The sequence below is a fragment of the Lethenteron reissneri genome, chromosome 17, assembly GCF_015708825.2.
Source record: "Lethenteron reissneri isolate LAM-NWPU_2019-01 chromosome 17, ASM1570882v1, whole genome shotgun sequence".
Classification (NCBI taxonomy): domain Eukaryota; kingdom Metazoa; phylum Chordata; class Hyperoartia; order Petromyzontiformes; family Petromyzontidae; genus Lethenteron; species Lethenteron reissneri.
Genome location: NC_083795.1, coordinates 12910624 through 13031751, shown reverse-complemented (window position 1 = coordinate 13031751; position 121128 = coordinate 12910624). Strand labels below are relative to the sequence as shown.

At 48.0% G+C, this 121128-nt stretch overlaps 5 protein-coding genes across 6 annotated transcripts; 3 read left to right on the top strand and 2 right to left on the bottom strand.

The window, feature by feature from the left end:
* Positions 1–9568: 9568 nt before the first annotated feature.
* LOC133343510 (phosphoglycerate mutase 2-like) lies at positions 9569–18061 on the top strand. Its single transcript, XM_061553174.1, has 3 exons — positions 9569–10105; positions 14632–14812; positions 16958–18061. Exons 1-3 carry the CDS (start codon positions 9692–9694, stop codon positions 17122–17124), a joined length of 762 nt encoding a protein of 253 aa, XP_061409158.1. The 5' UTR covers positions 9569–9691; the 3' UTR covers positions 17125–18061.
* A 3714-nt stretch (positions 18062–21775) lies between these two features.
* LOC133343509 (palmitoyltransferase ZDHHC16-like) lies at positions 21776–36558 on the top strand. Its single transcript, XM_061553173.1, is given in 11 exon segments — positions 21776–22398; positions 25706–25981; positions 26694–26888; positions 28228–28316; positions 28835–28863; positions 29611–29744; positions 30580–30657; positions 30659–30696; positions 31734–31857; positions 32873–32943; positions 34146–36558. Coding segments are annotated over 10 exon segments (1098 nt in total). The 5' UTR covers positions 21776–22398; positions 25706–25762; the 3' UTR covers positions 34267–36558.
* Positions 36559–36562: 4 nt separating this feature from the next.
* On the bottom strand, positions 36563–51078 carry SMYD5 (SMYD family member 5). 2 transcript variants are annotated; one of them, XM_061553171.1, is made up of 13 exons: positions 50963–51078; positions 49918–50026; positions 49008–49147; positions 48351–48472; positions 47462–47531; positions 45343–45447; positions 44761–44823; positions 43756–43826; positions 41388–41494; positions 40310–40366; positions 39264–39358; positions 37459–37529; positions 36563–37065 (listed from the first exon to the last, which is right to left on the bottom strand). In XM_061553171.1, exons 1-13 carry the CDS (start codon positions 51047–51049, stop codon positions 36939–36941), a joined length of 1224 nt encoding a protein of 407 aa, XP_061409155.1. In that variant the 5' UTR covers positions 51050–51078; the 3' UTR covers positions 36563–36938. The 2 variants fall into 2 exon arrangements, with proteins under 2 accessions (XP_061409155.1, XP_061409156.1); XM_061553172.1 differs by lacking the exon at positions 37459–37529.
* Positions 51079–51531: 453 nt separating this feature from the next.
* LOC133343507 (ubiquitin domain-containing protein 2-like) lies at positions 51532–65438 on the top strand. The gene is made up of 3 exons (XM_061553170.1): positions 51532–51812; positions 61599–61835; positions 62297–65438. Exons 1-3 carry the CDS (start codon positions 51743–51745, stop codon positions 62731–62733), a joined length of 744 nt encoding a protein of 247 aa, XP_061409154.1. The 5' UTR covers positions 51532–51742; the 3' UTR covers positions 62734–65438.
* A 7046-nt stretch (positions 65439–72484) lies between these two features.
* On the bottom strand, positions 72485–111711 carry LOC133343506 (poly [ADP-ribose] polymerase tankyrase-2-like). The gene is given in 29 exon segments (XM_061553168.1): positions 72485–74599; positions 76523–76679; positions 78548–78734; positions 79339–79444; positions 80256–80330; positions 81002–81117; positions 82044–82164; positions 83386–83468; positions 85939–85951; positions 85953–86360; positions 87477–87665; positions 87967–88076; positions 89294–89324; positions 89326–89514; positions 91536–91701; positions 92494–92639; positions 93914–93996; positions 95273–95444; positions 96058–96136; positions 96338–96429; positions 96863–96984; positions 97748–97934; positions 99713–99779; positions 100625–100719; positions 101540–101615; positions 102166–102202; positions 105164–105259; positions 108299–108523; positions 111211–111711. Coding segments are annotated over 29 exon segments (3921 nt in total). The 5' UTR covers positions 111617–111711; the 3' UTR covers positions 72485–74512.
* Positions 111712–121128: the final 9417 nt, after the last annotated feature.

Below are 121128 nucleotides of genomic sequence, written 5' to 3'. Positions count from 1 at the left end.
AGCGCTGTGTGGAGCGAGGCTGTGGGTGGTTAATTAGCTCCATGGGTAGTGGCTCTTGCGATCAGGAGTTTCCGAGCAAAATTCCACCCGCCTCCACCACCCCATCCGCCCGTCGCTCTCCTTCATCCGTTCCTCTTTACCAACCCCGTTTGCTCGGAGTGCTGCTTCAGTGACGATGTTGTCTGTTTAACCACCATCGTTATTACTACTACCACCATTAATAGCAATCATAATTGGCATCAGCCATAATCATCGTCGTCGTCATAATAATCATCACCAGTATCGTCATCATCATTATAATCATATTAATCGTTATAATCATCATTATGGTCACCATCATCAATCATACACCTAATCACCATCAACATCATCGTTAGATTGTGGCCTTTTACGAAGTGAACGTTGTAGATCGTGTGACATCAACTACAAGCATTTGGCTACATATAATGCACGATGCTCGAAGTGTGCCGTAAATATTGCCGGCAAACTCATGTGAGATCAACAAATTAGACAATAACTGTCCCTGTACCATTACCAGTGTGAATCGTCCCTTTTAAAGAAGACCCTCCAGGAGTTGAAACGACTCCAGTGGTCACATGTACACATCCATTAATTCTTCTGATTATTATTATTTCAAATGCCTGATGATGTAGATGCAAATCAACGACGACAATTTCACATTCAGGTGGTGAGGCCCAGACAACCGCGTCAGGAGCAGTGGAGTGTATCGCTCTGATGTATCCGTGTTTATGGATCGGGCATTGCATCGTTATATATTGTGTGGTCTGTTCTGGATCACCACAGTCGCACACTACTGGAGAGTTTTTAATTTTCCATTTGTGCATCAAGTATCCCTATCTGCCATGGTTTGTGCGGATGTGGTTTAGAATGGACCCCATGAACTTTGCAAAAAAATCAAAACCGGGGATCTTCTTCGTTGGATCCTTAATAAATTAATCGCTATTGATTGACGTCGCGCAGTGTATAATGGTCATCCCCCCTTTGTTCATCCAAAGATGGATGAAGTCTAGATTTGAAGCTTTCGTGACTGCAAGTATTATTTTTATTTTACTTTTATTAAATTTTATTTTTTACCTACGTGACTTTACCGAAAAAACCTAAGAATATGGATGCAGTCCTCTCAACTCCGTGTGGGTCATGGGCAATGGTTGACTCTACCCCACCACGCTATTCAGTGCGTCCAGGCGAAGGGTGGATGTCACCTTTCAGCCGATGCCAGCCACCGTGGCCCCGTAGTGCAGTGCGCTAACCACTCCACCACCGCCCAGCGTACAGATATAAAATGTTTATGACCATACGCACGTGTGAGATATGTAACTGTCTAAGGGTGTCCTGGGAACGACCGGCACACAATTACACCGTGGCACAATAAAACACTCGGCCAGGCGGACGTCCGTAAAATATATGACCTGAATATGAGCAGACAGAGAGAGACATCTCCCCACATTTTATTATTAACATATAACTCACTCAGTTGACGTGTCACTGGTGTCAGAGGACCAAAGCGTGCAAACTGAAAATCATCATCAAAACCACCACAACCGCCACTTTCATCATCAGCATCACAACCGCTTCCAATCACCGTCGACACTTTCATCATCACAGCCACCACTTATATCACCATCAGCATCGTTACAAGCACTGCCACCCGTTTCTTCATCATCATCATCATCACAACCATCACCAATATTATCACCATCATCGTCCGAACAACCACCACCACTTATACTCTTAGTTCTTTCGGTAAAGTCACGTAGGTAAAAAATGAAATTAAAATTATAAAAATAAAACAATAAAAATCACGACTTACATCATTATCATCACAATCATCATATTTTTCCCGTGTGGTTTAAAACAAGTGCTAGTTTGTGGGGCGTCAATAGTAGTTGGCTTATGCACTGACTGATTGATTTCTGCCACGAAAAAGTGAAGTCCAAACATCGCATTTTTCCGTAACTCAATTCTTTGGGTACATTTTTTGTTGTTGCTGCTGCAGAGTGTGAGAGTGTGACGCTAATGCGAAAAGATAGCAGGCGACGCCCCATTCCTGGCAACTACGACGAACACGACCACACACACGTGTACAACACGTGTTGTACACACACACGTGTAAAACACGACACGACCACGTGTTGTACACGGGTGTGTAGGGCAGGGGGGAGTCTGCGTGGATTTCGAGTGTTGCAGACGTACCCGTGACCGATCTCATCCTATCTGAGCAGCTAAGCCGAATTATTTGAGCCTGGACAGTGCTTGGATTAAACAAGCAGCAGCACATTCCCCAATTTAACAAAAAAAAACCCAAAACAAGATATAGCTGAAAGGATAACATTGCAGAGTACGCTTTACACGACACCATGTTAGGCACAGTAACACAACAGGTTGCTATACCCTACGGAACTAACTTTACCAGCAATCTATTGTATTGTGCTCTGCATTTATCGCTGCAACGTCTCTACGCCCTCCGACTTCAACCCGGCGTGCACGCTGGAAAAATAAAGGCGCCTACAATTGACCGCACCGCACGCACTCCGTGGCGCTGCCTGACAGCGTTGACTCCCCCCCCCCACTCGCAGATACAAACAGAGACAACGCTCCCTCCGTTATAGCCTCGACAGACTGCTGGGGCAAGTGCTGTGAACCACGCCCTGCCGCCTTTGTCACCCGAGTGGCGATGTTTGCTACACACCGCACCAGGCACTCATTTGAGGCTGAGTCGAGTTAGGGGAGGCCCAGGACCGGTTCAGATTAACGTCACTGGTGTTGGCCGTGAGCGGGAATCGAACTCGGGTGGTCGGGTTTGTAGCGCAGTGCGCGAACCGCTACACTACCGCTACCCAGATACGCATACACACGGACACACGCACACACATGTCCATTACTATACTCACACGATACATGCGTGACCCTCATTCCTCACACGCAGTGGGTGTACGCGATTTGTGATAAGCCCAATAGCCCAGATATGGGCACACGTGCAGTGAATTATTGCATTGGGCTCGGTTACTCTGAAATATGTTCCAGTCACTTCTAACTTGTTTTCGTTAAACGGGGCATGCATGTGCTGCGTGTTTTGACAGCGTATGTCGTACCGCAATGGCTTTGCTCAACAAAATAAAACAATTGTTGGAAGGACACATCTGGCAGTCAACCAAAATGTGTATAATGAGGACAATTATTGAAGGCGGATCGGGATCAAAATCAGTAAATACAGAGGCGAACCAGCTAGCTTTTTGAAGAAAAAAAACACGGAATGTTTTAATGAAAAACACCATACAAATATGTCTGAAGATAAAAAAAGTGCAATCAGTGCATATCACACACTATGGCATTGATCAGAAATAATGACACTGACCGAGCCATTGGAAGCATTGCAGAACATTCCGCATGGATAGAAGCACCGAGCGACAGCGAAACACATGACGCAGGAGACAAACGCAAACCAGGCATTGCATCGTCATGCGCGCTTGCGCAAGACACATCGTGTTTAGAAGGGACCGACAGCTGACGGATGAAACTGGTGGTGGAATAGCAGCTAAAGGAGGGAACTCGACCGATGAGGGACTTCCACCCCCGACTTCGGAGATGGAGCGATGGGACCAGCGCACGTGCCGGAGTGAGATGGGTTGTGGCACTGTATGATCCTGGGGAGATGGCGACGGCGTGGGAGATACAGTCATCCAGCAGTGGAACATGTAATGGCTGATTATCTATCGGCACCGTGTATATGTTAGATAAAAACAGCCAAACAGTCACGGAAGTGTTCGACTTTGTTTTGAAGTCGCAGCCCAAACAAAGTTGCTGGCAAAGGAGGCGGCGGCTTAAAAACATAATTTCCATGATAAATGCTTTCATCTTATAGTTCGCTTCACTTTATTGCGATGAAACGCAACGAGAACGAATGTTTGAGCGACTACACGGGCAGGTCGACTGTGATAGCGACTGTGCGCCTTTGCAGCGACCTGGACTCGGACGACACTCAGTGTTGAGTGGACTCGTGGCACGGGTAGACAGCGCCACCAGCTGTAACGCTTGGGAATCTGCTGAAAACGAAAGTAAGACAATTCGGGGTGGCAGCAGTGGCGCTGTGGTGAGCCCTATTGCGGGAACTGCGTTCAATTCCCTGTATACTCTTAGTTTTTTTCGATAAAGTCACGTAGGTAAAAAATAATGAAAGAAAAAATAAGAAAAATAATAATAGAAATAAGAGAAGAAATCATTACAATATTATTTATTTATATTCTTATTTTGTATAAGAATACTAATTATTCAAAGAAAAATAACTATAGAAAAATGCTAGAAATTAGAATAGAAATAAAATAATATATGAATGATTTATTATTTGTATTATTTTCCTATTATTATTTCTATTATGTATTATTATTTTTAACCTACGTGACTTTACCGAAAAAACCTAAGAGTATGAATCCTTGCAGTCACGAAAGCTTCAAATCTAGGATTCAGTTCCCTGTCCCAGCTAAAATATGGATAAACAAACACCCGCAAATGATACGCCATGATGAGGCCTGCATCCATCCAACAGTGGTTTGACCCAGCGCTCTAAATGACGACATAGTATCTATGGGACATTTGTTTGCCAGTATGCAAAATGAAAAAAAATCAAGAGTAGGTTTTAACATTTCTGGCAACCAGAGGGCCAACGAGCGCTTGTGGGCCCGTCAGGTGTCTGGCAAGCAGTGGGTTATTGGGGACAGGGCCTGGCTGCACTGCCCGCAGGTACCAGTCTGGACGTCCCCAAAGTTGTACAAACTTTGGCGTGGGCCGGTCGATGTTGTGCAGGCCGGCCACCCTCAATGTGTTAAGATTCGGTTCGGTCGTGGTTTGTGCAACCGTTCGTTTCCTCACCGGCCCGGTCATTCATCTCCAATCTCCGAGGGGCGCGTGTGTGGTGCGCCGGGCAAGCTGGGGGACGCGCCTGTTGACGTGCTTCCTCAGGGGGGCTCTGTGGCAAGGGGGCACCTTCGGGTTTTTTACAATCGGGTTTAATTGTCTTTTTATATTAAACCCGATCATCTGAGATTGGGAGAAATCCGGTTTAATTGGTTCTAATTGCAGAACCGCACTTCTCGACGATGGGCTTCATCCATTCCAAGCTAAGGAACTCACTGGCGGTGCCCACGATTGTGGAGAAGCTCGTGTTCATCAAGACCAACCTGCCCGCCACATTCTACGACTACCCCGAGTACGATAGCAGCACCGACGAGGAAGCAGCCTAAGCCTTGGATCAGAGTTTCGTATTCATGAAACCAGGCTTTAATTCCCCGAAATCGGGTTTAATTGTGTTAAAGAAAAAACCCGATGCCTGCCGCTGGAAAGATCGGTTGTTTCCCCACCCATGCTCTGTGGTGTCGCCCGCAGGACCAAAGCCCGTGATTCCCTCCACGCCGTCGGGAGCTGCCCGTCCGGACGTCCCTCTCCAGGGGGTGCGTGGATCTCCCCAGGGACACCCGCCAGCATCGTTGACCCCGCCAGAGGAGACGATGCCCCATCATCCTCCGGCGTGCATCGGCCGGCAGCGCCTGGGGGGTCCGGCCACGCGGACTCGCTCCCGCCCGCACACTTTAAATAACATTCCACGCAGGTGTCATGTTCAGTCCTTGCTATTGGTCCCCCCCCCCCCCCCACAGGTTTAGCGTGAGGGTTGTTGGTTCGTGGGTTGTTCGCGTGTTCTGTTATAGTGTATATATGTTCTTCCGTTAATTATTACTTACGTTTATTTATTGACGTTGTTGTTGGGGGCACACGGGTATGGGGGGTGGGTTTTTATTTAGTATTGTCACAGCCGGGTCGGCTGAAATGTTACGTGGGGGGGGGGGGGGGTAGTGAATGATGGCGTCACTGCTGCGCACACACACACGCACACGTGTGACGTCACTATGCGGAGGAGCGTCCCTACCCCGCGGGTCCAAAAAGGCACACATGACGTCATCCCGGCGGGAGGCAGGCATGACGTCAGGGCCAGTTGAGGGATCTGGAGGTTGGGTGAAGCCGTGGCACTCGGAGTGAACCCGGTTGGTCACGTGACCTATCAAAGGTGGGGGCCGGAGGCCCCGGGGGGGGGACCTTGGGTGGGCAGGTGGACAGCCGAGGAGCTTCGAGGAGGTTCTCGAAGGGAGGCGTGGCCTGGGTGTGGCCCGGACACGCCGATGCCCATATAAGCAGCCTCCTCAAAGGGGCTCGAGGCTGCCTGTGTCAAGAATGAAGAGGGATCTTGAAGACGTCTCCTAAGAATAAGAGTGAAGCCTCCAGTCAGCGGACCCGCCAGTAGCCCACCTGGCTGGATCACGCTAGTGTGTCCGAGAGTCTGAGATGGAGAGTGACGGTGTGTGTGTGTTAGTCAGAGCAGGTCGGTGGTTACCACCCTATGTTAGTGTAACGTGGTTGTTAAAAAAACACATTCCTGCGGAGGGAGCTGGTAGGAACGTTGGGTTGCTCGGTCAATGGTCAGGGTTAACGGCGGCGTGGTGTATTCCGAAAATAAGCCCGGCTGTGAGGGCGGGCACAAGCCGGCGTGAGTAGGTTAAACGTTGCGTTTTATAAGGGTCACCACGGGGTGACCAGCCCCTCCTCACCCAGCCCCTCCCCACCCAGCCTCTCCCCACCCTCCCTACCCAGCCCTTTCCCACCCTCCCCACCCAGCCCCACCCTCCCCACCCAGCCCCTCTCTCCCCACCCAGCCCCCTCTGCACGACGGACGGACACAATAATCCCCTGTGGGCTGGTGGAACCAGTGGGTTCCTACCAGTAACACTGTTGCCTCCCAAGAAGTGTGTGCGCCTATCTGAGCCCATGACAAATCTCATGCACATGGCAATACGGCTACTATTAATTTCTTATCCGCACTTGGGCCAGCAACATTTGCTGTACTGCCTTGAACAGGCCACCTACTGAGGCTGGGGGGCTGGTGTGTTGCGTGTACTGATCTCTGCGTGGTGATACGCCAACCCTGTGGTGTCATCATGGTCAGCACTATTGATGGCAATGTCTTGCGTTATTTAACCACTCGAGGGCGCGCTGAGATTAAATCTATTTTGCAATTGAGATCCCGCAAAACAACAATATATGACACTAATTCAGCATACCAGATGACCACTTTGATTAGCACAATTGGCTACGTGCGGTAGGAAATGAGTTCAACGTACATACAATAGAGTATAATGTGTGCTGCAGTTCATTTTCTTTGGTTCTTTAATAACCATTGCTACAGTCTACATTATAGAATGCCAATACGCTCACCAAGCTTAAAACCAGGCTACAGTCTACATTATAGACTGCCAGTACACTCACACAGCTTAATAACCAGGCTAAAGTCTACGCTATAGACTGCCAGTACACTCACCAAACTTAATAGCCAGGCTACAGTCTACATTATAGACTGCCAGTACACTCACCAAACTTATTAACCAGGCAATAGTCTACATTATAGACTGCCAGTACACTCACTCCGATTAAGAACGAGGCTACAGTCTACATTAATGAGTTTTTTTTATTCACTTTTTAAAATTACTTTTCTATCTACGTGACTTTACCGAAAGAATCAAAGAATGTGAATTACTGCAGTCACGAAAGTTTAAAGTCTAAAATTGTACTGCAATTATATAACTTGTAATAACGCATACACAGTTCCATAGAGTGTAGTAGACATGCGATCAAGCGATGTGAAGGGGCGTTCATGGCACGCCACCACGTGGACACACCACGTTCGCTTGGGCCATTTAAACCAGACCACATGGGCCAAGCAGTCTGGAAATATACCAGCTACGGTAAGGCTTGAGATTACACATTTAAACCGGCTGCTCAGCACCGTGGCCTCGTCTCAGATTTCCGAGGACTGACATTAGAGACTTTAAAACGGGCGCTTACAATTAAATTTTTTTGGGGAAAGAGAATTGATTGGAGTGCGGTGACGCAGCAAACCACTCCACCCACACACCCCTGTCATCTACTCTCTTGCAAAGCCGCATTCTTACGTCTCCAAAGTGTACCCAGTAGCACTGTAACAGGACGGTCAATCCACTGTTGGATGAGGCACCTCCCCACGACGCCGCCGTGTGAATTCGTGTGTGTGTCCGGGGGGGGGTGGCGCTATTGTCACCATACTTCACCACGGTGTGTGTGGGGGGGGGGGGCGTAGACGTGGGAGCATATAAGAGCAATGCAATTCGTATAATCTTTTAATGTAGAAACGTGGAATTGCTTATCAGTATTTCCGTGTCAACAACACTACCTTTACTGTGCTGTGTGAGTATCGGGGAAGGAAATGGGGGAGGTAGTGGGGGGCACATACCAAAGACAAAGATCCCCCGTATAGCCTGAACGTACTTTTGGGGCAAGTGCTGTTCGTGAGCACCTACGAAGGGGGGTGGGTGGCCAGCGCCACGCCCGACCGCTCTTTGTCTTCCCGGTGGCGATGTTTATTCCGCAACTGGTAACTCAATTGAGGCTGAGTCGACCGGTGTTGGCCGTGAGCAGGAATCGAAATCGAGTCGCCAACGCTCCCCAGACACCGGGCAAGGTGTCTCCCCCCCCCAAAAAACGAAATCTAAAGGTGAACCAACAAACAAAACACATTCCTTCCTCCCCACCCAGCCCCTCCCTCCCCACCCAGCCCCTCCCAGCCCCTCCCTCCCCATCCAGACCCTCCCTGCCCACCCAGCCCCTCATAGCCCCTCCCTCCCCACCCAGCCCCTCCCTCTCCACCCAGCCCCTCTCAGTCCCTCCCTCCCCACCCAGCCCCTCCCTGCCCACCCAGCCCCTCCCAGCCTCTCCCCACCCAGCCTCTCCCTGCCCACCCAGCCCCTCCCAGCCCCTCCATCCCCACCCAGCCCCTCCCTCCCCACCCAGCCCCTCCCAGTCCCTCCCCACCCAGCCCCCTCCCTGCCCCACCCAGCCCCTCCCAGCCCCTCCCCACCCAGCCTCTCCCTGCCCACCCAGCCCCTCCCAGCCCCTCCCTCCCCACCCCAGCCCCTCCCTGCCCACCCAGCCCCTCCAGCCCCTCCCTCCCACCCAGCCCATTCCTGCCCACCCAGCCCCTCCCAGCCCCTCCCTCCCCACCCAGCCCCTCCCAGTCCCTCCCCACCCAGCCCCTCCCTGCCCACCCAGCCCCTCCCAGCCCCTCCCCACCCAGCCTCTCCCTGCCCACCCAGCCCCTCCCAGCCCCTCCCTCCCCACCCAGCCCCTCCCTGCCCACCCAGCCCCTCCAGCCCCTCCCTCCCCACCCAGCCCCTTCCTGCCCACCCAGCCCCTCCCAGCCCTTCCCTCCCCACCCAGCCCCTTCCTGCCCACCCAGCCCCTCCCTCCCCACCCAGCCCCTCCCTCCACACCCAGCCCCTCCCTCCACGACGGACGGACACTTCTCTCTCTATCCCACCAGCCGAGTGGGGTCGTATGCCCCCCCCGCCTTTGCTGCAGCTTGAGAGCCCAGTATCGATCACCGCGGAATCCTTGCCCAGGGGGGTGGGGGGGGCGTGACGCGCCTCGTCCCCTCCCCCTCCTCCTCCGCCTCGCCTATAAAAGCCAGCGACCTTGCCACCGTCTCCTCCCAGTCGCCCTCTCTGCTGCTGCCACCTCTCGTTCGTCTTGTTTGTTGCACGGCCACTGTCCGACTCGCTCACCCAAACCACCACCGCCACCGCCGTCGTTATTCATCATGGCCACGTACAAGCTCGTGATCGTCCGCCACGGCGAGAGCACCTGGAACAACGAGAACCGCTTCTGCGGCTGGTTCGACGCCGACCTCAACGACAAGGGCCTCATGGAGGCGAAGCGCGGCGCGGTGGCACTCAAGGACGCCGGCTTCAAGTTCGACGTCTGCTACACGTCCGTGCTGAAACGCGCCATCCGCACGCTGTGGATCGTCCTCGACGAGATCGACCAGATGTGGCTGCCCGTGGTGCGTACGTGGCGACTCAACGAGCGCCACTACGGCGGCCTCATCGGCCTCAACAAGTCGGAGACGGCCGCCAAACACGGCGAGGCGCAGGTGAAGATTTGGCGTCGTTCCTTCGACGTGCCTCCGCCCCCCATGGAGTCTGACCACGCGTACTTCAAGGCCATCGCGCAGGTGAGAGCCCCGTGGACGGGATTTGGAGAGGTTCGAGAGGGGGCCCATTGACACGCCCGTCAAGCCATTGTCAGTGCCCTGTTATTGTTCCACCCCGTGCCTTTTACAAATCTCACACTGCAAAGTCCCATCACAAGGGAGAAACGCAAACGAATGCGGAAAAAAACATGTTTTTTGCACGTATTGAAACGGTTGTACGCCGAATGGCCCTGCAAACTCGATTTGTCTGTACGCGAATAGGGGGTTGAACCGTGTGGGTTGGCTTGCATTGATTGGGGTTTCAGGTGAGGGTAGTGAGAATGGAGACGCCTTGAGCTGGCGTTGCTACGGTGACTCGAGCAGAATGGATTGGGCACAGTGCGTAATTGTTGGCATCGTCGTCCAATCTGTAACCTGATTTTTTAATTGCCTTTGCGAATTGCACAGATTTTATCTGAGAATATGAAACATCACGACTTGCACATACAGTATAGGTTTTTTTTTTATCGGAATCGATGAGAATTCGTTTCGACCTCAACTGATAAGATTACAAACCTTGCGGGGTATAACCTACAGGATAGTGATTGTCTGAATAAATCTGACAGAAGATTGATTATTTTATATTTGACCTGACTTGAGCAGAGCTGACGGCACTGTACATGACTTAAACGCATTTCTCATGACCCCTCGACGTTCCTAACGCCGACCCCGTTTCAACACCTGAACCCAGCCACACCAACCTATCTACGCCTGAACCCAGCCCACGCCTGAACCCAGCCCACACCTGAACCCTGCCCACGCCTGAACCCAACTAAACCTGAACCTAACCAGGCCAAGCAGTGGCCAACACGAGCTGAATGTGACATGAAGGGGCGAGTGATTTGATGGGCAGGGATAAATGTGCATTCGACAGAACTACACCATCGGCCATATAATCTAGCCACTGCTGTATGAAGAAGACCTTGCCATCTCGCACGGTGTACCGTATTCAACACTCCATCTCACTCCTGCTCCACACAGGCTTATTTCATTGCTCCATCTCCCCGTTGTTGGTGCTGTACTGTCTTATCACATAATTGTTTATGAATTCCAGTGACTTGGGTTGTACAGCACTGTGTACACAATAAATTGTGTTCACACTACACACACGCGTGTTTGTAATGACGACTGATTGGTCAGTGGGCTGCAGGCAAGGGCATCTCAAGGTTGCAGTGTGCTGCAGTGGCCTTGTTTGAATCGCCACACCAGACGACAACACACTTTGCATCACACACCACAGACAACACGCCACATTCACCTATCACACACACCTCGTATCACACACACACCATGTATCCTCACACCCACACACACCTTACATCACACACCACATACAACCACATACAACCACATACTCCACAGACACACATACACACGCCTTGCATCGCAGACCATGCATTCATCACACGTGTACCGCATGCTTAACCCGCAGTACAGTATATGCACACACCGCACAGACACAGCATAATTTACTCTGTCCTACAGACACACCATTGCCTTCACACGCCACACACACTACACGTCAACCATACTACAACTCCTGATTCACACCACAGCACACACACACCTCTCAGAAACCACACCACACACACTATCCACCGTTACGGCTCAATTTCTATTTTACCACGCGTGTGTGCAATGTGTCTCGTCGTGATGTTGCCCTGGTGTGAAGGGAGTGAGAGGGGACTCCACAGAGCTTGATGGGGGTTTGGGGGGTCCCAGGTTGGGCCCCCCCGGGTAGGGCCGAGGGGAGCGGGGAGGTCGAATCGGGCACCCAAACCGCGGCGCCGCACTGCGGAAATGAGTCGCGGTGCGCGCAGCAGACATGGGCACAGTGCCCGTGTGCACGTAGCCTCCTCCTGCTGCCTCTCTCTGCAGCAGCAGCAGGGACGGCTATGACAGCAGCTTGAGTCATGGGTGGGAAAAAACCCGAGTTTTCCAGCGGCAGACATCGGGTTTTTTCTTTCATATAATTAAACCCGATTTCGGGGAATTAAAACCTGGTTTAATGAATACGAAACTCTGATCCAAGGCTCAGGCTGCTTCCTCGTCGGTGCTGCTATCGTACTCGGGGGGCCGTCGGGCACGGGGTAGTCGCAGAATGCGGGCAGGTTGGTCTTGATGAACACGAGCTTTTCCACAATCGTGGGCGCCAGTGAGTTCCTTAGCTTGGAATGGATGAAGCCCATCGTTGAGAAGTTGGCGAAGTGCGGTTCTGCAATTTGAACCAATTAAACCGGATTTCTCCCAATCTCAGATGATCGGGTTTAATATAAAAAGACAATTAAACCCGATTGTAAAAAAAACCCGACTGTGCCACCCTTGGCTTGAGTAGCAATTGCAGCATTAGCAGCTACAGCAGCACCTTTCGCAGCTACAGCAGGTATAGGAGCAGTGGTGTCGTCGTAGGGACAGCAGCTGTAGCAGAAGCTAAAGTAGCACCAACAGGTACTGGTATAGGTGCGGTGCTGCAGCTATTCCGGCAGGAGCTTGCTATGTCGTCAGTTTATTGGGGCAGCTATTGTAGCAACAGCTAGAGTAGCTGTAGGAATAGCTACAGTAGTAGTAGCATCATCGTCTATATGAGCAGTGGTTATAGAATCCGCTGTAGGAGCAGCAGCGGTAGAACAGCTGCAACAATAGGAATCGCATTTACAGCGGCAGCTGTAGGAGAAGCCACACCTCCGATTAGCACAGTTGGCTACGTACGGTGCGAAAGAAGTTCTAGATACAGAATAAGAACCCATTAACCAACAAGCAGCAGCGACTAAGTAGCATAATTTATACACGCAGCAGAAACAGCAGTAAACGCAAGTAGCAGCAGTGCCTTGCAGTAGCATGGACAGCAGCAGAGTCCACAACAGCTGCTGCAATAAAAGCATGAGCAATGAGAGCGAGAAGCAGTTATAAATAGCGACATTAGCTGCTGTACATAAGCACTTGCAATAGCTGCAGTAACAATGTTTGGTTTTGCATAACAGCACGAATGGGCAATTGATTCACAACGGCCAGTGGTGTCGGGAGGAATTAATTTGTCTAGTTACCACGTGCTACCGTTGGCCAAGGGATGACGTGGAGATGGAGCCATGAAATTGGCGATAGATGGAGATTGAGCGATGGAATTTGCTCATTTGTAGGTGTTGTTGGATGGGTTGTCCCCTCGCAAGACCGTGAAATATGGGGACGGCTTGGAGGTCTTCATCCAGCAGCGGATATATGAATGCATTGTGAGAATTAATTACGAATAGAGGGCTACATGTGACTTATGTGGTGCATAATCTGATCTGTGGCGTAGGGCTTATGTAAAAACAGATATATATCAACCCAGCAATACAGTAGATTAGAAATACTTGCGCAACCACTTTTTAACGTTTGAAAACTAAGTAACGGATAAGCGGTGGATATAAAATGGCTGACTTTGATTGGTTTGGTTTTTTTATTGACAAATACTGCATTTCCAAATGACATGCAATGGTTTGGTTTGTTTGTACATGTGTACTCCAAACAATGTGCCACATTCATTACTTAGCCAGGGGACAAAAATTCTTGAATGAGGTCCCCCTCTGCCTTTACATGCAGGGCCCTGGGCAAGCTGCCACACCTGACTCTCCCCTCCCTCCCTCCCTGTGGCCCTGAATTCACCTTATCCTTTGTGTGTCCACCGATAATTAAGGGGGCAGTAGGAGGCAGTAAAACCAGCGAGAGTGACCTTGGAATGTTCTTCTCCTTGTGGATTTTCTCCAGGCACTCCGATGTCCTCCAACGCACAAACATACTCAAGTAATTTGCCAAACATCCCAAGCAGGACCCTCCTAAAAACGAATCTCCAGACTGATTCAGTGAGGCTTTCCTGGGTACATTAAGGTTGACTATTACGTGTAATGGAGCGGTGGTGCAGCAGTTAGCACGCTGCACTGTGAACCCATCGAATTGAGTTTGATTCCTGGCCATAGCTAACATCAGTGGCGAGTGATATCTGAACTAATCCTGAGGTGCCCCTACACCAGGGGTCACCAACCAAACTAACAAGAAGAGCTATTTTTTCCAAAGTCTGTAAAAAAAACTATTTCAAGTGCCGCAATGCATGTGGTGAATACGAGATGGGGTGCTCCTTAATAAATAATGTCACAATGCAGTCCTAAAGAGACTCGTGCGGCTCTGGAGCCGCAGGTTGCTGATGCCTGCCCAACACCAACCCGCATGGATCGGAGTTAATTGTAGTCGTACAACCCACATGGCTGACTGGGGAGGCCTTCATCCAGCAGTGGATTGTATAAAATAGATATGTAATTACATGGCCAAACCCTGGCCCACCATTTTCCCTGGGATTGATCAAATGCGTTTCCACTTTTATTCGACGCGTCGTTAACGCCTACTGGCTGCTTTGTAAAGCCGAGGATCATGACAGTTCAGCAGCATCATGGGCAACAACTCTTCCAATGCTGAACCATGCTATGAACAAATCACTGACGCCGCCGCCGCCGCGGTTTCCGTTCTCCCGCACGCAGGACCGGCGCTACAAGGACCTCAAGGCCGAGGAGCTGCCCAAGTCCGAGAGCCTGAAGGACACCATTGCTCGTGCGCTGCCCTTCTGGAACGACCACATCGCGCCGCAGATCCTCGCCGGCAAGCGCGTGCTCATCGCTGCGCACGGCAACAGCCTGCGCGGCATCGTCAAGCACCTGGAGGGTAAGGGGTGGGCGGCCGCTGTGTGCGCGTGTTAAAAGTCGGTGGTGCAGTGTGGTTGGTTATGGGTTTCTGGTGCAAGGAATGAGATTGGGGACCACACTATCTCAATTTCTCCCCTCTTAGTAGCCTGGAGTTTGAGCCGCTGAGGAAGGCGAGTGTAGTTGCGCCGCCCGCACCCTCAATAGCTACGCTGCTGGTGTGAATTTCAGGATCGTGTCGCTGGGAAAATCCAAACATGCTCTGTGAAACGTACGCAACACTGCTCCCCTGGTAGTTCCTGCAGCCAATTCACAGCTCTGACCCTATCCCTATCTACCCCCTTGTTCCACTATATGGTTTTGGGGTCACCCATGACCACTATTCTGAATGATTTGTAATCTTCCGATCCGTAGCACTAACGCTATCCATTATCGCAACGCTGGGTTTTTTTCCCTTTTGTGGGTGGGCCTCGCCCATTAACAAAACAATTACAAGTGCACACTGAGCACCAAGGCCAATTCGAATTGGCCACAACGTTATTTTCAGAGAATTTTTTTCCCTCCCTCACTACAGTGCCACCGATGGCAAGGTGAAATATGAATTGACGCCTAATGTAATGCTCTATTATTCATGTTGAGTGACAATGGAAAGCGGAAAGTTGACTTAAGTGCAGATGCATAATGGGTGCCTTCGCAGTTCACTTGGATGCAAAGTTATTCCGTTACGTAACATTATTGCTTTCGTAGACATTTGCACATCGGTGCAGTTCGGCAATTGCAGCATGCGCTATCTTGCAACTTCCTAAACCACTGAACGTACACTGGTCTGTCTGTCGGCATAATGCAAAGAAGGACACGGTCAGACATTTGCTCGCTCCATTTTTAACGGCAGGAAAAAACCGCACGGCTGCCTGCACGGAACATCTGAAGTCTATTTGTGTGCCACTGCTGACAAGGGTAATGCTATATTGGCACGTTAGAGCCAAGCCTGCGTCTGGCTGGCTGGGAGGGCCCACTTTGGAAAGGGCAACTGTCACTACTGTACCAGCTGTAAGATGGTCAGCTTGCAGTGTGGAGGTCACGTTACATGGCGCATGCACATTATAATATTCTCCCTGAAATGACACTGCCTGGTTATTGCACAAGCAGCTTCATTGCATGTTTGAGAGAAGCTGCAGTTGTAAAGAATTGCAGACTGCTTTTTAGGGAAGGACCTAATAATGCATTCTCACCTCTTCACCTGATTTAGGAGTTATCGTTTTTCAGGATTGAGATTTCGATTCGGCAATAACGTTTTCTTATTTCGAGCTTCTACTCATTTGTATAGTCTGTAATTGCAATATTTGCAATCTTTTGCAGATATTGCAAATAACCGAATTTGAAGTCCATGCTTTAATGCGTGCAATGTTAGAGTATTGTTATTGATTAATGAATGCACTGTTATGCCTTGAAGCAACCCTTCCATCATAAAAAAAATAGCAATAAGCAACAGCAAAAAATTACCATTAGTGTGCATTAGTGCACAGAGCTTGAGGTTTCAGAAAACATAACTGCACAGCAGTGCATGGCTGCAATGGTGCAATATTAATCATCAGGTTAGGAGAGTTCTGAGTTTTGGCTTTCATGAAGGTCAAGCCCTTCCCCTGCCCTTTATCGGCATCCAGCATCGCAAAACCCGATCCTCCGTGCCTTCCATGTCTGGCGCACCCCACCCTCGTCTATGCGCAGCCGACCCTGCACCACCGTCGCTTCCCGAGAGGGGAGAAGCGCTGCTTTAAATGGGGAGGATGTCGCCCTGCATTCTGCGCAGCAGAGACTGCACGTAGACGAGGACAAGAGTGGCCACATTGCCATTACGAAAAGGTCACGCTTGTAATTATAGCCCTGATCTGCTGAGTGGGCAAGAGATAGGCTTTCAGGACCTCCCATCTGTGCACCGGTTGAGTCTATTTGAGCGAGAGTAGGGTCGGCCAGTGGCAACATCACAAAGTGCACCTATAATTAGTTACAAGTTTAGGTACTTCGCCAACATACCCTGACCAGCGTGGTGAAGTTGTGGTCAAACAAAACTCATGACCCGCACAGTGGTAGAGAGAGCCTCGCCCCAACAGTGAATTTTCCGTTGGTCCCACTTGCTCCCCTCTTCCTACCCCTTGTACCCCCCCAGGAATGTCGGATGCCGACATAATGGAGCTGAACCTGCCAACTGGCATTCCCATCGTTTACGAGCTGGACGCCAACCTCAAGCCCACCGGTCCTCGCCAGTTCCTGGGGGACGAGGAGACCGTCAAGGCAGCCATGGCGGCCGTGGCGGCCCAGGGCAAGGCCAAGTGAGCGGCGCCCACCCACGCCGAGGGCCCTGCCGCTGGATCGCCGCACGCGGGCGCACGCAGGCACACGTGGGAGAGAAAGGCGGCGGGCACGTTGCTCACCCTGGTGGGATGTGAAGCATGAAGTCAAAGCTAGGGGCTTGGGGAGGGAGAGGGCCAGGCATTAGCGGAGATACTTTTTCACGTCAGTGGTGCACCCAAGGAGCAAAATATAGGAGCAGGATGCAAATGGATTCAGAATTAGTTTGCATGCATATGATCTAAGATTGAATAATGCAATTTAAAATGTCTAATATAAAATATACATTAAGAGTTATTTAGAATTTTACATTTATGAAAAATCTAAGAAAATTTCACTGACCTCGAAGGGCAGATTGAACATTTTGGGGCAGTGGGGGGAAATCTGCTCCTTTTGCCCCCCCAACCCTGGGTGTGCCTCTGGTTGGCGTGACCCGCCATCTCATAACGCGTGTGTTTTTGTGTCGTAGTCCTCTTGCACCTGGACCCGTTCCTTTCAGGCATTGCACCCTCGTGGTACAATTACACGTGTAAAAAAAGTAAAACAAAAAATACAAGCGCAAGTGACACGCTAGTTCAAGCGCACTGTATCGGTAACGTTCAAAGTGTCGGTGCGTAAACGTGACCTGGTTTTCGGACGCAATTCACACCTGTCGAAGATTTGGTTCGAAGTCGATGTGAAGTGCAAATGATACTCGTTTACGAGTCTGTCGTAGTTCAGTCAGATTAATGTTGGTATATAAAGGGAAAGCACGGGGAACCATTTCCTTTACTCATTTCACTAAACCATTGTCTGCAATGGTTGCTAGCTTAAGTTTTACACTGTCGGTCTGGTCGTTTTACTTTCGTATTTATGTGTCCTGAAGTCGCTAAATGCTTGTAGTGCTTCAAATGCAATCCTAAATTAAAAAGAGTATGTTGAATGTTGCTGTCCAAGTGAGTGGTCTGTGTCAATGTTCCGTTTTTATTGTAAAACACTTTTTTTTACACCAATATAGCAAAATTGGAATATGGCAATCCATGTCATTTTTTAGAAAGTTCAATGCATTTTTTTTCTACAGTACAGAATATAATACTTTTGGAATGAGTAGTGGTGAAGTGGTTTGTGCACTGTACTCTGAACCTAGGAACCTGAATTCAATCCCCAGCTTGGTGATGAGTGATATTAGAATCGGTCTTGGACATCTGCCCCTCTTCCTCCGCCACTTCACCAAACCAATGTCCTTTGCCAGCATTTTGGTGAATAATTTGCCTTGCAACAAATTGCAAGTGGAATTAGTTTATTTTGTATTCATTACCGTGAGTTAATAGTAAGTTACTGTAAAACAAAAAATAACTCCCTTGACCAGTGGTGAAAAACTGATTCCATGTCAAGAAGTTAATCTATTGCAATGAAATGAATGTCCACCGAGGTTAATCACTGCAGCCCTAGTTAGTCATATACTATCGTGTTTATTTTTTTATCAACTTATCTCAATAATAATAGTTCACATTCTAATACTCGAGTACTCTCCATGCAAACATTACATTTCTTATACAATTCTGGAAACAATATGGACCACCGACTCATGGTTCAATCACAAGGCCAGGCCAAGTCCATTGGCAGATGAAAGATCGATTAATAAAATGGACGTGACCTTTTAAAATGGCGTAGGGATGTACTTTAAAAGTTTACATGAAATTAATAAAAAGCTACGTTTTAATCTCAGTGACGCCATTGTTAATGGTGAGCAATCGCTGCTGTAATCCGGTCCTGTCTATGACAAGGGTTGGAGAATCGTGCAGTTGTGTGAAACGTTATTGGGCGTTAAGGGGGGCATTTGATGGTAGCGCAGCAAGTGGGATCCCGAACCTGTTTGTGCATACCTTCGAATGTTATTCTCTTGTGCGTGCTACTCTGAATTAATCCCACAATGATAGATCCCAACACAGGAGCCGCCTGAAAAAAATACTGTATTGAAACTCAGGCTTGCTTACAAAAATCCGAGTGGGTTTCATGTGGTGTCATTGACAGGTGTGGGTGAGAAAGTCTGACCACGACATTTGGGATGAATGATTTAGGGAGGTCAAAGAGGAGGAGAGTGGCAATAGCCAAGATGTGACGAAGGCATGGACAAGGGTCTCAACAGCTGAGGGAAGGAAATGGTGGATGCGGTTAGGGTTAGGAAGATGTGCATATGTCGATATAAAGTCCTGCACCAATGGCAATTCCGAGTTTTCGCACAAATATGTTGCACACTCGAAATGAAGGACGTGGGCCGGTGCTCCAAATTGTGACTTTACCGAAAGAACCAAGAATATACATTTATTGTGGTTAATCTGTAAAATGCACCAGCACGTTATGTCACACACATCAATCTTCAACCGAGTCGCCTTTAACCATGTGACTGGCGTACAAGTGCGGTTAATCAATAACCCTGTCGGCCTAACTCGGGTATCGCATGCTGATGTACACACATGCATTGATGTACTGTACAGCACATAAGGACTTTCACAAAACCATACTTTACTCCCTTGCTGCACGAGGAAATTATTAAAGAGTGGTCCATTCCTCATGTGCCACATATGACTCGTCAGAGTTTAGTAGGTGCACGCTCTAATTTGAGTATTTAGAATTGTTTAAGTTTTGGCAACGTTTAGAACCAAGAGAGGACGGACATCAAGGTAGGGTTCAGTAAATTGCGATGTAATGCTGAGTGTCATCAGCATAAAGGTTCCGCTTATTTTACCCGGGGTCATGCCAAGTATTTTTTTTGCAGTCAGGGGCAATGATACAGTACGATGTATTACCCCGATTAATTTGCAGGCAACGTTTCACATTTGGCCCATGACGCCAACACACAATGGCCTAATGCTTGTGAATGACGTCACGGGATCTGTGACGTTCACTGTGACGTGGACGGCACGTGGTGCCGCGGCATGGTGAATACACGTGCAGTGTTGACCAGAATGTAGTTGCTGGAATCGAACCGTGACCCTCTGCATCCAAGCAACGAGCACACAACCGCTGGGCCACGAGGCGGGAGCGAGGAGATACGTTTAACAGCGCCAGGACCACACTCCGTGTTTTTTTATGGAAGCACCGAAGAAGCGGTTTGATATGGAGGAGAGGAACCATTCTATTGGCTATGGGGCCGTCCATAAATGACGTCACGCGATTGTGGCCGGTTTTTGACCCCACCTCAAATATGACGTCACAAAGCTCTGCCCCACCTCCCCAAAACCATAATTCCATTTTGAAAATAAAACATGCTTCAAATCACTTTAAACTATTGTCATTGTAGTGCGTATTCAATGTGGCGCTGCACTCTGATGTTGTCGGAGAAACACGTATGAAAAAGGAGCCGTTGGAAAGTTGAAATTTAGCATAAAATTCACTTGAAAATATTCAACGTCTAACTAAAACTGCAGATGTTCAGAATAGTATATTGAAATTCTCTTATAATTATTAAATATTAAAGTCATTATAACTATAAAAAAATACTTGAAACGTTGTCGTAGAACGAAGCAAAATGGAGTGTACAATTATAACAATCACATATTCATTCCACATAATGAAAAGCCCTGGTAGAATTATTACAATAAAAATGTTTAATAACAATCATTAAAATGTTTTACAAAATGTATGCTTCTCCATTTTCCCATGGAGAAGCAAAATGCTCCTTCATGGAATAAATAAAAGGTGACCTTAGTCAATTTAAATAATACAATAGTTAATAATAAAAAATAATCAAAATTAGTGTTGTTATAACAATTCTATTTATATATTTATTTGAAATTGCGCATGTTTGATGTGACGTCACAATTCTAAACCCCCCCCCTCCCCCCCTCGTCACACATCGTCACAAATGTCTGACCCCCCTTCCCCCCTTAGGTGTGTGACGTCATTTATGGACGGCCCCGATTATGATTTTCTTAGATTCAGTTCGATTCACGTGTTCGCAATTAATGCATGCAATCGTGTGAGAACCTATCATTGTCAATTAATTTAACGTTTACTCAACGTTTACCCTTTTGGCTAATGTTTGAAACGGACAAGACAGTCGGTAAAGACTTAGGCCAGGGGATCGGCAACCTGCGGCTCTTTAAGGACCGCTTCGTGACGTTATGCATTAAGGAACCACCGTTTTGTATTCACCATCACATTTAAAATATTAAGGGATTTTTTTTTAAAACAAGATCATTTGAAAAAAAAAATATCTGGTTCTTTTTTTTTTGCCGACCCCCTGACTCTGGCTGTACAGGTACAAAACAAAGGTAAACACGACAACATCGATTTTCACTAATCGAATGGTTAAATCGTTGAATATTTAAATCGTTCACGCGGGGGGAGGGGAGTCGATTGTGGGGGCGGGGCCACGTGGCCGCGGAACGCGCCACTTCCGGTTTCAAGACGTCCCAACCGGAAAATTGACCGCTCCCCCCTTTTTATTTCATAGAGCGCATAGACATCGCCCCCCCCCCGCCCTGCCTGGGCGCGCGCTCATTGGTCACACCCCTCCCTCCCACCACCCTCTTTAATCGAGTGGACCAATCGGAGGCGGCCATGGTGCCGGCGTGGGCGCGCATCTGGTGTAGGAATTCCGAAGCCACGCCTTCCCCTCCCTGACAGGGCCCCCCCCCCGCGTGCACTTCGCGAGGTGCGGTGTTGGTGGGAGGGTCGCCGTGGTGCTGACGCTCGCTGCTGCTGCTGTTTGCTGCCCCAATTCTCATTGATTACAAATCAGAGACGCGCCCCGCGCACCCACAAGCATTGTTGTGGCCCGCGCCTACAGCAGCAGCAGCAACCTCACCGGCCTGGGATTGTGTTCATTTTCGTGTCGCCGTAAGCGCCGGCCGCTCATGCCGCTGTAAAGGGGTTCCTGTGGATCAGGGCCCAGACCGGATACAACCGGGACCTGGGTCCCCGTGTCCTAGTGACGGTCTCGGGACTAGCATCTAGGTCAGGTTCCTATTCCCAGATCCTGTTCACAGGCTATGGTCCCACGCTCTGGTTCCTGGTGTCAAGCTCCCGAGACCCAAGTTGCAGGAAATCTGATTTTTTTTTTGGTCTCGAGTTCTGTTGCTGGACTCACCACCTGGTTCAAATCCTGGTTGTGGTCCCGGGACCCAGCCGGGACACCGAGCCTGAAGCAAAATCCCCGACAAGAACCTCGATCCCTCCCTGATCCCACAACCCCTGCCGCTCCAGCCGCCTGGAGGAGGAGTTTTGAGTGCGTCGCGCTGAAGACGCTGCCGCTGCTGCTGCTGGAACGACAGGGTGGGTGGGCTACAAGGGGTTGCAGGTTCCTGCTGGGTTCTTCTATGCTACAGACCACGGCTTGAATAATTACAACCCTAGGGTTTAATTTCACCAGGAAGGGGGTTTAGAGTTCTGTGGTCCAGGTTAGAGGGTGCAAAGTAGGACACGGCTACTGCTCCGGAGATTTTTGTAAAATACCATCACAGACCGGATTTAAGATCAATCACGGACATACCTTGGGTTTCTGACGATGAAACATTATTGGATGTGGCCTCTTCAGTTACACGTATGGGGTAAGAGGTTACGAGTTGCGGTTATGTTTAGGGGTTAACGGTTAAGGGATTAGAGGTTGAATGTTTAGGATTCTAGTGGGCTAGGGAGAGTAGTGCTGGGCTGTACCGAGTCACTGCTTTTCTTGCCATGAATCTGCGGTGGCAGTAGTCTTGGGTTACAGGTTGTTGATAATCCAGGGTAGTCCGGTTTAATGGTTGTTACGTTCTTACGGTTCAGTGGACCCAACTTTCAAAGGAGGTTCGATAGGACACGGGCTCCAGTCTAGTTGGATTCCAGTGAAGTGAGTTCCAGAAATTGAACGTTTCAAGGTGATGGGTTTCGAGATTCAACGCCCAGAATGGTGATTCCATTGTCGTTTTTCAGGCGCATACAGACCCAGTCGTAATTGCTCACGCGAAACTGATGTCTCTTTTTTTAAACTACTGCCTCACCAGTGTTCGTGTGGAAGTCGGGGTCACACCGGAGACTCTCTGACCCCTAGAGCCGGGGCCTGTTTACCCCTGTGTCTGCCTGTGTGGGTCGCGGGGGCCTTCAGTGTGCGGGCACAGAACTTTCAATCCTATGTCACAGAACTTTGTCAAGCCACTGGTGGATGGTGGGGAGGGCCTCGTCACTCCGTGCCGGCCGTCGGGGTTATTTGACCATAATTCACTACCGCTGGTGTTTGCTTTGGTTGGTGAATGGGTAGCAGTGGCAGCACAGCAGAACGATGTGTTTATATTATTACACGCTTTTATTTCACTCCGTCTGTTGTTGTATCCTCAAATCTTGTAACTCAATTTTTACCCACTTCCCAATGTGGTATCGACTGCAAACTTGGTATACTTATGTCATACTGATAACAATACTATATTCTATCATAAAAAATAAAACATATTTTTAAACATTATTTTTTAGATGTTATTTTCGGCTTGGGTCTAATTGTCCACGGTCCCTTACGTTATGGCAAGTTTCGGGGCCATACTCTTTGGTTCTTTCGGTAAAAAGATAAAATAAAATAGTACGGTACATTTCATTAAAGCGTGTTTTTTAAAATTATTACTTATTACTTCACTGCCCACTGCTGCCCAATAACGTAGCCCCGCACATGGTAATAAGGATACGTGAAATCATTATTCTGGACCCATGGAGTATTCCGCCTAATCGCGTGGCTGGATTAAACTATTAAACATGCGAGCGAGGCGACCACGCTGAGTCAAGGATAGAGATTGCCTGATATTGGACACAAAACTGCTTCCAATAGGGCCTATTAGCGACACTCGCCCCTCGAGATGTGGAACCCACCGGCGTGAACTGTTAGGTCGCCTTGATCCCATCGCCTGTGGGTGTTTGAGAGACACGGGATGATGCACGGTTTATAATCGCCCTTAATCCCATCCGCTCATATGAACGGGAGGTGCAGATAGAGGACTTGTCCAAAGAGACCTATCCAAACTAGATTCGAAGCTTTCGTGACTGCAGGAATTACTCTTTGGTTCTTTCGGTAAAGTCACGTCGAAAGAAATAAAATAAAATAATAAAATACTAGAGACCTATCCAGATGTCAGATCCCATCTGTGGCTTTGCTTTTATTCCAAGTCGTTTTTCTGATAACTTTGTTTGGATAAAATAAAATTAGGCAGTGCAGCCTTAACCATTGTTGTACTGTGTATACTCCCAAATCTATGCTCCCTGCCTTCAACCTGCACTCACCAGATGTGTGAAGTATAGTAAAATAACATCTTGAATAACCGAAATGTGCAAAGGAGCCCCTTATCCAGGAGTGGCTTGACCAAGTGCAGGAAATGTCACGAGACAGAAAAGTGTGACAAGTGCAATGCACGTGGGCATGATTCGCATTACACATTTTTATGTCGCGCGAATCTCGAAAATAGGCTAAACCTGAACGTAATTTGGACGCTTGAATTCACAAAGACAAACCATTGAGTTTTTAATGGAAGTGCGTTTTTGCACATAAAAAAGCAACCGTGTAATTTGTCTCAAATTGCACGTGACAACTACATTTTCACGTATATAATTAAAAACAAAGTCCATATGCAGCCCTTGGTCACTTTGATCCTATTGCTTTGCGTGCTTGAAAAGTAAAGGTGGATGCATTGGCGATCATCGCTCTTAATCCCATCCGCTGGGGTGCCTGTGCGGCCCAGATAAATGCGCGGATTAATTAATTATCCAACCCGCCTGCTCGTGCCCTGCTCCCTCACCGAAGCTTTTGTGATGGATTCACAGTCATCGGCTCAAAGAGAGACGTGCACTTTTGGGATTAATTGACAAGAGAACATTATTTTTTTGTTCGTCTGCAACCTTATTGATGGCAAGAATGACAGCATGGGGTGGAGGGTGGAGTCTCCGTCTCGGGCACCACCACACGCGTGTGGATGGTTATCAGGCCACGCTCATCATTCATAATTAATTAATCTGTCCACGTTGTCCCCACAATGCAGCGTCTCTACTTTAGACACGTGGCTGTGCGCCACTCACAGCAGTTGAGCTTTGCACAGTCGAGGCACCTGCCGTCAACTGTTTACACGAGACAGATTTGTGGTTGTTCATTGACCAGTCGCCTCTTTAAGGACAAGTTGCGGATTTCTCACCGGGTAAATTTTTCCTTTGTAAGTCTGTGTACGCGACGTACGCTCACGTGATGCTGACAGGTGTTTTTTTTGCCTTATTTTAGTTGTGTACGGCGCGGCAAGAGTAACAGTGATAGCGTCACAAGAAGCAGCAGCAATAGCATCCATTGCAGCACAAGCAGTGGCCGCATTAACAGCGGCAAGCTTCTGTGACGGCGGCGGCAGCAGCGGTATCAGCAGCAGCATTAACAGTAATAGCAACAGCAGCAACTGTATTAACAGTAACGGCACTGCAGTAGTAACAGTAGCAGCATTAACAGAAAGAGCAGCATTCAGCATTAACAGCAGAAGCAGCAGTAGTGTTAGGAGCAAGTGCAAGAGCATCAGCTCAGAGTAAAGCTCCTCTCGTTATCCGCGTGCCCAGGTGAACCTACCACTACTCTGTTGCTGCTCCACAGGACTGTACCTGGCAACCACGCCAGGCTGGACCTGGACCCGGTGGCTACTCCGTCGGGATGCGCGCCGTGGCACAGACGGCCCGCGGATTGGGCCGCTTGTGTGCGGGCAGCTGCGGCAGAAGCCGAGGTCGCGGCCTCGGGAAGACGTGGGCGTACACGTGCCTGGCATTGAAGAGCCTTGTGTACAACTCGTTCTCCAGCTACGACACGATGGTGGACGCACTGTTCGAGCCGCTCTTCTGGCTCGTCGACCGCCTGACGCGATGGTTTGGCCTGGTCCGTACGTGTGGGGCGAGAGCACGTGTTGAGGTTGCGGGGGAGGCGAGGGCATGGTGGGGACGTGTCGCCATAACTGTCGCCTCCAGGAATATTCATTGATCGATCCCATCCATTGATCGGAATTAGTATCGTGATAATAATGCAGTCACCTATGATCTATATCAGCCGGAATGCATCCGATGTCGTCAGACCTCGGAAGCTCAGCGGAGTTGATCCTGGAATAGTATTTTAATGCGGACTACCATGCGTAACAGTGCCAAGTGGTACCGAAATATAAAACCTGTCTTCGGCCTTCCCCAGTTGATTTAGCCATAAGTAGTTACCTGGTGCAGTGTGTTAACATCAACAGCTGGGCATGGGACTGGCTACCCCACCCTCTCATACACCATGCTGACCTTAACTGGTGCTCGCTAACAGCACTTTCCTGCAACAATCTCTTAAAGGCTTTGCACAGGGGATCTTCATGTTCATATGCGTTTTTGGTGGTTGTGTGCTACGTCATTGTTTGTGTAGCTATGTCCTGCATTTGGCCTAAGAATGCACCTAGCCTGGCACAGGCACCGTGGTGATGTAGCCGACACTGTTAATGGGCTGTTGTTTTTGTATGCGAGTACGGTACGTTTGTGTGTATCAGTGCTCGCTAACAACACTTTCCCCAACAGTCGGTTAAAGGCTATCCGGTGGGATCTTTGTTCTTGCCTGTGTGTAGGTCTTTGTAGCGCTGGTGGTAGGGCTCACATCGTGCGTGGTGGTCGTGGGCTACGTGTGCGTGCTGCCCGCCATCCTGGCCGAGTATGGCCCAGCGGTGAGCACCGCTCTCATCCTCGTCTCCAACTGGTTCCTCATCATGATCGTCTTTCACTACTACAAGGGTCTCACAACATCGCCCGGGTACCCGCCGTCGGTAAGCCCATAACGAGCAAACAACATCACCCACCCCCTTGTGTGCCTTGCCGGCCAGTCTTCATACATGCTTGCTAACAGCACTTGCCCCAACAGTCTGTTAATGCTATATGGAGGATCATCATCAGCCATGCCTTTTAAATCTAGATTGAAAATGAATTTCTTTAGAATAGCTTTTTATGTTTAGTTGTCCTTCCCCCACACCTCTGATTCGCATGGTTGGCTCTACATATGTTGCGAAAGAAGTTCAACATAGATACAAGCCCTCCCTAAGCCGCCACTATCTCTCACGATTCTTGCGATGTAATAATATAATCGAACCACGACCTGCACCTGAGCTGATTTCAGCACTCCATCACCTTGGTGAACGATCAATTGGACACATTTCCTTTTCGTAAAATTTGTTGCAGACCAGCAAAGAGTCCTTCACAAGCGATAAAATTTGCATGCATAGTAGTGATGGGTCATACAGTGGCACGGTGCGATATGAACCCAGCGACCTGAGTTTGACTCTTGGCCACGGCTAACACCGGTGCCGAGTGATCTCTGAACCGCTCCTGTACACGGAGGCTTGGGAGCGGATGCTCCTTTACCAACTTGCACTAAATATTCAACATACACAACCATAACCTGTTCTCTTTTACTTGATAATGGCACTAAATAACCATAGCCATCGTCATTAACCTAATAACTGGCACTCCGCAATCGTAACTTTTTTTATAGTATAAATTTTGTTTGTCTCTTAACTGTGATTCTTAATTGTGTTATTGGTCGTCTTAATGCTACGTCAGAAACACTTAGCCTGTGCTGCTTTTTTGCCTGGGTGAAAAGTGCGCTATGTTTTGCGCAATCCTGGCCAACTGACTCACAAACTTAATAAACAAACAAACGTGGTAACCCAGTAATGCTCAGATTCCCCAGTGTACTGAACGTCTATAAAACTATTTTTTGTATTTAACCAGATAGGACCCACTGAGCTATAGAGCTCTTTTTCAAAAACGACCTGGTCACAAATGATAGCTCAAGGAAGTGGCTTATCGAGTGGAAATGTATAGCAGCCAAATGCCCGTTTCTAAATGTGGAGGGAAAACCGGAGGACCCGGAGAAAAATCCATGCAACCACGGGGAGAACATGCAAACTCTGAAGTATACAGGAATCAGGATTGGGATTGAACTCACGACCTCCTACATACCAGCCGAGGTAGTTAACATCTTGTCAGCCTGGCCCCCAAATCCATGAAACTGCTGCGGCCTAAAGGGGGGGGGGGGGGCAGTTCTCTGCGGCGTGCACGGCGAGGCGTGCGCGGGTGACGGCACTCGCTCATTGTGCCGGCTCGCAGGGCCAAGTGGACTTGCCGGCCGTGTCCATCTGCAAGCGGTGCATCGCTCCCAAGCCTCCACGTACGCACCACTGCAGCATCTGCAACAGGTGCGGTGGCCAGGGGTGGGGGCGCAGTGGGGACGGGAGGTGAGGGGGGGGGGAGCTTTATCGAGCTGCGGGCTGGGCAGGAGTGCGTGAACTTCTTGCCATTGTCCTGCACCAGATGGTGGGGATCCTGCGAGCCGCAGGCCATATGTGGACTGTGCCTTCATTTCATATGGCCCACGGTTAGAACAGCTTGAATAAATGACTCGCTGCAAATATCCTAGCTTGCGCTAATCTGGCAAGTCACTTGTGTCACTGGCTGGTCTCTCCATGTCCTGTGAATAAGGGCCATTGATCAAAATACCGCCTATTATTTTCTCTTTCAAGGCAGTGTCATTGTCATTTGTGCTTCTGCACCACTGACAAATTGAGGTGACTGATGTGCATTTTAACGTGACGCGTCTTTGTATTTCAAAGTCCGATTTGGCCCTCGGTTATTTTACATACGACCCATTTTCCTTTTTGTCTTGTGTTTAGACAAACGGCAGCATGTTCATTTGATCGTTTCCTCTCGATCACAGGTGCATTCTGAAGATGGATCATCACTGCCGTATCCTGACGTGTTCGCACTGGGGGCTCTGGATCCTTTGTGTTTATTTTATTCTGTAATCATCCATCAATTACACTGCAAGTGAAAAATAACAACCCAACCTCACAATTGTTCCTTGCATCATATTTCAGAACAATTGCAAATTCCACGATTGAGATGTTGCTTGTGATGCTAACAATCTCATTAAAGGATAATGAGAGTTTGAAGCGTATGTAACAAAAAAATCACGTGTCCATTACAGGAGAGGGGCAGGTGGTTAGGCGGCTCAGAGGTCAGGCCGCTTGGACTGGCAACGCTGAGGACGTGGGTTCGATTCCAGGCAGCCGCCTGCGATTAAACCCATTCCCCAAGTTTAGCGAGTTGACAGGCTTAGCCCAGCCACCCATGATTGTACAAATGAAAACATCACGATACATTTGGTTATGCACTTTCATATGGATGCATTCCATATTCGAAATATTAAATATCAGTTTTACTGGCATGTGCCAAACCTAAATGTCATATTTAAAGTGAGTGAGAAGTGCTGCCCGACACTGTGGACTAGAGGACACTTGAAGGGATCTCAGAAGCAGCTCTGTGATATCCACTTCCATGGGTCGTTCTCAAACACGAAGGGTCGCGCTGCTCTGCGAGAGATGGCACGACACCGATAGCACAATCGGGATGAAATATTTGGAAACAAAAACGCTATTAAAATGGGGCTGTCAACTTGGCGGAGAAGGTCTCCTTAACGGCCCCGTCTGCCAGCCTGGCTCAACAACTGCGTCGGAAACTACAACCACCGCTACTTCTTCTCCTTCTGCCTCTACATGTCCATGGGCTGTGCCTTCACAAGCATCACGCTCAGCCGCACGTACTTCCGCACACAAGCGTCCTCGCAGGTGGGTCGCTCGGCGGCTCCCCCTTCCACCCCCCCCCCCACCACTGCCATTACGCACCAACTCCCACAGCAGCAACAACAATAGCTCACCACCACCAATAACAATAAGCGGAAATCTGGTGCGTTGTGTTACGCGCCTGTGATGACGCACTTTCGAACCGAGGGTAGCCGGATTTCTTGTAGCGCTTCTGACCCGCCCCTACTGGACATTTGTGTTAAAGAGCTTCATGGCCCATCGGATTCCTCCAGGATAAAGAGATTCAGATTCTGGAACACACAGATTTGTGAAACTCCCAACAACCACCGGGAAATGATGGGGACCTTTGAATGGTATTCGCTTCTGTGTGGTCATTTCTCCGGGTACTGAAGTCACCTGTTAGCAAATCGCTCGCAATATGCCCTCGACCTCATTGTCAGGTCTTAGGCTGAGCATGGATGAGCCTGGCTCGCGCTTGGATGAGCAACCATAGAACAGGTGCCGTGAGCTGCTGCAGGAAAAATTGTCAGCTGGGGACAGTGCAGCAAAAACCCATTGTTGCACATTCCATTTCTGCGTCTGATCTGCTCCGCCGTTCGGCTTCACTGACCCGTACCGGCCGGCGTGAGTGAAAACCGATTTCTTTAAAACTGCTTTTTGCATTTAATTTGTTGTCCTTCCCTGCACCTCCGATTAGCACGGTTGGCTACGTACGGTGCGAAAGAAGTTCAACATGCATACATTCAAGTCAGATCGAACGACTCCTCACCCTACGTATCAGTCAGCAGGCTGTACGTGTGCACGTGTACACGACGTGGGGTGCCTGCTTGATTCCCCATCCCCCGATTTTTCCGGCAGGCTCGCTCCGAGCCACTCACCCCTCAAGCTTCTCACCCCGGCGTCCACCACGGCTGAGCCCGAGAAGCGCGAGGACCACTGTTCACAACAGCATCGTCTTCGTGTGGGTCCTCACCAGGTGGCCCACTCACACACGTCCCTTGTGTAGCCCGTAATGGTATGGTTTGGGCGAGTGCTGTTAACCCCTTTCCCATTTCTATGACGTGTACATCATCGGCTTTTTCTTCCGATTCCATTCTGATGACGTATATGCACATCAGCAAAACAAAACCGGAATAAAAACAAAAACCGGAATAAAATTACTTCATCAGGTACCGAGGCTCCCACAAGGCTGTGCGCGGCACAGTTTGGCGCCAGCTATTGTGGAGTGCGGTCGTGTCGCTGCAGTTCTCTGCGGTGAGTACAGTGCCTTTAAAAACAATGCCGCTATGCCTCTAAATAAAGTTTACGCCGAGCCGCTTGCACGTTCCGAGATTCAGAGGTGAACGGGACTCGCACCCTGCGACTTGCAGTCGTCTCTGAACGGCAAAGGGAGAAGTGAGCACCACCAGGGGCAAGCATGGCGCACGAGATGCGGTGGTGTGACCACCACCGCACCCGGCCGCCCTTGTCTCCCCATGTTCACGCGCACCGCACCAGGTACTAATTTCAGGCTGAATGAACCTAAAACTAAAATCGAAACTTTCAATTTTACCAGGTCAGGCCCACTGAGCTATACAGCTCTTTTTCAGAAGCAACCTGGTCCATCACAAATGATAGCTCAACAAAGCGGCTTCTCGTGTGGAAATTTATAGCAACCAAATACTCTAAATGCATGTTGATTCTAAATGTGGAGGGGAAAAACTGGAGGACCCTGAGAAGAATCCACACGACCGCGGGGAGAGAGACATGCAAACTCAATATACAGGCATCGTTCGGGATCGAACCCACGACCTCCTGTATACCGGGCGATGTAGTTAATATCTCGCTACCTCGGGTAGGTCTGGGATAGGTTTTGGAGTCGGCCGTGCTATGACTCGATCTCGGGTCGTTGTATTTGTAGCGCAGCATGCTAAATGCTTTTGCCGCCGCTGCGTCGATAGTAATCCTTGTCGTTTTTGCGAATCGCTGCGAGTGTTGTGTCCGCTGCTGTGCATTGCGTGGGGGTGGGGGCAGCACGGTGTCGGTGGTGCTGGGGGCGCTCACGCTGTGGCACGCGGCGCTCATCTCACGCGGGGAGACAAGCGTCGAGCGCCACATCAACCGCAAGGAGCGCACGCGCCTCCACAAGAAAGGGAAGGTGCGAGTCACAGAAATTAACCACCAGTACGCGTTTGACTGTGTGTACACATGCGCGAGTGAGCACATGAAACCCAGCGACCCGAGTTCGATTCCCACTCACTGGCCAACACCAGTGACGATTATCCGAACCAGTCCTGGGCCTCCAGTAGGTCGACTCAGCCTCATGCGGTGTGTAAACATCGCCACTCGGGAGACAAAGGCAGCCTGGTGTGGTGTTGGCCACCCATCCCTTAGTGTGCCATGTCAGCCTTCATTGGTGCTCGCTAACAGCACTTGCCTCAACAGTCTGTTCAGGCTATACGGAGCATCTTTGTCTTTTGTGTACTGCTTATTGTGCCAGTAGGGAGCACTGGTGGTGCATCTGCCAGTCATCTCAGTCAATCCGTGGCAACTGGATATGCCCATGACCTACTGTCAGGGAACCTTCGACACTTCACGTGGCCTCAAAGTGCACCTAGCCTGGCACAAGCGCCGTGATGTCACGGTGCCTGTTGTCGTTATATATTGTGCAAGTTCCAGGAGGTGTGTACCAGTGGTACGTGTGGGTATGTGTGTACTGTACTGGAGTGTTTATTTTCTGCTTTGGTTCAGTTGGATTTGCTCTGGCCACGAGATGAGTGAAAAATTCACTTAAAAAATTATGATTTTCTTGGGTCTTTCGGTAAAGTCACGTATCTACGCGACTTGATATTGTTCAACCCTAATGTAAACATTTCTGCAATCGCATTTGGTCTCTGCCACTTGGCTAAAACATCAACAGGCTACTATGGGCCTTGAACCTTTCCATGTGTTGACCGGGGCACCATTGTATAAATTATACTGTTCCACCAAAGTTCTCTTGGAAGAAATTCCAGCACAGTAGAAACAAATACATTGCTTCACGCTTTATCCTGTGGATATATATGCAACATTTATTGGAGATTTGCAAACTTTGACGTGCTCCTTTGTGGCGGACGCTTCGGTACTTAAGACGGCTCACCTCACCGCCGATGATCGCACGTGTGTTCCCGCAGGTTTTTAGAAACCCCTACCATTTCGGATCTCTGAGCAACTGGAAGCAGTTTTTCGGCGTCAAACACAGAAGGTACGTCCGGGCAGAACAGTGCGTCCCATTAGCCTCCGTCCGTCCGTAAATTGTGCAGGTGTTGAACGCGGGTAGGTACTTTAGTTGGTACGAATGTCATATTTTGGAATCTCATTCTAATATTTTATATACCCCTGTCATAGGGTATGAATATGACATACTAAACTAACACTAAACTTTTTATTTTACCAGGTAAGGCCCACTGAGCTACATGGCTCTTTTTCAGACACTTGGCCACAACTGATAGCTCATTGAAGTTGCTTATCACGTGGACATTTATAGCAGCCACATACTCTTAAATGCACGTTTCTAAATGTGGAGGGAAAAACCAGAGGACCCGGAGAAAATAAATCCATGCGACCACGGGGAGAGAGACATGAAACTCAAAATATACAGCAGGCGTCAGGGTTGGGATCGAACCCACAGCCTCCTGCATACCAGGCGAGGTAGTTAATATCTCGCCACCATGGCGCCCCATATCCGAGTACAGTAGTGTGTTTGAATGTCATGATATTCGTACTCTCGTCGCAGGTGGAGGTGGCGTATATCAGCAGAGCGTGACGCGCTCCTGTACGCCGATTGTCGTCTGGGCGCTCGTGTTGTTAGTCATACTTATCTTACGCGTCACTTGTAATTGTCACTTTTCTTCGAGATGTGACACTCGCGTCTTGTGATGTGTGTGTAGAACTCCTCGCCGTGAGGAGTAATAACGGGAATCATTTGCAGGCCCTGTTGTCAATCAATTGGTGTCCTGAAGGGTCTCCCCGTGTTATGTTGGCCATACTTCACCACCCTGGTCAATTCAGGTTGGTGATGTGGTTGTTCTAGGACTCATTTAGATATCACTCTCCACTGATTGTTAGCATTCGTCAGGAATCAAACTCAGGTCACCAGATTCATAACACAGTGCTACATCCAATGTTCCACCGCTGCCCCAACTCACCCTGCGTATCATCGTCGTGAAACCAAAAGGCTCTTCTTCAAGGGAGACCTTGGTCACGGCACAATACACCGCATACGTAAACAAAACTCTCAACATCATTGTCCCTCGCATTCACAACCGAACATTCAATGGCGATCGGTAAAACGGAGACGAGCTTACTTGTGCACGCCATGTACGCCACTACGTCTCACGCCACCGCACGTCTTCACGCGCACGACTTTTGCCACCTCTCCCCCCCCACCGCCGTTCCCTGCCCCAGCCACTGGCTGACGCGCGTGCTGCTGCCCTCCGGCCACGCGCCCCAGGGCAACGGCCTCGTGTGGCTCCCGCCCGACGACTGGGTCGCGGCGCACCGCCACGGCCCCTCCGTCACGGTGTGAACAGCGCGACGGCCACCGTCGCCACCCGCGGCTCTCCTGGCGCTGCCGTGGTGGGGCAGCGAACGCCCGGCAATCGACCCGCCGTCGTTGAAGGTTTTCACGAAGAGGAGGAGGGTGGTGACGAAGACGTATTTTGAACTGTTACATTCTACTGACGGTTGCTGCAGGGAATCAAACGTGTTACGGGTTAATCTTGTATTTGTATGTTTTTATTTTTATGTAAAGCACAGCCCGTTGCGTTGATGGCGATGTCCGATTTATTTTCGTTTGTTTGTCCCATTGGGCAAAGCAAAGAGAGAGGGTTTCCTCTTGAACCCGAAAAACTTGCCATCTCAAAAACGCTCAGCGACTACCTATGATGTGAAGCGGCTTGTGCAGTCCGACAGTGCTGCAAGTCTTTATTGTAAATTATGACACCAGGTTATCTGTGCAGCGTTCTGCATATCTGACCTATATGAACAGACGTTATTTACAGATCAAGAATGAGCAATAACAGCTTTCATGTTTGTCTACAACAACATTGGTGCTTTGTGCCAGGGGGTTAATGGACCAATGGGCATGTACTGCCAACACAGTGTCTCGTCTGAATGCTGTGGGATTAAGAACAAATTATTACGGATGATCGGGATTTATTTTTTCTCTAAATATTTGGCCGGCTGCTAGATGGGTGAACCAAATCGGAGTAAAGATGAACACAAAGGCGAAAACACACATGGATGTTGAACATCTTTCGCACCGTAAAAGGCCAACCATGCTAATCGGAGGTGCGTGGGAAGGACAAAAAACTAAACACAGAAAGCAGTTCTAAAGAAATTAGTTTTCAATACACATTTCAAAGTGCATAGCTCCAGTGGCTTCCACATCATTAGGAAGAGCGTTCCAGACGGCCCCAGAAACGCATCTAAAAGTGCGACGCACTGACCTATACACCAATGCAAACATTCACGTTCGCAAAACACCACGTGTCACAAAGGTAAATATACACACAAAACATGTAAATAGTATCACACATGCGCATAGTGAAACGTTAACATGTCCTGACATGTTGCGTGTGGGTTGACAACCCTGGACACCATTGCAAAGGACAAAGATAGACACACACGTGCAAATACATATGCAATACATCCACATCACATCCACACACACGTGTACAGTGGCATACACGCAAATTCACAACACCACAAGAGAGACCCCCATGTAGTCTTAATAGACTTGGGGCAAGTGCTGTTAGCGAGCATCTATGAAGGCCGGCACGGCACACGAGGGGGTGAGTGGCTTCCTTTGTCTCCCTAGTGGCGACACTGCATCAGGTACCCACTTGAGGCTTAGTCGACCTAGGGGAGGCCCAGGACCGGTTCAGATATTCACCACTGTTATTGTTTGTGAGCCGGCATCGAACTCGGGTCGCCGACTTTGAAGTGCAGTATACGAACCACTGCGCCACCACCCCCAAACAGCAAAAAACAGATCCCCTGTATAGCCTTAACAGACTTTTGTTGCAAGTGCTGTTAGCAAGCACCACACACCGATACACAAAACACGCAAACAATGTACAGTGATATATTTCGAAATACTGCACACGTAAATACACATCACAAAATAACACAAAAAAGATGCACACCCTAACACACCACACACTGACACCACACACTGGCACCACCCCCCCCTCCTTTATCCTTAAAACTTGTTTCAAATATTTGGCTTTGAGCAGGAGGCGCTAACCATATCAGTCTTGCAAAATATCGCGATTGTCGCCTATGTTACTTTTACGATAACATATTTACGAAATCGCAATAAATTAAAGATATCGACAATTAAAGTTCTAAAAAATAGCTGTTACGCATTCACATCATGCCTTGTCAAACCTTTTCCGGAGTTTCATTGCATGCTGGCTATACGACATCGCTTCCGTAGTCCATTTGATTCATCGATCGTTTCCTGCGTAACACCGCCAGTTGAGCATTAGACCGTGGAGTGACGCCGATTGGAAGATTTGTGGCAGCTTGTGTCGAGTGAAAAATGCAGTTGAACGGATTAGTCCTCGTTCCTACTAGAAGTTCATTAACGCATAAAAACGCGAATTGCAACCACAGCGGAAGGGAAAACTGACATCTCGATTATCGTATCTTGCAAAAATGAAATAGCGGCAGCCCTAGTTAAGGCATCTGCTCTGGCTAATAGAACATTTTGAAACACCCACAAAATGTTGGCCAAATGCCCCATTTCGGTGAAATATTTGATACATCCCTTTTGAACAAAAGAGCATCGGACTTTGCATTATCTGTTCATTAAAAACATGTGAAGAAGCCACGCTTGCATTCAGGTCTCGTTTATTAACGACTGCGATGGGGGGGAGGGGGCAAGCAGGCATGCGCCAGTGACTTCACAACCATGAAGTGCAGTGCGAAGAGTTGGACCAAGACGGAATGAAAGCACGAGCGAGCAACGCATGTTTCGCGGGAGAGTCGGCAGCGTGCACCAAAAGATGCAATGACAAAACCAAACTCCCACGTGCTTTTTCGCGGGGTCCTGGTTTCCGGGGTCGCAAGCGACCGGCGGTCCGAGCGAGCGGTGGAGCTATGGAACGACATCCACATCGTCGGGAACGTCGTCGATGAGTTCTGCTGCGTCACCGGCTCTCGGGATTTAAGACGGCGCTTGGCGCCGCCGTGTCAGATGTCGGTCATTTCGCCGTCGTTCTCGTCATCCTCCTCGTCCTCATCCTCATCGGAGGTCTCATCCGGATCTCCGGCCTGAGCCAGGCACTTGGGGCACGCGCAGGTGAACAGGTAGTTGTCCCTGGAGACGGGGAACGCACAAAAAGAACATGCACATGCCTGGAGAGTAGCAACTTCCACCCTCCGACACCAACCCAAATGGGCACAAACCCACCCCCCCCCCACGTGAGCACTCCCATTTATAACTCTCAACATCACCACCAGCAGCAGCAACTGTCAATGTCGCATTCAGTTGGATGAAAACATTTTCAAGTGAGCTGCCACTTGATTGAGCTAACATTTTTGTGACCAGGTCGCTTTTGAAAAAAGAACTGTGTTGCTCAGTGGGGTCTTACCTGTTTAAATTAAAACAATGGTTTAGTTTTAAATAGTTTTCATTTAGGACAATGACCGTGAGCTTGGCCTCGCTCCCTGTCAATGAAACCGATGGGTCGAGGGCGTCCGCGGTTCTCACCGCAGGATCTTCTGTCGGCTGTGCCGGCTGCGCTCACGCTGGCAGCCCTCCAGGTAGCTGATGCAGATCTCCTGCCGGGCCACACGGCGTCACAGTCTCAACCCGCGGCCCACAAGTTCACACGGGGTCACAGTCTCAACCCTCACGCGTCGCTCACAAGTTCACACGGGGTCACAGTCTCAACCCGCGGCCCACAAGTTCACACGGGGTCACAGTCTCAACCCTCACGCGTCGCTCACAAGTTCACACGGGGTCACAGTCTCAACCCTCACGCGTCGCTCACAAGTTCACACGGGGTCACAGTCTCAACCCTCACGCGTCGCTCACAAGTTCACACGGGGTCACAGTCTCAACCCACGGCCCACAAGTTCACGCGGGGTCACAGTCTCAACCCTCACGCGTCGCTCACAAGTTCACGCGGGGTCACAGTCTCAACCCACGGCCCACAAGTTCACACGGGGTCACAGTCTCAACCCTCACGCGTCGCTCACAAGTTCACACGGGGTCACAGTCTCAACCCTCACGCGTCGCTCACAAGTTCACACGGGGTCACAGTCTCAACCCACGGCCCACAAGTTCACGCGGGGTCACAGTCTCAACCCTCACGCGTCGCTCACAAGTTCACGCGGGGTCACAGTCTCAACCCTCACGCGTCGCTCACAAGTTCACACGGGGTCACAGTCTCAACCCTCACGCGTCGCTCACAAGTTCACACGGGGTCACAGTCTCAACCCACGGCCCACAAGTTCACGCGGGGTCACAGTCTCAACCCTCACGCGTCGCTCACAAGTTCACGCGGGGTCACAGTCTCAACCCACGGCCCACAAGTTCACACGGGGTCACAGTCTCAACCCTCACGCGTCGCTCACAAGTTCACACGGGGTCACAGTCTCAACCCACGGCCCACAAGTTCACGCGGGGTCACAGTCTCAACCCTCACGCGTCGCTCACAAGTTCACGCGGGGTCACAGTCTCAACCCACGGCCCACAAGTTCACACGGGGTCACAGTCTCAACCCTCACGCGTCGCTCACAAGTTCACACGGGGTCACAGTCTCAACCCACGGCCCACAAGTTCACGCGGGGTCACAGTCTCAACCCTCACGCGTCGCTCACAAGTTCACGCGGGGTCACAGTCTCAACCCTCACGCGTCGCTCACAAGTTCACACGGGGTCACAGTCTCAACCCTCACGCGTCGCTCACAAGTTCACACGGGGTCACAGTCTCAACCCACGGCCCACAAGTTCACGCGGGGTCACAGTCTCAACCCTCACGCGTCGCTCACAAGTTCACACGGGGTCACAGTCTCAACCCACGGCCCACAAGTTCACGCGGGGTCACAGTCTCAACCCTCACGCGTCGCTCACAAGTTCACACGGGGTCACAGTCTCAACCCTCACGCGTCGCTCGGTGGGCGGGCCACAAGTTCACCCCCGAGCCTCAAGCACTACCCCTGCGCCTTAATCGCACATGAAGATGGAGTGACGGGCATCATTCCGAGCACTCTTCACAGGCAGCGAGAGCTCGCAGCCTAGGACCAAATCGCATGGAACACACCGCATCTCTTCGGACGTCAACAGCTCAGCAGGGTTGAGGCTGGACAGTGCTTGGATGGGCGATCACCATACGTACAACAGGTGTTGCAGAAGGGCTTTGTTGTGAGCAGCAGTGCCATGCTACATATTGTTGTATTGTACTGTGCTCCCATGTCTATGCTTCCCTCCGGCCCGCACCAACCAACGTGGCGAAACGTCCAAGGCGGATCCTCCCCGTTCCCTGCCCCCTCCCCCCCCCGCCCTACTCACCTCCCCAGACTCGATGTCGCTCAGCGCCGTGAGGTGGAGTGTGAAGTCGTTATCGGGGAAAGTGGCTTCTGCGTTGGGCACACAGCTGTGGTTACCTGGCACGGGGGAGGGGGGTTTGGGGAAGGGGGGTTTGGGGGAGAGGGGGTAGGGGGATTAAACTGGGTTGGGGGGGGGGGTACCAGCTCGTCGCATCCGTCGGTATGGAATCTAACGAGCTGCCCCGCAGCAAGAAGGACCTGGGTTTGATTTCTGACGCGGGTACCTCCCTGTGTGGAGTCTGCATGTTGTCTCCCCCCTGTGGTGCTTGGGGTTTCCTGGGTTCCATCTCCCACAGCTCACAAAAACATAAAATGTAACTGGTGTTGGCCAAACATGCCAATGCAGAACCCTCAATGTGCTTCTCTGGGTGTATTTGTCATTATTATTTTAGTGTCACGATGCGTCGAGTTCGCCAATGGCTGCAGTTGCTCACGAGGCATGATTTGAGTTTTTTGTTTCAAATGTTTTACTTACATCCCTAAGTCAATGTACTAAAGGATAAACGCCTCCACACATGTATCGGTCACTTCACCATGTTAGTCAAGGCGGGTTGGTGAAGGGGGGAGGGGAGGACCTGTTCAGATATTATTCACCACTGATGTTCGCTGCGGTCGGGATTCAAACTAGGATCGGCGAGTTCATAGCGCGGCGCGCTAACCGTTGCGCCACCGCTCCACTCTCCCCATCGGCGAGTGTCGATTCCCGGCCACGGCTAACATCGGTGGCGAGTAAAATCTGACCTGTTCCTGCGACGTCGACTCTCGTGCTCGCGATGTGCTGCGTGTTATGTTTCACGCCGCTTCCAAGCAAATTATTACAATTGGGCGAACACGGTTAACAAAACCGTACACACTAGAGGGTTAAAACAGCAATACTGACGAGACGGCAAAACTGAGAAACTAAAAAAAAGAATCGGCCGTCGAGTTGGAAGCACCGCAATGATCGGCGACAACGCGACGCGGATCGGTGTCTGCCGGGGAAACCGCTCGGAAGGGTCCGCTACTCACAGCAGCTTTGCCGGACGTAGAGGCCCGATCCTTCGCAGTTCAGGAAGTCCCCGGACACTGCAGTGACACAAGAAAAACAGCTTCCTCAAATTCACGCTCGTCAACATTCCCACGGGATTTTCACTCTCGTGTTGTCGCGGGCTCTGCCTTCCTGGGGGCCGTCAATCTCCACTCAAGCTTGTCCCTGGGTCATCATCTCCACGTCCACTCCACATTCCTGGATATCCCGGGGCCACCAATGTTACCTCGCCGTGCCCACGAATCAAACTCGGGTCGCTGGGTTCGGAGTACAGTAGGCTAACCGCTGCACCACTGTTCCTCCATGATGATAAAAGAATAAAAATAAATCGCTAAAACTGCAACGAGAGAATTTACTCCGTGCAGGGGGCACACTTGGGCTAACGCCGCAACCACCCCTGACCCTACGTGGGAATCCAACCCGGACGGGCTGCATCTGGCTCTGCTGGGCTTGGCTTTATTTTTGCCCAATTATTAATTGCTTATTCATAAGGTTTTTTTTTAGCAATAAAAATAATTTTACTTGTTCGGATAGCTACCGACTTAGTACTGCGTGGAAGCGAATAATCAAATAATACATTGCTTAAATGCATGCCTATACAGGCCACCATACCGTTGGTACGGCTATTTTAATACACACAATGGACAGGAAGGACAAGATCAAAGGGCTCGCATGATGCACATGCATAATGTACTTTGACTCATTAATCCCCTCCCTCTTTGCGCAAGAGTGCAGAAGCGTGGTCACCACATCTACGCCTCTATATAAGGAACGAAACAGGTGGACTTCTCCACAATTATGGCTGTCGCCTGATGAAGCTGGTTGTAATTACTGGCGAAACGTCGTACTCAGATTGTAAATGTTGTGGCTTGGCTCTCCAACACACCGGTGTGCTGTACTAGTGACGAATTGGCCACGTTCTGTTTACGGGACAACCCTTACTAGTTGGCTGTGTCGGGTGGTGGTGGGTTTAACGACACATTTATATATTTACGCGATCTAACCCAAAAAAAAACCTCTCATGGATATTGGCCTACTGACTAATTGCTTATTGCTCACCATTGTCGATGTCCCGGTAGAGCTGCTCGATAAAGAAGTCGAGATGCTCACGCTGCGCCGCGGGGAGCTCCAGGTCGTCGCACGCATGAACCCACTGGCTCAGCGAGCTGTGGCAAGTAAAGACAAAGATGCCCCATGTAGCCTTAACACACTGTTGGAGGCAAGTGCTGTTGGCGAGCACCTGTGAAGGCCGGCACGGTAAACCAGGGAGTGGGTGGCTAGCACCATGCCCGACCGCCGTCACCGGTTTTGGCCATGAAGCGGGAATTTAACTCGGGTCGCCGGGTTTGTAGTGCGGCGCGCTGACCGCTACACTACCGCTTCCCATGTGGCAGACGCACACACACACACATATATATTAAGATCTCCCGGGTAGCCTCTACCGGACCATCGGGGCAAGTTCTCTTGCATGTTCTCCCCATGGTCGTGTAGATTTTTTGTCCGGGTCCTCCGGTGTTTCCCTCCACATTTAGAAACATGCGTTTAGATTATTTTGCTTCTATACATTTCCACATGATAAGCCACTTTGTTGAGCTATCATTTGTGGCCAGGTCGCTTCGGAACAATAAGTTAATACCTCCGTGGGCTTTACCTGGTAAGATAAGAAGTTTTATTTTTTTAAAGCTACTTGTTTACCATTCTAACACGTAAGCTTTCGCGACCAATATTATTCATAATCAACGTTTTTGGGTTGGATCGCGTTATTTATAAATGTGTCGTAACCCTCCACCACCCGACACGGCCAATCAGCAAAAAAGTGTCACGTTGACAAAAGACAAATAGTTCACTGCTTTAGCCCACCGGTGTGTTGAAGCGTGAAACCACAACATTTACAATTTTTCAGTATGATGTTTCGCTGGTAATTGCATCCAGCAATTACCAGCGAAACGTCGCATCCAGCAATTACCAGCGAAACGTCGTATTAAAAAATTGTAAATGTTGTGGTTTCATGCTTCAACACACCGGTGGGCTAAAGCAGTGAACTATTTGTCTTTTGTCAACGTGACACTTTTTTGCTGATTGGCCGTGTCGGATGGTGGAGGGTTACACGACACATTTATAAATAACGCGATCTAACCCAAAAACGTTGATTATGAATTGTTTATCTTTCCTATACTCTGCACTAGTGCCATGTTGTTGTATTGTTTGTTGTTGTAACGTTTTGATCCGCCTATACTGGACATGTGTGAAAAAGAGATTTATAACTCTTCGGATTCTTCCAGTATCAATAAATATTCCGATTCTTCGCGAGTACATAACAAGGTCGGCACGCCAGTTTGAGTGTCTTTAGACACAGTTGGCGAGCACGGCCCAAATTTGCAAAATGCCAAGCGATCGGCAACAAGCAGCACGCTTAAAGTTATAATTGATAATGAATTGAGCAAGGTTATAGGAACTTATGAAATGGGAAGAGCCGATGGGAGAGATGGTGCGCATTAGTGGGTGGCGTGGCCAGCACCATACCCCCTTTAGACAACATCTACCCACAGTGCTGATATCAACACACCCCGCAAGGTAATAATTTAAGGCTGAGTGTGCGTAAGAGAGGTCATGAACCGGTTTAGATGTCACTCGCCAGTGACGTTAGCTGTGGCCGGGAATTGAACTTGGGCCGCTTGGTTTGTAGCGCGGTGTGCACACACGCACACACGCACACGCACACACGCACGCGGGTCGACAGGCAGCCGCGGAGGCTAATCATAACTTTGGTCGCCTAAAGCCTCGGTGTTAAATCTTCTGTTGCAACTTGGTACAACAATGGCACAATAAAGTGATGGGAGTCCAATTCAGACAATGATATTTTTAATGTGTTTTGATGAATGATGATTCATCTACAGAGTAAAGAACATTTGGGTAATCATGGGACCTGACATCCGTGATCTGACTGGAAGACGCCATCTCCAGGTGCCAGACACCTGCTGGCGACGATCATGCCAAAGTTCCTCGAGGGTAGACGCACACAGCCTTTTGTCAATCCACTGCTGGATGAGGCGCACAGTTTGTCCACGTCCTTGTGCCGCCGTGTTCGCCGTCAGCTGGGCACTTTGTCGCTGACCCTCGACAAGCGAGGAGCAGTTAATACGATTCAACCAGCGCAGGCGTGTGTACAAATAGATGCTGTTCATATTTTGCAAAGCAGGGTTGATCTGCAACTCAAAGACTCCTCGAGAGTGAACTTTACTCAATGTATGTATGCCATGCATAAACTTCGTTCACACCGTACCGTAGCCAACCGTGTTAGTTGGAGGTGCAATGGGTAACTCACAGGGGGTGTTGTGCAATGGGTAACTCACAGGGGTTGTTGTGCAATGGGTAACTCACAGGGGTTGTTGTGCAATGGGTGCTCACGCGTCACAGCATGTCGTACCTGGTTCCGATCCCCTGCCCGTTGGTGCCGACCAAGGCGAACAGCGATCTGAACCCTTCCGGACTGAACCACTGCAGAAGAGGTCACAATGGAAACTTCATCAACTACATAACAACCGAACATTCATACTGTAAACTGTAACTTCAATCTAAATTGTCTTATGGAATGTCTTATGGTTGTTATTGTTTGTCTTGCATTCCACTGGGATTTTTGCACACAGCGTTGTAATACGGTGTTTTTTTTTTATCTGGAAGATTTGCTGGTTTATCCAGGATGTTTCTGTTGCGCGTCGCCGCTTTAAGATGTTTCTCTGTTCATATTTTGTTTGTTGCGGTTGCACCCGACTCAAGAGCCGCATGGCTCACAGGGCTATACCTAATCAATGAAACTTGAAGTAAACCTACGTGGCAGCAGCATCATCATCATCGCGAGCCATGGTCAATCCACACTGCAAGTAAGGGGGCGGCAAGTGGACCGCGTGGACTAGAGGACGTACACCTAGTTAGAGACATCGTATTGGCCGGTCAGTGGCCTTGGGCAGGACACGTCACGGTTAGAAGAGACGATGGCCGGAGGTCGAGAATATTGACGGAAGGCCGGGGAACTAGACATCTCGCTCATCAGATTTCTCCAGGATAAAATAAAGCTTCCGATTCTGGAACGTGCCAGGAGTGGACGTTCACCGTACGAGATCCTCACAATGAAATCTGCTCGTGTATGTGTATGCATGGTGTATGTTAAACTTCTTTCGCACCGAGCGTAGCCAATTGTGCTAATCGGAGGTGCGGGGGAAGGATAACAAACTAAACACTAAAAGCAGTGTGCCGGCGTTAGATGGATTATTGCATCACGAGACTTGAGAGATTTGTGACGGCTTGGATAGGCCATCATCCAACAGTTGATTGGTCATGGCCGATGATGGTGATGATGGTGATGATTTATTGTAGAGCAGGAAGGGTCGTCGCCCAGTGAATCGTGGGTGAAGCGTGGCGCGGAGCGTCTTACCTGCGCAAGACTCTCCTCGAAGAGCGCTTCGGCCAGCAGGTCTCGCAGCAGCTCCAGCTGATCCTGAGAGGCGGGGTGGGGGAGAAGGAGCGATGGAGGATGAGAAGGGAAGTGAAGTTTAACAGTGTCCCTCGGTGTACCTCCATGTCGTCAAGGAGCACGAGCCATCACGCGAACTCCGGTCATCCTCACAGCAGTGGCTTTTGGCTAGGCACCAAACAAAGACGGTCACTGCATCGTGCGCCTTCAGGCGCGCCTCTGTGGCCGTCTGGAATGCTCTTCCGATATTTCAAGATACATACGCACATAACAGGAGAATGCAGTCAACGTAGCAGACACATTTTTAAACGTCCCCATGGAACTTTGCTGTTCGCGGGCAGAACGATAAAATACTTTTCGACTTTCATACGGTGGGGAATTGCCCACTAATGGTCACGTCCAGGTTAGGGAGTGAGCCAGTGGATGGATTTCCAGAGTAACCCGGTACCGTACTACCTGGTCCATCAATAAAATGTTCACCTGCCACTGCTGCCACCAACACCATCACCACCATTTCCCACCACCACCACTACCGCTGCTCACCTGGAATCGCTTCCCCAGCAGTTTGTGCGCGACCTCCTCCTGCTCGTTGACCGTGCGACTGCAGAATCGTGAGAACAGCGTCACCCAGCTCTCCTTGTCGTCAGCCTGAGCCCACATGGCGAGCAACCAAAAACCAGCACCGATTAAACAACAACCATCATGAGGACTGCCTTAGCAGTGCCACACAAGCACAGGCAATTGCAACAATAAATCACCACAATCATCTGTGATGCACTGCGACACAAGCGTCGATGGCGTTTGTCATTGTTTTGCATATTGTCTCTTTGTGATCGAGATCTGCATTCGAAAAGAGATTTTAAAGCGTGGCACGCACGAGATACCAGGTTCCTAGAAACTAGTTTCTTCAAATGTCAGACGACATTGTCAGGAAACCTTTCCATGCAGGATGGGCAAAGTCACATGATCTATGACCAATGCTCACAAAGTGTCTCCTGATGGGTCGAAGACAAAATAGTTTCTTGAAAAAGGTTTCACAAGGTCGAACCTAGACCAGTGTTCTTCATTGCAAGGCCCGCGGGTCACTGGCGGCCCCTGGTGTCCTTTAGTGCAGCTCCTCACATGTGGTTCCCAAAAAATACACAAATGCGAAAACACAACCCAATGGTTTCAAATGTGTGGCGGCCCTCACACTGATGTTTGATCGGCGAAAGTGGCTCCACCCCTCTGAAAATTAGTTAAGAACACTAGCCTAAGGCCTACACCGGGAAATGTGTTTCCTTGTTCTAGAAACAACGGGGAAAGTGAGCCAACCATCGGCTCCAGCCTGTAAATGGGACACGACCACCACTCCACGCTCGACTGCGCAAGGACTTTTCAGTGTTTTTATAAATATATAGAGCAAAGCCCCGATGTTGATACACTGAAAAGCATTACAATAACGCATCACTGGTCCGCTTCTTTACAAATCCCTGGCCATGTTAACACAGCGTCGCTAATTCTCCGAGCAGCCACGGCTTGGAGTAATTCACAAAGCAGAGGCTTTGTTATGCCACCACCACCATTACGACCGCTTATCACCACCACCATCATCACTGCCGCTACCACCACCACCACCACCATCATCACTACCGCTTATCACCACCATCATCACTACCGCTTATCACCACCATCATCACTACCGCTTATCACCACCATCATCACCACCAAATCACCATCACCAATCGCCACATTCATCACCGCCATACCACCACCACCACCACCTTCCTATCCGAAGGGATCCTGATCCGCACCAGAAAGCGTTTCACCACGTCCACGCTACCTTCTAGAATATAATTGCTGGTTCCACTATCCATAAAATTCCTCAGCGTCACTCTCAACGTCACCTTGACCTGTGACAGCCAAACCAACCGCATCGTCAGATTTCCTCCGTCATTTACGTCCACTCATCATCACCGGCATCATCGACACCCTCGCCTGCAGCGTCGTTGGGTCTTGTCTCGACTCTTACAACTCCATCCTTGTGCAGTCTTTATCGACAAACCTCGAGAAACTCCCAACGGTTGCAAAACCATGTCGCCCCCACATCGTCCTCGGTGCATGTCATCCTTGGGTCAATTCCCTCACCTGCCTAAGCTATCCTCCACCGACTTCCCATTGCCAGCAGTCAGACTCAAGATTTACTCCTCTGCCACCAGCAGCTCTACTTTCGGTTGTTCACCGTTTACTACGCTCACGAAAGACCTTTGCTCAGCACGGCTCACAACCCCATTTTTACACCAAGCACCAGCATCGTCACTGCAAGGTGCAGTTTCTCCGTGGCAGCCCCCACTGTCTAGAATGCGGCCATTACCATCGTTCCGCTGCACATTCGCAGCAGCGACGTTCAATCTACACCGACTTATAGAGACACTTAAAGGCCCCACCTCTCCTAAAGTTCATCTCTCTTGAAGGCCCCACCTCTCTCGCATGGCTTTCGAGCGACACTTAGCTTGGCTCCGTGCCTCAGTCACAGTCGTTGATGTCCCTGAAATATGCTGTGCGCATTACAAATTGTATCATTATAATCATCACTACCATCGCCTCCACCAACATCTCCACTCCACTGCAAAGGGTGGGATCCCCACCAATCACTGCTGGTACCACCACTGCCGCCACTCACCTGTTTCACGGTGGCGATCATCCGCGCCAGCAACATGATGCTACACGTCTCAGGAGGGTAGTGCATCATCCTGACCAACAGCGAGAATGGAATTTACGTTAAGACAAAAAACAATCCAACCTACTACATAAATCAATACATTGTTAGAATTTTGGAGTCTATTTCTTTCGTGAACATTTCTTGCCACGTCTTTTAAAGTTTTGCTTTGCTCCGTTAATCCAACTGACTGTAGCAACAGCATATGTTTTGCTTTAATCGTAACTAACTTATACTCACAAGTGATGTCATCAAATTTATCCCTCTATTTAAGCAATGAAAACAGGATTTCTCCACAAATCTTCCTATCCGCCTGAAAATGCCGGTTGTAATTACTGGCGAAACGTCGAACACACACTGTAAATATTGTAGATTTGGTCTCCAACACACCGGTGTGCTGTACTAATAACGAGTTGGCATGTTCTGTTTACGTGACAAACCTTACTAATTGGCTTTGTCGGGTGGTGGCGGGTTTAACAACACATTTATATTTACGCGATCCAACTAATAAAAAACCCCTATGTTATAACTTATTCTTACACGATCAAAACACGCATCCAATCACACGGGAACAATGCACTTCTTGTGTGCGTCATTGCGATGCGTTGAAGTGACAAATATTAAAAAGGCTTTCACCCCTTTTTCAACCTTCGCAGGCCGATTTAAATCGAGAGGCACTCTTTTCCAATCGAACTTAGCGATCACCGCTACTTCCGCCTCGTGCATATTTTGCACGATGGTGTCCTGAAAAGTAACCGACTTTACAGACGGTTTGCAAAAATCCACGTCGCGGCTGAGTCTGTGACAACACGCGCCGCAATGATGCCGCAATGAGGCCTACGACCCCCCGCACCTCCACGCCTCCCGTAGCCGAGTGAGCGGGTGGGCGACATCGTCCGCCGAGGGCCCCGGGCAGAGCACGCGGTGATAGCGGGCCTCAGCCTCTTGGCGGCAAGCGGTGCCGCAGTACCGCACCTGCAAGGGGGCCAAAGGAGAGCGGTGATCAATCTTGGTGGCGACCACCGTCAGTCATCATCATCATTCCAATCACCACCGCTACCATCAACATTATCATCAACAACCATCATCATTATTGCCATCGCCACCACCACAACGTACCAACATCATCATTACCCAGTGACAGTGGAGGGGTGAAACAAGAGGGTAAGAGTGGGGAGGGAAAGAGAGATTAATGGATCGGATGGAAAGAGAGAGGGGATAAGAGTGGTGTATGACAGATGAGGGGTATTGGGATGGGAGGGGTATGGGCGGGAGAGTGGATGGGTGAGGTGGGAGGGGAGGAGAAGGCTTGAGGTATGAGCGAGGGGAAGGGTGGGGATTGAAGCGGACCGCAAGGAGAGGGAAAGAGTTTGGTGGGAGGGGACGATCAGTATAGGAGGGCGAGGTGGGAGGAGTGGGGTTAATGGGAGGAGAGGGGTGTGCTGATAATATAATTGGCAGGTGAGATGGAGTGAGGGGCGGGGTTAGGCGGCCCCAGTGCGAGACGAACCTGGCAGCCCGGACACACTTGGTGAGCGCTCGTGTCGATGTGGCAGAGTTCGGGGTGGGGCAGGGAGAGCGCGGGGTTACCCGTCAAGCGGCGCGCGTTCTCCTCGGCCGTCTCCAGCGCGCGGAGACAGTGGTGACATGCTGTCACACAGACAAAGATCCCCCGTATAGCCGAGACAGACTGTTGGGGCAAGTGCTGTTCGCGAGAACCTATGAAGGCCGTCACGGCACACGAGGGGGTGGATGGCCAGCACCACGCCCGGCCACCTTTGTCTCCCCAGCAGCGATGTTTAAACACCGCACCAGATATTCATTTTAGGCTGAGTCCATCTAGGGGAGGCCCAGGACCGGTTCAGATAATCGTCACTGGTGTTTGCCGTGAACAGGAATCGAACTCAGATCGACGGGTTCCTAGTGCATCACGCTAACCGCTACGTACAAGCACACACACAGTCTCATGCAAAGGCTCCCTCACTGAGCCTTACAGGCTTAAGCGGCAAGTTCGTAGCGAGAACAGAGCGGTGTGGCCAGTATCACGTATGCCCGGCCTTTATGCCGCAAGTGGGAATGATTATACAGCATAAGGTACTACTCATTTATGACCAAGTCGATCTTGGGGCAAGCTCAGGATATATTCGGGTGCGACTCTGCCACTCATGTTGTGTATCATGGCCGGAAATTCAACCCAGCCTCCTGGGATCATAGGGCAGCGCGGACACCACTGTGACACCGCTCCCCCGCACACACACAAACACACACGTTACATGCAAGTGCCAACAATTCTCCCTTCGGACAAGGCGCAATTCAATACCCTGAAAATACAACGGCGACGATCATGCTGCTGCTGATGCCGGTGTCAGTGGTGGGAGCTGGTGACAGGTCGCGTGATAACAACACAAGCGCGTCCCCACCTTGATACTTGTAGTGCTCATTCCAGAGGAACTGCGCGGACACCGCAGGCTGCTCCGAGAACAGGACGTCTCCCTTGCGGATTCTCCTTCTGGCCACGAGTCCCCGGCCCTGCGCGCGACACGAAGTGGGGGGGGGGCAGAGGTCGGAAACAGTGAAGGATGGAAACCCCCGACTCACCTGAGAAAAGCCACCACGACCGAAACCGACCACAATATCGCAGCTGGACCCAAACGCGTGTCCCTGCTAAACGAACGTGGCGCGGTGTTCATCTTCGTGGACGTCAATGATGAAGCCCACGGTGGAAATGCCACGCTCCCGTGGCAGGGACCAGTCTGTCCATAACCACTTATTGATTTCACATTTTAGGGACAGGGAAGGGGATGATTTTATCGATAGAACTATGAAATGCCTCTTGGCAATATGGTGCTGGCTTTATCGAACCAAACAACAAGGTTGGCCCAATGTACAAGTGTATCTATGCTCAAACGAACAATCATCTCCGTTGGCAGCTCTGAGAATAACATTAATCATTCGTGCGCCGAGGACTTTTCCATTCACATCACAACCGCTGGCTGCCCGCTTGATGATGCCGGTTGTAATTAACGTCGTACTCAGACTGTAAATGTTGTGGATTTGCTCTCCAACACACCGGTCTGCTGTACTAGTAACGAATTGGCATGTTCTGTTTACGTGACAACCATTACTAATTGTGTCCGGTGGTAGCGGGTTTAATGACAGGTTTACATTTATTCGATCGAACCCCAAAAAAAAACCCTATACAGTATTATGCATATTGGTCGCGAAAGCGTACGTGTTTAACCAACCGCTGTGGACTTCCCACAGTACAATATTCAGACACTCTCGTTTGACCGGCTGGAACCCAGACCGTGACAAGGACTTCGACTCGAGCCCGAACCGAGACTCGAATCTCCAACACGACTCCTGGTCCAGACGCGCGCGATTCGCCGCTCATCTTCCCCCACCCGTGCCTTTGCCTGGTGGCCCGGACCTCTACCCTGCCCCTGCCTCTGCCCCTGTGCTGACCTTGCCCGAGTCGAGCTCTCGCAGCTCCACGGACTCGGTTCCCGCCGCGGGCTCCGCAAGCCCCGAGGCCACGTGCGAGGCTGCCATGTGGACCGCGTTCCCCCTCCTCCGTGACCTCTGACCTAAAACCCGGAAGCAATCACCCTGCAAGGTTCCTACAAACCCCCACACCTCGCCCCCCCTCCCCCACTATATTTTGATTTGACGTAATTATTTTAATTGTTAGCGAAACTCAGAAACGTATCTCTTGAGTGGCTTTACAATAGAGGGTCGACTTGTAACAATTATTTATTTTATATGTAAAAAAAAACAATATTAAATCCATTACAGTCGCGCATCGTGCGGCCATCTTACTAGAGTAAGAACCCTCTTTCGAGGGTCTCCATTGGCTGCGCATGTTGCCGACGTCACCGAGCCGCGCTTCGACCGCCAATTGAAACCCGCGTTTGCCCGTCCCTTACAAAGATGGCCGCCGTACGAACCCGCCCCCTCCCCCTCTGAAGTCACGTCACGACCTCGGTCAGCTGTGCGCCGCATCACGTGGCCCCGTGACGTCACCCGCGGCGATGGCGTCTCGCCGCGTCCCGTTCGCGTAGCGCTCCTCCTCCTCGTCCACTTCGAGTTCACAATTTTTTATTTAAAATTATAATTTATTTTAGTTTTTTTTTATTACTTTCTCTAGTGCGTGCGTTCGTGCGTGCGCGTTGTAATTACTACTTTTATCTGGTTGCCAATGCGAAGGCTGCTGCTGTCGTCCTCGCGCGCGGGTGACGCTGCCACATGGGCGGCTGCGTGAGCGCGCGGCGCGGCACCTCCGGGAGCGCGCACGGCAGCTCGGAGCTCACGGGCGGTAAGTGGGGGGCACGGGGGGCTCATGGGGCTCACGGGCGGTAAGTGGGGCTCACGGGCGGTAAGTGGAGGGCTTGGGGGGCTCATCGGCGGTAAGTGGGGGGCTCATGGGCGGTAAGTGGGGGGCTCGGGGGGCTCATGGGCGGTAAGTGGGGGGCTCGGGGAGCTCACGGGCGGTAAGTGGGGGGCACGGGGGGCTCATGGGGCTCACGGGCGGTAAGTGGGGGGCTTGGGGGGCTCATGGGCGGTAAGTGGGGGGCTCGGGGGGCTCATGGGCGGTAAGTGGGGGGCACGGGGGGCTCATGGGCGGTAAGTGGGGGGCTCGGGGGGCTCACGGGCGGTAAGTGGGGGGCTCACGGGCGGTAAGTGGGGGGCTTGGGGGGCTCATGGGTGGTAAGTGGGGGGCTCGGGGGGCTCATGGGCGGTAAGTGGGGGGCACGGGGGGCTCATGGGCGGTAAGTGGGGGGCACGGGGGGCTCATGGGCGGTAAGTGGGGGGCTCGGGGTGCTCACGGGCGGTAAGTGGGGGGCTTGGGGGGCTCATGGGCGGTAAGTGGGGGGCTTGGGGGGCTCATGGGCGGTAAGTGGGGGCTCACAGGGCTCATGGGCGGTAAGTGGGGGGCTTGGGGGGCTCATGGGGCTCACGGGCGGTAAGTGCGGGGCTTGGGGGGCTCATGGGCGGTAAGTGGGGGGCTCACGGGGCACACACGGGCGGTAAGTGGGGGGCTCGGGGGGCTCATGGGCGGTAAGTGGGGGGCTCACGGGGCTCGGGCGGTATGTGTGCACGCGCTGACGGGGTGCACAGAGACACGGGGGTGACGGACTCACGGGGTGACGGACTCACGGGGTGACGGACTCACGGGGTGACGGGCGCACAGGGGCACAGGGCATTGGGTTATTGGGTTTTTGTCACCATACCAAAGTGTCGCCACATAAGCGTGGTTGGAATGGTTTAGAACAGTTTTTTGTGTTGTTTGTTGTCCTTCTCCCGCCCCTCCGATTATCACAGTTGGCTACGGACGGTGCGAAAGAAGTTCACGGGTTGATTGTCTTCAAGTCGCCGGGTCATTTAGGCGATGGTGGCAATGGTTAAACGTAGCAATGGGTGTTTGGTAGTATATTGGGTTGAACACGTAAGGGAGAGTTGGGTGTGTGGGGTGGTTACTGAGAGAAAGGGCAGATGAGAAGGGTCATGGGTTATTCCGTCAGTGAGGTAATGTTTGTTGAACTTCCTTCGCGCCGTACATAGCCAACCGTGGTGCCCCAATGTGTTGGATGACGGTGGAACGCGCGATCGAGATGGAGGCGGACACTGCGAGCTGTGGAATGAAGGGAGGGAATCGCGGGGTTGATTTAGTTGCCATCATAGGGCCATTGGGTCAGTGGGTAGCAAAGTAATGCGTGGTATGGTGTCACCTGTGATTTAATGCATTGTAGGCAAGCGTTAGGGGATCACGTCGAGATGTCTCGTGAAATTTCCAAATCCGCTGGGCTGCGAGAGCAGTGGCCAGGATATGGCAGGAAAGCGGGAGGGTTTGTAGACACGTGCGTGCGGAGTTTTGAGTGTTATGCACTCTGATGCCTGGTGGGATTTCCCTGGTTACTCCTCCGATTTCCTTCCAAACAAAGCCAAACAATCTCCTTGAAAATGGAATTGTCCAAACATTCGGATGTAGCAGGGCCCCTCCTGGACACGTGTTTCGAGACTCGGTGAGGCTTTCCTGGATAAATGGCATTGGCATGATCATTATGTCACAGAGGATAATTACGGGACAGAGGGGGGCCACTGGGGTAGGGTGCTCGAACAGGGGAGACAGGGCAGGGCACGGGGGCAGTAAAGTGGCATGCCTGAGCTGGGAGAAGTATGGGGGTCAGCAGTGAAGAGGGGGAACCAGCATGGCTGGGTTAAATTCTTCATGCAGTCGTGGATAAATCATGACTTGGTGATTGATGATAATGGTCATATTCTGCCACACGGACTTGGGTGGTATCAGGAGTCATGAGTAATTCACTACTGTATTGAATGAAGGCCTCCCAAATCCCTCGTCATCTCTCACATTCCAGTGATGTAAGTCAACTTAACACGTGCACACGAGCTGGTTGAATAATTTCACATCTGCGGGAGGTTAATAGCTTCTTAAAACATCGATCAGCTGCAGCTCCCGTGTCATATGCATAACTCGTTACTCGTGGACAAACTGCCCCAAAGCAACCATGACATATCCCTGCACAGCGTCAGTGTTTTGTTTGTTGACAAATGTAACGCGAGATGTATGTCCCGCTCTCGGTCGCGAGTATTATATTCAGATGGTATATGAATAACTCCCATGAAGCGAACAAACAAGAGTGTGGTCACGAGCGCAGTTTAGACTTTCAATTTAGTTTATTCGAGTGTTTCCGATGTACAGTATATTGTCTGTGCAGTACTGGCTTATTTTTCCACATTGCATTTGTTCTGCAATCACTTCCTGAGTGATTCTTTTGTCGTAATCTCAAATGCCCCTTTGTTCTCGCGCCTCGAGGTGTACTGCCGCAGGAGTCGCGGTATAAATATTAAATGATGACGATGATGTGGTGAACGGTGGTGCGGTGGTTCACGACAGCACTAGCAATCCAACAAGGCCAAGTAAGATTACTGGACCCTGGATAGCAGCAGTGACAAGTGGAGTCTGAAGCTGTTGTCAGCTTCTAATATGTTGCTTAGCGAGATGTGAACTACCTCGCCTGGTATACAGGAGGTTCTGGGTTTGATCCCAACCCTTGACATCTGTCAACCCTGACACCTGTACATTTGGAGTTTGCATGCTCTCGCCGTGGTCGCGTGGAGTTTTCTCCGACATGCGTTTAGAGTATTTGGCTGTTAAAAATTCCCACGTGATGAGCCACATTGTTGAGCTGTCATTTGTGGCCAGGTTGTTATGAAAAAGAGCTATGTAGCTCAGTGGGCCTTACCTGGTAAAATAAAAAATAGTTTAGCTTTAAACGAGAAATGCCTCTGGTGTGTGAACAACATTACCTAGGTACTCGATGACAGCATTTTCCGCAGCAATCTGTAGGCTACATCAGGGATTTTTTTTAATGCATTTCAGCCGTGTAAATGTTTTATTTAAGAAGTCAATCGCACCAGCTAACCAATGTCAAATTTTAACAGGGCCCACGATTATACGCTGCATCATTGCCACCATGAAGTCAAGATTTGAATTACTGTCAAGACAAGAGTTATTAGACAGCGAAAGCACATGTCAAAAGAGCGCTCCTACATTATTGAGACCGCCTCATGACTGAATATACGCTATCCTGAAGTTTCAATATGTGCTCCGTCTTGGACTGCTCTGTATGTTTCTGTTATGTCGAAAATAATTCTGAGTCTATTATCAATTTACTGCTGAATGAAGGCCTCTACACTGTTTGACCATACTTTTCACCATGTTGGTCAGGGAAGATGGGTTAGCCCACATTCGGTTCAAATATAGCTAGCCACTGATATTAACTATGGTTGAGACTCCAACTCACTTCATCAGGTTCATAGTGCAGCCTGCTAACCACTGTTGCTGCAACCCTTCTCTGTTTACAAAGCGGCGGCAACAATGAAGGTTGTGAGTTTTTATTTTTGTTTGTGCTGGCGAGTGTTGAATGTTTCCAACCTTGTCCCACGTAGCACTGGCTCGGGCAAAGGTCAGGCCTACGATGCGATGGCGTTTGCGAAAAGAGTTGCGTCCCGAGGTCGGGATGGTTACAAAGGGGTAAGGAGGCCACGTAATCCAACCCCGTGGGGAGCGAAGAGGGGAAGCTGGTGAGGTGCTCGCGGACGACAGACGGCGCTGACGGTGCCAGGCCACCTCACGGCTCTGCCATGTGCGGCTCAATTATTAACCTGCGCTGCCCGGCTACAATCCAGCAGCTTCAGTTTTTTTAGTTTTTGCGCGGAATATTTTTTTAAATTCTCGCAGTGTAACGTAGAAAAGTCCGCCGAGTATGTGCGAACATGCAAAACGCCTCCCCTATCTTCCCGTTGCCTTCTCGTGTTCGAGGCGGTTTCCAGTGTTGCAAAGCAAATTTGGCTTGGGAAATTTCCGAACGTGTCCCCTTGCTTGCATAGGGCAGATAATCTCACGGATTGTCAGCCGCCATGAGAAAACGGTTGGCATTGGTCTGAGGGGAGGGTCCTTGAGCTGAACGCAACATCACACAACACACAAACAGGCATGTACGTGTGTGCGCGCGCATACTCATCAAATTCAGCATTCAACTGCAAATAAGGGTTTGCCTCTTTTTGTTCAGATTCCAATGCTTTTCCCATCAGTTGGTGCAGCGGGCAGGTTCTGCCGGTTGCGTTTGAGCCTCGAGCAGGATTTTCGAGTCTGGGGACTGCGTGGCAACTTTTCTGGTTCAACCCAGTGCATGGAGGGGGCATTGGTGTTTTATTGTTGCCTTGTCACCGCCCTGCCGTTTCTTCTTCTAAGCCAAAAGTCATAATTCCGTGGGGTCGGCTGCTCAGATTCTATTCTGTGCCACTTTGTCACATCCACTAGCCTCATAGCTCATTCCACCACGCTATCATGAGTCATCTCGGTTTATCCTCCAAAATATTGATTGCAATTTCTTTAATTTACCCAGGAAAGTCTGGGTTCTTCAGGAGGATCCTGAGCATTTTCAAGGTGGGAGGTAACTGGAGAACGTGGATAAAACTCACGACAGAGGGGATTCACTCGAAGTTCTGCACAGATGGGTTCACAAACCCACGTGGTGAACCGCAGTTCCCGGGCCCACCTGACAGCGTAGCAGCTTTGGGAGTTTTACACATCTGTGTGATCCACCAATGCTCGCCTCCAAAGTGCTGGATCAGGGGTGTGTGCCACCATGCCTGGCTCTTAAAAAGTCCCAAAAAATTGTTCGAAATGAACACATTAAACGACTTGTTTTCATAAAGAAGGTGTTAAAAGAGACACCTGCACACGTGTTGCACAAGTTTTATGAGATGTGATTGGTAAATCGTAGACGATGCATCAAAGCAAGGCATCTCAGCCACGGGAATGAAACAGCCGTACATTACCACGTCACAACGTTCACGGTCGGACCTTTGAAAACTGAATTGTCTTGCTGGAGAGCGGTAAGAGGAGTAGGCCTGGCGGAGGTGAGAGGGAGGAAGGGTGCGGTTTCAAATGAGAGCTTCGGTCAGGCGCGTAGACGGAACGGAATGTCATAATTGGGCTTGTTAATGGATTCTTTGATAATCGTTCATAGAATATGTATGATTCCAAAAATTGTGGAATTTATAATCAAATCCACGCCGCTTGTTGAGTGTAACTATGGGCCAGTTTGGCACGCGCCAATGTTGAAACCGCACGGTGCGTTCACATGTGATAGGTTTCGTCACAGCCCATTACAGTACACGTTGCTTGCCCATTGTCAATCCACTGCTGGATGAAGGACGCGGCCACGCGGTGTCGGTCGTCGGGGCCTGTTTGACGACACTTGGGTCCGTGCCGATTGGTGAAGGTTGGTCAACCGATAGAGGAACAAGATCACGGGGGAACAGGCGTTGAAAATGTGAGACGGGCAATGCAGAGACGCGTGCGGTAACCGAAAGCGCTCGCAAGCCGAAATCCGTAATGGACTATTCGCTCCCAAACGCCATTTCATTGCCGAAAAAAAAGTGCTGCAACGCTCGAAATTCCGAGTGCAGCTGAGCCAAGCGGGCTCCTCTCGAGAACCTGTTTTGGATCAAGGCGACATCATCATCATCGCCTCGCTTCTGGAATGCAGACCCCAGCGCAGATCCAGGCCCGTGTCTGCTGCTCCAGCCACAGCAGCAGCAGCAGCAGCGCTGTTTTGTTGGCATTTCCCCCTTCCCCCCCATCTCGGGAGGAATGCGGGTGGATGAACGGCTTGTGGTTGTGTTGCTGTTAACCGCGGCTGTGTTGCTGCTGCTGCTGCCGCCTCCGTCGCGGTTGCGCTGCTGCCACGTTTTGTATTGCTGCTGTTGTCTCTCCGAATGGGGGGGGGGAGTTCGAAATAATGCGCGCCCCCCACCCCAACAAAACCCCACCCCACTTTTCTCAAAAAATGTTGGAAAAAAACACAAAGCCGTCATGTGAAATCGGGCGAAAGGAAATGCTGATAACTCGTGGGGATGGGGGCTTTTTGTTTCCAAACACTGGCCCGATTATTATTTGTGCACAATGACCGTCTCATCCGAGTCCAAAGGCCTTGCGCCTATGATGATGAAAAAAATCCTCGCCGCCGTGTGTGGACATAGCGGGCAGCTGGGCTATCTGCCGTTCAGGAAGGACGGAGAGATAAGTGCTCCGATGTTGGTTTAAGGCTGCGGTAGTTTGCCTAAGTGCTCCTACTGCTCGTTTGTGTTGTTGTGTCCCAGGTCTCCCTTGGGAGAGAGACCCCTACCCCCAGGTCTCCCTTGGGAGACAGACCTATCCCTGATGTCACTCGACTTGCATCTGGTTATATTTAGATATGTGTACATCCTGGCGGGTTATAGCTCGTTAAAGTACGGCTCTTAATAATGCTGCTATCACCACTTGCCCTTCAAGGAGTGCCTTGAGTTCAATGGGCTCTACTCGGGTAAATAAACTTCTGAACTTCTGATTCTGTTATTTGTTTAGGAATACTGTCCTGGAAACTCGGCAGGGCTGGCACTGGATAGTGCTTGGATGGGCGACCACCATTGCGTAAAACGGGTGTTGTAGGCTGCTGCTGGGATACGCTATCGGCAGACGCCTGTATCCAGCAATGCGTAGATTATGTTCGATGCTGCACAGGTTGACAAGTTATTTATCGGGATTACAGCTCAATTCAACAGTCGGTTATAGTGCACCGTCGTGTTTGCATTCCCCATCTCGTGCTCAGTCTCGTTTCTTCGCTGTCTTTTGTTCCACACAGCCGCAGGCGAATCGGCGTATAATTTTCTGTAAAGTGTAATCGATCCTTTGACGCACTATTTGGTGCATGGGCGAACGTAAATGGATCAATAGTTCCTTGTCTACCCTGCCACGTGCAGGTTGCACATATCGCATAAACGGAAACCCACGTTTCATTCGTTTGAGAAAAAATGAGTGTCCCGGTATCCTGAGTTGGATCGTGCTCGCGACTTCGTTTCTTCGCGTCCGGTGACCGCATTCGGCCTCCCACTTCGAATCGGCCTGCAGGGAGACCGTGGTTTGTCCATCAGCGGTCGCACTGATCGGGTTTTGTAGGGGGGAGATATTTTCGACTTGGCAACAACACTGCGTTTCTAACTTTAGCGTGCTCAAGTCACTGCAGGGGCGCAGTGACATACGTGGCCGAGGTGCGCGCGCATGTGTGTGTGTGCGCGCGTGCGTAAATGTGTGGTTGATTCATCGTATTGCTTCGCATTTTAATTCCGGTGAGCGCAAACGATAGCGCGTCTCTCACGCGGCTCCCGAAGCGTGAACTCGCGGCGCACTGTGCCGAACAGGTCGGGACAGGTCGTGCGGTGGGCCCCACGCGCACCTACCGGCACCCCGGCGTGTCGGGTTTCTCCGCTGGTGTTTTAGGAGCCAGCAGGACGTGTGGCTGTATACAGTATTTTATATATTTAAAAAAAAAACACATGTACGTAAAAAATATAATTTCTAAAGCATTTTAATTACAGTGCAGTCCTGCGGCGAGAATCTCAATCAAATCGATTTATTCAACACAATGAGGAGCTATTTTCAGAGGAACTTGTTTGTAGGTTTTTTTTGTTATTTCAAGGGCGTGGGTGCAGTGTAATTTGCTACACGCTGTCAAGCAGCTGACGTTTCTTCCATTCCACTACCCCCCCCCCCCCACGAGGTCCCAATTATATTCCAATTGTGATGGTAGCAGTACGTCACGAGACCAAGACATTTCCATAGATGATACTTGCAACAGGTAGTGCACCAGCCGATGTTGGAGAATTTCCCTGGCACTTTATATTTTACTCGGCAGCAGCAGCAGCATGCCAATGTCGAGCTCTGCTGGCCATAACAAGGGGAGCTTCAGGACAGAGAGTTTTGCTATTCCTTCATTGAAGTAGCGCACACGACTTTGGTTTACAAAGTGGGTCGATAGTTTGGGTTGTATGACCACAGTCGATTGGAGTTGACGAAGAAATGGACGTTTCGATTGAAAGATTTCGTGACTGCAGGGATTCATATTCTTGGATCTGTCAGTAAAATCACGTAGAAGGGACATAATAAAATAATAAAAAAGAAAACATTAAATTCTCACGACGTTTCGGCCACAACACAAGGACGGCTGAGGACGGCTGCTTGACATCACAGAACTGCTGAAGAAGTCACTTAATCAATATCGCTATTCGTCCACACTAGGAGGACACTTGTTACGTACCCTGCAAATGGTGTTCGTTGTGTGTCACTCAAGCAGTCGTGCGAATCTGACAGCTGGAGTTCAGGCAAATGAAGTGAAGAGCTAATTTAACGTCGAGGGTGTTTTGTCGTGCAGTCGTCGTTGACTGGTTTGAGACCATCGACTCGATCTCGACCCTGATGCCTGCCGTGTATTTGGAGTTTGTGTGTTCTCTCTTCCCGTGGATTTTTCTTCGGGCCCTCCGGGTTTTTTCCCCTTCACATTTAGAATCAATGCGTGTTCACGGTATTTGGCTGCAATAAACCTCCACGCGACAAGCCACTTCGTTGTGCTATCGTTTGTGGTGGCCCAGGTTGCTTCTGAAAAGGATTTTACGTAGCTCGGTGGGCCTTACCTGGTAAAATATAAAACAAACTTGCTGAATCCCTGAATCAAACCCAGTCATTCAGCGGTGGTGGCGTCTCCGTGTCTCATCCCCCCCCCCCCCCGAGCCATCTCGCCGCCACGACGCATTCCTCCGCAGGATACCGTGGCTCATAGACTCTCCGCCCTGTGCCAGTCAGCGAGCCTCTTGTTAGTCCTGTGGTGTCACCTCCTCGTGGCACGACGGTGCGTTGTCCCTGCTCACCGTGAGAGTTATGGAAGGTGTCCCCCTTTTGTCAAGTTGTTTGATTTTTTTAAATTCGATTTGTTGCACGGATGACGCTCCCATTTCGCCAGATTCCCTGGCTATTTTACCAGGGAGATCCGTGGCGTTTGTGTGAGCACAGCAGCAGCAGCACAACAAGGATAAAAGTCAATATTGCGGACGAGTACAGGTGCCTTAAGGAATATTGCACAATTCACAAATGATGCATTTAATGGCCGTAAACAAAACACACAAGACTCAAACAAACTGCAAATACAATATGAGAGCAAGAGACGCCTCTGCCGGTGGCGGTAAGCTCCATTTTTGTTAGTCTCAACAGTGACACAAAAACACGCGAATCGAAAAAGACGATGCAAACATGTGGGAACAAGAGGTGCCGTGTGCAAGTAAGCGCTCTTTGGCCTTGATTATGTCACTTCATCTGTCATGGCTTGTTGTCTCGCACGACATCATCCTGGACTGCTCACTGTCAGCTATGGAGAGGTGTTTTGTTGTCGCATGTCAATGAAGTTTAAAAAAATAACCTGGGGGAGAAAATTAGTTACTTTTTAAAAAATCTGCCATGTATTACGAGACTAAATAGTTAACATCGGCAACCGACGGAAAGACCTAGACAGACGGTGTGCTGCTCGAAGGTCAATTGTCGACTGTGCAACAATTGGGATCAAGCAAAAGGAAGGGAAACAATGCGTAGGTGTGGCAGCATCAATGACAATGGGGTGACAGGCGTCGTGCTGACCTCTTGACCTTAACTGATTCCTCTCCCCGGTTTCCCCTTGCGGGTCCCCCCTCCCCCCGAATACCACAGTGGCCTTGGGGCGGAACCAGCCACTGCGCAAGGAGCGTCCCAAGTGGAAGAGCGAGTTCCCCATGACGGAGGGGCAGCTGCGGAGCAAGCGGGACGAGTTCTGGGACACGGCGCCAGCATTCGAGGGCCGCAAGGAGATCTGGGACGCACTGCGCGCCGCAGCCTACGCCTTCGAGTGCTCCGACTATGACCTGGCGCAGGCCATTGCCGACGGGGCCAGCATCTCCCTCCCGCACGGTGCGTTACCGCGGGCTCGCCGTGTTCCGGCGATTATAGATTGTACGTGGTTCCAGATTCACAAGATGAGTGTCCTGCATTGCGTATCGTTTTAAATCCCACGTGATTCAACTTTCCACAATATTGCAAACCACATTTGAGTCCAAATCCTACACAATTCAGGCTTCCTCTTAATTCTGGATGTCGGATCATTTTGGATTTCAGACGATTGAGGATGCCACGGAATGCTTTCAAGATAAGGTTTTACTTATTTCAGATAATGGCAGTAGCATCGTCTTGCACTATATTTGCTTGTTAGAACTCAATGTTATCACCTGCAACAACTGTGAAAAACCTTTCGGTCACTTTACAAACGCTCTAAACGGTTAAATTGCCAGTGCTGCTTCTCCCCTCGGGAAAGTAAACTTGGCACCGATCCCCGATGGTGACTCCCTGTCCCTCGCCTCGCCACGCACGCGCAGGCACGCTGACGGACTGCTACGACGAACTGGGCAACCGCTACCAGCTGCCCGTCTACTGCCTCGTGCCACCTGTCAACCTGATCACCGAGGACGACGGCGGCGCCTACGACGACGATGCGGCGGCGGCCATCGCGGCCGACGGGGACTCGGCGAGCGGGCGCGAGTACCCGCTGCGCCTGCGCCTCTCCACTGGCCAGGACGTGACGCTGACGGCGCGCACCACGGACATGGTGGCGCACGCCAAGCGGCGGCTCTGCATCGCCGAGCCCTCGCTCGAGCCCACTCGCCAGCGCTGGTTCTTCGCCGGGCGGTTGCTGGCCGACCGGGTGGCGCTCGCCGACCTGAAGATCCCGCGCGACTTCGTGGTGCAAGTGGTGGTGACGCCGATTCAGCCGCCGGCGCCGCCCCCGCCCGCGCCGACGCCTGTTGAGAACTGAGAGAGCGTCCCCCCTTCCCTCTCCCCCCAACCTCCCCACTCCGTGTCGGCCTTCCCTCGTCTGCCACCCGCTTGACGTTGCTCTTGTGGACCTCGCGTTACGGACGTTGCCTTGCCACGTTCTCATCGTTGTGAAAGGATTACGCGGGGCTTTGATTACAGCTGGGTCTGACCGTGTCGGTGGCCTGGAAAAGACTACGGCACCCGGCACACCACATCCAGTATGCCTCTCGCTGCAGTGCTGTGGCTACTGCCAGTCACGTGCCACTTACACCAGTCTCGGAGTGACCCAGAACATATTCAGTGACAAATCAAGCCCTGGGAGTACATAGCCCAAAAAAGAGATGATCCCTTGTAGATACATGGGCAGGTTGTGTGCTGGGTGATGTACTTTTAGTTGACGAGAAACTTAAAGTTACTGTCAAACGCGTTATTGGCTGTGGATTTGTGCCTGTTTAGTTACTATAGCATTGCAGTGATGTCAGCAGGGCGCTAACGCAGGGCACCTCCGCAAGGATGCTGTTCAAGCTCAATCTACGGTGGGGTGTCACCTGAGAGTCGCTTTAAACTCTTCATTTTTCACCAACAGAGATTCAAAACTCGTTTCTGACCGCGAAGGTCACGCAGCCTAGATAAAGAGTTATTGGTTTTTTTTGGTTGCGCCTTTAAAACAGAGAGTGGAGACCTGGCCTTGGCGACGCTGTTGTTGGGTTGCCCCCCTGCCCCCCTCACGGCAATTTGCGCTGTGAGCTGCTGACGGAATTTGAGTGCCGAGACAAGCGAGGCACAATCTGGACTCGCCTCCACGCGGTGACGCCCCCGGTCGCTCTCCCCGTCGCCCGTCGCCTACCCCGTGGCTCGCCCAGCTTCGTTTCAAATCAAAGCCTTCACGTGCAATTTTTAGCGACGGGTCCGCGGCCCGCCAGCGGCTGGTTTTTGGGGTTGGGGGGGGGGGGCCGTGCAGCTTCCCCCCCGGGGTTTTTTTTTTGTCAGCGTTGCGACCGCGTGGGTGTCGTTGACGGTTTCACTAAACGCTACTTTGCTGGGTCTTCCCCGTAGAAATGTTGGAGCAGAAGAAATGTATTCTCTCTCTGGATTTGCTTTCGTACGTTACGATTAATCGCGTCATATTCTATAGTTTTTGCTTTTTTACCGTTGGGCTCAGATGACAATTGAATTGACAGTTTGCGCACAACAGCCCATGAGCATCATGTATTGTATATATACAGTATATATGTATGTGTACATACACGCACACAACTTATAGATCTATAACAAAACTGTAAAAAAAAAAATCATTAATTTAAATATTAGCTCTAGCTGCCTTAATAGCGATGTAAACATTAGTTCACTGGTAGCAACGGGGATTTGTGCTGTGCCAATGAATGACTCGTTGCTCGGGGTTGGAGGATCGCATGAAGACGGCGCTCGCGGTCGTGGCCCCGCTGTGACGCCGACTGCCTGTGCGGCGGAGCGAGGGAGGGTGGGTGGGGGAGCCAGTTGGCTGGAAAATTTACGCCCGTGGGTGTGATGCACTAACCCTGCTGCGTGGAGCCCTCTCCTCTCCATTGTCAACACACAGGCTCAGTTTCAGACTCTTGTTGCCAGGGTCTCGTGTTCTTCCGATGCTGTCGTTGGGAAGAGAGAGGGTGTTCTGCAGACGTTGGCCGAGTGTCAATTCCAGTTCGCGTCCACCTCCGGCCGCGTCATCACTACGTTGGGTTCACTACGTTGGGTTCACTACATTAAAGTCATCAGCTTAAGGTCGGGTATCTCCACACCATTATACTGCCCTAAGCCAGTGTTGGGAAATGCACGCGTTTTGTTTGTGGCTTGGGTCGATTTTCTTCCAACAACAATCTCTGTTGACCTTCCACAAAGAGGTGTAATCACTTTAGCATCTTAGCATCCCCAGAGACGCAGTTACGAGATGTGATATAAATGGCAATAACGCACTTGCCTGGGATTGGAGAGCTCTCTGCGTTGATTGTACGTGCGGGGAAGAGGTGTCGTAGAATTTGGTTTTGGGGGAAAAAAAGAAAAAACCGACTTTGCTTTCTGAGGTCATCTGCTTTAGCACTGGTGGTGATGCACAGGGCGTCGATCCGGAGTTTGTTCATAACAAGAGGTTATTCAGGGGCATTATATTTCAGATGAATACACGAGTTATCTAGAATGTAGTTAGGTTGTATTCTCCCCTCCAGCATTGTTATTTTTGTATGTTTCGTCACAATTATGCTCCTGGATTACATGCAGGAATATTTTTTTTAAACGGATTTTTTTTAAAAGTCTAAAGTCTTTAGTGTAGCGACCATACTTGTTTTTAAGGGGGGTGGGGGGGGGGTGTCTTAAGGTCAATTATTTTATTTTATGACATGCCTGGTAAGTAAATGTAAATCCAAAATTCTTGCTAAATATCGCTCGTATGTATATTTGGATCGTTATTTTCTTGTTAACCAAAGGTGAAATGTGTGTGGCTGCCGTGGCGACGCGTCGTACCTAGGCCAGCATCGACGGGCAACTCTCAAGTGCATTGACAGACGAATGCAAATTCTGCGCTGCCCCTTACTACCTACTAGCGTGTGAACTGTGGTCAAATTTATTTTGTTGAAGCCGGGTTAGCTGGGCCGGGCGTGGGGGCGCGGGAGTGGGAGAATGTGCGCTGTTACCCGTTCATGTGTGAGGGATAAGAAAATGTTGCCTTTTGCACAAATTATATGAATAAAGTATGTCGTTGTTTTCACTTGTCGACGTCTCTGGCGGGTGTTTTGTGTGAGATGGAGGAGGCCTTCATCCAGCAGTGGATTGGCAAAGGCACGACATTATTACATCGTAACATTCAGTGGCCAAAGCGTAAATGTGTAAGTCCTCATGTGAAACGTATTCGCCCTGCAGCTCGTTAATACGGACATTAATCATTTACCTATCACCCTCCAAAGCAGCCTCCCACCCACGGCCCCTTATTTAACCAGGCGAAGCCTCATTGAGATTCAATCTTCAGTGGACATCTCAACGTGTGTAGAGTAATAACAATAAAAAAGTAACAATTTGCATATTTTTGTGAATGCGCTGCTGGATGAAGGCCTCCCTATATATGCCTTATCGGTCATGGGCATTGTTTGACCATACTTCACCATCCAGGTCAGTACGGCGAGGTGACGAATTGAGGGAGCCCATCAAGCGGGTCCGACAAAACTCATCACTGACGCTCCGCCCTGTCAACAGAAGGGACCCCAATGGAACGATGCTGTGTGAGAGGGAGGGAGACCTGGGTAATATTTAAAAGTAATTATACCGAGGCTATAAAAGGGCGCGATAACATCAGACGATGCGGCTCAGGCGCGCAGGTGACCGTGTTATGTAACATCGTGTACGCAATACCGCCACGCTCCCATAACTCGCAACCCTCGTCGGCTATAAATAAGTGCGTGAGTCAAGGGGCTTGGTCGGTATCACCTGTGGTGGAAAATTAGACGAATGTTCACCACGTGCAGTGTCCACCTTGGGCAGCGTGCACCACGGCTAGCAACCACTGAGCAGTGTCCACCACAGGTAGTGTCCACCTTAGGAACTGTCCACCACGGTCAGTGTCCACCTTGCACGCAGTGCCCACCTTGGAGAGCGTCCACAAGCTGAAGAGTACACGCCGTTTTGCACGCGGTGCTCTCTTCCTATTCATGTGTGCATGTGCCCAACACGATATTATATCTCAAACATACTACGGTTGCTTTTCAGTATGGACAGTATATATGTCTTCATCGACTTCCACGCCGACCTTGCCATATCGTAGACACGAGTGGCGTTAAAGGTGCAATGTTCCAGAGATGGATTATCAGCCGAATGCCAAACCCCTCTGCGGTACCGATGAAAGCGAGACTGCTGGCTGCTGGCTCTCGGGACCCAATCTCTCCCGAGCTCTCTCCTAGGCAGTCTCAAGTTGTCCACGGTTGCCTGACGATCTCTCATAAATACGAGGAACCCTACAAGAGCAGCGATCGTATAGGGTTCGCAGGGTGAAGTGAGTGCATCGCCGGTAAGACATCATAGGTGTGAGGGCCGCCACACGCTTGAAACCATTGTTGGGTTTGACCACAGCACGATGATGATGATGGGTGGTGGGGTGTCTTCACACTTTGGCCCCGCGGGCATTGATCAATGAAGAACGCTGCTTTAGACGGTTCCGACTGGCTGTCGCTGGGCAGTCTGTGGGTGGGGGGTTCGGTTCGCTGATGAGTCCCAACGAAGGTGAAATGCGTCCGTGGCGAAGTGTGTGGGGCCGCCTCGCACCTTCTCGAAAAGTTTCTCGTTAAGTATCCAGAGGGCGTCATGAGTGGCTGGCTGGGCAGCTGGATGAGAGGTTATGAGGACAGCAAGTGCGAGTGTCTTGTTGGCTATGTAGTTAGAGTTAGGGGTAGAGTTAGTACGATGATTGGCTAGGTCAGGGGTCGGCAACCAAAATAACAATAAGTGCCACATTTTTTTCTAATTCGGTAAAAAAAACCTTGATATTCCAAGTGCAGCAATGCGCATCCATCAGAAATGTCACGAAGCAGTCCTTACAGAGAGCCGTGGGCGAGGTGGTAGAGCTAGTACGAGTGTGTGATTGGCTTGGTGGTTAGGGTAAGTGTTAGTTGTAGTGGGTGGTTGTCTAGTTGGGGTTAGGATTGGTTAGTAACTCCACTCTGACACTGATCACCCACCTCCCCTGCACCACGGTCATATGTCACCATGGTCTTGGTCTCTGCTCGTGTCCCGTTTCACGAGCCCCGGCATTAATCATGCACATTATTTGCCGACACTGCATTTGGCAGTGTAGCACAACGACACATAAAATAAATAAACAATTGATAATGAAATACCTCGCATACATGCATAATTTACGTGCTATAAAGAAGGACCGTTGCCCAAAGCATCGCCTTATTATGCATGTTTTATTTTTATTTTTAGGCAACAGTTATGGAAAGTGTTGAGTGAGACGTTAGTGTCGGGCGCCGCGTTGGCGAGATGTTAACTACCTCGCCTGATATACAGGAGGTCGTGGGTTTGACCCCGACGCCTGTATATGTGTCGTCTGTGTGTCTCTCTCTCCCTGTGGTCGCGTGGATTTTGTCTCCGGATCCTCCGAATTTTCCCTCCACGTTTAGAATCAACGTCACGCGTTCATAATATTTGGCTGCGATGAATTTCCACGCGACAAGCCACTTCGTTGAGCTATCATTTGTGATAACCAGGTCGCTTCTGAAAAAGAGCTGTGTAGCTCAGTTGGGGCCTTTATACAGTACCTGGTCAAATAAACAAATGTGTTTTAGTTTTTTTAAAGTCTTGTGTTGAATCGCTGTTGCTGCTAACCGCGAGTCGCCCCCTCGTGGTGAGGCGTACGAACAGCACCGACTGCGTTGAACACGCAGCAGCAGCAGAGGGCTTTCGCGACCAATATAATCCACAATAGAGAGGTTTTTTTTGGGGGGGGGGGGGTGGGGTTAGATCGCGTAAATATAAATGCTGTGTCGTTAAACCCGCTACCATCCGACACAGCCAATTAGTAAGGGTTATCGCGTAAACGACTACAGTGACGTTTCGCCGGCAATTACAACAACCAGCATCATCAGGCGACAGACAGAGTTGTGGAGAAAGCCTCCTCCCCCTGTTTCCGTCTTCAATAGAGCGGGGGATGAACGTGGCTTGTGAGCTAATCAGGTGCGAAGACCAGGGGGGGGGTATCTCTAATTATTGGTTGGGTTATTCACAGTTAATCAACATAGGTAATGTATGTACATCACGCATGCACATTATGCATGCACGTCATGTATGCACATTCTGAATACACATTTTGCATATGTATGTGCATTGTGTATGTACATTGTGTGTACATTACGTGTGTACATTATGTGTGCACATTATGTATCAACTCCACGAGTCGCCTCCCACAAACTCGCAATCCCTCGGTCACAATTATGTATCCACCGGTGATTCGATGCGAGAATCGATGTTTTTTCTTTTTCACCTCTACATATTTTTGGTAGATTTGTTTTTTCTCACCCCGACCCTCCAATAAAATGAGTGTGTCGGTCTGGAATACAACTTGAGAACACAGGACGTCGCACCGACCGGAGTTTTCTTGTGCCGAGTGGTCAGTATTACGTGGGTCTAATTAAGTTATGAAGTTCTTTGTGCGGCCGTGGGGGCCGTGGGGAGATGGTGCAGGCACAATCAAACAGAAAAGACAGCTTTCTTTTGAGCCTAGTCTCAAAACGGTGTTAGACCAGAGGACGCCAAAAGGCGTACAGCACAAAGACAATGCACTATCAGAGGAATGGTGTGGACCAATCCGTTTCAAAGACAATGCATATATTATCAAAGTATGTTTTTTGTTTGCATTTTGACTACAAGCATTGTGGTTAATGCAGACATGATTCCTTGTGAAAAGGTTTCAGTTTGGTGTTTTAACATCTGTGCACCTGTTTGTTGCCAGAAAAAAAGGGAAAAACCTATTCTCATATTTTGGTACTGGCAAAGGAGGTCCCATGATGTAGCCCTGAAAAGGTGCGATCATGACAGACCAGCTTGCCTTACCATTTTAATTAATTTAAACAGACGCGCCGGGTTTAAATATATATTAGGTGTTCATCTTAACAGATGTACGATAATTAATGTGATGGCACTTTGGGTGGCCGATTCGTGCCACATAGGCGCGCAGGTGTTAAAGCGAAAATAAAATTGACTTTCCTTCATCTAAAATCTACATTGTCTGCAAACGACCACGTCTACTTGATTTTTGAGCGTGGCCTAGTTATTTTTTCAAGGCGTGTGCTCCTTAATTTATGTTCTTTTTTAACGGATGGAAGCTAAATCCACGGAATCGAACAGCGCCGAAATTTAAGACCTTATCGACGCCGCCGGGCGTGGGTTCGTCTGCAGAGCAAACGACTCAAACGCGTTAGCAAAGCCTTTCCAAGAAATTTGTGCCCTAATTCACTGCCGCCTCCACCGCCGTCTGAAGGGGCAACTGGCGCAAGCGACCTCAGGCGGCTCGAGTTTTGGGGATTGAGATCGGAATCGTGGAAGCCACGCGGCACCACAGCTCACAACGCCACCTCAATTCTAGATTTGAAGCTTTCGTGACTGCAAGGAGTCATACTCTAAGTTGTTTCGGTAAAGTCACGTAGGTAAAAAATGAAATTAAAATAAAATAATAAAAGTATAACCCGTAAAAACTAAGTTTTTCACTATAAATCCTTTATATGCGTGGCGGCTAGAGTCCTCTCGTCCTCTGGCTTGAGATGGCTGCCACCTATGGGTCAGATGATTGCATGGCAGCATTAAGCAATTGGTAATTAAATATATTTTTGTCCTAAAAAGTGTAAAATTTTGGAATTTTTTTAACGAACATTAATTGTCACGCACAACGAGTCTGTGTGGAAAATGTCAGCTCGATTGGATCACGGGAAGTGGGTTAAAAAACGACGGAAAGATTTGCACGGTCCTAAGCAAGCAAGCAAGTGAACTTAATATAAAGGATTTAACAAGTAAACCCGTAAAAACAAAGTTTTTCACTATAAATCCTTTATATGCGTGGCGGCTAGAGTCCTCTCGTCCTCTGGCTTCAGATGGCTGCCACCTATGGGTCAGATGATTGTCTGCCAGTATTAAGCAATTGGTAATTAAATATTTAATTTGTTTTCCCTAAACAGTGTAAAATTTTGGAATTTTTTTTCACGAACATTAATTGTCTCGCACAACGAGTCTGTGTGCAACATGTCAGCTCGATTGGATCACGGGAAGTGGGTTAAAAAACGACTGAAAGATTTGCACGGTCCTAAGCAAGCAAGCACGCAAGCAAGCGAACTTAATATAAAGGATTTAAAAATCACGACGTTTCGGAGGCAACACAAGTCTCCGTCATCAGGTTTGACTTGTGTTGCCTCCGAAACGTCGTGATTTTTATTATTTTATTTTTATTAATTTTAATTTCATTTTTCACCTACGTGACTTTACCGATAAAACTAAGAGTATGAACGCCACCTTACCCGGGCCGAGACCAAGGGGCCGTCCATAAATGACGTCACGCGATTTCGGACGATTTTTTACCCCCCCCCCCCCATCGTCACACGGCGTCCCAAAAAGTCAGACCCCCCTCAAATATGACGTCACAAAGCTCTGCCACCCCTCCAAAAAAAAATAAAACATGCTTCAAATCGCTTTAAACTATTGTCATTGTAGTGCGTATTTAATGTGGCGCTGCACTCTGATGTTGGAGAAAACATTTATCAAAACGTCTATTTAATTAAGTAGAACGTGTTGTCTATATTTATTTAAAGTTGCGCATTTTGATGTGACGTCATATTTCTCAACCCCCCCCCCCCCCCAGGTGTGTGACGTAATTTATGGACGGCCCCCAACTACATGGAGGGATGAGGCTGTGTCGGTCACTTATCGACAGGGCTTAATTTCTCACTCGGAATGCTGCAAGGCTGAGTTTGGGAGGCCCTATCGGCGTAAGGCACTACCACTCGTGTGTTGTCCTTCCCCCGCACCTCGACTGTTCAACTTCGTCCAACGTTGCCGTACACGTGCAAGTTGGCCAGCCGATGCACGAGGTGCGGCCGCTTCGTTGACATGCGAGCCTGCTCCCTTAATCTTTAGCCGCTAAGTACAATACCTGGTACTGTGCGGGAGATGGGAGTGAAGCCTAAAATGGAACCTTATTCCTAATTTGGTGTCGTGTTACTGGAGGAAATCGATTCTAAACCATCGCAGCATGGCCCAGAGTTTGGGCAAAGTTTGAACCCGGACAATGCAAAGCAGCGTCGTCAAATTCGCACTTACGTTGACGTCCAAACACGATCAACTTTTTTTAAAGCATCCAAACCTTAGCACCAGAATACACGGGAGGCTCAACTGGAGCACGTGGCGGTCTGGCGCGTCTTCTCTCCGCCCAGCACCGCACACTTCTCTAGAGCGCCGCCCAGGGTCCGGACTCCGTGTTGTATTTGTGTTTGGGTGATTTTTTGGTACTATCCAAATGATGAGCCACTCTTTGTTGAACTACCATGTGGCCAGGTCGCTTTTTATAAAGTGAATACCTCAGTGGGCGCTGTCTGGTTTAGTTGTATTTGTGTTTGGGTGATTTTTGTCGATTTAATGCTCTCGTGACTGCGGGGATTCATATTCTTGGTTCTTTCGGTAAAGTCACGTAGAAGGGAAATAATAAAACCGCCACTTTTTTCAAATTTTCTTGCTGTGGTTTTCACACCTGATGATTGCTTGTGTTGTAATCGAAACGTCGTGAGAATAGATTATTTGTTTATTATTTTCCTTCTATGCGACTTTACCGAAAGAACCAATAATTTGGGCGATTTGTTTACCTTTCTTGTACTTTACACTCCCATCGTGTTTTCGTAGTGTTGTAACGTTCTTCCCCGCCCCTACTGGACATGTCAATAAAAGCTTTATCGCTAATTGGATTCCTCCAGTACAAATATTTTTTATTCTCATGGTATATTTAGTTATGGTTATATTTTGAAACCAAATTTTAATCTAAGGTACCCACATTTTATTTTTGTATTTGATCCCAGATCTCACTTCTAACGGATCCTTTGTCTCAATGGACTCTCAGCTGGCTGTAAAATAAATACAGTGACATTAATGTACTTATATCTTGTGGTTTGGATCATGTTTTAAGAATGTGACAACCTTCCAACTATTAGTAAAAAACCAAATGCACATTCCAGGCAAACGTCCCTCAAACTCAACAATGTACAAGTTTTTATTTCATTTCACAGCAGACAATCTAAAATATGTGAAATATGATACAGAAGATGGGAGTATGCTAGATACAAACCGGACAAAAGCAAACTTAAAATAAAAATAAAATAAAACAGCACATGCAGAACGCCGAGACAACACAGCACGAGACAAAGCGGTGGCTTAACAACATAGCTATATATATAATAACAATGATACAATAATTATAATATTGCGTCCGTTCCCGAAACCCACTCTGCCGTGTCCTTGTTCGTAAAGACTGAAATAAACGTGTTCAACATTACAAGTTGCCTTCCAAGGCGGTCTAACTTCAGTTCTTTATGTTATTGCAAAGATCAACTGTTCATAAATATTGACCGTCCTGCCAGACACCACCATCACCGCCGCCGCCGCCACTGCATTACGCATCGAAAGGGACAAGAACGTCAGAAGCGGTGGATATCGGGGGGCAATGTTTGGACCACGCACGGAATTTCTGTAAACATGGAGAGATTATTTAGAGGAGTGAGTGAGCGAGCGCTGGGTGGGTTAAACCCCGAAAGGTCGTTCATTCACCAAAACGTACGGTACCATGACGTGGCTCCTGTCAACCAACATAAATTGGATTTAAAAGGAGCGCTTTTGAAAATAGCTCAACATTTTAAAGCAAAAGTTATAATGAACTATGAACAGCCGAAACATGCCGTTTGTTATGGAACTCTTAAATATAGAATTATTGCCGTAAATTTTCAGTTACGTTATTTATAAAGGTGAGTTTATACGTGCACAGGAACTAAACAGGCCATGATATAAACCCATAACAGTATTGCAACAGTTTCCAGGACCTCGTCAAAGCCACAAATCAAAACCTTTACTGTAAGAAAAATGAACGACGTGTGGACAATGTTTACGATTATCAAGAACTGGTAAATACAACACAGCCTTCTCGCACAACCCCAGGCTCGAGTAGAATTGTTATTCCAAGAACCCAACAGCTTTAAGCAAATCTTTAAATTTGTTTAAGCTGGCATCAGCAGTGGGCAATCAATCGTTTAAGTTTGCATTCACTTAAATTTCCTTCCATTTGGCGACGGAGAATACCAGATTCTGAACAACTCTTTGCTCAGTTTGACATGTAGGCTTTCGCAACCAATATTATTCATAATAGTTTTTTTTTGGGTCAGATCGCGTAAGTACGTGTCGTTAACCCACCACCACTCGAAACAGCCAACCAGTAAGCTGTGTCACGTAAACAACACTTGCCAATTAGTTACTAGTTCAGCCCACCAGTGTATTGGAGAGTAGATCCACATTTACAATTTGACAACATTTTTTCTAGCAAAATCCCCCGATGACGCTGAATGTAATTGCCAGTGAAACGTCGTACGCAAATTGTAAATGTAGCGGTTTTACTCTCTAACACACCGGTGTGGGCTGAACTAGTAAATAATTGGCACATTGTTTACGTGACAAACCTTACTGGTTGGCAGTGCCGGATGGTGGCAGATTAACGACACATTTATACCTACGCGATCTATCCCGAAAAAAAAACCCCTCATTATGAACTCTTTGCTCCCGGCAATTAAAAAGCCCCACGACGGAGACACAAACACCACAACGGGTCAAAAAGGTGCACACACCCCCACTACCGCACCAGGACCTTTTTTTAAAGTGGCAGCCGCGACGCGCCCCTCGAGCGGATGAAGCCATTACCCCCAACGAAAAAGAAACTGCCCGCAGTATCTGCTGACCAGTTCAACTTGACTAGTCGATGGCACAACGACGCAGCACGCTGAATCAAAAAGGGGGATCTCGACAGTGCAACTTTGCAGACCTTGGGTCAAAGCTTTCGGGACGATATCTTGCTGGGCGCTCTCACTGGCTTCATTAAATCGGTGGCAACGTCACCGTTCACTCATTCTTACTACCGTATATCCAAAAGTCCAAAAAACAACAATGCCTTCTCAGTTACAGCAATAATAAGAATAATAATGTCCATGTTGTTATTTACAAGCAAGTCGTGGCGCGCTGTTTCACTAAGACTTCTGCCCAGCGGCTGAGGTCAAGTCTGGGGGGCATTCCGGCTTCAGGATCTGATAGGTGATCAGGTATTCCGGGTACGCCTGAGGACAGTAAACACACGGCGGCAGCAAGCAGTACACAGTGTTAACAATGCCGCTGATAAGGCGTATCAAGCTTAACACGTCGGCTTTCGCGGCCAATATTATCCACAAGAGGTTTTTTGGGTTAGATCACGTAAATATTGTAGGTTTACTCTCCAACAAACCGGTGTGCTGAACGAGTAACGAATTGGTATCTTTTGTTTACGTGACAAACCTTACTAATTGGCTGTCAGGTCGTGGCGGTTTTAACGAAACATTTAGATTTACGCGATCTAACCCAAAAACCTCTATGGATAAGGCGTATCAAATCCACACTAATAATCACACAGCAGTGCTAAAGCAGTTAATTTGGAAAATGTACACCTAAAACAATTTGCCCTTAATTTTCAACACTGGAAAAGTGGTTCACGCAATGAGCTATATAAAAGCAGCGATCCAAATGTTATTCTTGTAACACCAACCGGAAAAAGTAGTTAAACAAAGCCCATAACCGACACGGCATCCAACATGAGTAGCACTTTAACATTATGTATTCTTTGGGTGTTTCGTTAAAGCCACGTAGATAGAAAAAATAATAACAATATCACGATGTTTTGATCGCAACACAAGCAATCGTCATCAGGCTTGTGAGAGATAACCATGTCAATGTCAGAAATGTGCTTGTAAATGTAAGCTCGGAGAGAACTAGGAAAGAGCCATCGTCCACATAGAGGTGGAAAATGATGGCAAGCCGACATTTACTAACACAGCTAACGATGGCTGTGTTAGTTAATGTCCTCAGAGAGTCGCCCAGCAAGGTTTGATAGTTCAAGGGTTAAAAAGCTCGTGTTTAGAGATATGGCGGCGAGTGCGCCATCTTCATATAATAACGTCCTTCCAATGATTGCTCAGTTTGTACCCATCTTCTCGGTTGAAATTGTGTCTTTTAATATATCTGGATGGCTTTATGAAGCGAATCTTTGCTGATAGCCAGTGGGTTTGCAGAGTACCTTTATCTTGGCAAAACCAATTTTCGTGTGCCCACCGCGTTACAATAATGATCAGCCACGGCTGAGGTATTGGTCCTACCGTGTTTCAGATCTGCCTTACATTGATATGCTAATCTCTCACAATACAATGGCCACCCCCACAGCTTCATTTCTGAGTTACATTCACTAACACAGCCACCGTTAGCTGTGATAGTAAATGGCGGCTTGCCATCCTTTTCCACCTCCATGTGGCGATGGCTCTTTCCTAGCTCTCTCCAAGCTTACATTTACAAGCCTCTCTAAACCTTTGTAAACAGCTCTTTGATTGGGGTAGAGACCTATCCCACATTAACATTAGCTTCCCTGCCCATCTCTAACCTTTATAAACAGCCTGCCTCAGCAGCTTTCCCCCTCTTTTTTCACCTATGACGATTGCTTGTGTTGCGATCGAAACGTCGTGATATTGTTATTTTTAAAATTATTTTTTCTATCTACGTGGCTTTACCGAAAGACCCAAAGAATATGAATTCCTGCAGTCACGAATGCTTAAAGTCAAGATTTAAAATTATGGTGATGCATGCCAGTAAAGCTCTTTAGTGACGACACTCTTACACATTTTAACGCATCAATGTGGTACACGTCTCTGCCAACTGACCGGTCTCAGAATGACGACGACGGCACGGCACACCTGATCGTCATGTTTGTTAAAGTTGCATTACCACTTAAAACTCATGCTGGACAGCCCAGGGCAAGGCATCCTCAGTGCAGATCTATAAGGGCCCTTGTGTTTTTTTTTATTGTTGCATCTTTCCATTAATAGATTTTGGTGCAACAACCTGCGGTGGATTCACAGGAGGGGGGCTGCCGATTATTCCGCCACGAGTTGCTGGGGCTGTGATGGTGGCTCAGTCGCCGACGCGTTAGAATGAAGCAGGAGGTGGTGGATATCGCTCACCTGCTCGCCGCGGTAGATGACATACTCAGCGAAGGCCAGGCCGTTTACGCTCGGCCGTCCGATCACGGAATGGTGTCCGGGCGGCGAGTGCGCCATCTTCATAGCGCTGAACTGCAGGAAGGATTTGCCGAGCGTCACGCGGCAGAACAGCATTTGCCTGCGGGGGGGGGGAGGGAGCAGAGAAGAGGGGTGAGCAATTACATAGCAAATAACAGCGAGGCCGAGGTTTGGAGCAGGAAACGGACCAATGGCACGTGTTTACATACAGCTCTTTGTGTTCACATAAGTGCCCTTCGTCAATCAACCTGGCTTTCATGGTGAAGATGGGAAGCATAGACGTGGGAGAGGCCAAGAACATGAATATATGTTTCTGCACTGCCCTCTACTGCCCATCATGTAGTTGCACCTCAAGTCCTTGGCAGGGCCATGTACACACAATAATCAACACTTTGGCGTAGTCTAGATTTATAAAATGATGCTGTCGGGAGCTAACGTCAACAATCGAGATAAGAGATGGTGTTCGTGTGAGGGCTGTCCAAGGTTTGATAGTTCAAGGGTTAAAAAGCTCGTGTTTAGAGATATGGCTAGTTCTACAGTAATGGCTGCTATTAGGGGTTACGGCAAGGGCTTCAGTTCGAGCCAGGGCTTCCCAACCAAGTCCCTCGGGGTCAGGGACTCTGTTTGGGACCCATATTTAACAAAATAAATCTTTGCAGTGCATCACATTTTGCCACAATACTGCTCTACTCAACAACAATTCACTGAAAATGTACAGCTCTTTGTCAATCCACTGATGGTCTCCCTGCACCTTTCGTTGATGTATGTTGAACTTCTTTTGCATCGTACGTAGGCAACCGTGTCGTTTGTCCATACTTCACCACTGATGTTAAGCCGTGGCTGTGAATGTTAACTCTGGTTGTCGGTTTGAGAGTGCAGTGCGCTAACCACTGCACCACTGCTCCATGCCATTACACCCTTTACCGTTCCGATTCACTTTTTATTCCTATTCCGTTCCGATGATGTACGGAACGGGAATAAAAACTAAACTAAAATAACTTTATCGATACCGAGGCTCGCACAAGTCCATGTGGGAGGGCGTGGCACAGTTTGGCACCAGCTATCGTAGAGTCCGGTCGTGTCTTGACAGTTATTTGCGGCGAGTACAAGGTCTTTAAAAACAACAGGGCTACGACTCTAAATAAAATTAACACTGAACCACTTGCGCGTTCCAAGATTCGGTGGTGAACAGGACACCCACCCTGCAACTCGCAGATGTCTCGGAACAGGAAAGGGTTAAAATGGTCAAGGCAGCAGTGGCAGCTCTCCTCCAACAAAGGCGACACCCATACTTACCATCGTGAAATCTACGCTCATCCGGTATGAACCTGAGGCTGTGTGTGAAATCCACTCGGCTTAGGACAGCACAATAGAGATTCTCATCTGCAGCCTCGGTGGACTGTCTCTACCAACTGAGGTTTGTCCGGTCATCCATAACAATTGGTGATTTTAAGACCAGACTAAAAAACATTTATTTTCTCTTCTGCTCTTTGCGTTTAGTTTCTTTTATTTCACAGTATATTTCACTTAAACTAAACAATTTGTTTTATATTAATGAGCAAGGCTTCCTGAGCTAAACAGCTCTTGTTCAAAAGTGACCAGACCACAAATGACAGCTTAACGAAATGGCTCATCATGCAAACATTTATAGAAGCCAAATACTCCAAATGCACTTTGATTCTAAATGAGGGAAAATCCAGACGACCCCGAGAAAAATCCACGCAGACTCTAAATATACAGGCGCCAGGGATCGGGATGGAACCTACGACCTCCTGTATACCAGGCGAGGTAGTTAACATCTCACCACCGTGGTATTCATGCCATTCGTGCTTCTGTCTTAGTTTATAATATCGGGGGGGGGGGGGGGGGGCGGCGGCGGCATTATGAATCTTGAATCGATTGACCGACCGATTTTACCAACATGTGTGGATTTTTTTCTGGTTTCGTTCCATAGTCGATCCCCGTTACCTTTGGCAGATGTAGCAGGAGCGATCCTTGTGCACGGGGCAGCCCGTGCCTCCGCCGATCCCGTACACGTACTGGTTGCTCTTTGATGAGTTCTCCGCAAAGTAGATTCCGGCGCCGAACATGCCGCCGATGTAGGCGTGCCTCTCGTCAAAACCCTTGTTGATGATGGCGTTGATGAAGGGGGAGCCTATGGCAAGCGCACGCAGTGGAGAAAAGAGAGTTTGGGGAGCAAGGGGATGGCAAAGTGGAATCAAATGTCCCCCAATGCTCTGAGCAGTGCTCAATTGTCACAATTAGTTAAAGGCGATTGACAACGCATTAAGACTTCAAAGTCCCTTTGCTTTTCGGGGTCCGTACCCGGTGATATAAATTTGGCATTTATTGTGATGAGGATCTGTCTAAACCAGCCAAATGTTTTTGACTTCCTACTCCTTACACCTACCCGAGAGCAATGACGTTGATATCACATTGACTATTATTTAAAAAAAAAATTCATCTATTTTAAATTCAAGGTTTAATATTAATAACGACCAAGTTGGGCAGAGCAGATAAACGGATGACCTTCTTTCTCTTTATTATCATTAAGACCCTGCTCCTACTGATGCAGGAACATAGGGGGCACAGCTGCCGTGCCAAATTTTAGATAGCGAGAGGTTCAAGACAAATAAAGCCGCTTTTTCCGGTATCCCTTACTTGGCCTCTTGTATTTTTTATACAATTATTTTTAACCCGACTGGAAATTGGTGTACGAAGAGGGACTACATGACTGGGGGGGCATCGCGACGTCTGACCGTGGAACAGCATGCGCTCGTTGTGGTGGTTGTGGTTCTCCTCGGTCACTTCCTTCCGGCGGTGCGTGTAGCGCTCCCACAGCTTCTTGTTGCGCACCTTCTGGATCTGAGCACGTGTAATGGGGACAAAGCAGTGGGGTCACCAAGAGAACACATTAGGGACCATTCAACATTCACTACCCACGGGGTCAAGAAGCCATCATGGCTAATGCCACCGCCGCCGACGCCACCCCATATGCCATTTCATTTCTTCCGGTAGATCCTGCAAATTATTCAAAGTCAACCCCCAACCTGGAAGGTCTGCCTTTACAGACCATCTCCATGGTCATGATAATAACCACCATCTGGCTTCAGGACTTTTTCCTCGATCACTGACCTCTGCGTGCCACTGCAATGCTGCCTCAGTAACCTGCACTCCGCCACCCTGCACACGTGTGTCCCACCCGTCAACAACCACAGACCTCCTCAACCACCCCTTTCCCCCCAGACTACTTGGATTTTATTCCGAACTTTGAAATTTGCTGTTTTCTGTTGTAACTTTTTTTCTATTCTATTAAGGCTAAATAAGTTTATAGTAATTCCCTTTCTGTCAACATAACTATTGTCCCAAGTGTACAACCAATACTCTAAGGAGCAGGGAAGCAAAGAAGAATTATGTATGCTTTACTAAACATATATAGTGTATATTTTTTAAACCATTCTGCTGAGAATAAACTTTTCAAATAATTATATGAGGTGAAGGAAATATTGGAAGAGAATACCCTCTTGTACGCTCTAAAAAATCTTAAGTAGCTAAATTATGCCTTAGATCTTTAATTAATGATGCCTTAGATATTTTGTTTATTTTTCCCCATTATGTATTAATGTGGGGACTTCTGCTGCTGCTGCCACTGCTGCTGCCGTGTCTGCCTCCGCACCTTAATGACGTTGTATCTGTTGAAGACTCCGCCAGCCTGTCCGCCATCCTTGTGCTCCCGGATGGTGCTTTGCATCTGAATTACCCAAGAGAGGATTAAAGAACACAGCTCTTATCACCCACCACACGTATCATCCCCTATGCAAATAACATTTACAGCGATGACAGCATTATTAACGGTGACATTACCAGTGATCGCATTGTCAATAGTTGTATCAGTTGCTACAGCACTATCTATCTGGTGTAGTGCTACCAGCAGCACCCATTATAATGAGTGATAATTATCAGTGGCTGTACTTCCGTTAACAGCTGCACTATTAGCATTACCATTTTCCATAGCTGAAATATTACCACCCGCATGACTACATGTGAAGCCCTTGCATTATCCCGTGCTGGATGAAGGCCTGCCCATTCCTCAAGTCATAGTGGGGATTATTTGACCACGTCGGTCAGAGCAGGTTAGGTTAAGGTGGTTAGCACAGAAGTAGAGTACAATAGATTTTGCTGCGCTGCCCTCTGCTGCCCACAGAGTAATCCCGTAACCTTATGACAAACTGTTTGTGGATGGGGGTCACCCATCCAATCACTATCCAAGCTCAACTTTGCTTATTTTCCGAGATTGGAAATCGGGCACATTCTGGGCGATTTTGTAACCATGACTATTATTTGCATTTCCACTATCCGTGGCTGCAAACAGCGGTATCGTCTGCAGCTGTTTTGCACACAGCAGTGCCGGAGTCACCTCACCTCGTCCTCCACACTCTGGTACTCCTTATCGTCGGGCGGCAGGTCGATGAGCAGCGTGCCCTGTGCCGTCGTGTGATAAGACAGATAGGGGTTCGCTCCAGGGTACGCCAACCCACCTGCAAAACGCACAGCGCACAAATTCCCCGGTTAACCCAAGAGAATTGCAGGGCAATGTGCCGTTAGCGAGTGCCTGTTCAAACCGGCAAGGTGCACAAGAGGGTGGCGTGTGGCTGAAACCATGCCTGGCTGCCTTTGTCTCCCCAGTGCTGATGTTCACACACCGCACAAGTTACTCATTTATGGCTGAATTGACACCATTAGAACACAATTTGGATTTATATTGTGTCAAGATGCAACCGCATCTCAAGCGACAGCTTTCGTTAAGTTGCTATTCACTATACCATACGCAAAATCGGACAAAAATAGAAAAATGTTAGAGAGAGGTAGCAAGTCATTGACAGGAAATCAAACCCCAGTTACCAGAATCTTAGCAGTGTGCAAGCCACTGCTTACCCAGAAACGTGCGCACACACACACACGAAATACCAAGCAAGCTACGATGGTTAGGACTACCACACAGTGAATCTGGCACTGCATTAATGCGGCAGGCTTATGGATATGCATGATTGACTGGGGAAAGGGGGGGAAGAGGGGGGTGGGAAAAATGGGGGTGAGAGCAGCCAAGGTTTCGTCCTTTGAGTGTTTTGCAGGATTAGTCAAAATCACTCGTGGTCTTAAAAAGTATTCACGCGGTGGCACCGCAGAGATGGGGTCTGCCAAGGCCAGGGATGCACACGGAAACACCAAGGAACCCACGGGGGAATACTCCACAATCAATTCTGCGACTGAGGAGAGGCATTTTATCGATACCATTCGTTCAAGACGCCCCAGAAATCTTATTTAGAAGGTCTTATCATTTGTAAATCTCACTCTGCACTTAGCAGAGCAGCTAAGGGCGTGCTTTTCTGTAATTGCAAAGGAGCTGCGTCAGTTTGGCGCGGCTTCCTGGTACAGGTGCACGCGCGGCATAGCGAGAGGTCACCTTGCTGCGCTCCGAGGAGCCTCTCGACGCCCTTGATGAGCTTGTGGCGGTGTCCGTAGGCGTTGATGCCGATCTCCTTGAGCTCCTCGTGGCCCATGTCCGCGAGGACGTCCAGGGTGATCTAAACACGCCGCGCGCACAGTACACGTGCCGGCGTTCAAGCGAGCTTTTGTTTGCATTGGCAGATGGCGCATGGAAGGAAAAACGTTAATGAGAAATTATGCATACGCATGGTCTTGGGAAGTACTTAATTAGCAGTATGGAAGCAGACGGGGAACTTGCAAACAGTATTTTTTGTTCTGGTTTGTGTCCATGGGTTATAGGAAACACTTTACTCAATTTGGTAGCTTTTCAGCATGGCAAGTTCCCAAAAGCACACACTATTCTATACTATTGGTTGGCTCATATTAAATCATCTTAATTCGTTATATTGTTTGCCCCATTACAGAAAGGCAGAGCTAATGAATAAACACTTCCCACCTTAGTTGGAAAGCATAAAACAACACTTCATTCGCTGTAAATGAACAACTGCCAGCCATGACGTACGAGTCGGTACCATGAGTCACCAACAAATCAAATGGAAGAAATGAAAAGCACGAAAGGAGGCGTGGAGAGATAGGTGCTCAGAATTGCACCGACAGTAAGAGGAGCAACTAGAATCAAGCAACAAACACAAATCATTCGAGTGACTGTCAAAACATGGAGGGAGGGGGGGGCGGTGTTGGGCAGGACATATTGCCGGAAGGGATAATGGCTGATGGATGAAGCTGCTGATGGAACGGCAGCCAAAGGTGAGAACGTGCCAAGGAAGATGACCCCCTGCGGACATGCGAGTAATGAGATCGGATATTGGCGCAGGAGTGAGATGGATTATGGTATTGTAGGACCATGAGGGAAGGTGACAGTGTAATGATGATGCCTTCAGTTATCAGCTGAATTTATTATTTTAAAATCATTATGCTGTTTAACCTGGAAAGCCTCACACTATGTCTCAAGAGTTGTTTTTATCAGGGTCCGGCCAACGTTTCGCAGTAGGAGGTGATGTTGTTGCTAGTGTGTATTCCCAATTGAGAAATTTTCATGGAATTGTTCAACACGAGGTTGTTTGGCCAATACATTGTATGTTTTTTTAGAGCTATGGGAGGAATCCAGAGAAACCTACGCAGAACAGGGGGAGAACATACAAACTCAACACAGAGGCGAGTTGGGAATTGAAGCAAGGCTGTTCTTGCTGCGAGGCATGTGTGTTACACCAATGTGTTGCCACCCTGCTGCCCTGAAACATCCTAGATGATGATGAAATATGACACTACTCGTTTGTGTGGAGCCATGCCAATAATACCTGCTCTTTCTCAAAGATGTCGCGGAGGTGGTCGAGTCCCAGACCTTTCAGGAACATGTTAATGTTCATGTCCAAACCTGGAACTACATAAAACAAAACGCATGTCTTACTGGTAACACACAGCGACTGCTGGAGACACGATTACCATACCATTTAAAAAAAATCTCCTTCCCGAAGTCCATTCTTCTGTGAACATGTCAAGATATTTCTTGCTTTTCAAAGTAACACTAACGCCAGAATTATATCAACTTGTAAATCACTGTACAAGTTAACTGAAGCAGAAATCTGATACATGTATTGTTATCAAAACTAGTACACTGGAAGCATATCAACTCCCCTGTGATTTCGATTTAAAGCTTTCGTGACTGCAGGGATTCATCTTCTTGGTTCTTTCGGTAAAGTCACGTAGAAGGGAAGTAATAAAATAATAAAAATAAAACATAATAAAACAATTCTCACGACGTTTCGGCCACAACGCAAGCAGCCGTCCTCAGGTGAAAACCAGGTCCGTCGAGGCGACAGAGTCTGAATGAAACAGCACACGGGCTTGGAGCATATATATAAGCTGGGCGCATTGACAAAGGAATTTGCATATCAACAGGAATTTACCAATACATACTTCACCTGGAATGGAACCTTCTACAAGCAAATTGAGGGCACCCCAATGGGCTCCCCCCTATCTCCGGTTGTAGCCAACATCTTCATGGAGAAATTTGAGACGGACGCCATCCAGACTGCCACTCTACGCCCGACCTTATGGAAGAGGTACGTAGACGACACTTTTGTCATCTGGCCACATGGCCGGCCTGCTCTAGACCAATTTCTCGACCACATCAATTCCATACACCCAGCCATCAGATTCACCATGGAAGTCGAAAATGATGGCAAGCTACCCTTTTTGGATGTCCTAATCAAAAGGAGACCTGATGGTTCAATGAGCCACTCTGTCTACAGGAAAGCCACCCACACGGATGCTTATCTAAAACCGGATTCCCACCACCATCCATCCCAGAAGAATTCCCTCATCAAGACTCTATATCATAGAGCCCAATGCATCTCCGACCATGAACACATTTCCAGTGAACTCAAACACGTACGCCAAGCTCTTAAGGCTAATGGTTACTCCGACTACACAATCCGCAAAGCCATCACTCCAACCATCAAGAAGGATCCTGTTGAGGAGCCTTTCAAGACCATCACCTTACCCTACATTGCTGGGGTCACAAAAAAGATCTCCAAAATCCTGATTAAACACAAGATCCAGGTCCGATTCAACACAGTACATAAAATCCGTGATCTGGTCCCGTCTGTAAAAGATGTGGTTCCAGACATACAGTACCCTGGCGTCTACAAACTAAGTTGCCTCTGTGGTAGCAGTTACATTGGGGAAACCAAACGACATGTCTCGGACCGCATCCGTGAACATAAGGCAGACCTGAAACACGGTAGGACAAACACCTCAGCCGTGGCAGATCACTGTTACAATTCAGTGGGCTCACATGACATTGACTTCTCCAAGACAGAGGTTCTCTGCAAGCCATCTGGCTATCATGAGAGATTCGTTCATGAGGCGATCCACATATACAAACACAGAGACAATTTCAACCGAGAAGATGGATTCTGGCTTAGCAATCATTGGAAGGACGTAATAAACCATTTCGGATCTTAACTGATTGTGTTCACGTTAACGGTGACTTTCAGACCGCGTTCCACTCACTGGCATGGTGCAGTGTGCAGAGTAATGTATGGTGTCGTAATTGTACAGTAAACATATAGCAGTATGATACACATTAGGGTGGGTAGAATAATACATAGTGTTATATTAAAATGGATAAGGCAGCAACTGCAGCAGCAGCAAGTGCAGCAGCAGCAAGTGCAGCAGCAGCAAGTGCAGCAGCAGCAGCAACTGCAGGAGCAGCAGAAACTGCAGCAGCAGCAGCAACTGCTGCAGCAGCAGTAACTGCAGCTCCCTTTGATGCTGTTAATCCTGCATAATGCACATGCATATGCAGTACTAATTACATTCCTGCATTTCCCATAAATATGCTAAATTCCTGTTGATATGCAAATTCCTTTGTCAATGCGCCCAGCTTATATATATGCTCCAAGCCCGTGTGCTGTTTCATTCAGACTCTGTCGCCTCGACGGACCTGGTTTTCACCTGAGGACGGCTGCTTGCGTTGTGGCCGAAACGTCGTGAGAATTGTTTTATTATGTTTTATTTTTATTATTTTATTACTTCCCTTCTACGTGACTTTACCGAAAGAACCAAGAAGATGAATCCCCTGTGATTATTAGGCATTCAACAATCAATTCAAATCGATCTTATGCTCACGGTGCATACATGAACTTACGTGAAAATTAACAATTTATCGATATAAAATGCAAATAATATGCTAATGTAACATTTTGGCAAATCGAACAAAATAAGACAAAAAAAAAAGAATACAAATGACAAAAACCTAATCAATTGTCAAATTGAATCGTTCCATGCCTAGTAATTCATTTTCAACCCGCCCACCACCCCCCACCCGCACCCCCACCGCCCCTCACTTTCAAAGTCGGCCTGAGCGGTCTGGCTTGTCGGCGGGGCCCGTCGCCCCATCGGCCGCCGACACCCCGCAAGCGCCCAGCAGTGTGCCGTCTCCTGCTGCCCCGATGGCGCCGGCCGGCACCGGCGATGGAGCCACGCCGCAGGCCCCCGTCAGGCTGTCCATGCTGCTGGCGGCGGACAGGGATGCCGGCGTGGAGGACGGGGAGGCCAGGAGCGGCACGCCGCCCACTCCGCTCGCCGAAGCTCCACTCGGGACAGGAGACGGTGCCAGCGAGGCCAGGGCTGGCGTGGGACCCAGAGCCAGAGCGGCGGTGGCGGCAGCAGAGGTGGCAGCTATGGTCGGGATGCTGGGGGGCTTGTGGGTGACAGGCAGGGCTTCGGGTGGCATGGCGTCTATCAGCAGTGCTCGCACGTCGTCCGCCTGCAGCAAAGAAGCGCAAACGTGATTTGCAGCAAGTTCCAAGTCATGTTGGAACTTCTACACACCTATGGGATGTTTTGATAATTAAATGGAGTTGTCGCTTCATATGGGAGGAAACCAAGAGTAGTTTGGAGACAAACACACACTTATGTACAACAATGAAAAGTCCGCAAAGATGGGTTCACGAATTCACTCGCTGTGCTGCCAGCTCTTGGCCAACTAGTAGCCCAGTAGGCCCAGTGGGCTTGAGACTTCAGATATCTGTGTAATCGACCAAACTATTCCTTCATAGCATTGGGCTCCAGGCATACGCCACTATGTGCTGCAGGAGAGAGGTGAACCGTGGCATTGAAAGGATGCCAACGATGTTGGGGAGGCCCTTCATCGAGCAGTGCATAATAGCAGAGGATAAATTCATCTCGATATGCCGTGCCCACTAATGGGATGATTATAGAGACACTGGCCTCGTGCCAATTATGTGAAGAGCAGTGCGACCTCACTTTAAAAGATTCCAACCAGTGGCCATTGTTATGACACTTACAAATGTCTTGCCACACCCAGCACACACCATTAGGCATATTAGACCTAGCCCATCATGATATTGAAGTTTGACGTATAGCTGAAACAGACTACAATACATAAGACCATGCCGGTGCTAGTTTACATGTTTGGCACGTGCGGCAGCGCTTTCCCCGCTGCATCAAGGGCAAGTTCTTGAAGAAACAAGAATGTCATCCAACATGGAGCCCTGCCAATCCACTGGCGGTGCAGAATGGGTGAGGGTGTATGTGAGCGAGCGGATTGATCACAGTGGGTGTGCTATAGGGGAAAATAAGCAAACAAGGGAATGGGGCAAAGAAGCGAGTGAGCAATGGAGCGATTGTGCTTACGAGGGAATGGGCGAACACCCAAACAACAGGGTAAACGCTTGCAAGGCAGAGGTGGGCGCCAAAGTGACGAAAGGATGAGGTGCTTGTGTGGACGAGAGAGCAAGTGGACAAACCAAATGTTGGATGATTGTGCATACACAAGGGTTTTGGGCAATCGAGCGAATGAAGAGGAAGAAGTGGGCAAGCGAGCAAGGAGCCAGGGGTTGTGCTTGCGGGCATTACGCACGGTGGCGAGGTCGAGCGGTGTCTGCCCCTCCTGGTTTTTCATGCTGGGGTCGGCTCCGTGCGCAAGCAGGAGAGCGCACAGCTGTGTGCGCCCTTTCTGCGCCGCCTCGTGCAGAGGTGTGAATGCCCATTTGTCCGTGGCGTTCACGCACGCGCTGTACTTGATGAGCAGTGCTGCGATGTCCACGTGCTGCATGAAAAACAAGGACGACACCACCAGCGTCACTAAAGACGATGCGACGATGTGAATTGGGACTTATTAACATCATGATCACTCATTGTTTATAAAGCATTGTCAGCATCATCATCAATCATAATCAATCAATTTCTCAAGGTCCTCAAGCCATCAGGCATCTCTTTACGATCCCGTGATGTAATTGTGTCTTAAACTTTCAAAATAAATAATGTAAAGACTCAACCAAATAAACTACCCAGCTTTTGTCTTGTAGATACATGTCTAGACAGTGTGGCATGGGTCGTTTCTGACATACCCCATAGGAGGCTGCATTGTGCAGAGGGATGAGCCCGCCTTTGTCCTGTGCGTTGACGTCTGCCCCGTGCTCCAGGAGGTACTCCGCCACTTCCAGGTTATTGTACCCGGCTGGGAGGGGGGTGGGTGGAGGATAACAGTGGACAAACACGCGATAATTAAAATGCAAGCAGCAAAACAAAGCCACAGGTCTCATGTTGCACCACCTTCGATTAACACGGTTGGCTACGTACTTACAGGTACAAATTAAATTCAACATGTGTATACTTAAGCTGTGTCCTGGTCTGATAAGCATGGGTTTAATAAAATAGTTTCTTAAAGCTATAACGAAGCTCATCCTGACAGTGCCAGAGTAAATTCAAGTGTGACCACACACCTCGAAATTTTTTTAACGTGAAAGTATTTACGTCATTACAAAAGAACATGGTAATGTGCTAGACCATGACTTTAAAGTCTTTTCTCATTTACAGATCATTTAATTCACGTACAGCCCAGGATACTAGCCTACAGAAGTATCTATTTTTTGGGTTCCATATTTCTTTAAAGAATTCATTTAAAAAATACTCGACGTATATGTAATTCCATGATGACTACAAGCTGCCTTACATTCATCAACAGCACAAGTTGTCATTAATCACTCAACAGCTGTGATGTCACCACATCAATTATGCCTGACTAGGTACACTGAGGGCACACGGAGGTAATGGCGCGCTGATCATACACAATCCCTTATGTGCATCACCGCCTGCTGAAAAGCAGTAGTTAAAAAAAAATTTAAAAGTTGTAGAACATCATTTATTTTACCAGTGGACAGACTATTAAGGTTAACGCATCTGTCTTGCAAAGTGAGACCTCGTCATTAGTTATGCAGAGACACATTAGTTGTTCGAAAGGTGCGGTCATTTGTCAGCCGGGTAACATAGCACTCGCCGGTGACCCAGCACTTAGTGAGCAAGAGTTGATGGATCGCAAAAATATGTCAAATCTCCAAACCTGCCGAGTTTCGAGATGGCAATGAACTAAATATGCTCATGAACCCATCTCTGTACACCTTCGAGTGTTTGCCCCCTCATAAGCAGTGCGTTTTCTGCCATGGGAAAAAAACATCTTCAAGGAGAGATTTGCCCACCATCTCCAATGCGCGACTCTTTGACAACAAGAGAATGCCGAGACTTAAGTCAAACTTTCCTGGATAAACACACGACATTCATATTGTTATTATGATTATAATGACAATGCACTCGGTAGCTCCGCTCCTGGTAAAAAACAGAGATGTTAAACGAGAGGGTCACAAGCGGGCAACTGCAGCCGGCGCCAGCTTGGCTCACCCGCCAGGTGCAGCGGCGTGGAGTTGCGTCCCCTGCGAGTCGCGGCAGTTGACGTTCTCGCCGGAGCAGAGTTTCTGCACGCGCGCCAGGCAGCCCTTCTTGGCGGCGTCTAGGAGCGCGGCGTCGCCCCTCAGCAGGTCCTGGATGTCCGTGTCGCCCTCCTTCACGAGGTCCAATGGCGTGTTCCCATCACGGTTTTTCTTTGTTGGGTCAGCGCCGTGCTGTGTGAGCCGATAAGCGTTGAAAAATAAAGATTATGGTTCCGAAAGCTTTAATAACAAATCTTGTACAAAAAAATGTTTTAATGCCAATACATTCGTAGAATTGCTCACGTGAAAATCAATTGTCTAAAAAAAGATTTGTCCCACTATATAGATATAAAACACAGAAATTACGTGAATTAAATGCTTAACTCCCAATCATAATAAAATCATAGAATCGTGCAGAGGGTACAATATAAAAATGTTGTCCCTAGTACCAAGTTGCCAAAATGAATTCGACAAATCAAGGAAATGCAAAATGCATGCAAGCATGGCATAGAACATATTGCTTACAATAGTTGCACCAGTCACACATTGACATATCAAACCTTATATGAGAAAAGTGCATCAATAACTCAAGCAGTGACTTTTCTTTTTAAACCTGAGTGAATAAAAAAATATCTGATTTCAAGATGGATGCGACCATTTTCAATTACATTTTCACAGTTGCCATTCACTTTAGCCAGTCCCATTGGATGTGGATTTTACCATTCAACCCCTCCACAAGAAGGAAATGTCACAATCTGGGGTCATGCTTTTTTCCACAAATACAAAACCTCCCGTCAAAACAGTCAACCCTCCACTCAAAGGGTGTTTAGGGCCTTCTCCGCAGCTGCTTTTGTTGTCTTCGATTCTTTGCCTATGGCTGTTTGCACTTCTGAGACCTGACCCACTGTTGATGTGTTGCAACATTACATCTTGGCAAACATATGAAGAGGAAAGTTTCGATTCCTACAAAGGTGGATAGCACATCTGAGTGATTAGTTGTGCAAATTGGTTGCATGCAAATTAATCGCTTACACGTGCGTACATATATGCCACCGGAGGCGTTCACGTATAAGCAGGAAATTAAGTTGCAAGATTTGCAATTTGTTTGGCCAACTGATTTCGCTCGTGTTGAACCTGCCTTGACATGAATTAATTAAGTGTTTTTAACCAAGCAATCATTACTAAATATGAGAATAGGTTTTCCCCTTTTTTCTGGCAACAAAACAGGTGTTAAGATTTTAAAACACCAAACTCAAACCTTTTAAAAGGAATCATGTCTGCATTAACCACAATACTTGTGGTCAGAATGCAAACTAAAAACATACGCTGATAATATATGCATGTCTTTGAAACCTTAGGCTCAAAAGAAAGCCGTCTCTGGTGTGGACCAATCAGTTTCAAAGATAATGCATATATTCATCTTCTTGGTTCTTTCGGTAAAGTCACGTAGAAGGGACGGCTGATTGCGTTGTAGAAGGGACGGCTGCTTGCGTTGTGGCCGAAACGTCGTGAGAATTGTATTTTATTATGTTTTATTTTTATTATTTCCCTTCTACATGACTTTACCGAAAGAACCAAGAAGATGAATCCCTGCAGTCACGAAAGCTTTAAATCGAAATTTAATGCATATATTATCAGAGTATGTTTTTTGTTTGCATTCTGACCACAAGTATTGTGGTTAATGCAGACGTGATTCCTTGTAAAAGGTTTCAGTTTGGTGTTTTAACATCTTAACACCTGTTTTGTTGCCAGAAAAAAAAGGGAAAACCTATTCTCATATTTTGGTACTGGCAAAGGAGGTCCCATGAATAATTACTAAAACTAAGCAACCAAACTATTTTTAAATACTAAACTTATTTTTCTTTTAACCGGTAGGACCCACTGAGCTATATAGCTCTTTTTCAGAAGCAACCTGGCCACAAATGATAGCTCAGCGACGTAACTTATCACGTGGAAATTTATAGCAGCCAAATCATCTAAAACGTATGTTCCTGTGGAGGGAAAAACCAAAGAACCTGGAGAAAAATCCACAACTACAGGGAGAACATGCTAATTCCAAATATACAGGCATCAGCCTGGGATCAAACTCACGACAACCTATATACCAGGCAAGGTAGTTAACATCTTGCCACTGCAGCACCCCCAATTGTTCAACTAAGGGCAAGTGGCACCGGACAGAGGGGGGTGTTGAACTGTGTCAAGGCATGTGCCACCTTGAGCAGGAGCTTGCAGATTTCGTATTTTCCCTTGGCGGCAGCCTCGTGCAGAGGTGTGAACTTCCACAGGTCGGCAACGTTGACGACGGCGCCACGCTTCACCAGCAGCTCTGCCACCTCGTAGTGGCCGTAGGAGCATGCGTTGTGTAGGGGTACGAGGCCCCTGCGGCGGCACCACACACACACACAAAGATCCCCAGACGTAGTTTTGATAAACGCAACGAGGAAAGGGTATGGCTCGTACCGCATCCAGATGTCACAGTCTCCCCCAGTGCTGATGTTTACACACCACACCAGGTACATATTTAAGGCCGAGGCAATCTAGGGGAGGCCCAGGACTGGTTTTGATACAACTCACATAGATCTTCCATCAAGTTATTCAAACTATAGTGAACACCTGCTGTTAGCGAGTACCTATAAAGGCCAGCACGTCTCACGAAGAAGTGATGTGACAACTCCACATCCACTACTTTTGTCTCCCTCAATCCCGATAATTAATGCCGAGTAAAATACGGGCAACTTTCACAATCTTTCAAGTGTTTTGTGAAAAAGTCTCTGCCACAGCCATTTTATGACAAATGGAACTGCTCCAAGCTGAATGGATTCTTTAGTTTCATGGCACGATTCCAATTGCATAATTGGAAATGGGGGGGGGGGGGGGGAAGACCATAGAATATATAAACGAAACAAGGAACATGCCTCATGCAAAATGCTTCCTCGGCCATGACTGCATTGTTGCGACGCGCTTAAATCAGCAGGTTTTTTTTCAACGTAAACAGAGGCCATATCTGTACAGCACCAACTTGATACATTTCACAGCGAGCGTGAGCAGAAACTATATTTCCACCCACACGGGTTTGGGAGCTGTGCCTACGGGCCTTGACGTTTGCCACTGCGAGCGAAGTGAGCGAGCGGTGTGGTGTGTTTGCGGCACGTCGTGGAGAGCGCGAGCTACCCCTTATCCTTGGCGTGCACGTCGGCACCGTGCTGCAGCAGGTACTCCACTACCGACACGCGGTTGTAACCGGCCGCAAAGTGCAGCGGCGTAGAATGCCGGCCCTCCATGTCCCGGCAGTTCACCGTCTGCGTGGTACACAGTTGCTGGATGGGAGAATGGAGGTGGTGGTGGTGGGGGAGGAAGGCACATGGTGGGTGAGATGGGGTTAAAAGGGAAGCCGCACAAAAGAGGGACGGTGTTGGCATGACAATTGCCCAACTAAATGGGGAATAATGAACGCTTGTGTCATCGGTTCCGCGTGAACAATTTCACCGATTTACTTTAAATAGCCAGCGAGGGCTCCGGTACTTGCTGCCAATCTTTGGATACTGGATTGTAAACACAGCGCCTGCATGTCCATGTTAAGTGCTGGAATGCATATTTAACTCTGAAGGCACTGCAAGCTGCAGTAAAAGATTTATAGACAGATACACTTCATTTAAAATGGGGTATGAGCCCAGACGTCTCTTTTTCAAGGGAGACCTGGATCCAAAAAAATAAAACTGGACTGCAAATCAATTCCAGTGCGAATTCAAAACAAAATGAAAAATATAAACAAAACGAAACACAAGTTCAATACAAATAAAAACAGAATGTCACAAGGGTGGCGCAATGGGAACACTTGTTTGTGCCTCACAGAAAGAAGGGCCTGGGTTCGATTCCCGACTCGGGCGCCTTTCTGTGTGGAGTTTGTATGTTCTCCCCCTGTTCTGCATGGGTTTCCGCCGGGATCTCCGGTTTCCTCCCATAGCTAAAAAAAACATACAATGTAACTGGTATAGGCCAAACATCCCAATGCTGAACATTTTAGCCGCAAATTATTCAATTGGGATAACAGTTAACAACATCATCCACTACTGCCAAAACGTGGCAGGACCCTTCTGAAAAAGTCGAGGCAACTCTCCTGATAATATAAAATAGCAAAAGCAATTAAAAAAATGAAACCCCACCAAAACTGAAGTAAAATCCAGTAAGGAAAATTATACGCAAGCATAAGTTAAAAGCCAAAGAGGAAAAATGCGATACAATTTCATTTTGAACGTGAAAGGAATTCAACTTTTAGCTACTTAAAAAAAAGATTGCTATGTTAAAAAGTAAGTGGATTCGATTGTTCAAAGTGAGAATCTTCCAGCTGTCAGTTCTAAAAACCTACATGAAAAAAGAATGTTTCACCCTTTCTGGCAATAACGCAGGTATTAAGATGTTCAAACACTAAATAGAAACCTTTTGTAAGGCATCAATTCTACATTAACCAATCATACTTGTGGCTAAAACATGCCCCAAGTATTCTTATTTTGCATCATCTTGGAAACTGGCAAAAAGGTGCCATAGGTTAAAAACACAAAATTCCTTTTAAAAGGCAAAAGCGTATTTTTACCTTTACAGTGTCCAAGTCCCCAGCTTTTGCAGCTTCCAGCAGCTGATGCTCCACGTCAGAGTTCCTCACCGGAAGGCTACTCTCTGGAGATAGCAAGACACAAAACACGCCTTCGGTGATTCACACCGCTTGTCTGTGTTTCTCCGCTTTGCCAACTGTCCTCAGGAGGCATATCACAGTTATTTTTTTCTTTCAATTGATCTTCCTCGGAAAATGAAACAGCCAAATTGCAAATATTTTTTTTCCAGCGATCCATTTGTGTGTTCCCATTGCTCGTATGAAATGTGGGTGCAGTAATATTTTGTTGGGTCACAGACACACCAAGCAGCGGGTGAAGCTGCGGCTGGAGAAGAGATGAGAATGTTATATTTATGAGTCTTAAAAATAGATGAAGGAAATATATCAAACTTGAGATTTTTATGCAATATATTATGTGCGAGCACAAAGATCCCCAACGTGAAGCCTTACAGGCAGCTGGGGCAAGTGTTGTTAGTAAGCACTGTGACTAGCATGTAACACGAGGGTATGGGGTGGACAACACCACGTCTGATATTTAATTTCCTTCCTAGTGCAAAGGCTTGCACACCACAAAAGGGCCCAGTTGACCTAGGGAAGGGGTCGGCAACCAAAATAACAAAAGCCATTTTTTTAGAATTCAGTAATAAATTCAATATTTCAAGAGCCGCAATGCATGTGAATACGAGAAGGTCCTTAATAAATAACGTCACGAAGCAGTCCTTAAAGAGATGCATGCAGCTCAGGAGCCGTAGGTTGCAGACCCCTGACCTAGTGAAAGCCAAGAACAGGATCAGATACCAAATTACATTGATGCCGTGCAAGACTGGGCAATGGAACGCGGGTCGTCGGGTTCGTAGTGCAGTGTACGAACCGCTGTACCACTGTTCCACTCTCAACATGGAAATACGCTTTCCCTTCAAAGCCAAAAACTAATTATTGCATCGGGTCAGCTTCTTAAGATTGTATTTTTCCATGTGCTTCTATTCCATGCCTTTTCTTTTTGTATCTCTTGTTCCAACACATCCTGGCATCACCCTTGCTTCTCCCACTATTCGTTATGCACTGCACCACCATCTTCATAGCCCTTATCAAGTGCATCTTCTTTATCTCTTCTTATCACATTCCCAACCCATCGAAGTCTCAAATCAATTAAAATCCTTGAGAATATTCATAACCCCTGCTAAACCCCTCACTACTTTAGTCCGTCTCCCTTTCTGTTAAGAGATATTCTCAACATACATCTCGGCGCCCACGTCTCTAGACTACATAATAGCACTGGTTATATGGCTACATCATTGTCGTTGTGGTTACGTGGAAGTGCCCTCCTGTGCTGCACCGCACCATGCAGGATCTGTTGCACGCTCTCATTGCCCAGCTGCGCGGCGGTGAAGCCCTGCAGGGAGGGCAAATTGGGGTCACAGCCGTGCGACAGGAGCAGGCGGCATGTAGTCAGGTGGCCCGCGTGGGCTGCCCGGTGGAGGGATGTCTGGCCCAGCGAGTCCGTCACGTTGATCTTTGTAGGAGACAAAAGGACCACCACGAGTGTGTGAGATTGGTAAATGCAACAATTGGTTACATGAAACTGCATGCCAGCGTGTGCTACGAATGATACCGTAATTTTCTGACAATTATATTGCAATTGTGTTACCTAGCTCGTGCCATGAGATGAGGACATTTACATTTGGAGCTATCACTGCAGAGCAATGCAGGATCTTTTGTTAGGAATGGCAGATGGAAGATGACATGAAGTCACTTCAATTGGTCTCTTTTCCACAATTGGGGAATATTTTTTTTAAGTAAATGCCATGAAAATCAAGTAAAATCTAAAATATACAAAGTGAAGATCAGAATTTAATGTTATTTAGGCACTCTGATAATTGGAATACATTTTTTTATTGATTACACTTGGGAAACTGGTTTATTAACAGGTTGCTGAAACACAGATTGGAACCCATGAGCTCATGTTAACATGCTGGCTTAGTGCTGACACATTAGTCCTCGGAGCCACCTCTGCACTCACCACCCATACATCCTGCCAACATTCTTCACTACCCGAACAGTGTCGGCGATGTGCATTAACAATTTTTTGAGTCATCAATACGCTCCAAAAGTAACAAAGCAAATACCTTGGCGCCGTGTTTCAAGAGCACATCGATCACATCATTGTGCGCCTTGTCGGAGGCCACGTGGAGAGGAGTCAAGAGACTGCAAATAAACAGATCGTCACGCAATTAGTTTTTTTATACCGCTTCATCACAGAGGCTTTCACCACAGGTAATAAAGCCGTGCAATGGGCCCAAACCCACAGCCCACAAAAATCTCACACCATCAGCGTCAATGAAGAGTATATACAAAAAAATGTGATGCTTGTATACAGCGTGCGCGTGAGCAGTGCGGGTGGCTCACTCCTTGGTCTTCTCATTCACATTACCCCCCTTCCTGAGCAGCAGCTCGGACACTTGCTTGCGTTTTGGGTAGGGAGACGCAACGGCGCAGTGCTGTCGAAACACGCACACAGTGCACGACACAAAACACACCAAAGTAAATGATTGGTAGCACAATATTCTCCCAGTCAATAAATATCATGTCCGTCCTCTACCTGCTAAAGTTTACATTACTACACGTTTCCATTAAAAGTTAGAGCTAATGAAGTAAATGTAAAAGTCTGGATCAGTCGGCAATCCTCCACCCCCCTTCCCCTCAGTTAGTCTTATGGGCTGCTCTAGCCTGCAACAATGTACTGTCAGCGAGCACCTATTAAGGCCAGCATGATAGGCTGGCGGGCGGTGCGACCGACATCACGCACACCCCCGGGCTGCCTTTGTCTCTCCCGAACCGAAGATGACAACCACTGCACCAGGTGCTCATTAGGATCTGAGTGGACTCTGGGGAGACCCCCACTTGAGAGCAAGCTACAGCTCAGGTTCGCACCAGGGCGGTCTCGTGCGTCTGCGGGTGCTTGAAGTTGATGATGTCGAGCCCCAGGTGTTTCTTGACACGCGTCACGTCCGCCTCCCGCGCCGCCTGGAGCAGCGAGTGTCCTCGGAACTCATCTGCGTCCATGCACATCGACACACCCGGTCAATGGTCAATGAAAGCTCATGCACGGGTTACCCTGGGACCATTATCAGCGTTGTGGCCCGCTCCTGTGATCCAGTGCTTTGGAGGCTATGGTGGTGGGCAGATAACATAGATTAGAGTTTCAAATCTACAAGTGGGTTCATGAATATATCTGTGCAGCTGTTAGAGTATCCCCCCAAGTGTGTGATTTTTTTCTGAATAGTCCGTTTTCCTCCAATGAGCCAACCACTCATTAGTGGAACTGGTCAAACATCCCCAACTAGCTTTTTTGCCCGTCCAAGGACAGGTGTATATTGCAGTAAATCTGAAATATTCCATAGAAAAATTGTTCAGCTCATGATTATTAATGAGGGGGGGGGGGGGTTGCCCCATGTGGAGTAATGTCACCCCCTCATGGTTATTGTGGATGGGTACAGTGAATATAGTAGGTAATAATGCCAGACACTCCAGTAAAAAAGTCTTGAGTTTCGTCAATGCTTTCCTGGATCTATAAACAAACACATCATATGACCCGGCATTGGCACTCAAGTGCCTCTAGTTACAGAGCATTACTGTCTGATAAGCGCATTTTTGTAAAAATGTATCTATCCCAAGTAAAAAGATTATATTTAACGTGATAACATCCCACCGAGATTCACCACGTCTTTCGCAAGCAGTGCCTCAAGCTCCGCCACCACTAAACCTGCAGCTTAAGAGGTAGAGTGTCAGCAAGATTCTACTCGGTCGCCAACTCACAGACAAGCCTTTCCTTGAGCTCAGAGGTGGGTGCCAGGTCGATGGCACTCTTCGAATGGCAGTTGAGAAGCGTGGGGTCCGCGCCGTAACTCAGCAGCAGCGAGCAAACCTCCACACGGTTCTTTGACGCTGCCTCGTGCAGTGGCGTGAACTGCCACAGGTCCATGGCGTTCACGCTGGCGCCGTGCTAGCACACACACACGTGGAACGCGAGCGGAAACATTTTACAGACGCGAGGTGGAATGATAATTAAACACTGAGATGTGGTAATCAAGTCAAAAACCCACGCTCGCTTTGGTTTTCCTTTCAATGTCCACAAAATATTAATTTGGAATTCAACAAAAACCGTACCGTACGAAAAAATATGAAAATATAACCAAAGTACTATTAAAAATAATCTCTCTAGTTTTATGGCTGGCTGCTGGCTGGGCTCCTCCCCAGGACGTTGTCACCAAAACTAACTGGGTACCTGGACAAATGGAAATTACGTGAAAAAAATAACCATTGAGTTGAAACGGCATAAGTTAGGAAGCCATGTAATCGATAGAAACACTGAAAAGGTGGCAGTAACAAATACAGAAGCCTGACATTGTTAATTTAAAATGGCTAACTTTTTAATTTGTGCTCTTCATGAGATATTTTGCCAGAATATTCTTTAAATCCTAATTATAAAAAAAACTCAATACATTATCTTGCCATTTTATAACGTAAAAAGCAGATTACTTTTATTGCTCCAAATACAGGATTATAAGAGTATAAAAATGACAGCTCCTCTTATTTTATGTGGGAGAGAAAAGGGTTATTCATCACTTTTTAAAATGTTTGGTTGGTGAAACTCAAGTTTTTACATGTTGTGCAATTAAATAGATTGGCTCCGAAACAGATAACAGCTGAATATAAATATTTACTTAACTTATATGTTTGGATGTCAGCTAATACATTTTAATGGCAAATTTTAATTTTGTTCGAAATTCATCCCTCAAAAGCACACATTTAGAGATAGTTTAATACTCTTTCCATGTTATACTTTAGGCATTTTAAGTTGCGTATGAACGATAGCCCAGAAAGTTAATATGTTCTGAAGAAAATCGAAGGAAAAAAACACTGGCATGGTGAACGTAATGGAAATCACACTGCTCTTAAAATAACAGCTTTGAGTGCACCGTCATTAAGTCTGACGTGTTGTAATGTAAGAGCCTCACTTGAACATCCATTTGTACAAGCACGGCCCAAACTAAGCCACATCTGCCTTAATCATTTGGCCTCAACAGTAACCGCAGTCTCAGCATAATGGAGGCCATTACACGTGTGTCATGAATACCAGTTAAGAGGTGGCTTTGACACACATGCACACATCCATAGACACACATCATGAATCTCCGATTATCACGGTTGGCTACGTACAGGGTGCAAACGTTCAACATACATGCACAAAAAAATTCATTCGTAAAAGGCTTTGCTTACTTTCTATCAACTTTTGTGTCACACTCCAGGGGAAGATATTTACTTGATGCAATGATGATGGGGACTATGTATTTAAGTGTTGAGAATCAGTCTTTAAATAAAATTTAAACTTTAGGATGACCATGCACTGTGCGTGAAACCAACGAATCTCTGGGGATGTAATTTTTGGAGCTCCAATGAGAATTTTGGTTTTTGGAATTTGTAAGTTATCATTATAGTTTCAACCAAGTTTGTCAAACTTTAACTTCCTAGCCCTTCTAAAGAACATCAGTAAACAGTATTTGTCTGATACCAGAATAGATTAACATTTTCACCACCATATTCAGGGCTGCATAGATGAGTGCCACTCCATCCTCATTGGAGCCAAAAGAAACAAATGTTTACATTAAGGACACCGAGACCCTCATAGTATTCCGGTGCGTGGCGACATGGAAATTCATTGAAGGCTAAAACTTAAATACCATATCAACTCTAAGCAATGACATTAAGAACATAGTCTACCTTAACGAGAAGTTCCGTCACTTCATAGTGTCCATAGGAGCAGGCGTTGTGAAGAGGAACCAGACCCCTACAAGACCAGAGGCACGACACAGTCGATTAAACAGTATTCTTACGCTCACAATACATGTAATGTATCGTGCGCCTCGGAATTGATTATTTTTTATTTGTGCAAAGTTTATGCGAATGTTTAGATTACGCTAATGCTCAGGACAAATGAGAAAGGAATGGAACGGACAGTTCACATTAGACAATGTGATGATGTTAAAGGAGACGATACAAAGGAGGCATTACAATACAGACGAGTCAGTGGTCTACAAGAGTACAAATGAGACCGTACAAAGACATAAAAAATATTCTTGAATGGAATAGGGATCCCAAATCATGTCTATTCTTTGACTGTTGGGGGAAGGTGGGAGGCAGGATTACTGCATATCTACTAAAAAACTTCATTTAGTCCTCCTTCATGGCCAAGGTTCACAGATGCACTAAATTATACATTACAGTACACGCATATAAAAAAAAATCTACGTATCCCATAAAAAAAACACTGTGCAAAGCTAGATTGTTGAAGGAAGCAAACCAAGTCTGCCAATAACTCATGCTGCATGATGGCGCAATGTTCTCTGTGGCCGTGGCAAGGCACAGCCAACACAGCCAAGAGGTGCACATTAAATGACGCTCGCTCACTCCCTCCCTCCCGAGTAAACACGCAATACTCAGACATCAAGACTTCGGGAGCCGGGGCACAAGCACAAACGCACCCATGTGTGGCTGCCGCTCAGTGGCGCATTGCTGGAAGCATGGCGTGGACAGAGGGGTGGGGGTGGGCGGAGAGACAGAAGAGGATGGGGAAGTGGGGTAGAGGTTGTGGTGGGGTTGGGGGCTAGGGCAAAGGGGTGGGAGGGCACGCACCCCTTGTCCTTGGCGTGCACGTCGGCCCCATGCTGCAGCAGCAGCTGAACGATGCGCACGCGGTTGTATCCGGCTGCCAGGTGTAGAGGCGTGGACTGGACATCAACAGAGAGGGCGCACATAAACAAGTGAAACTGCACCGCAGCGAAAAAAAACATTAATTCTGTTGTGGCATCGCACACAAACTAATGCACCGCCTTTTAAGCTGCGATTTCAAGAGCAATTTCATTTCACACTTAATTATTTATAACCATAGCACTATACACGGCGCTGCAAAATATGCAGCAAGAGCACTTACGCATGGATTTCCAGCCATTTCGTTCGTACCCATGTGTTTTTTATGCCCGGCTATTTTCCATAACTACTTTGCAATGGTAACACTGAATCCAAATAGAATTTTTCTTGGATAAAAAGCAATATGACTGCCAGCTGTATTCAATGCTGAAAATTACATATGTGCAGGACTCTTAAGTCCCAAAAAAAACCACAACGGCCGTACTGAAAGACAGCTCCTAGTTACTCGGGCTCTCGTCACAGGCAAGTTAAGAGTGACACGGAGCCCTGGGGACCAGTCTACTGGTGTAGCCCCTACCACTTTGAGCAGTTGAAATGAAAGTGATGCCCATTGCGAAGCTGCAAAGGTCACAACTGCGCAGCGAGGCGCCAGCGTGTGCGCTGGTCGTGAATGCGTCGAGGAAGCGCACGCGCGATCCGCTCACAATGGGAAATGACATTTCACGCGTGGGTGCAGAGGTTTCACAAAACCCCTTTCATGTTTGGGCGCATTCTCCAACGCACGTAAAAAAACATGTACAAAAAATACGGATTATCATTCTCATATTTGAGGATGGTGTGCAATGTTCGGTAAAATGTAAACACCCGGGTTTTTTTTCCCAAAAGGTGGGCTCGCTGTACCTTGCGGCCGTCGCTGGCGTGGCAGTTGACGTTCAGTGGCGTGAGCAAAGCCATCAGCTTCTCCTCATTACCACTCCTAGGAAGCAATCAAGACACCACGTGTTAGATCCTTTCGTCACACAAAAAGGCATTCACATGCAACAATGTGGCATGATCAGCACCGCCAGAATGGCTTTTAGCTCTCATCCTAATATCACATTGTTTTTGTAGGGCCATTTTTTTAATGGTGTTTGTGAAAAATCAGCACAACACAAGTGTTTTTTCACATCAACCATCAACATTCTATGATTCTGACAGCTTAATTAAAAAAAAAGAAAATTATTTGGTTAATTTGATAAATTAGCAGCTGAGGGCTTATTTGTGAAATAAGTACAGATATGGTACAGAGACAGCATTACAAGCTGTATGGCTCAGGAAAATTTTGCCATTATGCTGAAAATTTCACATCAATATTTCTGAGAAGAAATGTTGTCACGGCTGGAGAATAATTACGAAATCGATAAGCCGTCTCTCCATGTGCCACCGCTCCAAATATTGATTTTCATGCATTTGATTTGGAGCCGAGGTTGCGGTGGGGACAAAGGAGGTGGGGCTGCGAGAGGGCAAGCTCAGTGCGAGTAGCATACCTCGCTGCTTCGAGCAGCTCATCCTTCTTGTATTCACCTGCGGGGCGACATGGCATGGTGAACCAGGACCACAATGCGCCAACCACCGGACCCAACTTTCTCCGGATGAATGGAAGCAAGACACAGGCGCGTGGAGTGGCGCAAGTGGCCCTGCGGCCCGGCTGGGACATGTTCACGCATCAGTGACAAGATTCACTGCCTCTGCATCCATCCAGACTTCTCCTTCCCACCCCACTCTGTTGCCCTCCACTCCTCCTTGCCGCTCCCCCCCCCCCCCCGTTCCCAACACGTCCACTCGCCGCGACGCTCGGTTGCCCTCTCCGCCCGCTTCCATGACACCAATCGGGAAATGTGATAGGCTGAGGGAGGTCTAATTTCATTAGTGAGGCCTACCAATCCATAACTGCTTGCAGAGAACAATTTACACCGCCGTGGCACTCGTGTCTGCAGGAAAGTTAAATATACCCTGCGCCTGACAAAGACAAAGCTGTGCTGGCATGACCATTTTAATTAAACAGGATGGAATGTCAACTATTAAAAATGCCTTTTCTTTAAATTAGGTTACAAAGAATGGATAATTTTAACTTCCAAGTGATGCATAATTAACCAACTCCGCTGGGTAATTGTCAACCATCCATAATGCTTGCCTTTTATGGACACTTCACAATAACAAGAGTGCGTTAAATGTTGTCGCGTGTCACCAAAATGCCATTAAAAAGAAACGTTTTTGAAAATTCCCCATCATGTTGTCAGCATTACATTCTACCACATGATACACAAGCCTGCTCAAATTCCATTACGCACGAACAAGGCACGTTTTCTATTAAATTAACCACTGCAGTTCCAGCGAAAGGGCACAACACAGGGGTCTGACAGGCAGGGAAAAATCGGCCACCCAAGGAGACCCTCTCCCCTCGCGTGAAAAACAAGCAATGTGCCGATGACTTGTGACAATCAAGAGGTAGCATGTGCGTCTATAGCAATGGTTAACATGGAATCATTTGCTGTGTGAAGAGTGCGAAGAGGCGACAACGATTGAGTCAACTATGGTCAGTGGTTCTGGAAATTACTAATTCACATTGGACAGTCAAAATGAGAAACAGGACTCTGCAGTTAAAATAATTGAAATGGCATTTAATAAATAGGTGGGATTGTAGTAGTGTATTATAGACCACTCAGAAGAAAGATAGCACTTTGCTTTAAATCTGATTACGTTTTACTTGAAAGAACATAACTTAAAAAGATTTGCACAAGTTTCACATGCAGGACGCTGTGAAATATTAGGGTCAACAATTAGGGTGCCAAATACTGCTGTGGCACCGGAGGTAGCACACACTGTCCTATGAAACAAGCAATCAAAGTTGAATTCCTGATAATGGCTAATATAAGTGGCAAGTGATATCTGAACTGGTCAAGGGCTCCCCCATCACCCCCCCCCCATCAAACCGCACTGACATGGCATAGAAAGACGTTCTCCCAGCAGTACATTAATGATGGGCTGTAAATTAATATTATTATTCAGATTCCAAGTGAGATAAGCACTGTGTAAATTATCGTTGGGGAAACCATCACTTCAAGCTGTAAGAAAAATAAATATTCTTTCGAAAAGTCAAACTGCATGTGTACCAAGGTCACACAGCTGGGCATGCTCCTGGCAGGCAAGGGTTAACCCTCCTCTGACATTATGCAGCAGCTGGGAATAAACTGCAGGACCCTGTGTCTGGTCGACATTCAATGAGAAGCCTAGCTGTGCGTTACAGATGAAAATCATGAATGCCGTAATCAATACATGTTTCTGAAAGAGGCCAATTTAGAGCACATATCCCCCCTCTCTCAAATGCAGCTTCAATGTTATCAATGTCATCTAGTCACTATTAAGCAAAATGGAAAATACTATCACTGACATGCAGGGGCTTATTTGTTTTGTTATATTTTCCTTTAGATTATATTAGACTGAAGACAGCCCACAACACTACAATTCCATTAGTCCAATACATTCATTTGATGCGCAATACACCAATACGACGCTCAATATTTATAAGTATATACAATATGCACACAATCCGTACACATGCTGTTGACAATTTTGCAACATTGAAATAAAAATTATTACAAACCATAATGAATAAATAACAAGTTTGACATGTAGTATGATACATGGCCAATACACAGATGCTTGGAATGAAATGTAAAATGGCCATGTTCCATATCTATACAAATTATAATCAGAGGGTCAATTGGCATCTTCAAAATAATAAATAGAAATACAATGAACAGGCATCAGAAGTTTTAAAGTGCAAAGGGAAAAGAGGCACAACCACCAGTCTTGGTAAAAGCCTATCAGCCAAAATGTTAAGCAACATGCATTTTGTTTTCTCAAGCCTAATCTTAACTCGCTTGTAAATTTGCTAACATTGGGCAAAAGCTGGTCATCTGCCAGGAAATATTTCCCCCCTTTCAAGACCCCAGAGAGTAATGGGAATTCGTGAAAGAGTTATCCTCAGGGAGGTCGGGGTGAGCACACCGAGTGATGTGATGTTTCCATGCGGTGTGCTTGTTTGATGCCTGCCCTCACCACAGCAGTGTTTGATGGCATCTATAAGCACAGCAGCACCATACAAGCCGCACGCCCAGCAGACGTCACACCATCACAGCTTCATTTGCAAGTACGCGACACAAGCCATACGAGCTAATTGTCCACTCTTCTCAGCGAGTGATACAACCACCTCACCACCATCATTACTGACAATGCCTTGCAAGAGCCCATAATAGGCTGATAATTTTGGCATTTGGTTTTTACACATTGCTACTCACAGTCCTTGCAGTTTTTTTTACTTGAAGCATACCGACCACGTCAAATGTGTGCGTAGTGGTTTAAGGCTTTGGGACTTTAACTCGAGGATGGTGCAGTCCTGCGTTAAAGGTGTACAGTAGTGCGATGTGGTGCGGTGCAGTGTTGTGCGGTGCAGAGGCAAGGTGAATGCGGTGCGCTGCTTACCTGTGAGCACTGCTTTAGCAGTTGGCTCGGCCAGGTCGAGAGCCGTTTTGCCGTCCGTGTTACGGATTCCCGGGTCGGCACCATGCTGCAAGAGCACTAGGCAGGGGAAGCACGGCAGGCAGTACCACGTGTCAGTCGCCACTCCGCATGAGTGCAACATCGAAGCTGGGCTTGGCGCGAGCCACACAGCGAGAGGTGAGGGTAGCTAATCAGAGGCTGGTGCCTTGTTGAGAGGCGTAGTCGATCCAGTCCGATGTGATCCTTGTCCAGAAGAGGCAAGTTTGAAAGCACCGCTGAGTGAAAACGACTAGCAAGCTGACGCAAGGCAAATCCCTCCAATAAATAATGTTAAAATGTAGATCCAAAGTGGAAAAGCATCCAAGACCGAAGCAATTTGATAGAGGCTACCTACTGAAGAACTAGCGCATGGTAAGACAAGGGTTCGTAGATGGCTACAAATTACAAATGCTGCTGCTACATCACAAGCTACAAAAGACAAAACAATCATGTTCACGGTGCCAAAATGCAAAATGGTGATGCAGATTAACTGTCAATTCTTGAACGCTAAAGCCACGCAGCAGACTAGCCTATTGAGCTACAAATCAGCACGTACAAGCATTGTAATATGATTTTACGCACAAAATAGAATAAAACTCTCGCTGGTAGTTTGACATGCTGAAATTACACTGCTATCTTAAAGTAAATCAGACTAAAAAAAGCCAATAACCTCACCAATAAAATAAAAAATGGATATGAATCTGTTATTCAGTAAACTGCATTAATGCACTACTAATAGCTGCAGAGATGCGCTACAGAATACATAATCAGTTTTCTTACAATTCAATAATTTATCACGCTTAAATCCATGTTAGGTTTAAATTTATGATCACGCCATGAAATTGTATAAAACTGTGGTGACTTCAGCGACATCTTTCACACCACGACTATTTAAAATTAAAAAAAAATGTTAACAGAAAAACCCAGATAAACTCCCGATGAAATCTTTCTCTGCGGATGATGAATCACAGATAACCGCTGTGCGACTGCATGCTGCTAAAATTCCTTCTTCTACGAAAAGTGCTCTAACAGCACGGCGTCGGATGAGATCAACAGCTTGCTCGGCAAGCCTCCTGAAGGGCTGTCTCAGCTGCGCTGTGAACGTTCATCATTAACTGCAGGCTGCCTCGTAGTTTCCCCCCAAGACGTGGTAATTTCCGTAAAGCATTAAGAGATCCCATGCGCTGGGAATAGGTTGAAGGATGTCCAAAGAAGCGCCGTTCAAAATTTCACTGCAAACATCGTCGCTTCTGACTGGTGTGCAGCTCAAAAGAACCTTCCAGCTATAGAAACACGCACATCAGCGATTCAGCTTTCGTCCGCTGCAGCAGATAAATAAACCGAATCGGTCCATCTCCCCTTTTCCCCCCACAGCATGCCCCCTCCTCTCCGAACGCCTGCAGATGGGCTTGAACCTGGCGTGGCTCCAGCGTTCCCATTACATCACAGGCTGTGGATGGCACGGCTAACCTAAGACCAATAACTGCTACTGAACAATCAATTCGTTACCTCCCAAAACAATGCTGACGTAACTGCATACGTTTCCTCCCACCGCATACTCAACGCTATCGTAGAGGGAAAAAAAATGCCCCAGGCACCAACATTTTATCTAAAACAATGTGGTGGTCTAATTAATGATTTGAAATAAATATATAACCTGAGAAATTAATCACTGTTGATATGCTGACAGACGAACATGTAGAAACAGTAAAAGGCAGACGTTAATGGCTGCTTCAAAGATTATTGTGCTTAAACTATAATGATGATGTATAACAAATTCAAAACATGTTAAGTGAAATTTACTGTTTTAATGAAATGCATAAATACATTTACAAATAGAATCAATACCATAATTAGTCCACTCCCAACAAAAGCTCTTACAAATTCTACCAAGTTTTGGCAATTAATGGCTCCTATATTTACAAGTACTGCGCAAATGCTTACAACTAAATATGGGCAGGCACAGGAAAAAAACGACACAAAATGCCGACCTAAACAATACTGGGTCAATGTTAAAAGCACTTGGCTGCAATCTCGCCGCTTGCTTAATGATAGCAAAATGAAAGCTCTCTCTCTCTTCGCTCCAGACACCATGTCCCACCAATTACACGTTGCCAACATTGTTGCCCTTTGATACAAGATAAATCTATGAAAGCTCTATTTAAAATATCCTTGTACAGTCACTCATCTCCTGTTAGCACAAGATAAAGGCAGTTGATGTTCCCATCTAGCAAACACCACACAGAGGTTGTTATGAGCAATGCTTAATAGTGAGTGGTGCTGTCTACAAAATATTGGTGGGCTGATTATACACTCAAATAAAAAAAATCTGACTTGGGCAACATGCATTTCAGCTAAAATGTACGGCACTCAAGCAATTAACAAAAAATGCGTCGTAGTTTAACAGCATGTCACAGCAAAAACAAACGCTTCTCTTTCAAACCTTACATTTGAGCAATTATTCCATTTGCACGCAATTTCCACAAATCCGCATTCACTTCAGATCACAAGAGCGTGCAAATTGGAGCGACCAGTTATTCAAGTAGGCTCCTGTCAGGCAATGTAAAGATCCAAATTTGCCAACGACACTACAGGGGGAACAAGTATAGATGTCGTCAGCTGTACTAGCTACACCTGTTTGTGCAGAAAGTCGAGCCCGCGTCAAATCTGGGGAACCATATATTAACAGCGTGAAATGTGATTAAGATGCGTGCTGTGTGCTGGTGGGACCAACCGAGGCTCATTTGGACTGCGTGACACACAAATGATTTGATATTGGTACCATTTTTAGAGCACAAAGGCTAGCAAGCACGAAGGCACAATGCTTATGCCGCATCAGCTGTACAGATCATTTCAAACCATAGTCTACTGCAGAACTTGTTCACGTTGACAAATCCAGGACAGTGACCAGCGAGTTCCATGTAGATGGGCCGGACAGCACAAAATTGTGCAGGCCGTATCTCAATCTCTTTATGCGTAAGAAAATACGGTCACTGCACGCTGCCGACGTGTGAGTTGACAACGGATTAGTAAACAATATAGGCATAAACACTCTCTCCGTGTTGCGTCGACACTCACCTATACACACGTCAATCTTGCCCTTGATTGCAGCCTCGTGGAGTGGGGTATAGTTCCAGTTGTCACGAGCATTGGGGTCGGCGCCCTGCCTGAGTAGCAGGTTCACCACCTCGGCGTGGCCGAACGAGCACGCATTGTGCAGGGGGATGAGGCCGCCATCGTCGCGGGCATGCACGTTGGCCCCGTTTTGCAGGAGGTGTTCCACAACATCCTTGCGGCCAAAGCCTGCGCGAGTTCAATGCAAACACACGCACAAAGCGTTAGTTACTGAAGCCAAGGCCGTACTCCATAACAGTGGAGGACCTGAACTGCAGTGACTCTGCATGTTGAGGTCCCTCAGCTAAATAGGACTAAGGTTAGCCAAAGGATGATAGGTTTTTGCTGGACTGAAGTATCCCATGCAGATATGGGTTCAATGGAGCAACTGGGGGAGCAGCACTGACACATCAAAATTTAGATTTGGTTAAACAAAGCAATTCTTGACTGACATGCCAAACCACATACGTTTTGCACCAAGCCGTAAATATATAACATTCAGATAATTGGTATTGTTTAAGTATACATCTAACTATTTTGCAATTACATTAGTTTAGATTAATGCTATCTCCTGTGCATGAAGCAGTATCTTGATTTATCTGCCAATGCATTAACGCGTGAGAAAATGCGCCAACACAGCTTAATTGATTAGCTTCAGTATGAGGTAAAGGCCAGCAACATAAAAAACAACAGTCGTCCCCAAGGACATGCATGAGATGCAAAGCCATTACAAGCAGCGAAATATTCGTGCGCACCAACAAATAAACTTTAATTATTTATGCTCCGTATTGATGCAGAGAAATATAGCGCAGAGTTCTAGAGTACAATATTCTAACACTTTATATTCACTGAAGCCAACAATCAGGAAAAATGCACAACTGGATTGGCACTGCACAATATCGACGGTAATATGAGCCATTAGGTTAGTTATATGACATCATGGCAGCGTAGTTCTCAAATGGTTGCTGGATTTTGTACCAGCAAAAAAAACACAATCGACCTTGTAATTGATTTTCCTTACTTCCTAAAATATCAATTTTATTTAACAAATCGTCGTGTTGACGAGATACAAAAAAATATTTTCAAAACATAGCAATTCAGGAACCCGAGTTAAGACTTGAAACTACGAGGCTTTCCTCGCTAACATGGCATTATCCATCATCTCAACTACATCTACTGAGGGATGAAGATCTCTCCACACAGGCGTCGGACAGTATGGTCAACGTCATTACCAGTATTATTAGAAAGTAATTTTATGCAGCAACATTTGAGATGTTGACACTGCTGCCAAGGTAAGGCGGTAATTAAACTGCTCTCAGTAAAGTGTCAGTGTCGCACTGAGGCGAGAACGAGTGATTCATCTTCAAGTATTGTATAGTGCATCATGTTTACAGGTTTATTAGAATCCTAAGCGTCTAATATTAACGCAACTCAACATGCAAAACTTCACAGAAGGGAAATAAATTGATAATGGGTTCCTGTTGCGCTATCAGTAAAAATACTTATTTTTTATATTTAAAAGCCTTCACTAGCCCCCACTTGAACGCAATTTGATGTTAATAGTCTCATTGTTTCCACGATAACCTCAACACCGCCGTACTGTTTAAGTACAAACTTGTATTCCAATAACGAACAACAGTAGCATTTAATAGCGTTAATTAAAACCATTATAAAACCTGTATCAGGCTTAGGTAGGCCTAGGCTTCCTCCAACATCCCGACCCAAACCTTTCCCCCCCAATCCTCCTTCATGACTCCCATCAGCATAACCATCATGACCACAATCCTCATCCATCGCTCGAATTGAATTCATTTGGTTCAGAGACGCGAACTTAAGCCACCCCAAGTGTATACGACGCACAGGCCGAAGCCTCGGGCTTTTCCTAGAAAATAAAAACAAGGCCCGACCTCACGCCCACGGCTTCGTGTGACGACGGCGGCGGTGAGGGGAGCGGTGGCGCCGCGGTTAGCGCGACGAACTAGGCTAGCAGAGTTCGATTCCCCCGCTCACGGCCACCAACACCGGTGATGGAGTTATCTGAACCGGGCCTGGGCATTCCCCTAGGTCGACTCGGCCGCAAATGAGCTGGTGCGGTGTGGAGTAAACATCGCCACTCGGGGAGACAAAGGCGGCCGGGCGTGGTGTTGGCAACCCACGCCCTCGTGTGTCGTGCCGGCACCTTCATAGGTGCTCGCTAACAGCACTTGCCCCTACAGTCTGTTGATGTTGGACGAGGGATCTTTGTGTTTGATCGAAGCGAATGGGTTAGCAGTGATGGTCACGATGGTGGTGATGGTCGTATTGATGAAGATTGCAGTAATGATGATGGTATAAGCGATGGGTGCTGTAATGATGGCAAGTGATGTGTTAGTTGTGATGGAAACGATGATTTTATCAGTGATACTGGGTGTCGGTGGTGGCGGGTGCTGCGAGCGAAGATAATGGTGTTAATTTTGGTGACGGTGATATGTTTATTGAAATGGATGGTGGTGGTAATAACGATTGTGAAGATTGCAAAGCTTTCGTTAGTGCTAATATTGCTGTTATGATCATTACGGTAATCACGGTGTTCATAAAAGATGACAATGCTGCCGTTTGATTATTAGTAACGAAGCTGTTTATACTACTGCTGAAGATGACTAACGATTAATATAATCGTGAGTATAACGATTATTATAAACGCGATAACGGATTGTGATCAACTGATGGTTTAGGATGAACATGAAACGTACGATTATCATTACGATTTCTATGATTAATACGACGAGCATGAATACACCGTTGTAACAATGTCGACAATTATGAATATGAGTATGATTATAAGGCAATGATGTAATAATGATGACCACAACAACAACACCGATGCCCTCACTCACCGGCCGCGAAGTGCAGCGGCGTGGACTTGCGGCCCGTGGTGTCCCGTGCGTTCACGTTGAGGGGGCTGACGAGGCGCTTCACGCGGCCCACGTCCCCGTTGCGGCACGCCTCGAACAGCTCCTTGCCCGCATCGCCTCCATCGGCGGAGTTGTCCTGCCCGGAGCCCCCCGGCCCGGACCCTGTCGCCGCCGATGCCGCCACAGCGGCCGCTGCCGCCGCCGCCGTCGTGGATGGGGAAGACGTAGCAGACCCCGCGACTGTCGTTGTCATTGCTGCTGCAGTTGAAGTGGCTGCTGCTGCTGTTGTTGCTGCTGCCGCCACCGCTGTTGTTGTTGTGTCCAGCGAGCCCGAGCTGGGAGACGACGACGAGGAGGGTGAAGCGAGGTGCGCCCGCCGCGCCGCCATTTCGCGGCTCACGGGGGCCGCGGCTGAAGTGGGAGGAGACTCCCCTTCGCCCCGCCCCCTTCAACCCCCGCCCCGCCCCTTTCGCCCCCCCCGCCCCTTTCGCCTCCCTCACCCCCCTCCGCCTTCTCCCCTCGCCCCCCCTCGCCCCCCTCGCCTCCCCCACCCCCCTCGCCTCCCCCACCCCCGCCTCCCCCACCCCCCTCGCCCCCCCCAAACCCCCTCGCCCCCCCCTCGCCTACCCCCTCGCCCCCCCCCTCGCCTTCCCCCTCGCCTCCCCCCTCGCCTCCCCCACCACCTCCCCCGCCTCCCCCAACCCCGTCTCCCCCCACCCCCCGCCTCCCCCCACCCCCCCGCCTCCCCCCCAACCCCGCCTCCCCCCACCCCCCCGCCTCACCACAAGCCTAGCGTGGATAGGCGCCCGGACCCGCGCTCTCATTGGCCGGCACCGCGCGTCAACCGACGAATCGTGCGCGCCCTTGCAAATGGGGGGGGGGGGAAGTTGCCGTTGCTAGGCGGCTCGCGGACAAATCACGAGCCGAGGCAGCGTCCGCGCAGTTGCCCCGTGCGTGGCGGGCGGTGGGGGGAGGGGGCGGTAATCACGAGGTGTGGCAACGGGGGGGCGGGGCGGGGGTGTGAGGAGCCACCGTCGTTGGGGTGGGGAGGGAGGAAGGGAGGGGGCGGGGCTGTGAGGAGCCACCGTCGTTGGGGTGGGGAGGGAGGGAGGGGCTGGGGTAGGGCGGGGCCCGCGGCCCCCCCCTCTCCGCTGCCCAGCTCCATGGCAACGCGGGGGCCATGTGGCCGTGTTCTCGCGTTCGCGTCGAGCGAATTCGGGGCTCGCGGTAGTTGCTGCGACTGCGGTCGTCCGGAGCAGAACTCGACGACGACATCACGACGCGATGCCTCCCCCCCCCCCTGTCCACAAATACGCTGCTCCTCACGCGCTTGTCTTGGCTTGACCACCCGAATTGGCGCCACGGTGGCGAGATGTTGACGACCTCGCCTGGTGTACAGGAGGTGGTTGGATCGATCCCGATGCCTGCTGCTGTATATTTTGAGTTTCCCCGTGGTGGCTTGGGATTTTTTTCTCCGGTTCCTCTGAGTTTTTTTTTCAACATTTAGAATCAACATGCGTTTAGAGTTTTTGGCTTCTATAAATGTGCACATGATATGCCACTTTGTTGAGTTATTTGTGGCCAGGTGGCTTCTGAAAAAGAGCTACATAACTCAGTGAAATAGTTCAATATTTTATTTTTTACATAGAATGTGAAATCGTAGTTCTACGTCTACATGAGCCGCGTTCACGCACAAACAATGCTCCCAAAGAGCATCCCATGCCCGCCGACCGCCCTGCGAAAGCCGAGCCGCGTGCGCGTGTGACGAGGCGTGCGCCACCTGGCGGAGCCGCTTTGATGCTGCACTCACCTTGCGGAGGGACGCAACATGGGAGCGACGTGAGACCGATGGCTCCTCGGGACAGCTTGCCCCAACCCCCCCTGGTGGATTGAACCCATGGTCTCAGACCAGGGTCATTGAAGCCCTCTGCTCTCAGAAGCAGTGGCTGGTTGCATTATAAAGTCACTAGCTTTACTACCCGGCTTCGCCCGGGTGTTTGATTCACCACGCCCGGCCGCCTTTGTCTTCCCAGTGGCGATGTTCACACACCACACCAGTTACTCGTTTGAGGCTGAGTCGCCCTAGGTGAGGCCCAGGAGCGGTTAAAATAATGCTCACCGGTGGTGGCCATGAGCGGGAATCGAATTCGGGTCGCCGGGTTCCGCTCCCCCCCCACACACACATACGCGCACGCGTCCATAGGTAGACATACACGCGCTTGCAGCACACCCACCGCTCCTCACACACCACACACGCACAGACACACACACAGACACACACACATAGACACACGCAGACACACACAGACAGACACAGACACACAGACAGACAGACATACAGATTCGCGATTTTATATGTATAGATAACTGGGGTGAGAAAATTACACCTTAATTGCCATGGTCTTAGAAGTACGAATTTGTGAAAACTACCTTGGTTGATGTAACCGACCACAGATGCTTGATTTTAAGGGCACTTGAATGGGAAATTTGGTCATTTATTTTACAGTGTACTTTATTTATCCAAGAAAGCCTCTGTGAGTCTCAAGGCTCGTTTTCAGGAGGGTGATGGATGTGATGTTTGGCTAATTTTTAAACAAGGACTTTTTTTTTCAAATGTAATATATAAAGGGAAATTCCCAGAACCGTTGCATATTGCTGTATATATGCTCCTTATAAGGTAGTGTTATTGATTTATGTTTAGATTTTTTCCAATCAGTGTATTACTGAATCTTGTAGGAGACTGGATTACCCAGAGAATTCTCGCCGATGGCAGCAATATGGTCAGGAGCTAAATGCCAATGCCGAGGTCTGCTAGCCACGACGAGATGGCTTCAGGTGATAGTTTGTGTTGTTTTGCTGTTCCTCCTCTGCAATTATTTACTTATATGACCCATAGCTTTGAGTTGCATGGCTACAATCACACTAATGTGGCGTGTCTTCAACTTTTTTTTCATAAAGGAGATGTGCGCATCGGCCTGTTGAGGTTTTGACGAGGTTGATGTTATACCAGTGCCTTCGAGGAAGAGGAATGTGAAAGCCAGGGGGTGCGATGTTTGGCCTTCGATGTGTTTATTTTCAAAGGTTTTCCAAAGTGGGGTCATGATAACTTTCACAAATATGGGATCCACTAGATCCTTGCCTCTAAAGCACTTGATTACAGGCATGTTCACAAGTAATATTTTTCATACAATTTAATTGAAAAACATTTTTACATCACTGGGCAAAACTATTTCTTCACATGTTGGTGAACTGGACAGCTTGACAATGATTAATTACCATTATGGTTTAGTATGATTAAAATATAAAATAAGTATTACATTACAGTACTACTGTGGTGACATAGCGCCGACTGCTGTCCATCAGCGGTAACTGCGGTGGACAGTTAGCGCACACGCCGTTGAGCATATACACGGTGTGTGTGCCGGCAGGGCGGAGAAACTGGGGCAAGGGTCACGGAAGACCTCATCGGGAAGCCCGTAGAACTGCTAGTGGGTTGGAGAAGAGAGGCACGGCCAGGGCAGAGCCAGGCCACGCCGAGTAGGATAAAAGCAGCGGAGAGCGAGAGCTCCAGGCTGCCGGTTCTGGGAGTGGACTCGTCTCGTCATCGCTGTCATCTTTGCCGCCATCATCGCTGCCGTTGTTAGCTGTCTCAGTCGACGCCGTCAGTGTAACGCGGTTTGGGTTGTGTCTGGGCTGGGCTGTACGACAACGAGAATAAAGAAGGTGCCTCCTGCAACTACCTCGGCTCCGACTTGTGCTACACTACACTACGATTTACCGAATCAGCGGCTTGATGCATAATTTATTAAAAAAATATTGTCACTTAATTTTTATTGGTACCACATCATTTGCCACCTCAGGTGATAACAATTTATGCTCTGGCACACAGTCTCTCGGTGGAAATGTCGCAGAGGGAACATGTTAAAATCAGACATTTAAATATGACAGCAACAGTGGGGTGGATGTGTGGCTCAGGACTGATGGCCTTGCCAGGGCACAGAGCCAGCACTGCTTAGAGCCAAAATCTTTGAGTCCAGCTGAGTTCAAAATCAAGTAGCTCTGGGCAATGGTTCATGCGTGGTCATAATGAGACGTTGCGCGTTTAAATTTACCGTGCTCCTCTTCAGGCAAAGTGCTTTTGTTGATCATTTTCTGGCAAAGTGTGTATCATGAAAGCACGTCAATAGTCAAATCTGTACATAAACCAGAAGAGAGTCTATTGAGTCAAAAAGTATCTTCTGCAAGGGGGACCTGAGTCACAAAGCAATACACAAGGGTAAAGGTTACATGCTTAAATCCCAGATGAAAACGAAACTTTCAGCAACAATTAACAGTGAAGTAGTATTTCTTTTTTTAAAGGAACTTCCGTTTCTGTAAGACAGTTTGGGTGGGGTATAGACATTTATGTTGTACATTTATCGTGACCACACAATGGATCCCATTTCCCATTAAGATTGTCTGGAAATGGTGAGTTTTTAAACATAAGGGAGATCAAAACAAAAATACAACACATTGCAATACACTTAAACACTTGGTTGTAGAATTTCTACATATGGGAAATCTGTTTAATACGATGCACACATGGAACAATGTCGTATATGAATTACACTTATAAACTATTGCATTACAGGCAATATTGAGTTCTATTTTTACGTGCAAAGTATTAATGTCTGTCTTTTTGAAATGTGCATTAATGTGTTATGCATAGGCAAATTCAAACTTTTAATTCTCGATTTAATTTATGGAGACTGATTTTTTTTGTATTCTAACATTTTTAATTGTTCAAACTTTATAATTAATTCATTGTTTTCTGCTTGTATGCCGTGTCTGCCTTTTATCCTTTGTTTTTAATCAAGATCTACCTTTAAAGAGTAACATTTAGTCTCCATTGGTTCTCACCTGATATAAAGGACCTGTTTTCGAGTGAGAGTGGGCGTTTGAGTGAGCGAGTCTTAATCGGCTCTCATCTTATTCTAAGGTTCTTTCGGTAAAGTCACGTCGATAGAAAAAATAACAACAATAAAATATCTTCTTGGTTCTTTCGGTAAAGTCACGTAGAATGGAAATAATAAAATAATAAAAATTTTACATTATAAAATAATTCTCACGACGTGTCGGCCACAACGCAAGCAGCCGTCCTCAGGTGAAGAACAGGTCTGTCAGAAAGACGGCTGCTTGCGTGAATAAAAATAATAATAAAATATCACGACGTTTCGATCGCAACACAAGCAATCGTCATCAGGCTCTCACCTGGTCACGAATAAAGGACATGTAACAAGCACAAGACTCCGGCATCAAAGCTCGTGCACTACTGTAGCTGTGGCGTGCAAGCAAAAAAAACCCTTCAAATCGGCTAAAGATTTTGAATTAAAAATAGCAACAAACATGCCAGTGCACAGAGCCTGCGAGATGCACTCAACTCAGGCAAAAGGAACATTTCGGTTGGTCTTCCTGCCAGTGAAGTGTTTGAGAAAACAAGTGACTGATTTCCTTAATGAGCACGGCTCACTGTCAAAAAATCACTTTGATTCATGCAGACGTCGTTTTTGTTTTGTTTTATTTATTTCTTCACCCAATTTTTGTAGATGACTCGTTGCCTCTGGCGGTGCATCCTTCGGTGCGGCGGGATTGAAATGTGAACAAAGCAATGGCCAGGCACCTGTTCAGTTGAAGATGAGAATGTTGTTTGCTAGTGTGTATAAAAAAGCCATGCCAGGTGTGAATAAATAAACAAGAATACTATTTTTTTATATTGAACTTCTTATGCACCATACGTAGCCAACTATGCTTATCGGAGGTGCAGGGGAAGGACACTAAAAATTAACCCGTAAAAACAAAGTTTTTCACTATAAATCCTTTATATGCGTGTTCAATGGGCCACAACCCAGCCCACATTGGTCTTTGAAACGGGCGGCTAGAGTCCTCTCGTCCTCTGGCTTGAGATGGCTGCCACCTATGGGTCAGATGATTGCCTGCCACCATTAAGCAATTGGTAATTAAATATAAAACATTTTTTACGTAAAAAAGTGTAAAATTTTGGGAAAAAAATTTCACGAAAAGAAATTGTCACGCACAACGAGTCTGTGCAAAATGTCAGCTCGATTGGATCACGGGAAGTGGGTTAAAAAACGACCGAAAGATTTGCACGGTCGTAAGCGCGCAGGCAAGCAAGCGAACTTAATATAAAGGATTTAAAAAAGACTAACTGACCTCCAAGAAACCACAAAAATATATTGCCCAAAATATATTGGTCTCATGTTTTGGCCTTTCAAAGCAGAGAGAAGGCATGCATTTTACTGGTAGGAACCTCTGGTTACACCAGCCCACAGGGGATTATTGTGTCCGTCCATCGTGCAGGGAGTGGTTGGGTGGGGATGGAGGGCTGGGTGGGTGGGGAGGGGAGGGTGGGGAGGGGCTGGGTGAGGAGGGTGGGGCTGGATGGGGAGGGGCTGGGTGGGGAGGGTTGGGGCTGGGTGGGGGGTGGGAGGGGTGGGGCTGGGTGGGGAGGGGCTGGTCACCCCGTGATGCCCTTCTAAAACTCAACGTTTAACCTACTCACGCCTTGTGCCCGCCCTCACAGTCGGGCATATTTGCGGAATACACCACGCCGCCGTTGACCCTGGCCACTGACCGAGTAACCCAACATTCCTACCAGCTCCCTCCGCAGGAATGTGTTTTACTTTTTTATTACACGCTTTTATTTAACTCACTTTGTCTGTTGTTGTTGTCGTATCCTCAAATCTTGTAACTCAATTTTAACCCACTTCCCAATATTGTATCGACTGCAAATTTGGAATACTTATGTCATACTGATGACAATACTATATTATATATATATATATACATTTTTTTTAAACATTCATTTATATATGTTATGTTTCGGCTTGGGTCTAATTGTCCACACTCAACTGACGTTGGCTGTAAATCACCACGGTCCCTTACGTTGTGACAAGCTTTGCGGCCACTTCCAGGAGTCGTGCACTTCTGCCATTACGAGTAGGGTACATTTCATTAAAGCGTATTTTTAAATATTAATTATTAAGGCTATATTTGATCCCTCAGTGTTTACTGAAGGAAAATGACTCATGCCGTCAGCTTAAAACCGTTCACTCGTCAACGTTATTAAATGTCCCAGTTTTATCAAAGCCCCACGGTGAAAAGTGTGATCTACAAGTACAACCAAGTGAATCAATCTCTCTGCCCCCTCTCTTTGCTCTGAAGATTGGCCATGTCCAGAAATATCCAGACTACCGTAATTTTATCCATTACGGCAAAGATGTGCATTACATTGGTGATCCGATGATAAACCAGAAAAGCGTATGGGGCACAATTTTCCCAAATAGCTCATGTTTAACCCTGGTATAAAAAACATCAGCACGTGGGCCATGAGAAGAGATCGTGGGTATACATATTCAAAGCAAATTGAGCATGCAGTGGGTTATCCATCGCAAATGAGCTTGCATTAGCTTAGATAAATAATTAAAATAAGAAATATGTATCTTTAAACATTCATATTTGTCATCCTATTTGTAAACGTACAGCATTGCCTTTCTTTTCAATACACTGCTCGACGAGGGCCTCCCTGAGCCAACTGGGTTCGAAACGAGTGAGCTAAATGAATGAAAGCTAGGTTATATTGAATAGTCTGAGGTGTATTGATTAAATGTGTCAATAGAAAAATAGAGTAGTGTCTTTATATAATGATTCTCACAAATTTGTATTTATTATGGAGGGCATTAACTGACCAAACAATAACTGTATTTGCAGCTGAAAGAGTTCACGTCATGGCAATGAAAGAGAACGGAATGCAAAACGAATTAATTGTTCATCCTTTTACATCAGTTCCCATCAAATCTACATTTGACATGAGAAAAAGCCAGCAAATGAGCTCCCCCATGCCACAAAATACTATCCCACATCTCAATTTTACGATTTTCAACATCAGCAAAGCCACAAGGATTATGGTTCTCTGTGAAAAACGTGTTTACCCATTGCACAAAGAACCACTTATGTTCTTCTACGCAGCCCACCATTCCCATAAATGTGTTGTTGGACTTGCTGTACAACTTGTGTGTGTCCATTACACATACAGTCGCATGACGCTGTTGCTGTTTTATGTCTGGAATTATATAAAAGGAATATCCACAGGAACGCAAACTGGCGGTATTGTAATGTATATTGCTGGTACTGCAGACTACTTTGTGATTATTTTAAGTCGTAATAACCCACGACATTTCAAATTTCCATTATCCTGCTCACCTGTGAATGTAAACATGTTGGCAACACATACGTAAAATGACTGCTGGCTCTTCTGTTGAAATACATATTTCTGACTTGCGAACTTGAACTTGCGTACCTTCCGAATCATCAATCATTTGGTTTTGAATGCGCTACATAATGTACGTTAACTACAGAGGGTTCATTACCCGTGTGGAGATTGTAAAATCCATCAATTCCAACTGTCGGCAACACCGTGTTAACAAAAAAACAACCCGACCACGTGGTCACACGGCGCTCGACACCTTTACAGTCCTCATGAAATAGGCAAGCGTTTGGTTGTGAAAACACTTCGTCATCGAGCATGTCTGTGACAGATTTGTGTCGCTGGTTTGTGTTGTTATTTACTAAAGCACTTTGTCACCTACATTTATTTTTTGTCACGTATTTCAGGTGTTCATCAGTAGATGGGGCTGTTTTCCTGCACCAGACAGACAAGAACGATGTTTCCAAGTGATATTTTACTGCCCGCATTGCTTTCCAACAGCCCATAATGAACTGTTTTCTCACTGGAACTTCAACTGTTATCAGCTCGTGCGCAAGTCATCCGGGCGCCGCGGTGGCGAGATGTTAACTACCTCGCCTGGTATACAGGAGGTCGTGGGTTTGATCCCGACCCTGACGCCTGTATATTTGGTAGTGTGTATTTTTCTCCGGGTCTTTTGGGGTTTCCCTCCACATTTAGAATCAACATGCGTTTAGAGTATTTGGCTGCTACATTTTTCCACACGATTAGCCACTTCGTTGAGCTATAATTTGTGGCCAGGTCACTTATGAAAACGATCTACATAGCTCAGTGGACCTTGCCCGGTAAAATAAAGTAAAATTGTTTTTGTTTAGTTGAATATAATGGATCACTACATTGCAGCACTATGGAAGATTGCAACCACCTTGAGAGGGCATCATCCCATATTGGGTCGATCGACGCAGTGGTTAACGTAATGTGCTTTGAACCTGGCCACCCGAGTTAAAATTTCAGCCATGGGTAACATCAATGGCACACTGATATCTGCCACCGGTCCAGAGTCCATCCTTCACTGACCTGTACCGACCAGCTTATGAAGTATGGTCATATAAGCCCCACAATTGACTCGGCGTGCGGAGGCCTTCATCCAGCAATGGATGACAACGCGGCTGTACATGTGTACGTTGCACATTGCAAGGTCATATTCAAATTCCTTGTCATTCAATTCTCTTCTGCACGCCCACACATGTTATTCAAATAGATGGGACTGAAAATAAATTACTCCCAACACGTGTAATTATTGTATATTGTGTGGTCCATATCTGATCTAATATGGCAAGCAGCTGCCTGACAAATACTATGATTTGCAATCACGCCTAATTGCCATCGCATAATGGATTTCTGCTCAATTAACGTCAACTCAAGCGTCTGAAATAGAAAAACACTGGCTGCCTGGACCATTTCCTTCCAATACAGTTTGCTTGTGTTTTTGTGTCTGCAGGAGGTCCTTAATTAATACTCATTAAAGTCAGCGCTGGGTAGGGAAGTATTATTTATTATTTCAGGATTTAAGAAAAAACTCTTTTTTTAATGAAACAGGGCATATTTTATGATGAGAATGTTCTGACAGGATGCCCACTGCGGAGATGCAGTGATGA

Coding starts and splice junctions, on each gene's coding strand:
- SMYD5 (XM_061553171.1), bottom strand. CDS start 51,049: ATGGCAGCCTCGCACGTGGCCTCGGGGCTTGCGGAGCCCGCGGCGGGA. Junction 49,148..49,917: donor TGAGCACTACAAGTATCAAG/GTGGGGACGCGC, acceptor TCTGTGTGACAG/CATGTCACCACTGTCTCCGC. Junction 48,473..49,007: donor AAGTGTGTCCGGGCTGCCAG/GTTCGTCTCGCA, acceptor GCCCCCTTGCAG/GTGCGGTACTGCGGCACCGC.
- LOC133343507 (XM_061553170.1), top strand. CDS start 51,743: ATGGGCGGCTGCGTGAGCGCGCGGCGCGGCACCTCCGGGAGCGCGCAC. Junction 51,813..61,598: donor CAGCTCGGAGCTCACGGGCG/GTAAGTGGGGGG, acceptor CGAATACCACAG/TGGCCTTGGGGCGGAACCAG. Junction 61,836..62,296: donor CAGCATCTCCCTCCCGCACG/GTGCGTTACCGC, acceptor ACGCACGCGCAG/GCACGCTGACGGACTGCTAC.
- LOC133343510 (XM_061553174.1), top strand. CDS start 9,692: ATGGCCACGTACAAGCTCGTGATCGTCCGCCACGGCGAGAGCACCTGG. Junction 10,106..14,631: donor ACTTCAAGGCCATCGCGCAG/GTGAGAGCCCCG, acceptor TCCCGCACGCAG/GACCGGCGCTACAAGGACCT. Junction 14,813..16,957: donor CATCGTCAAGCACCTGGAGG/GTAAGGGGTGGG, acceptor GTACCCCCCCAG/GAATGTCGGATGCCGACATA.